This window comes from Triturus cristatus, chromosome 1_1 (assembly GCF_964204655.1).
Source record: "Triturus cristatus chromosome 1_1, aTriCri1.1, whole genome shotgun sequence".
Lineage (NCBI taxonomy): Eukaryota > Metazoa > Chordata > Amphibia > Caudata > Salamandridae > Triturus > Triturus cristatus.
Genome location: NC_140579.1, coordinates 781,031,269 through 781,175,447, shown reverse-complemented (window position 1 = coordinate 781,175,447; position 144,179 = coordinate 781,031,269). Strand labels below are relative to the sequence as shown.

Sequence of the window (144,179 nt, the reverse complement as noted above, 5' to 3'; positions counted from 1 at the left end):
AGTAGATGGTAACTTCCTCTTCAATGTTTCATCGACCATTAAGCAGTTTTTCTTTATGATGTTTTTTAAGATTTTGTTTTCACCATTGAAGTCCATGATCAAACGTGTTACGTGAACTTCTTCTTAATCTTCATTTGTTTCTAGTAATTCTAGTCTTGTTTTCAGTCTTACTTTAGCTCATTTCGTCAAGATTTTGTTCAATGTCTGATGTCTCTGAGCAGTTTCTCTTAGCGCGGAGCATCTCTCCATAAGGTATGCTCCACTTCAGGTGTTGTAGATGCCTGCTGTTGGCATGGAGGATGCTGTTGCAAGAGGTTGGTTTCCGATGCATTCTCGTGCATATTTTATGATCCTTGATGAACACTTCCACATCTAGAAATGTTACTTGATATTTACTATATGTTGATGTGAAGGACAGATTGTAGTTATTATTGTTCAGTGTTTGGATGAACGTTTCAAGATCTGATGACTCACCTTCCCATACCACGAAAAGGTCATCCATAAACCTAGTCCAGGTTTTGATGTTAGGCTTGTATTTGTTGTTCAGTATATCTGCTTCCCAGACCGCCATGGTTAGATTCGTGTATGTGGGGGTAAATAATGTTCCCATGGCCGTGCCCTGCTTTTGGAGAAATAATTCTCCCTTGAAGAGGAAGATGTTATGTGTCAGGCAATAGTTCAACATTTCAATGAGCATCTCCGAATGTTCCAGGAAGCTCAGTGATCTAGTTTTCAGGAATCGTCTGACCGCTGCTAATCCATCCAAATGGAGTATTGATGTGTACAAAGATGTCACATCTATGGTGACCATGGTTAGTTGATCATTCCACTTTGTGTTTTAGGAAGTCTGTTGTATCTTTCAGATACGTGGAGAGAGAGGTTACGTATTCCATTAGAAAAATATCTATGTAGCAAGACGTTTTCTCGAGAAGGGATCCTATTGAGCTCACCATGGGTCTCCCTGGTGGGTTGATGATTGACTTATGTACCTTCGGTAGAAAGTAAATGGTTGCTGTCACAGGATGGTCAACATGTATTCTTGAAAGTCAATCAGTCCTTCCACGTCTGTAGCTTCATGTGGTATTCTGTAGTCCAGAAATCCATTGGATTTGTTTCCAATTGTTCATAATGTTCTTTGTTTTCCAGTTGTCTTTTGGCAAAAATCCAATTTTCAGAAAAATATATAATGTTATGTAATGAATAAAATATTTATAAATAATAAATAAGCAATTAAAAAACGGTAGAAAATCAGTACAAAAAAATAGATATAACTACTATCACACTTAAAAGTTAGCATTTAAAAAACCTTAGAAATTCACAGAAAAAACCATAGGTTTCAGGGGTGTTATAGTTAGCTGCCCGTTTCACTCATACAAAACCATAGAAATTCCTCCGTTATTGCTAGTTCTGCTAACTATAACTCACGCGCCCACAATGCACTGCTGATGATGTCACATATTGCATCATTCATGACATGGTCAGTGACATCACTGATGACATCATTGATGACATCTCAAATGACATCACTGATGACATCATTGATGACATCATCCACTGAATGGGGTATAGTTTGAAATTTAAATATGTATTATATATATACCAATCTGTATTGAAGATTTAGTGGATATATAACTGTCTGGATAGAGGATTTAGTAGCTGTCTGACTGTCTTTTTAAGTGAGTAATTAAAAGTGTCTCACTTAATACATGGATTAGTAAGTAAACTATGTGAATGTGTGCAGCACTGTCTCTGTTGTTGTATAACATGCTGCATCAGTTGGTCACTAACTACATGAGTGTGTATATTAGTTATTGATCCAGGTGTGCTTAGCCATGATGTTATCCCTGGTTCTTTGATCTCCAGGTGGCTGTGTGTTAGAAGGTCACCTAAAGAGGCTGTTTTCCTGTATTTGATTTTGGGAGTAGATGGTAACTTCCTCTTCAATGTTTCATCGACCATTAAGCAGTTTTTCTTTATGATGTTTTTTAAGATTTTGTTTTCACCATTGAAGTCCATGATCAAACGTGTTACGTGAACTTCTTCTTAATCTTCATTTGTTTCTAGTAATTCTAGTCTTGTTTTCAGTCTTACTTTAGCTCATTTCGTCAAGATTTTGTTCAATGTCTGATGTCTCTGAGCAGTTTCTCTTAGCGCGGAGCATCTCTCCATAAGGTATGCTCCACTTCAGGTGTTGTAGATGCCTGCTGTTGGCATGGAGGATGCTGTTGCAAGAGGTTGGTTTCCGATGCATTCTCGTGCATATTTTATGATCCTTGATGAACACTTCCACATCTGGAAATGTTACTTGATATTTACTATATGTTGATGTGAAGGACAGATTGTAGTTATTATTGTTCAGTGTTTGGATGAACGTTTCAAGATCTGATGACTCACCTTCCCATACCACGAAAAGGTCATCCATAAACCTAGTCCAGGTTTTGATGTTAGGCTTGTATTTGTTGTTCAGTATATCTGCTTCCCAGACCGCCATGGTTAGATTCGTGTATGTGGGGGTAAATAATGTTCCCATGGCCGTGCCCTGCTTTTGGAGAAATAATTCTCCCTTGAAGAGGAAGATGTTATGTGTCAGGCAATAGTTCAACATTTCAATGAGCATCTCCGAATGTTCCAGGAAGCTCAGTGATCTAGTTTTCAGGAATCGTCTGACCGCTGCTAATCCATCCAAATGGAGTATTGATGTGTACAAAGATGTCACATCTATGGTGACCATGGTTAGTTGATCATTCCACTTTGTGTTTTAGGAAGTCTGTTGTATCTTTCAGATACATGGAGAGAGAGGTTACGTATTCCATTAGAAAAATATCTATGTAGCAAGACGTTTTCTCGAGAAGGGATCCTATTGAGCTCACCATGGGTCTCCCTGGTGGGTTGATGATTGACTTATGTACCTTCGGTAGAAAGTAAATGGTTGCTGTCACAGGATGGTCAACATGTATTCTTGAAAGTCAATCAGTCCTTCCACGTCTGTAGCTTCATGTGGTATTCTGTAGTCCAGAAATCCATTGGATTTGTTTCCAATTGTTCATAATGTTCTTTGTTTTCCAGTTGTCTTTTGGCCTCTCTGATGTATTGTTCCAGAGCTTGCACAACAATATTAACGCCCTTGATCTTTGGGTAATCTCTTTGTTCTTTTAGGGCTTTTTGTTCTCCCGGTGTTAGGTTCCACGAACTTCTTTTGTTTCTTTTGGATCTTGATAATTTATTGACCTCTTCCACCACAATTTCTTGAAAAAGGTCTACCTTAGTTCCAGGAGGGAGTTGCGGACAGAATTTTGATTGAGTTTTCAATCCACTTTCTCCACCCTTCCATGTTACAATGCCTTAATCCTGGCATAGTTGTATGTCGTCATCTATTCGTAAATTCATTGTTGTGTTTATATCCGTGGCAGTGTCCCCTAGTGTTCTCAAAGTTCTCAGAGTTGCAAGATCTCCTTGATTTAATGGAGATATAGCAATGGATGTTTGATTGGGATTTTGTGGGTTTGGTGGCTTATCCTCATAGTATTTCTTAAGTTTTACCTTGCGACAGAACTTGTACAAATCAATTCGGAGGTTCAGAATATCCATGTTGTAATTTGGACAGAATGTTAATCCTTTATTTAGTAGACTTATTTGATCGGAATTTAGGGTTATGCTGGAGATGCTGATTACCAGATCTTTTTGGTTAGATTTCTTCATTATTTTTGCTTTTTCTTTTCTCCTCCTTTTTTGGTCTTTACTCCGTCTTCTGCTTCGTCGGGTTGGGGTTTGCTTTGTCCCCTTCCCCACGTTGTTCCCCTTCCTCTTCCTCGTTGTTGCGTCACCATTTGTGCAAGCCTCATCTCCGCGCAAAAATCCAGTTTAGATGTACTCGCTTCTTCTTCTACTGACCTCAGGTCCGAACTGTCAATTTTTCCTGTGGTCTCATAGCCCGTGCATCTTTCCATTGCAGCTCTATTTCTCAAAGAATCGTATTTTCTTGCAAATGTGTATATTCGTCCATTTGCATAATCAATGCGATCACTTTTGAATTTTATTGGCCTTCCTCTTCTCTACTTCAGCCTCATGTTTATTGATCTTCTTCTCCATTATGTCAAGTAATTCTTTCTTTTCTTCTTTATTTTGAAATTTATCAAGTTCTTCTTCCAACTGTTTGCTTTTAAGGAGTGTGGCCTCTAGTTTCCTTTCTCCTTTCTGTGTGATATATATATATAATTCACTGAAAAAACCATAGGTTTCACAAACGTTATAGTTAGGAATTAGCATTTAAAAAACCTTGCAAATTCACTGAAAAAACCATAGGTTTCACACATGTTATAGTTAGCAGGACATTTCACTCGTGAAAAACCAATGAAATTCCCCCGTTATAGTTAGTGCAGGCAACTATAACTCATGCGACCGCAATCCTCTGCTGATGACGTCAAATATTACATCACTGTATTTAGACACTTATTTACCCATGTCCTCTTCCATTAATTTTCAGCTATTCATATATTACAAATATTTTTTTTTCAGAAAGACACATATGTCATCAGTGATGTAATATTTGACATCATCAGCAGAGGATTGCGGTCGCGTGAGTTATAGTTGCCTGCACTAACTATAACGGGGGAATTTCATTGGTTTTTCACGAGTGAAATGTCCTGCTAACTATAACATGTGTGAAACCTATGGTTTTTTCAGTGAATTTGCAAGGTTTTTTAAATGCTAATTCCTAACTATAACGTTTGTGAAACCTATGGTTTTTTCAGTGAATTTGTACGGTTTTTTAAATGCAATTTTTTTTTTGAGATTTTTGGTAAAAAATAATATCCAACCTATGTTTAAAATAATATATGTACTATATCCTGCATTATGGAATGGTTAATTTTTTAAAAATTAATGTTTACATACAGCTGTACATCACAGTTATTATCTTCTACAACTCTTTAAACTTGTATTTTTTTTTATGCATTTTTTGCCGTGCGCGTACGGTAAGCTGACGCTACGCGCTCCGTTCGTCATAAGTACGGTGCGCTTACGTGATATGATGCGCGTACGGTAAGCTGACGCTACGCGATCCGTACGTCATAAGTACAGTGTGCTTACGTGATACGTACGTGACGTACGCATATACGCATGCGCGTTGCGCGGAAGCAATGTCGCGGTTACGCAGGGGCGTGTAATGCGCATGCGCGAGTGCGTCTTACGTACGCGCTCCGTAAGCGCTCCGTAAGCGTCACGTTTGCGCATGCGTCCTTGTTTACGAGCGCGTACCGTAAGCTTACGGAGCGCGCACGGTAGGTCATGTGATCCACAAAGAACACTTTTCATTGGTTGAAACTACTTTCAGTTCCAGAAACTTCCCACACCACACCCATTCCCCTCATTACTGCTTGAGATCCCCTAGGAGAAGGAGCTGAATTGACATTGAGATACAATGGCAGAGCAGCAGACCTCTTCTGAGAGTGAGCCTAGCAGCACCATCATCAGACAGAGAAGGAGGAAACAAAAGGATTGTTTTGTGTGAGAGTATTTTACTTTTCCAGAGGGGCAGAAAAAGGTCAATGCTCCATTGGTCACTTGCACACTTTGTGACCGTGTTTTATCTAGAGGAGATCCAAGGAAGAAGTATTCCTTTGGAAATCACTCTATGACAAGACACCTTAGGGATAAACATCCCAGGACCTTTGCTCGACATACTGAAGAAAACTCTTCAGTAAGTCACCGGAGCCCAACCTCAGAAGCTCAGCCGAGTACATCATCGGCAGCTCAGCTGAGCCCTTCCTCTGAGGTGGGAGCTTCACCTTCTTCTGCTCCTCTGGACATTAACCCTCGATTTCGGAGGGTTTCAATGAGGTGTACAACGTGTTGTGGTCTTATTGTTTTTGGGGAGACCAGTGTTTCCTTTATTAACAATAAGATAGACCAGCACGTTTGTAGACGCTCATAATATTCCCATTCTTTCTTTCCTCTATCCCTGTATTAACCCAACGGCTCTTTTAAGAGCCAACCTTATCTCACAATTTTTTTTATTATTTTTTAAGCTTTCCTTTTTTTTTTTTTTTTTTTTTGCCGTGCGCGCACGATACGCGTAATAGTTACGCGAAGTTCGCGGAATTCTTCTCGCGGACTTTCTCCGTTTACGCCGTGCGCGTACGCTGCGCACATTCGGCGATTTTTCGGAAAAAAAATTAAATTAATTTTTGCCCTTGGGGGTCCTTCTGGGACCACCTGACAAAGGCTAGGGGGACAGGAACTGTCCACCCTGCCCCCTTTTCACGTTCTCCACCTTTGTTTTTCACCCCCTCAGACTGCGAGAGACAAAATGGCGGCCGACACTTCCTGGTTTCGACCGATTCGAATGTTTACTGAAATCTAACAACCAATCAGAATCGCGCTCGTGCACGGCGGCGTGCGCGTACGGTAAGCTTACGGTACGCGCTCGGAGCGCGCCTATAGATATATATATTGATTTAAATGCTATTTTCTCAGGAAATACTGAACAGATTTACACGAGACCTTCAAAAGGCACATCCCTGACCTGAGGGCTACCTCTCTGCCACATTTCAAGTAATTCTGTTCAGCTGTTCGGGCTGTAGCTCGGACTAAAGGTCCTATGGAAAAATGCATGGGGAAAACGCGTTTTGGGACCCCTCCTTTTTCTCAGCCCCCGCTTGACGAATCCCCCCGAGACTTTCAGGGAAGGAGCGGAACGGAGGGCCCCATCTATTTTGAGAATTTCGCGAGGATTCGTCAATCGGCGCCAAAGTTATTCCAAATAGAATGTTGCGGATTTCCTATGGAAACACGGTCCTAACTATAACTATCTACTGGCGACCACCAGTAAATAATATATATATATTACCTACTGGCGGTCGCCAGTAGGTAGTTATAGTTAGGACCACGTTTCCATAGGAAATCCGCAACATTCTATTTTGAATAACTTTGGCGCCGGTCGACGAATCCTCGCGAATTTTTCAAAATAGGTGGGGCGCTACGCTCCGCTCCTACCCTGAAAGTCTCAGGGGGATTCGTCAAGCGGGGGCTGAGATAAAAGGGGGGTCCCAAAACGCGTTTTTCCCATGCATTTTTCCATAGGACCTTTAGACAGGGCTACAGCCCGAACGGCTGAACAGAATTACTAGAAATTTGGCAGAGAGGTAGTCCTCAGGTCAAGGAAGTGCCTTTTGTAGGTTTGGTGTAAATCTGTTCAGTAGATTCTGAGAAAATAGCCTTTAAATCAATATATATATCTGAGCCAGCTTACGGTGCGCTTACGGTACGCTTACCGTACGCGTACGGTGGCGTGCGCGAGCGCGATTCTGATTGGCTCTTAGATCTAAGTAAACATTCGAATCGGCCGAAACCAGGAAGCGGCGGCCGCCATTTTCTCTCTCGCACTGAGAGTGATTTTTAAAATATAAAGCCCAAAAACATGTAAAGGGGCTGTTTAGACAGCTCCCACACACATAGCCATGTTGAGGGAGTCCCCAAAGATCCCCCAAGGCCAAAAACGGAATTTTTATTTTTTAGGTAATTTCGCCGATTACGGTAAATTTAAAAAAAAAAAACAATTATCCACACTCTCTCCACCCCGTGTGCAATTGGTGCCCGAAGGGCACCAATTCTGCATGGCTTATTACACCTGAGATAAACTAAAATATTAAAAAAAAAAATAATAAAAAAAAAAATTATCCACACTCTCTCCACCCCGTGTGCAAATGGTGCCCGAAGGGCACCATTTGTGCATGGCTTATAAAATATACGAAAAATTAAAATATTACCTTTCAAAACGAAGTGCATCATATGTCCTCCATGTGCGCACGGTGCGCGATGCGTATCGTGCGTACATGGCCCATCTAGCGTAACGTGGGCACGCGGTGCGCGTAGCGCACCTCGTGCCCACCGTGCGTGCACGGCACTAACTGCGTAAAGTGGGCGCGCGGTGCGCGAAGCGCACCGTGCGCGCACGGAACAAACTGCGTTAAGTGGGCGTGCACGCCACGAATGCCGTAAAGTAACTTAGCATTTAAAAAACCGTACAAATTCACTGAAAAAACCATAGGTTTCACACACGTTATAGTTAGGAATTAGCATTTAAAAAACCTTGCAAATTCACTGAAAAAACCATAGGTTTCACACATGTTATAGTTAGCGGAAATTTTACTGATAAAAAACCAATGAAATTCCCCCGTTATAGTTAGTGCAGGCAACTATAACTCACGCGACCGCAATCTTCTGCTGATGACATATGTGTCTTTATGAAAAAAAAATATTTGTAATATATGTATAGCTAAAAATGTATGGAAGAAGACATGGGCAAATAAGTGTCTAAATACAGTATTAGCATCAGCAGAGGATTGCGGTCGCGTGAGTTATAGTTGCCTGCACTAACTATAACGGGGGAATTTCATTGGTTTTTTATCAGTAAAATTTCCGCTAACTATAACATGTGTGAAACCTATGGTTTTTTCAGTGAATATATATATATATATATATATATATATATATAGACGTATTCGCCGCTGCAATCCTCAGCATAAAGACGATGCAGACCCAGAATCAGTGCTTGAAGTGAAATCTTTATTTAAGGACCCGTTTGTCCGCCGTGACGCGTTTCAGCCTGCAAGAGGCCTTGATCACATGACGCATTCATGAGGAGGTATCGTATTTAAAGTGCCAAGTGCATAATTCAAAGTGTCATATGCTTCATAGACATAAAAGATAGTAAAACTTGTATGTCAAAGAGACTATAGTCCATTGTGTAAAACACATATGAACCTAAAAAAACATACATAAGAATATTCATGTCCTTATTTGTTAAACGGCAGAAGGCACAAATGAAAAAATAAATATAGATGTAAAATACATTATATGCGCTTCAAGAATTTTTCAAAATGTTAATTGTCATCTTTCATTCGAAAAACTACTGAGCAATATGGCCTTTTTCAAATCGTGATAAGTTTGACATCATAGATATAAAATAATTGGACCCCAGTGGGTATATAAATATGATGATAAAACTTAAGACCAAAGATTACTGGCTAAGAGATGGATAAAATGATATACATTGTGATATGCCCATATAAATATATATAAAAGTGTCTAAAAAGATTTGATATATATACACAAATAAATAAACACATAAATATATAAATATACATAGCCAACATTTCTTTATAACTGCAGTTGGATATCAGAAAATACCTGTATAAAAAATCAAATAAGATCCAACATCAGAATCAAAAATGCAGTTATAACTTGTCCCAATATATGGACATTACCAGCACTATCCGAATGAATAAAACTGCGCATATTTATTTACAATTTGTGCAACCACTGCCTAATATGACAAATCTATAATGTGACACTAAAGATTATGAATGTTAAATGATTAGTGTAAATAATTTGGAAAAATAAAAATTGGAAAATTATGTGTACCTAAAAAATTACACATGGGAGGAGGCTGCATAGTGGGTAATGGATCTAAATTTCAAGCGCTATGTTAAAATTCCAGTGCTTAAACAGACTATGTTATAGGCATGTGTAAAAATCCTCACTAGCGTTGAGCCGATTGGGTTCTTGGTATCTAAGATCAGAATGTAACGAGTTTCCAATGCTCGAAGGCGAGCTTCACGGTCACCGCCACGTCTCAGTGGCATGATGGAATCAATCACAAAGTATCTAAGGAGTTCCGAGTTGTTATTATGGAACTCCTTGAAATGATGAGCCACCGGGTAAGTAGTGTCATTACTTTTGATGGCCCTTATGTGCTGGAATATCCTCTTGTGAACCTGCAACTTGGTGCTGCCAACATAACGCAGGCCACAGGGACACTCCAGCACATAAACTGCAAAGTCAGTCTTGTAGGTGAGCAGCTTTGGAATGGAAACTGGGGTATCTCTGAACGGAATAGATATATATATATATTCACTCAAAAAACCATAGGTTTTACAGACGTTATAGTTAGGAATTAGCATTTAAAAAACCTTAGAAATTCACTGAAAAAACCATAGGTTTCAGGGACGTTATAGTTAGTTGGACATTTAACTCATATAAAACCAGAGAAATTCGCCCGTTATAGTTAGTTGAGCTAACTATAACTCGCGCGCCCGCAATGCACTGGTGATGACGTCACATATTACATCACTCATGACATGGTCAGTGACATCACTGATGACATCTCAAATGACATCACTGATGACATTATCCAGTGAATGTGTGTTCCTGTAAAGTTTAAATGTTTTTCATATATATCTATGCCAAGGTGTATTGAAGAAAGAGTGAATTTACAAGTCCCTGAATGGATTATTTATCAGGTGCGTGCCTGACTATATAACTGAGTGATTGAACATGTGTTACTGAATGTATGGGTTAGTGACTAAACTGTGTGAAAGTCTGTATTAGTGTCTCAGTTGGTGTATAAGCGGCTGCATGGGTTGGTGAGTAGCTACATGAGTGTCTATATAGGTTATTGATTTGTTGTCTGATTATCTGTATGAGTGCCTGAGTGTCTGTGTGGGTGGGTGGGTGGGGGGGGTGTGACTCATACATGTCTGAGTGGGTGATTCACTGGTTGTATGGATTCAAAAGTACATCTGGGAAGGGCTGTCTGGGTGAGTTAGTGTGGGTATGGGTGTGTTGGTGAGTGAATGAATATCTCACTGGTATATGTGTGAGTAACTACATATGTTTTAAGGCAGTATATGTGAGTGTTGGAGTATATAAATGACTATGTGAGAGTAAGTTATTTGAAGGAGTGGGTGTATAAAAGTGTCTGCTTGTATCAGGGATTGTATAAGACAGCAAGTATGTGTTAGTATCTGCATAAATAAGTGATGTGGTGTGTGTATAAATAATGCAGTTGGTGTGTATAACTGTATACATGAGTAAATGGGTATGAGATTGATTCTTTGCATGACTGACTAGGTGTGTGAGTAACTATGGATGAGTGGCAGACTGTGACTGCATGTATAGGTGTATGAGTGCATATTATAGTACGGTATTGATGAGTAACTGCATGTATAAGTGAGTGGATGTGAGTGTAGACCTAGGAAATAGTGGGTGGTATGTAGTATCTGGCATTGTTGTGTGTAGGGTTTCAAAAATAGTAGTCTGTATTTTAGAGTGCGTGTATCAAAGTTTATATTAGGCCATCAGAATGTGCATCAGATTATCAGGTGGATGATGTCATCAGTGATGTAATTTGAGATGTCATCAGTGATGTCATAAGTGATGTCACTGACCATGTCATGAGTGATGTAATATGTGACGTCACCACCAGTGCATTGCCGGCGCGCGAGTTATAGTTAGCTCATCATATACGTATGTGGTCGCGCCAGCTCCTACTTTGGTATGTGATGGGTACGCAGTACCAAGCCGCGCCTTACGTCATGTACGTATGGGATCATACCGCTGCACGTTGCGTATGCGACGAGTGCACGCTGCCAGGTCCTGTGTTACGTCATAGACGTATGGTGTCTCAAAACTATATCTAAATAAGTTTAAAGTGTATATGAGAGCAAGCGATATTCTAAAATGTTTTCAACATTTATATATTTCTATCTGTAATAAACTTATATTATGGTAATATTTTCTCAAAATCGTGTCGGGTGCGGCCTCCTTGCTCGCTCGCTGTGCGATTGCCATGTGACCTTAAAGAAAAGCATTTGATTGGTTCATAACATTTCCCATTCTAACAGTTGGAGGACCCCACCCATTTTCGCCATTCTCTCTACAGCGTTTGATGAGAGACTCCTCTTCTGCTTACAGAGCTTTTTTGAACACTTTTTGCTATGTACACATATCTGACAGTACACACAATATGCAACCATCATCTTCATCAATATTCATGCTCTGTAAAGTAGCCTTCCACCTGTGATAGCCATGCATCTAAAAGCTACATAAAAAACCTTTTCCCCACTGCCACAGGTAACATGGTTGCATACGCTGTCCACAGCACAATGTAATGTGGTACGGCCCAGGGGCAGTATCATGCATACATAATGAACACACGGACACAGATAGATAGTGGAAGTGGGTACAGGCACGTGCGCTCGACTCCTTTTTATTACCAGGGTTACATATCCAGTGACGTCTGTGCTGGATGCGTGTGGGGTGAGTGTAAAGCAGCCCTCAGGGAATGGTTGCTGCTAGCATCAACTACAACAGTAATCATTGGATCACACACAGAGATTCAATTATAAAAGGGTCAATAGTTTGTGCTGCAGTAAGGTAGGGACACTAGATGTGAAATAATACAGAAAAGATTCTATCGTAAAACAACCATAACTTGTGGTATACTAAGATACAGGCAGTAGATCTGAAATAATAGGCAAAAAGATTGTATCATAAAGGGTCCATCAGGTCTAGTGCACTTAGATAGCCACATCAAAAGCATTCAGCATGTGCACAGAGAGCGATGATGCGTGCTGCGGGCGGGCCGTACTAGGAGCAATGTCTGTTGCCTATAACACTACATCATCGGCAATAGCAACTCAATCTGAATTGTAAACACTGCTGTCTGCAGTGTAGGCCAGAGAGCGGTCAGCAAGGGCCCACAGCCACGTGGCGTTGACTTGAGCTGCCCAGTTTGCCGTACGCGAAGCAACAAAAACCGTGTGCGGACCCTGTGATGATGCATATGCGTGGTGCGGGCAGAGCGCACTGGAGCAATGTCTTTTGCCGACAGGACTGCGTCATCTACAATAGCGACTCGATCTGAATTGTGAACACTGCTGTCTGCAGTGTAAATGGAAGGCAGTAGTGAGCACAGTCTTCCATGAACACTTTTTCTCACATCCTGTTCACAAAATACAACAACATAAATTACACAAAACTCTGCAATAAATAAATCAAAACAATTCGAATTGCGATCTCTGCTGTCCACTGTGTTCACTGTTATTCAGTGTTCTTTACCACTACCAAGAAGAATTTGGTCATTGTACTAGACCTATAAGTCATCTTAAAAAACTTCTTCAAGCAAGTATACTAAAAGGCTATTGTGTATATTTCAATAGACGTAGTTAGTTGCCTACTGGATTCTGTAATTAAACAATCACCACTCCATCTGAATTGTGAGCCCTGCTGACCGCACTGTAGGCCAGAGGCAGTTGTCATTAAAGCCTCACAGTCATTTGCCATTGGATTTGGAAGCACGCAGTTGGTTGCACCTGATCGGAGTGGGCACACAGAAATCATCACAAACTTTAACTTCTGACATCCTCAATCACAGAATCAAGACCCGTTTCACTGTTCCCACCTGCTGTACCACGGTGTACTCCACCGACTGCAGTCAACCAAGCCCAATAATCATGTGCAGCAGTTAGCTACGGAAGCACAGAGTCTGATGCACCTCAACGGAGGGAGTTCTGTCAAAACCAAGCAGCAAGTAATATCGGACATCGTCCATTTTGGCATCAAGACACACTTCCACTGTTGGGACCTAGAGTTGCTGGCACCTGGTCGAAGGGAGTACCTTCATCTCCACTCTCAGATACAGTTCTAACATCATCCATTGTGGGATCAAGACCCCGTTCCACTGTTCAGACCTGCTGTACCGCGGTGTACTCCACCGACTGCAGTCACCCAACCCCAATAATCACGTGTAGCAATTAGCTACGGAAGCACAGAGTCTGATGCACCTCAATGGAGGGAGTTCTGTGAAAACCAAGCAGCACGTAGTATCGGACATCGTCCATTCTGGGATCAAGACACCGTTCCACTGTCCAGACCTGCTGTACCGCGGTGTACTCCACCGACTGGTGTCAACCAAGCACAATAATCATGTGCAGCACTTAGCTACGGAAGCACAGAGTCTGATGCACGTCAACGCAGGGTCTTTTGTGAAAATTCACAAGCAGTAGGTAATATCGGACATTGTCCATTGTCGGATCAAGACACCGTTCCACTGTTGGGACCTAGAGTTGCTTGCACCTGGTCGAAGGGAGTACCTTCATCTCCACTCTCAGATGTAGTTCTAACATCGTCCATTGTGGGATCAAGACACCATTCCACTTTTGGGACCTAGAGTTAGTTACAGCTGGTCAAAAGGAGTACCTTCATCTGCACTCTCAGATGCAGTTCTAACATCGTCCATTGTGGGATCAAGACACCGTTCCACTGTTGGTACCTCTTCAACTACTGTGTTAGTAGTATACAGAGCACTTCACGGTGCTGGGCCACAGGCTGGGCGAGGTCTGCCTGTGTCGCGGTAGCCAGCGTTGATCTCAGGAGCCTTCCCAGCTCGCAGACCTCGGCTTCCGCCGGCACGTGGTGGGCCCTCTTTCACATACTACGGTCTCGAAAGGTGAACTGTGGGACATATGTGCGTCACAACGGCCATGACGGTTTCTGGGTAGCAGCAGGCTGAGAGCATTATTCCCGCAGCCACCCTCGCTCACAGCGTCAGCCTCGTGGCAGTGTAAGCTGCGCAGACCTGACAGACATGTTCGGCATTCCGGAAGAGAACCACACCCAGAGAAATGTGCCTTTTATTCATACCCCTACGCTAGCCTTGCATACGCCGAGCCAACCCACTACGCTAAAGATTTGGGGGGGGGAGGGCACATACACGCTATGTTTTCGTATTCTTCCCTACTGTCTGTACTATCATGGTTGTGTCCACTGTCGACTTCACTCAATAGACCATCAGTGTATATTGACATGTAAATGTCTGTGCTCTGCATACTCAAGTCTCTCCGGCACATCCCTCAACACTTTGCATTGTATACTTTTATAATCAAGAATCACTTGCCACCTTCGCACATACTTTGCTCCCATCTCTCCCGGCATTCTGCATTGTGTGGCAGAGGTGCCATGCCATGTCTGGTTTATGTACATGGCTAGCCACGGTTCCCACAGTACGTAGTGTAGTTGTGTCTGCTAGGTGTACATGTTGTTTGTCATGTTGTATGTGATTATATAAGCTAGCTCGTTTATTTAGGAGCAGTGGTTTCTCCCATTTACATATCGATGTCTTAAAGAGGATACAGAAGTTTTTCTCCCAGGTGAAAAGTGCGACCACAATGGCAGTCATTCATTACTATGCAAGAATGTCCAACTGCACGACGCTTCTAAGCTTACAGCCCCCAATCTTGCGTGCTTTCTTAAAAGCACGCCAACTCCCACAATCAGATGAACATTCACACAGCTTTCTAACGGCAGTTATCTGCTTCTTAATAACATGGACTGCTACGCAATGTGAGCTGGCATACCGTATGTCCTAACTGTTTCAAACCGGATAACTTCCTCTGGCAATCTTTATTTCCACACACACAAAGTAACTCCCAAAGTTCAACTTGGCCTTCAATACCTACTTTGAAAACAGATTTTATTAATCAGAGCAAACTGAAAGCGCTTTTGTTTCAAACAGAAGTGTCCCTCACTTCTCCAAAAGTAATTTATCGACTGCAGATAGCAGGAACTTCAAGTAAAATACACTCCCTTTTAAATACGAACCTCCCATTACACTTTGTGAATTGTTACACAATTTTCAACACATCTGACATTTAAGGTCTGGCACACTTTTTTAACATTGTCTCCTCTGGCATTCTCACAGGCTTTCAAACAGTTTTTAGTCTAATACCAGACTTCATTCATTCGATCATCTCTGGAATAATAGCAACAGTGCCCATAATTCTCGCTCTGTTTGCGGCCATCCTACTACTATTTTAGCTTGTTAAAAATGGCTACACTCCCTGTGGTAACAAGCATGTCCGACAGAATACGCCTCTACGCGAAGCTACATCAATGCCGTGAAAAAATGGAACAACTTTTCGGCTGCCTGCCTCTATCTATTATCGGAGCCAGCTACAACATGACATTTATTTACAAATATACAATCTGTGTGCAACCATCTTTTTATTGAAAAACATGCCCAATCGACTGACATCCCAACAAACGCACCTGATATCCAGCAGGTAATGGAGTATCTTGAAAACCATGAACTTGATTGTTCGGGCAGTGGAGCAATGGCGGATGCAACGCAAAAAGGTATCCTGGCGGAATGGGATTCCTGCGCAGCCACAAAAGATCTCCTGCAACGTGCAACCTTTGACAACATCGCAGATTGCCTGCCAATTCAAATTGCCACTCCAACATTTGAGGAACATTACTGTCCCTTCGAGGATATGAATTGGATCGCTTCGCTTTTCTCACACGATGGCAACAATCGCTTCTTGGAACATTAAGCATCTCAAGCGGCTGAAGAACTTCCGCATGCAATCTCCAAGACTTGGAAGAAATTCACTTTATTCTTGGATTGATTTTTTCCAACTTTTTTGACTTTTTCCTATTACATTTTTTAATACACTTCAATGGAACTATTTTCATATAATAACTTTCTAAGTATGCTTAGGCATTTGAACTCTGTTTTCATTATTGGCCCTTACCTCTCCACACTAACCAGGGATGGATGATGTATGGCCTATGCAAATACGCTATTTACTTGCTAAATTAGCCTAAACCCGACATCCATTTTGAAACCATATCTATTCTTTGTACACACGTCTCTCTGCCTGCCTCTTATCCACGAAGCCCTTTAAAACAAATTAGCTCATCCTCAGCCTCTGCTCATGAACTGGCGATCAAGATAAAAAAACACGGCATTGTTTAGGAACTGGTTGGCACAGTGTGGTAATCGTATCCTACCTTTATTTTCATTCTACAATTTACAGTCATTCATGTCTAATAGGTATTGTTTATGTCACATGGAACTGTAACATGTATTGTGGAATTGACTGATGCAGGAGCTTACGTTTGAATACAACAGAAGCGGTTGGAGTTTGCCTCAGCTGGATGCCTTAGCTCTTGCACCAGTGGTTCCATTTATGGCACTTTCATAAAGACACTTTTTTATATAACTTGCAGACTCCATCGCTTTATCCCACACAGCCACTTTCTTAAACACACCTGATTTCACCTTTTGTCTTCTGTGGCATTGCAACATTCTGCATTATATTCTTCACGATTATTTCTTTATTCCTGCTTGCTAAAATGCTCCATTCAAGTCTTCAGACTGGTAGGGGTGAGTAGTTTGCTTCCCACTCCCGCTGTAGTCTAAACCCATACTAACACCACTTGCACAGCTATGCTACAGCGGCCAGTATGCTACAGCACCAGGAGCACATCAGTTTACAGCAATCAACTCACGGTTTCATCCCCGAGTGTACTGGCACTTCACCTCAGCACCATCTCACTATGATGAAAACAGCACTTTCACACGGCTAGGGTTGAATACTTCACTTCACACTCCCTGTATAGCACACCCTAACCACGCCACAGAGCTCACACCGCTATACTCTAAACCCATACTAACACCACTTGCACATCTATGCTATAGCGGCCAGTATCCTACAGCGCCCAGAGCATATCAGTTTACAGCAATCAGCTCACGGTCTCATCCCCGAGTGTACCGGCACCTCACCTCAGCACCATCTCACTCTGGGCAAAACAGCACTTTCACACCGGTAGGGGTGAATACATCGCTTCACACTTCCTGTATAGCACACCCTAACCACCCCACAGACCTCACAGCGCTCCTACCCTCCTCTTTCCTACTCTTTATGCCCTTTTTTCCCCTTACTTGCTTCAACGGAATCACAAAATGGCAGCCAACGCTTCCTAGTTGCAACTAATCGCAGCGCTCACAACCAATAAGCAGTAAGCTCGTGCTCGTAACGCCTCAGCCATTCAGATGGCAGAATTCCCAAATATCGATATCTGTAAATTTCGATATTTCTCAAAAACTACTGAACGGATTTACACCAAATAAACAAAAGCGTGCTTTCTAGACCAAGACCCTTCTCCCTGCCAAATTTGGGGTAATTCCGTTCACCCGTTCGACCTGTAGCCTTGTCTAAATTTTCCTATGGAAATTAACATCGAGAAAACATGTTTTGGGACCCCCTAAACTTCCCACATAGGAGCTGATATTAACAAAGAATTTGTTTGGAAAATTTCATGAAGATTCATCAAACAACGCCAAAGTTACAAGCAAAATAAAAAATGCTCTTCCTATGGAAATTTGGTCCTAACTATAACTACCTACTGGCGACCGCCAGTAGGTAATATATATACTGCCACATATGGGCGATATTTGTTTTGACTATGGGACTTTAATTTAAATTTCGTAGTTGCTCAGCATATACAGGTAATTCATTTATCATATAGAATCATGAATTCATTTATATAACGTTACTTTTGCAGATTACCAGTTTTCTGTATTGGGATTTAAAGATACTTGTCCACTTGGATGTGATATTTATGGAACCTACCGATTTGAATTAATGAAATTGTCTCTATGAACCATTAAATTGCAATAAGCTTGATTGTTGTAAAATCGCTTAACAAATAATCAGTTCAAATATTGAGTTAAACTATTGGATTCATAGTTTTAAAACCTCTCTAAGATGGCGCTGGTTTACAAAGATTCAGTGTTTGCACACGATAGTCCTATCTTTGTTTCATGGATTTGAACGAAAATTGTTCATGAATGAGGCTGGATAAAGTTTTTGTCATCACCGTGACCAAGCGGTTAGCGAAACGCATTGGTGAGGCGCTTTGTGCCTGAAATAAAAATTCTAAAGCATCGCCTGTGGGAGTCCTGGATTTCTTTCATCGTATGTGTGAAAGTTATTTCTTGATTTATGGGACGGCCGGTGCCCGTCCAGGACCGCCGTGATGAGGCTCCGTACTTCCGGATTTTTGGATTGAGAATATATATATATATATATATATATTTTTGCACTTGGATATTAAAGAATCTGCATGCAACTTTGGAGTCTGAGTTTATTTTCGTTACGACGAGAGTAGGTGCTTTTCAAATATTAGGAAATCCGGTTTCCTGGCTCGGACCGCCCGCGACAGACCGATCCTACTACCGGAACATGTGGTTTGGAAATCACCAGAGCAAAACGCAATAAATCTCTGCCTGTAATTCCTATTTGCACACAGAGTCATGTTTTCACATTAGTCACAAAACGAAATTTCTTTGCCAATCTGAATGCACACTTACTGCTCTTTTTTTTTGGCAAGTGATAATCACTTTTACAGACTGACACATTATGAATCCACTTTTCAGATTTTTTTAAAAAGCCCATGTCCAGACTGCTTTTTCAGACCACCACCATGTGTATCCTGGGTGACTGCCTACACTCCAGAAAGGGCAACCAGCCTTAGTGATGCTGAATGTCTTTGCATTACAGACTGAAACCTCAAAACCCACTCGCTTGTAAATACTGTGCATGATTATACATGGAAAGGAGCTGGGTGTGTGCTAAGAGTCTGCTTCTGCACCAAAAAATCGCTCCCCCTTTTTCCTACTAATACAACTGTGAAATCACCAGAGCAAAACGCAATAAATCTCTGCCTGTAATTCCTATTTGCACACAGAGTCATGTTTTCACATTAGTCACAAAACGAAATTTCTTTGCCAATTTGAATGCAAACTTACTGCTCTTTTTTTTTGGCAAGTGTTAATCACTTTTACAGACTGACACATTATGAATCCACTTTTCAGATTTTTAAAAAAGCCCATGTCCAGACTGCTTTTTCAGACCACCACCATGTGTATCCTGGGTGACTGCCTACACTCCAGCAAGGGCAACCAGCCTTAGTGATGCTGAATGTCTTTGCATTACAGACTGAAACCTCAAAACCCACTCGCTTGTAAATACTGTGCATGATTATACATGGAAAGGAGCTGGGTGTGTGCTAAGAGTCTGCTTCTGCACCAAAAAATCGCTCCCCCTTTTTTCCTACTAATGCAACTGTGAAATCACCAGAGCAAAACGCAATAAATCTCTGCCTGTAATTCCTATTTGCACACAGAGTCATGTTTTCACATTAGTCACAAAACGAAATTTCTTTGCCAATTTGAATGCACACTTACTGCTCTTTTTTTTTGGCAAGTGATAATCACTTTTACAGACTGACACATTATGAATCCACTTTTCAGATTTTTAAAAAAGCCCATGTCCAGACTGCTTTTTCAGACCACCACCATGTGTATCCTGGGTGACTGCCTACACTCCAGCAAGAGCAACCAGCCTTAGTGATGCTGAATGTCTTTGCATTACAGACTGAAACCTCAAAACCCACTCGCTTGTAAATACTGTGCATGATTATACATGGAAAGGAGCTGGGTGTGTGCTAAGAGTCTGCTTCTGCACCAAAAAATCGCTCCCCCTTTTTCCTACTAATGCAACTGTGAAATCACCAGAGCAAAACGCAATAAATCTCTGCCTGTAATTCCTATTTGCACACAGAGTCATGTTTTCACATTAGTCACAAAACGAAATTTCTTTGCCAATTTGAATGCACACTTACTGCTCTTTTTTTTTGGCAAGTGATAATCACTTTTACAGACTGACACATTATGAATCCACTTTTCAGATTTTTTTAAAAAGCCCATGTCCAGACTGCTTTTTCAGACCACCACCATGTGTATCCTGGGTGACTGCCTACACTCCAGCAAGGGCAACCAGCCTTAGTGATGCTGAATGTCTTTGCATTACAGACTGAAACCTCAAAATCCACTCGCTTGTAAATACTGTGCATGATTATACATGGAAATGAGCTGGGTGTGTGCTAAGAGTCTGCTTCTGCACCAAAAAATCGCTCCCCCTTTTTCCTACTAATGCAAATATAAAATTACCAGAGTTGTACACAATAAATCTCTGCCTATATTTCCCAACATGTGTAACTTGGGTGACTGCCTACATTCCACCAAGGGCAACCAGCCTTAGTGATGCTGAATGTATTTGCATTACTGAGTCCAACCTCAAACCCTTAAACTATTCATTTTTTATACCAATACACCTTAATTTATCGTGAAAACATAGTCCATATTATTTTATATGTTCCTCACATTTAAATTTCTCCCAAAACAGAAAATAATAAACGCAACTTCAACAAAAAGAATTACATTTCTATTTTTCATTTCTTAATTTACCATATACATCCCCTCTCAAACTCTAACCTCACCTTTTAAATTAGTTAGTTGTGAAAGAAATGTGGCACTCAAACAGCAGATTATCAGAGCCAGGATCTCTGTTCTCTACACCTCTCTCCTCTCAGCAGAACCAGATAATGGCAAACTTTCCCTCTATTTTTCCACACATATACATGTAAGTTTCAAATCTCAGTGCTTCCCCCTTTTTTTCAAATGTAATCACACATTTCTATTGGTTGAAAACCAACCCTTTTCCAAAAGTACCCTGCCCCCAACTTGACTTCTGCCTAGTACCCTTCCCTCAACTTGACTTCTGCCTGCTACCATAGCAACAGCTCATGGAACACTGCTGTGTGGAGTTAGGTCAGAAGTTCGCCACACAATGTTTCAATTCCACAGAGCAAGAGTGCTTGACTTTTCAAACCTAACAGCAAATCCATAGTACTGTTCTTTGGTAACACATTTTTTTTTACCAATACAAAACATGCTTCTATTAATTTACACATACAGCCTAGTTTTTATTCTAGAATGGTAAGAAACAGCCAATCAGTTCTTTTTGTTTTGAAAAAAATATGTATGCCTCCATTTCCAAACTGTCTTTCTTTTCATATTGCCATTCTACTGAAAGACACCTCCTGAGTGCATCCAGTTCTCCTTTGAAGATGTTCACAGTGTGGATTGTAGGGCACAGCTATGTCTTCTGGAGTGAAAAGTTTGCAGAGAAAACAGGTATGGTGAGAGACCTTGCTTTGCCAAATGTAGACATTAAATGGATTGGTCAGAGAGGGTTAAAGTGGCACCAATTGATGCCATTGGTGAAATCCTTCATGCAAATCCAACACCCTGACCTCATAATAGTGCACTGTGGTGGCAATGACCTAGGCACTTTGACTGGGGTATGTCTGGAAATGCTTATGAAGGACACCTTTGCACAACTGTTTTCACTTTTCCCTAAAACTGCCTTTGTGTTTTCTAACATATGCCAAAGGCAAAAATGGAACTGGTCCAATCATTTCTGTCCGCAGATTGACAAAGCAAGAAAGCACGTCAACAAATCTGTTTCTGCTTTCCTCCGTGACTATGGTATGTGTTCCATTTACCACAACAACTTGCGTTACGACATGCAAGACATTTATAGAGGAGATGGTGTGCACTTCAATGATGAAGGGAACAGAGTCTTCCTCTTGAACCTTAGACTCTGCATCGGTACTTACTTGTAGGTACCACAAAAAAATCACTTAATAAACACAACGGCTCTTTTTAGAACCCCCTAATATCTAAACACTTAAATCTGAATTTCATTTTTTTTTGTTTTTTTTTTTTACCGTATGCTTACCGTAAGCTTACCGTACGCGTACCCCGTGATTTTTTTTAAAATCAATAAATGTTTCCTTTGTACTTTTCTGTCCTTCTTTGACCCCCTTACAAATGTTAGGGGGTCTGTAACTCTCTCCCTTGCCCCCTTTTCAAGATATCACTCTTTTTTACCGGAGTGAAATACACAAAATGGCGGCCGCCGCTTCCTGGTTTCGGCCGATTCGAATGTTTACTAAGATCTAACAGCCAATCAGAATCGCGCTCGCGCACGCCACCGTACACGTACGGTAAGCTTACGGTAAGCGTACCGTAAGCTGGCTCAGATATATATATTGATTTAAAGGCTATTTTCTCAGAATCTACTGAACAGATTTACACCAAACCTACAAAAGGCACTTCCTTGACCTGAGGACTACCTCTCTGCCAAATTTCTAGTAATTCTGTTCAGCCGTTCGGGCTGTAGCCCTGTCTAAAGGTCCTATGGAAAAATGCATGGGAAAAACGCGTTTTGGGACCCGCCTTTTATCTCAGCCCCCGCTTGACGAATCCCCCCGAGACTTTCAGGGTAGGAGCGGAGCATAGCGCCTCACCTATTTTGAGAAATTCACGAGGATTCATCGACCGGCGCCAAAGTTATTCCAAATAGAATGTTGCGGATTTCCTATGGAAACAGGGTCCTAACTATAACAACCTACTGGCGACCGCCAGTAGGTAATATATATATATATATATATATATATATATATATATATATATCACTGAGCAAAAGTGTCCATTTGACAGTGGGAGCTCCTTAATCAGCTGGTGCCCGCGTCGAGACCAGGACAGGGTCTCGTACGAAATCTTACTCAAAGATGAAGTATAGAACATGTTCGATACAGGTTGCCCAGCAAGGTTTTGTGTATTTGGGGATTTTTATATCCATGGATCCTGTTGTGCGCTATGAGAGGAACCTGCTCCCCCCCTTGGCACGCTTGAGGCGAGATGTTGAAGGTTGGCGGAGGCTGCCGCTCTCCCTTGTTGGGCGTGCGGCCCTGTTCAAAATGATGTCCCTTCCCCGCTTCCTCTACGCCCTCCAGAACACCTTGGACTGGGTACCGGCCAAATACTTTCGGGAGGTCGAAGGCCTCCAAAGGACGTTGCTGTGGGATGGGCGGCCGCGAATAGCTATTTCAAAGTTGACGCTCCCATGGTACGATGGGGGCATTGCGCTCCCAGACATCCGACGGTACTATTGGGCCACGCAGCTGAGCGCGATCAACCATGGGTTTTACGGCCCTGCCCTTAGCCCTGGGTATGCCATGGATAGGTGGCTGCTGCGCGGAGGCAACTACTACAGGGCGTTGTATTCGCGGTCCCTAGACTCGTCCCTCACGGGGCCCACAGGTGTGGCGGTGCGCGTATGGAAGATGGCGACCGACTCGCTGGGCTGGAAGGATAGGCTCACCCTCGCTACCCCATTGTTTGAATCGGAACGGTTGGGAAGACTCTGGCACACGAAGGGCTTTGATAAGTGGGACCTGATAGGTATATCCAAGGTGGGAGATGTGCTGCATAAGGGGAGGGTAAAGTCCTTCGAGGAGTTGCGGACTGAGTTTGAGCTAGGGCCTTCAGAGTATTTTAGGTATATCCAGCTGCGTCACGCCCTCCGATCAGTCCTTGTGGAGGGTGAGAAGGTGCCGGAGTCCTCTCCCCTTGAGGACCGAGTTCTTGATGGTCATATGCCCGAGAGCACGATTTCGCTCATATATAAGAAGTTGATAAACGTCCGGGCAGACTTGCTATTGGGACTGAGAGAACAGTGGACCAGGGATGGCCTCGAGTTGGATAATGAGGACTGGCAGTCAGCGGTCTCTTCGCCTAAGGAGGTTGCGATCCCGTCGCGTCTGAGGCTGGTGCAGCTTAAAATACTGCACCGGGTGTATGTTACGGGGCCAAGGCTGGTCCACATGGGATTCTCGGAGGACGGCCTGTGCAGAAGGGGATGTGGTATGGTGGGTACTTTCCTGCACATCATCTGGGAATGTGGTGTCATTGTGGAGTTCTGGAGGAGAGTCCATGCAGTTATGGGGGAGGTGACGGGCATTGTGGTACAGCCGGAGGCGCGGTGCTGCCTCCTGAACGTCTGGGGCCCCACTGATCTCGATGAGGCGCAGACCCAATGGGTGACTCTGGGTAACATGGTAGCTAAAAGGGATATCGCGCGATTATGGGGCTCCTCAGGAACCCCTACACTGACCGCGTGGAAGGAGAATATGGATTGGAGCATGTTTAGGGAGAAGACGGTCTACTGCTCTAGAGGTCGCCCCCGGAAGTGGCATGCCATCTGGGGGCGGTGGAACCAATACAGGGGGGGAATATGTCTTGACCCGGACCTGGAACCTCCCGAGGAACAGCTTTCCCCCTGACCTACCTTCCAGCACAGTTTGGTTTTGGTAACCGTTCTGGGCCTCTGCTGTTCCCCTTCTTCCTCCGCACACAGTCTTATACTTAGTAGATGAGTGGGGTCCTGCCTCCCCTGGGGGCTTTCGCCATGGGATTTCAATGTTTCTGCCTTGCTGGGGTTTGTTGTGTGTTTTTTCTGTGTTTATTTAAAATTGGACCTTTGCATTACTCATCGTACTGTATCTGGGACACATTACTGTATCTAACTTGCAATGCTGCCGAACCCTCGGGCTGTCGGCTGAATAGCTGTGTCCTGAATTTCGAAATAAAGGTTTTCAAAAAAAAAAAAAAAAAAAAAAAAAAAAAAAGATGAAGTACACGGCACACCTCTTGATGATTTTAGAATTGTTTATTCAGTTCGTGACTGTCTCCTACGCGTTTCGAACCGTAGTTCCTGATCACGGTAGAGTGTTATTCTAGTCCTTTTTTAATTTCCACTTATATACACTGTGATTCTAACTAGTGCATTATGGGTTGGGTAGTTTGTACAAACATATGTTTTTTTACCTTTTTACATTTTTCAACAAACTTTATTGTTCATTGCGCTATTCATTCTTCTATCTACTTGGCGAGTTTGAGCACCAGAAAACACAGTAATTTGGATGAAGTTTTGTCACATGACCTCCATGTGCTGATGGGGCAAGGTCGCTAGCAGTAGCGGACGTGCCGTTATTGGTGATTTGTCCAATTGGTTTTGTACGATTGCACATGGGGTAGATTTAAACTGAGTGTTCGCAGGGTAGAGGGCTGAGTGCCCCTTACTGTGTTTTTGATTACTCATGTCGCCAGTTAGACAAAGAGTGTGCGAGCATCATTGTTGTTAATGCATTTGCTGTCTGGTTGTTGTTGTCTTTCTCCACACAGTTCGGTTGTGTCTATACCGTTCTACTGCAAGTATGTTAATGAGAGTTCACTTGGCAGAGCAAGTTCGTCGGATTTTTGTTTCTTGATTTTTATCTTTTTCCAATCAAAATCAGAGGTGAACATACATCTCCTCATCCCCGTTGAGACCCAGCGGTTGTTTTGTCCTGAATCTCATGATCATGCTGGACTCTAGGCGGCGTAGTTTTTGAACTCTGTTCCCTCCACGTTCATTTATTGGAACTGTTATTAATCCTGAGTACTTGATGTCTAGCCAAGTTTTGTCCTTATGCATGGTCATGTGTTTTGCGATGGCGTATGTGTTGTCCTTGTTTTGTATCGCTCGGATGTGTTCTAATATCCTTTTCTTAAGGGGACAGATCGTGCTACCTATGTATTGTTTTCCACAATCACATTGGAGAATGTATACCACATGTGTGGATTCACATGTGATGGTTTCCCTTATTTAAAAGATTTTGCCCGTTGGATCACTTAAATTCTTCAGATTTTTGCCGATTTTGCATGCCTTGCAGGATGTACACTTGGTGAACCCTTTGGATCTCTTCTGTAGCCAAGTTTCCGGTTTTTTAATTTCAAAGTGGCTCCTGATCAGGTGGTCATTAAGATTTGGCGCCCTCCTATATGATATCAAGGGCCGTTCTCCAATAGAGTTTCCTATGTCTGGATCTTTTTTGAGTACATTCCAGTATTTGGTTACTCTTTTTTGAATTTCATAACTTTCTTTGCTGTAGGTGAGTATAAGCCGTGGTTGATTGTTGTTTGGTTTTGTAATACTCTTTTGGCTGTCTGGATTGTTCTCTGTGTCTGTGCTGTTTTCTTCATCACTCCTTTGTACTTTTTTGGGTAGTAGTGTGTCCGCTCTAGTTTTTTGTCTTGCTTTCATTTCGCCACATCTTATGTCTGCATATTGGTATCCACGTTGCTTGAAGCGTTCTTTTGTTTCTTCAAACTTGTCTTCCATTTCCTGCTCTTCCGAGCAGTTTCTTTTCATCCGCAACAGTTCACCGTAAGGTATGCTTTTTTTCAGTGCTTGGGGATGAAAACTTAGACCATGGAGCAGACTGTTTGTTGCTGTTTTTTTGCGGTAGACTGTGGTGTGCAGTTGGTTGTCCTTGACGTATACCTTTGTGTCCAGGAATTCGACTTCTTTTGGGCTTATGTTGTAAGTGAATTTTAAGCCTACATCATTCTCATTGAGCTCCTCGAAGAAGTCTTGAAATTGTTTCTCAGTTCCTCTCCACAAAATGAATAGATCGTCAATAAATCGTAGCCAAAGGGCTACGTTTGACATGTGATGGTCGTTTTCCTCTCTCCAAGCTATGTTCTTCTCCCACCATCCCATCATGAGATTCGCATAGCTTGGAGAGAAAGAAACTCCCATGGCGGTACCGCAGCACTGGGCATAGATTTTTTTGTTAAATAAAAAAACATTATTGTACAGGCACAAGGTGATCATTTCAATCAGCATCTTGGAATGCTCTAATTCATTCATAGGCCTCTGTTTTAGGAAATATTGGATCGCATTAAGGCCCTTTTGATGATCAATTGAGGTGTAAAGTGACACCACGTCGATGGTTACCAGTAGGTAGGTTGGTTGCCATTCAGTGTTCATGAGTATTCGCAGAAAGTCCCCAGTGTCCTTTATATAGGAACTCAGAGTTGTTACAAGGGGTGCTAAATAGAAGTCTACATATGTTGATATGTTTTCGTACAGGCTTCCACAGCTTGAGATGATTGGACGACCTGGTGGTTTGTTAAGTGTTTTGTGCACCTTTGGGAGGAAATAGATGGTTGGCATGATTGGGTATTCAACCATTAAAAATCCTTTTTCGTTTTCAGTCAGCAGGCCTTTCTCTTGCCACATATTTAGTTTTCTTTGTAGATCTGATATTAGTAAAGCTGTTGGGTCCTTTACCAGAATTTTGTAGTTTTTTGTTTCATTTAGTTGGCGAAGTGCTTCTTCTATGTAGTGCTGTTTGTCAAGCACTACGATGTTTCCGCCCTTATCGGCCGGTTTGATTTCGATTTCATTGTTGTTCTTCAAAGATTGTATGGCCTCTCGTTCTTTTTTGGTAAGGTTTTCCCGTTTTTTCTTTGAGTTGACGTTTCGAATAGTATCTATTTCTCCCAATATCAGATCATAAAAAATGTCAATTTTGTTCCCTGGATGCAGCGCTGGGCAGAATTTGGATTTTTTCTTAAATGTGGTTGGCATGCGTTTGTTCAATTGTAGCCCCATTTCCCCCAAAATTTGGGTGTCTGTAAGTTCAGAAGCATCAGTCTCATTTGCTAATTCATAGGCTAGTCGCAGGTGTGGGGCATCAGAGATACTGTAGATTTCTGGATTTGCAGGATCAAGCATTCGGATTTGATCTAAGTTCGCTTTGGGCGAGTGCCTGGCAAAGTATTTTTTTAGTTTTAATTTCCTTACATATTTATATATGTCTATTTTGGTTTCCAGGGGGTCCTGATGTTTCTCTGGGCAGAATGATAAACCTTTATTGAGAAGTGTTGTTTCCGATTGAGATAAGGTATTTCTGGATAGATTGATAACCAGATTTGGGATTGCATGGTTCTTGCATTTTATTTCCTTCCTCCCCTATTCTCACTCAAGAGACCAAGGAAAACAAGAAGAAGCAAGCGGCCCAAGCGGAAGATACAATCTAAGGAACCGCGCGGTGGTGAGGAAATAAAATGCAAGAACCATGCAATCCCAAATCTGGTTATCAATCTATCCAGATATACCTTATCTCAATCGGAAACAACACTTCTCAATAAAGGTTTATCATTCTGCCCAGAGAAACATCAGGACCCCCTGGAAACCAAAATAGACATATATAAATATGTAAGGAAATTAAAACTAAAAAAATACTTTGCCAGGCACTCGCCCAAAGCGAACTTAGATCAAATCCGAATGCTTGATCCTGCAAATCCAGAAATCTACAGTATCTCTGATGCCCCACACCTGCGACTAGCCTACGAATTAGCAAATGAGACTGATGCTTCTGAACTTACAGACACCCAAATTTGGGGGGAAATGGGGCTACAATTGAACAAACGCATGCCAACCACATTTAAGAAAAAATCCAAATTCTGCCCAGCGCTGCATCCAGGGAACAAAATTGACATTTTTTATGATCTGATATTGGGAGAAATAGATACTATTCGAAACGTCAACTCAAAGAAAAAACGGGAAAACCTTACCAAAAAAGAACAAGAGGCCATACAATCTTTGAAGAACAACAATGAAATCGAAATCAAACCGGCCGATAAGGGCGGAAACATCGTAGTGCTTGACAAACAGCACTACATAGAAGAAGCACTTCGCCAACTAAATGAAACAAAAAACTACAAAATTCTGGTAAAGGACCCAACAGCTTTACTAATATCAGATCTACAAAGAAAACTAAATATGTGGCAAGAGAAAGGCCTGCTGACTGAAAACGAAAAAGGATTTTTAATGGTTGAATACCCAATCATGCCAACCATCTATTTCCTCCCAAAGGTGCACAAAACACTTAACAAACCACCAGGTCGTCCAATCATCTCAAGCTGTGGAAGCCTGTACGAAAACATATCAACATATGTAGACTTCTATTTAGCACCCCTTGTAACAACTCTGAGTTCCTATATAAAGGACACTGGGGACTTTCTGCGAATACTCATGAACACTGAATGGCAACCAACCTACCTACTGGTAACCATCGACGTGGTGTCACTTTACACCTCAATTGATCATCAAAAGGGCCTTAATGCGATCCAATATTTCCTAAAACAGAGGCCTATGAATGAATTAGAGCATTCCAAGATGCTGATTGAAATGATCACCTTGTGCCTGTACAATAATGTTTTTTTATTTAACAAAAAAATCTATGCCCAGTGCTGCGGTACCGCCATGGGAGTTTCTTTCTCTCCAAGCTATGCGAATCTCATGATGGGATGGTGGGAGAAGAACATAGCTTGGAGAGAGGAAAACGACCATCACATGTCAAACGTAGCCCTTTGGCTACGATTTATTGACGATCTATTCATTTTGTGGAGAGGAACTGAGAAACAATTTCAAGACTTCTTCGAGGAGCTCAATGAGAATGATGTAGGCTTAAAATTCACTTACAACATAAGCCCAAAGGAGTCGAATTCCTGGACACAAAGGTATACGTCAAGGACAACCAACTGCACACCACAGTCTACCGCAAAAAAACAGCAACAAACAGTCTGCTCCATGGTCTAAGTTTTCATCCCCAAGCACTGAAAAAAAGCATACCTTACGGTGAACTGTTGCGGATGAAAAGAAACTGCTCGGAAGAGCAGGAAATGGAAGACAAGTTTGAAGAAACAAAAGAACGCTTCAAGCAACGTGGATACCAATATGCAGACATAAGATGTGGCGAAATGAAAGCAAGACAAAAAACTAGAGCGGACACACTACTACCCAAAAAAGTACAAAGGAGTGATGAAGAAAACAGCACAGACACAGAGAACAATCCAGACAGCCAAAAGAGTATTACAAAACCAAACAACAATCAACCACGGCTTATACTCACCTACAGCAAAGAAAGTTATGAAATTCAAAAAAGAGTAACCAAATACTGGAATGTACTCAAAAAAGATCCAGACATAGGAAACTTATTGGAGAACGGCCCTTGATATTATATAGGAGGGCGCCAAATCTTAATGACCACCTGATCAGGAGCCACTTTGAAATTAAAAAACCGGAAACTTGGCTACAGAAGAGATCCAAAGGGTTCACCAAGTGTACATCCTGCAAGGCATGCAAAATCGGCAAAAATCTGAAGAATTTAAGTGATCCAACGGGCAAAATCTTTGAAATAAGGGAAACCATCACATGTGAATCCACACATGTGGTATACATTCTCCAATGTGATTGTGGAAAACAATACATAGGTAGCACGATCTGTCCCCTTAAGAAAAGGATATTAGAACACATCCGAGCGATACAAAACAAGGACAACACATACGCCATCGCGAAACACATGACCATGCATAAGGACAAAACTTGGCTAGACATCAAGTACTCAGGATTAATAACAGTTCCAATAAATGAACGTGGAGGGAACAGAGTTCAAAAACTACGCCGCCTGGAGTCCAGCATGATCATGAGATTCAGGACAAAACAACCGCTGGGTCTCAACGGGGATGAGGAGATGTATGTGCAACTCTGATTTTGATTGGAAAAAGATAAAAATCAAGAAACAAAAATCCGACGAACTTGCTCTGCCAAGTGAACTCTCATTAACATACTTGCAGTAGAACGGTATAGACACAACCGAACTGTGTGGAGAAAGACAACAACAACCAGACAGCAAATGCATTAACAACAATGATGCTCGCACACTCTTTGTCTAACTGGCGACATGAGTAATCAAAAACACAGTAAGGGGCACTCAGCCCTCTACCCTGCGAACACTCAGTTTAAATCTACCCCATGTGCAATCGTACAAAACGAATTGGACAAATCACCAATAACGGCACGTCCGCTACTGCTAGCGACCTTGCCCCATCAGCACATGGAGGTCATGTGACAAAACTTCATCCAAATTACTGTGTTTTCTGGTGCTCAAACTCGCCAAGTAGATAGAAGAATGAATAGCGCAATGAACAATAAAGTTTGTTGAAAAATGTAAAAAGGTAAAAAAACATATGTTTGTACAAACTACCCAACCCATAATGCACTAGTTAGAATCACAGTGTATATAAGTGGAAATTAAAAAAGGACTAGAATAACATTCTACCGTGATCAGGAACTACGGTTCGAAACGCGTAGGAGACAGTCACGAACTGAATAAACAATTCTAAAATCATCAAGAGGTGTGCCGTGTACTTCATCTGTGAGTAAGATATATATATATATATATATATATATATTCACTCCAAACACTCTCGTTTATCTTGAGAAATACTCGGACTTCAAAAGTAGAATGCAGAAAAATGTCTTTATTCCAAGTGCAGAACGACGCGTTTCGCCATTACGGCTTGCTCACGCTCGAACACGCAGTAAAACACATCAGATTTAAATCTCATAAATTAGAGGATGGACTTGTCAGAACATGGTAACACTCTTCTTACTACCATCGCGGCCATTTTGTAACGGTGTATCAATACGAGTGGTATTACATAACATATAATAAACTTAGTCCAGGTTCAATATGGCTTAGTCCCAGTTAAATATAAATATAAATAAACATAGTGCCGCACCATATTACGATTATATCAGCTAAATAGCCTCAAATCTTGAACAGTCATATCAAATCCCCGTACGGAACATAATGCTATGTTTCAGAATGAGTTGTGCGTTTGTTGAGATAGACAAGATATGAATATGTTTTCCCCAAGCAATTATGTAAACGCGAGGCTAAAATACAAAGCCAAATGCATGACTGTGTTCATACGGAGTTTCAATAAAGTTACAGACCTCAATATAGCCCTAGTGGGCATGGGTGCATCTTGCATCATACAATAATGCCTCCCCAATAGGTTATGTTCCACCAAATCGCATTACCATTATACATTGTTGTTGTTTTAGGTCGTTGTCGACAGGGTTATTGTCCTGGAACATTGTTAAACAGACGTAAAGTTTAAATACACATCCTAATGCATGGCTCAATTTTTGAATGACAATAAAGTTAATAGACACTAATCACGCCCCAATGGGCCCAAATTCATATAATAGGACAAAAAGACATTGTATCGTTACTTATATGATAGAGTACATCCTCTCTGGAAGATTGGTATTCCTGTTGTACAAGGTGTGATTCCATCTAGAATAAAATACATAATATAAAATTATAAAACTGCGAAACAACACTGCTGAAAAGCGATACCCACATATTTATTGCAGGTGTACTGCAAGTTCCTCACTCATATTTAACCCTTTGGGTGCTAGGCTTTCAAAATCCACTATATATCAGGATTCTAATTTTCTCAGGGACAATTCTCTATTACCCCCTCTTGCACCCAAATCAACAGAGTCAATCACCACCATACGAGCCTTAGTCTCATCTTGAAGATGTTGTTCAAAGAAATGTCTAGCTATGGGGTACGTTCTGTTGTTGTTCTTTATAGCACGTAGATGCTCAAGCACACCCTAGGTTACCGATCCTATATCTGCTTCCCAAGCTACATAAAGACAGGCAGAATCCACCAGGACGACCCATAGTGTCATCGATAGGGTCATTGTACGAAAATACATCAAGATTCATAGATTATTATCTTAGGCCCTATGTAGTAGCCTTACCTTCATATTTAAGAGACACCACCCATTTTTTAACTATCATCGATGGCATACATTGGGAAGCCAATTATACCCTAGTCTCCTTGGATGTAAGCAGCTTATACACCAGTATCCAACATGACTTGGGACTCCGAACTGTTCAACACTTCTTCAAGAGTAGATCTATCTCACTCTTACATCATTCTCAAATGTTACTTGAGATGATTGAGATTTGCCTCAAGAACAATTTTTTCATTTTTAATGACATCATATACCGACAGTCACAGGGCACAGCAATGGGAACCTGCTTCGCCCCCAGCTACGCGAACTTGTTCATGGGCTGGTGGGAGGAGCAGGTGGTCGCCAATATGCATGAATTCATCAATGTTGCCCTGTGGCTGAGGTATATTGATGATATTTTATTCCTCTGGTGTGGTGATGAGGAATCAGTAAAAACTTTTATTGACAAACTGAACATTAACACATGCAATTTACAGTTCACAGAGAAGATTAGCAAAAACTCCATTGAATTTTTGGATGTCCGTTTGGAAGTTAAAAACAATCAATTGACTTCCAAACTATTCCGCAAGGAGACTGCGGGTAACAGTATCCTAAATGCGAATAGCAGTCATCCACGTAATTTAGTGCGTAGCATCCCGTATGGAGAGTTGCTACGCGCCAAAAGGAACTGTAGCACAAGAGATGCGTACATAAATGAAGAAATAACTATGTGTGAAAGGTTCAGAGAGAGGGGCTATAGTGCCAAAATTGTAAAGGAGGCTAAATCTAGAGTTGAAACAAAATCTCGTAATGATCTCATTTACCCCAGACAAAAAGAAATAAAAGAAGAAAACATCAGATTCATCACTACTTTTTCAGCACAAGCTAAGGAGGTACGTCGAATATTCAAAAAACACTGGCATGTGCTACTTACCGATGAACATCTTAATAATGTTCTCGGCAGTAATCCTCAAATTACGTTCAGAAAAGGACGTTCCTTGAGAGACGAACTAAGTCATAATTACATCACAGAGAAGGATATAAACAGCAATTCTGACAATGTGGGATTTAGGTGCTGCCAAAGATGCAAAGCTTGTAGACACAGCTCAGACTGTGATAGGTTACAGGTACCCAATTCTAAAAGGGTATTTAACATAAGGAAAAAACTTACATGTAACACTACATACTGTGTGTATGTGCTTATCTGCCCTTGTGCTAAATGGTACATTGGCAGTACCAAACACACAGCCAAGAAAAGGGTGCTTGAGCATCTACGTGCTATAAAGAACAACAACAGAACGTACCCCATAGCTAGACATTTCTTTGAACAACATCTTCAAGATGAGACTAAGGCTCGTATGGTGGTGATTGACTCTGTTGATTTGGGTGCAAGAGGGGGTAATAGAGAATTGTCCCTGAGAAAATTAGAATCCCGATATATAGTGGATTTTGAAAGCCTAGCACCCAAAGGGTTAAATATGAGTGAGGAACTTGCAGTACACCTGCAATAAATATGTGAGTATAGCTTTTCAGCAGTGTTGTTTCGCAGTTTTATAATTTTATATTATGTATTTTATTCTAGATGGAATCACACCTTGTACAACAGGAATACCAATCTTCCAGAGAGGATGTACTCTATCATATAAGTAACGATACAATGTCTTTTTGTCCTATTATATGAATTTGGGCCCATTGGGGCGTGATTAGTGTCTATTAACTTTATTGTCATTCAAAAATTGAGCCATGCATTAGGATGTGTATTTAAACTTTACGTCTGTTTAACAATGTTCCAGGACAATAACCCTGTCGACAACGACCTAAAACAACAACAATGTATAATGGTAATACGATTTGGTGGAACATAACCTATTGGGGAGGCATTATTGTATGATGCAAGATGCACCCATGCCCACTAGGGCTATATTGAAGTCTGTAACTTTATTGAAACTCCGCATGAACACAGTCATGCATTTGGCTTTGTATTTTAGCCTCGCGTTTACATAATTGCTTGGGGAAAACATATTCATATCTTGTCTATCTCAACAAACGCACAACTCATTCTGAAACATAGCATTATGTTCCGTACGGGGATTTGATATGACTGTTCAAGATTTGAGGCTATTTAGCTGATATAATCGTAATATGGTGCGGCACTATGTTTATTTATATTTAACTGGGACTAAGCCATATTGAACCTGGACTAAGTTTATTATATGTTATGTAATACCACTCATATTGATACACCGTTACAAAATGGCCGCGATGGTAGTAAGAAGAGTGTTACCATGTTGTGACAAGTCCATCCTCTAATTTATGAGATTTAAATCTGATGTGTTTTACTGCATGTTCGAGCGTGAGCAAGCCGTAATGGCGAAACGCGTCGTTCTGCACTTGGAATAAAGACATTTTTCTGCATTCTACTTTTGAAGTCCGAGTATTTCTCAAGATAAACGAGAGTGATTGGAGTGAATATTTTTGGAAATCCGGTTTCCAAACTCGGACCGCCGGTGACAGACCGATACTTTTTGTACCGGAACTTGTGGATTATTTCATTAACGAAGACGGTCTGACCCCCTCTACGAGCATCCACTCCATGTGAACTTTGGATATCGATTGCCGAGGTAATATCGAAAGGCAATATGACCTGGTGTTGAGAGCTACGAGTGCATAATACGGTGAATATATTGCTGCCATCTGGATTAATTCCGCGGAGTGTAGTGGGGAGCACGCATTAGGAGTGGGACGGCGTTACTCTTTGCAACTACACCGGTCTTCTTTTCCCTGATGAGCATTGCATTTCATCGTGACAGCATACATTGAGGGGCAAAGGAGCGTGTCAGGGCCACAGATTACGTTGTCCAGAGACACGCATCAGTCGAATGCAGCTAGTTACCATCGCAACATGGCAAGTGCTTTGGATGCTCGACGTAAACAAACTGCTGATAAGTTATTCTTCACACAGACCGGGTCGGGAGACAATATCTCTAACCCATCTATGAACATTGCGGAAGAAATGAATCTGCAAACATTGCTAAATACCTTGGAGAAGTTGCACAGAAAAGAATTGGCTAAATGGTGGGAAGCAGAATCCCTATAACGGTACATTGATGTCGAACGAGTACCTAGGGGTCTTAGAATTTTCACGATTCTCACCTATGAAGATCCGGATACTGATATGCTTGAGGAATGGTCCAATAATTCAACGGATTGTTCGATGACCATGATGCGCATTTTGGTAAAATATGCATTCAAGGATCGTGCCAAATTATTACAGGAGATTGATAAATTACTATTGGAGATCAGCCAACTTATGCCTAAGGAGGCATTGGAAGCTCATATGAATAATCTATTAAAGAAAATGGACAAATTGGAGGAAGAAATAACGGCAAAGAAACAGAGGAAGTTCCTCCGTGACTACAAGGATTATCAATCAGGGAGAACACTGACATTTCATAGAAAGTATGATCATCTCTTTGAGAAAAAGACAGGAATCATGGTAATTCCGCCCGGAAATGTTGGTGCAACAGGAGACATAAGTGAAAGTGATGTCTCTGATGGAAATCTCTCGGATGCATCCACATCTGGTATCAACCAAGAAATATTGAACGACACCCAAAAAAGAGCAAGTAATTTTTTGTTACAGTTTCAACTACTAAACCAAAACAGGACAGAATACCAACAGGAGAGTGGGGTCCAAAGAGGACGTGGACGAGGAAACAGAGGAAGAACAAGAGGAACCAACAAGCCAAGAGGAGGAGCAAGCAACGTAGACAAAACCTTAGTGGGAATGGAAACAAGGGGAAAAAGGCAACAGAAAATATGACGGTTGTCAATCTATCCCAACGGTCTCTCTCAATTGAAGAGATTGAGACCCTCTCTCTTGGACTTACTTTCTGCCCGTCATCTAATATGAATTTTGCGCAAACCCGCATTGATCTGTTCCTGTTTTCGAGAAAATTAAAACTCAAGAAATGGTTTAACACCAAACCACGACATCAAGAAAATGTAAGTGTGAAACCTAAAGAAAGTAACTTAAATGTGATGGACATTGAACTGTTACATGCTCTATATAGTAGCACAGAAAATGTTGATGTAAGTCAATCTGTACCTGAATGGGAAACGTGGGGTGAGGATGTGGATGTTAATCCAGGGAGCAGATTTAAACCTAAATCCGTGTTCCTCCCGAATGTTCAGTGTGAAGCTATTGAGATCTTTGAAAAGGGTGTCTTATATGATTTACAGAAAATGAGATACAATAAGATACCGTGTGATAGAAAGAATCTCACAGTGAAACAAATTATGGCCATTGATGATTTAAAGGCAGACCAGAACATCGTCATCCGCCAATCAGACAAGGGCGGTAATGTGGTTGTTCTAGATACACAAAAATATCTATTAGAAGGATTAAGACAACTTAACGATCAGGATTGTTATGTGAAGACAGATATGGCGGAAGTATTAAAATCTAAAACCATGTATAGAGAAATACTGGTAGGGTGGAAAGATAAAGGATTACTAGAACAGGAAGAATTTAATTATCTGTACTGTGCACACCCTAGGTTACCGATCCTATATCTGCTTCCCAAGCTACATAAAGACAGGCAGAATCCACCAGGACGACCCATAGTGTCATCGATAGGGTCATTGTACGAAAATACATCAAGATTTATAGATTATTATCTTAGGCCCTATGTAGTAGCCTTACCTTCATATTTAAGAGACACCACCCATTTTGTAACTATCATCGATGGCATACATTGGGAAGCCAATTATACCCTAGTCTCCTTGGATGTAAGCAGCTTATACACCAGTATCCAACATGACTTGGGACTCCGAACTGTTCAACACTTCTTCAAGAGTAGATCTATCTCACTCTTACATCATTCTCAAATGTTACTTGAGATGATTGAGATTTGCCTCAAGAACAATTTTTTCATTTTTAATGACATCATATACCGACAGTCACAGGGCACAGCAATGGGAACCTGCTTCGCCCCCAGCTACGCGAACTTGTTCATGGGCTGGTGGGAGGAGCAGGTGGTTACCAATATGCATGAATTCATCAATGTTGCCCTGCGGCTGAGGTATATTGATGATATTTTTTTCATCTGGTGTGGTGATGAGGAATCAGTAAAAACTTTTATTGACAAACTGAACATTAACACATGCAATTTACAGTTCACAGAGAAGATTAGCAAAAACTCCATTGAATTTTTGGATGTCCGTTTGGAAGTTAAAAACAATCAATTGACTTCCAAACTATTCCGCAAGGAGACTGCGGGTAACAGTATCCTAAATGCGAATAGCAGTCATCCACGTAATTTAGTGCGTAGCATCCCGTATGGAGAGTTGCTACGCGCCAAAAGGAACTGTAGCACAAGAGATGCGTACATAAATGAAGAAATAACTATGTGTGAAAGGTTCAGAGAGAGGGGCTATAGTGCCAAAATTGTAAAGGAGGCTAAATCTAGAGTTGAAACAAAATCTCGTAATGATCTCATTTACCCCAGACAAAAAGAAATAAAAGAAGAAAACATCAGATTCATCACTACTTTTTCAGCACAAGCTAAGGAGGTACGTCGAATATTCAAAAAACACTGGCATGTGCTACTTACCGATGAACATCTTAATAATGTTCTCGGCAGTAATCCTCAAATTACGTTCAGAAAAGGACGTTCCTTGAGAGACGAACTAAGTCATAATTACATCACAGAGAAGGATATAAACAGCAATTCTGACAATGTGGGATTTAGGTGCTGCCAAAGATGCAAAGCTTGTAGACACAGCTTAGACTGTGATAGGTTACAGGTACCCAATTCTAAAAGGGTATTTAACATAAGGAAAAAACTTACATGTAACACTACATACTGTGTGTATGTGCTTATCTGCCCTTGTGCTAAATGGTACATTGGCAGTACCAAACACACAGCCAAGAAAAGGGTGCTTGAGCATCTACGTGCTATAAAGAACAACAACAGAACGTACCCCATAGCTAGACATTTCTTTGAACAACATCTTCAAGATGAGACTAAGGCTCGTATGGTGGTGATTGACTCTGTTGATTTGGGTGCAAGAGGGGGTAATAGAGAATTGTCCCTGAGAAAATTAGAATCCCGATATATAGTGGATTTTGAAAGCCTAGCACCCAAAGGGTTAAATATGAGTGAGGAACTTGCAGTACACCTGCAATAAATATGTGAGTATAGCTTTTCAGCAGTGTTTTTTCGCAGTTTTATAATTTTATATTATGTATTTTATTCTAGATGGAATCACACCTTGTACAACAGGAATACCAATCTTCCAGAGAGGATGTACTCTATCATATAAGTAACGATACAATGTCTTTTTGTCCTATTATATGAATTTGGGCCCATTGGGGCGTGATTAGTGTCTATTAACTTTATTGTCATTCAAAAATTGAGCCATGCATTAGGATGTGTATTTAAACTTTACGTCTGTTTAACAATGTTCCAGGACAATAACCCTGTTGACAACGACCTAAAACAACAACAATGTATAATGGTAATACGATTTGGTGGAACATAACCTATTGGGGAGGCATTATTGTATGATGCAAGATGCACCCATGCCCACTAGGGCTATATTGAAGTCTGTAACTTTATTGAAACTCCGTATGAACACAGTCATGCATTTGGCTTTGTATTTTAGCCTCGCGTTTACATAATTGCTTGGGGAAAACATATTCATATCTTGTCTATCTCAACAAACGCACAACTCATTCTGAAACATAGCATTATGTTCCGTACGGGAATTTGATATGACTGTTCAAGATTTGAGGCTATTTAGCTGATATAATCGTAATATGGTGCGGCACTATGTTTATTTATATTTATATTTAACTGGGACTAAGCCATATTGAACCTGGACTAAGTTTATTATATGTTATGTAATACCACTCGTATTGATACACCGTTACAAAATGGCCGCGATGGTAGTAAGAAGAGTGTTACCATGTTGTGACAAGTCCATCCTCTAATTTATGAGATTTAAATCTGATGTGTTTTACTGCATGTTCGAGCGTGAGCAAGCCGTAATGGCGAAACGCGTCGTTCTGCACTTGGAATAAAGACATTTTTCTGCATTCTACTTTTGAAGTCCGAGTATTTCTCAAGATAAACGAGAGTGTTTGGAGTGAATATTTTTGGAAATCCGGTTTCCAAACTCGGACCGCCGGTGACAGACCGATACTTTTTGTACCAGAACTTGTGGAATATATATATATATATATATATATATATATATATATATATATATATATATATATATATATATATATATAATCTGCTGGCGGTCGCCAGTAGATAGTTATAGTTAGGACCGAGTTCCCATAGGAAATCTGAAAATTCTATTTTGAATAACTTTGGCGCCGGTTGACTTATGTTCGTGAAACTTTCAAAACTAATGGGGCGCTCCGCTCAGCTCCTAACCTGAAAGTCTCGGGGTGATTCGTCAAGCGGGGGCTGAGAAAAAAGGGGGGTCCCAAAACGCGTTTTCCCCATGCATTTTCCCATAGGACCTTTAGTCGAAGGTACAGCCCGAACGGCTGAACAGAATTACTTGAAATTTGGCAAAGAGGTAGTCCTCAGGTCAGGCATGTGCCTTTTGCATATATGGTGTAAATCCGTTCAGTAGTTCCTGAGAAAATCAAAAGTAAAATCATATACATATCTGGGCGGAGCCTAACCACACATCTCATTGTGAGATCTGATTGGCTGTCAGCAGTTCATCCAAGAATTGTTGGCAGCCATCTTGGGACCAATATACATGATAGCACCTCATTAAAAAGCATTGCAGTTAATAGAAGGTTTAAAGACTTTAGTTACATTATAAATCATTTGTTGATGGTACCATACTCATTTTAGGAATTGTGGTATGTTCTAAGGTGATTTTACCATGTGAAAAAGCCTTCTGCTGGGATATCATGAATCATCTTTGAGAGAAAACTATTTTCACATGCTTTTCCCACAGAGGTTTGGAAGGTGATCTATAAGCTAAACTGAGAGCATATTTTCTGTAAATTCACATTATCTTTCTCAGTCATGTGAGAATGAAGCCTGACATTCTCAGTAAAACATGTACATCCAACAAGGGCAGAGACTGTCAGTTGATTCCTTTGTGTTCTACTGCAGCTTCCCAGAGTGTTCCAAAGAACAGCTAGACAAAGGTATGGCACACCTGAAGACATCTTGATTGGAATAAAGTGGTAACATTTAAAACATTTAATTTAAAAAGGAACAACATGATAGGGTTCATTTTGCCATAGAATGTATGATTAGTGCTGCAGAAAGAAAAATTAGGGCACATTTTGAGTGACTTCTCAAATCCTCTTCTATTTCATTAAAGAAATCTGACATGCAGACTGAAACATGCACTTTCAATACCAGCAGCAGACTTCCCTGGTGAGCAGTAGCTTTACTACAGTGATCTAATGAGCAACTAGAGTGCTAACATTCTGAATTTATGGCAAATGTGTGACACATCTGAATGCCTTCTTCATTGAATCAAAGTAAAAAAACTGACAGTATGCCTACTGAGGAGACTGCAGTAAATGAGGAAATTAGGAAACTTCATAACAAGTCTCCCAAGATGGCCACCAGAGACAAAAGAGCCCAAATGAGGCACAAATATCACCGAGATGTAGCCCAAGTATAGCCCAATGACAGAAATCCCAGAGTGTTTTAAAGAACAACTAGAGTGCTAACAGTCTTACTTATGACAAAGGTATGGCACACCTGAAGCCATCTTGATTGGAACAAAGTGGTAACATTTAAAACATTTAATTTGCAAAGGAACAAAATGAGGGGGTTCATTTTGCCATATAAATTATGATTAGTGCTGTATAAAGAAAACTTAGGGCACCTTTTGACTTCTCAAATCCTCTTCTATTTCATTAAAATGTTCTGACATGCAGACTGAAACATGCACTTTGAATACCAGCAGCAGACTTCCCTGGTGAGCAGTAGCTTTGCTACAGTGATCTAATGAGGAACTAGAGTGCTACCATTCAGAATTTATGGCAAATGTGTCACATCTGAATGCCTTCTTGATGGAACCAAAGTAAACAAGCATTGAAAATGCAATAGCTCTCGCCCTCGTTTAAGTTAAAGCAATTCTGTTTGTAATTAGGTGGCTTTTTAGCTTTGCTTTTATTAGTGTTTTTCAAAACTTCATGTACATAACATGCATACATGTATATGTATGCATGCATTTATATTTGTATTTATATAGATATGCAGATTATATATATGTTTATATATGTATGTATATATATATATACACATACATATATATAAATGCATATGCATATATGTGCATATGTGTGCGTGTAGAGAGAGGTAGAGAGGTAGAGGTGTAGAGGTAGAGATGTAGAGGTAGAGAGGTAGAGGTAGAGAGGTAGAGAGTAGTAGAGAGAGAGGTAGAGAAAGGTAGAGAGGTAAAGAGTAGAGGATGAGTAATAGAGAGTAGAGAGAGAGTAGTAGATAGTAGTAGAGAGAGTAGTAGAGAGTGAGTAGTAGAGAGTAGTAGAGAGTGAGTAGCAGAGAGAGTAGTAGAGAGTAGTAGAGTGAGTAGTAGAGAGTAGTATAGTGCGAGTAGTAGAGAGAGAGTAGTAGAGAGTGAGTGGTAGAGAGTAGTAGAGTGAGTAGTGGAGAGTAGTAGAGAGTGAGTAGTAGAGAGAGTAGTAGAGTGAGTAGTTGAGAGTGAGTAGTAGAGAGTGAGTAGTAGAGAGTAGTAGAGAGTAGTAGAGTGAGTAGTAGAGAGTAGTATAGTGCGAGTAGTAGAGAGAGAGTAGTAGAGAGTGAGTGGTAGAGAGTAGTAGAGTGAGTAGTGGAGAGTAGTAGAGAGTGAGTAGTAGAGAGAGTAGTAGAGTGAGTAGTTGAGAGTGAGTAGTAGAGAGTGAGTAGTAGAGAGTAGTAGAGAGTAGTAGAGTAGTAGAGAGTGAGTAGTACAGTGTGAGTAGTAGAGAGTAGTAGAGTGAGTAGTAGAGAGGGAGTAGTAGAGAGAGAGTAGTAGAGAGTAGTAGAGAGTAGTAGAGAGTGAGTAGTAGAGAGTGAGTAGTAGAGAGAGAGTAGTAGAGAGTGAGTAGTAGAGAGTAGTAGATAGTGAGTAGTAGAGAGTAGTACAGAGTGAGTAGTAGAGAGTGATTAGTAGAGAGTAGTGGAATAGTAGAGAGTGAGTAGTAGAGAGTAGTAGAGAGTGAGTATTAGAGTGAGTAGTAGGGAGTAGTAGAGAGTGAGTAGTAGAGTGTGTAGTAGAGTGAGTAGTAGAGAGCAAGTAGTAGAGAGTGTGTAGTAGAGAGAGAGTAGTAGAGAGTAGTAGAGAAAGAGTAGTAGAGAGTGAGTAGTAGAGAGAGTAGTAGAGAGTAGTAGAGTAGTAGAGAGTGAGTAGTAGAGAGTGAGTAGTAGAGAGTAGTAGAGAGTGAGTAGCAGAGAGAGTAGTAGAGAGTAGTAGAGAGTAGTAGAGTGAGTAGTAGAGAGCGAGTAGTAGAGAGAGAGAGTAGTAGAGAGTGAGGAGTAGAGAGAGTAGTAGAGTGAGTAGTTGAGAGTGAGTAGTAGAGAGTGAGTAGCAGAGAGTAGTAGAGTAGTAGAGAGTGAGTAGTAGAGAGTAGTAGAGTGAGTAGTAGAGAGGGAGTAGTAGAGAGAGAGTAGTAGAGAGTAGTAGAGAGTGAGAAGTAGAGTAGTAGAGAGTGAGTGGTAGAGAGTAGTAGAGAGTAGTAGAGAGTGAGTAGAAGAGAGTGAGTAGAAGAGAGTGAGTAGTAGAGAGTAGTAGCGAGTGAGTAGTAGAGAGTGAGTAGTTTAATTTAAAAGGAACACAATGAGGAGGTTCATTTTGCCATAGAAATTATGATTAGTGAGGAAAAAAGAAAAATTAGGGAACATTTTGAGTGACTTCTCAAAACCTCTTCTATTTCATTAAAAAATTCTGCCATGCAGACTGAAACATGCACTTTCAATACCAGCAGCAGACTTCCCTGGTGAGCAATAGCTTTACTACAGTGATCTAATGAGCAACTAGAGTGCTACCATTCAGAATTTATGGAAAATGTGTGACACATCTGAATGCCTTCTTGATGGAATCAAAGTAAACAAGCATTGAAAATGCAATAGGTCTCGCCCTCGTTTAAGTTAAAGCAATTCTGTTTGTAATTGGGTGGCTTTTTAGCTTTGCTTGTATTAGAGTTTTTCAAACTTTCATATACATACCATGCATATGTATGCATATCTGTATATGTATATGTTTGCATGGATTTATATTTATATAGATATGCAGATTATATTTATATGTTTATATATGTATATATATATATATATTCACTTACAAAACCATAGGTTTCACACATGTTATAGTTAGCTGGACATTTCCCTCGTAAAAAACCAATGAAATTCCCCCGTTATAGTTAGTGCAGGCAACTATAACTCACGCGACCGCAATCCTCTGCTGATGACGTCAGATATTACATCACTGTATTTAGACACCTATTTACCCATGTCTTCTTCCATTAATCTTTAGCTATACATATATTACAAATATTTATTTTTCAGAAAGACACATATGTAACCAGAGGGCTGTGAACACTGTTGTCCTACATTGAGTGCGGCAGGGTAACCCACTGGAGGGTATGAATTGGCGAAATAAACTACACTCCCCAGCGTGCATCAGCTACAGTCATCCATTGTGAGGGCACACCGGAAGCCTATCAATTCATGAATACGTGTGGAGGGGGTGTGGCATTGCTGTTAACTAAACCTGTTGCAAGGGCCTCTGATGAGAAGCTAAGAACGCTTTGAAACGCGTCAGGCCAGGGACGAGATACGGGGAGGGAAAGCCACATGTCTTAAAGAATAAAGGAATGTTTCCGACCTAATACGGAGTGCGGTCCCGCATCTGGGGAACTCTTGGAAAACAAGTATTTGCGGCGCTTCCAGGCCGCAGGGACGACGCACCAAATCGAATGAACGATGGACCCGCAAGTGAATACTCACGTTTGCATGGGCGTATTGGGTGAATCAAGCAGACATGTGGAGTTCTCTTCTGAAGCCCACCAGAGGGCTGCGAACACTGTTGTCCTACATTGAGTGCGGCAGGGTAACCCACTGGAGGGTATGAATTGGCGAAATAAACTACACTCCCCTGCGTGCATCAGCTACAGTCATCCATTGTGAGGGCACACCGGAAGCCTATCAATTAATGAATACGTGTGGAGGGGGTGTGGCATTGCTGTTAACTAAACCTGTTGCAAGGGCCTCTGATGAGAAGCTAAGAACGCTTTGAAATGCGTCAGGCCAGGGACGAGATACGGGGAGGGAAAGCCACATGTCTTAAAGAATAAAGGAATGTTTCCGACCTAATAAGGAGTGCGGTCCCGCATCTGGGGAACTCTTTGAAAATATATATATATATATATATATATATATATATATATATATATATATATATATATATATATATATATATATATATATTCACTGAAAAAACCATAGGTTTCACACACGTTATAGTTAGGAATTAGCATTTAAAAAACCTTGCAAATTCACTGAAAAAACCATAGGTTTCACACATGTTATAGTTAGTGGAAATTTTACTGATAAAAAACCAATGAAATTGCCCCGTTATAGTTAGCGCAGGCAACTATAACTCACGCGACCACAATCCTCTGCTGATGCTAATACTGTATTTAGACACTTATTTGCCCATGCCTTCTTCCATACATTTTTAGCTATACATATATTACAAATATTTTTTTTTCATAAAGACACATATGTCATCAGCAGAGGATTGCGGTCGCGTGAGTTATAGTTGCCTGCGCTAACTATAACGGGGCAATTTCATTGGTTTTTTATCAGTAAAATTTCCACTAACTATAACATGTGTGAAACCTATGGTTTTTTCAGTGAATTTGCAAGGTTTTTTAAATGCTAATTCCTAACTATAACGTGTGTGAAACCTATGGTTTTTTCAGTGAATTAGTACGGTTTTTTAAATGCTAAGTTTTTTTCCCTTATAATAAGCCCTGTACATTTGGTGGCCTACGGCCACCAAAAGCACAGGGGGTGGGGTAAGTGTGGATAGTGTTTTTTTCCATTGTAATAAGCCCAGCACATTTGGTGGCCTTCGGCCACCAAAAGCACAGGGGGTGGGGTAAGTGTGGATAGTGTTTTTTTTATTTTTATTTTTTTACCGTACGCTTACCGTAAGCGTACGGTAAGCGTACCCCGCGAAATTGCCGAAAAAAAAATAAAACCGTTTTTGCACTTGGGGGATGTTTGGGGACTCCCTCAACATGACTATGTGGGAGGGAGTTGTCAAAACAGCCCCTTTACATGTTTTTGGGCTTCCGATTTTAAAAATCTCTCTCAGTGCGAGAGACAAAATGGCGGCCGCCGCTTCCTGGTTTCGGCCGATTCGAATGTTTACTAAGATCTAAGAGCCAATCAGAATCGCGCTCGCGCACGCCACCGTACGCTTACCGTAAGCGTACGGTAAGCGTACCGTAAGCTGGCTCAGATATATATATTGATTTAAAGGCTATTTTCTCAGAATCTACTGAACAGATTTACACCAAACCTACAAAAGGCACTTCCTTGACCTAGGGACTACCTCTCTGCCAAATTTTGAGTAATTCTGTTCAGCCATTCGGGCTGTAGCTCGTTCTAAAGGTCCTATGGAAAAATGCATGGGAAAAACGCGTTTTGGGACCCCCCTTTTATCTCAGCCCCCGCTTGACGAATCCCCCCGAGACTTTCAGGGTAGGAGCGGAGCGTAGCGCCCCACCTATTTTGAGAAATTCGCGAGGATTCGTCGACCGGCGCCAAAGTTATTCAAAATAGAATGTTGAGGTTTTCCTATGGAAACGTGGTCCTAACTATAACTACCTACTGGCTATCGCCAGTAGGTAATATATTTCCATTAGATGCCCTGCAATGAGGACGCACTCCACAAACATTTGGAAAATAAACTGTAGTCACACGGAATCCACCAGAGGATTAAAACATTTAGTTAATTAACATCATGTTCCAGCATGCATCGCAACAAAATACTCACCTGAGAGGGCGCACCGGAAGCCTAGAAATTTGAAAATGATGCAGAGAATGCTGGGAGAAAACACTACCGTGGACTCAGTGAATGGCCTATGAATAAGGAGCTTGTAGCCCCGAAACGCGTCAGGCTGATGAAATGATCGGGAGGAAACTGCCAGTTGTCAAATAAATGGTTTTGCTAACCGTCTTTCGTGGAGTGCGTCCTCATTGCAGGGCATCTAATGGAAACATATATATATATATATATATATATATATATATATATATATATATATATATATATATATTCACTGAAAAAACTATAGGTTTCACACATGTTATAGTTAGCAGGACATTTCTCTCATACAAAACCAATGAAATTCCCCCGTTATAGTTAGTTCAGCTAACTATAACTCGCGTGCCCGCAATGCACTGCTGATGACGTCACATATTACATCACTCATGACATGGTCAGTGACATCACTCATGACATCACTGATGACAGCTCAAATGACATCACTGATGACATCACTGATGACATCATCCAGTGAATGTGTGTATTTCTGATAATTAAATATGTTTTATATATGTATATCTCAAGGTCGATGGAAGAATAAATGGGTATATAAGTGTCTAAATGGATGATTTGTTTTTGAAAAATTGATTGTATAACTGACTGATTAAGTGTATCTTAGTGAATACATGGCTTAGTGAGTAATGTTTAAATGTGTAAATATCTGTATCAGTCTCTCACTTTGTGTATAAGTGGCTGCATGGGTTGGTAAGTAGCTACATGAGTGTCTATATAGGTTATTAGTTGGTATTCTGAGTATCAGTATGAGTGTCTGAGTGTCTGTATGGTTCGGTGGGGGGTATTACATAGTGCATAGGTGCATGAATGAGTGACTCACTGCTTGTATGTGTAGAAGACAGCATGTGTGCAGGACTGTATGGGTGGATGAATGTGTGCATGGGTGTGTTAGTGAGTGAATGACTGTCTGAATAGTGTCTCTATGAGTAACTACATATGTTTTAAACTAGTATATGTGACTATTGGTGTATATAAGTGAGTATATGTGAGAGTGCGAGATTGAAAGAGTTCCTGTATGAATAAGTATGTGTTTCTATAAGTGAAAGTTAAAAAGATTAAGTATATGTAAGTTTCTGTAGAAGTAAGTGTGGTGGTGTGTGTATAATTGTATATGCAAGTAAATGTATGTTTGATTCTTTATTAGTATGAGTGACTATGTGTGTGAGTAACTCTATGGATGTGTGGCATTGTATAATAGGATTTATAGGTGTATGAGTACATATGATGAGTGAGTACATGTAAGAGTGACTGTATAGGACTGTTGGAAAATGAGTGGATGTGTATGTGGATCTTAGAATTACTGAGTAGGTTGTTGTAACTGGTATTGATATGTCCATTGTTTTTTAAATTTTAGTCTCTATTTTTGAATGTGTGTATCAAAGGTTATATTAGGGTGAGAGGAGGTCTGCCACTCTATCACAAGGATGATGTCATCAGTGATGTCATCAGTGATGTCATTTGAGATGTCATCAGTGATGTCATAAGTGATGTCACTGACCATGTCATGAGTGATGTAATATGTGACGTCATCAGCAGTGCATTGCGGGCACGCGAGTTATAGTTAGCTGAACTAACTATAACGGGGGAATTTCATTGGTTTTGTATGAGAGAAATGTCCTGCTAACTATAACATGTGTGAAACCTATGGTTTTTTCAGTGAATTTGCAAGGTTTTTTAAATGCTAATTCCTAACTATAACGTGTGTGAAACCTTTGGTTTTTTCAGTGAATTTGTACGGTTTTTTAAATGCTAATTTTTGATTTTTTTAAATATTTTTTTATTTTTATAATACCAATAAAATTACTAGGTATTCATTTATATATTATCTGTATCCTTTTATTTGTTTTTGCTCTTTTTTTAAAATTTCAATTAGGATAAAGTTGAACAGTTTATTTAATTTTTGCAATTATCATCATCATCATCATAGTCTTTATTCGAATTCAAAGTAATTCATACAAGACACAAACAATTACAGTTATAAAATATCACAATCACTTGATAATATAAAATCTTTCCAATAAATAGATAAAATTTGTAAATAAGAGAGATATTAAACATTGAAGCAGACAAGATGATGTACAATACACACCATTAATAGAAGCGGTGATTAAAACGGGGATGGCGAACAAAAGATAGCGAAATTGTAACGAAATTTAAGGCCCTACCTATGTGCCTTCTCAGTACACCGAAGGGCTTTTAGTCTAAGAGACCATGCCCACCCCAGGTATTTAGCTAGGACTAATGAATGAACTGGTAAAGTGCTTGTGTGTAGGATTCTGATAGCTACGGCGGAGCTCCTTGTGCCCATAAGTTTACATAAAGGAGAGAGCCAGTGACGTCTAGGAGTAACGTATGCAGGGCAGACAAACAAAAAGTGGGCAATAGTTTCTTCTTTGGCACCACAAACAGGGCAGGTACATGTGCTTGCACCAAACCACCCGCAAGTTAGGGCCCTGAGTGGGAGGGAACCTGCTCTAAGTTGAAAGTAGAGTTTCCTATCCCTTGGCGAGGTGATCAGATCCCAAAAAGGTTCTAAGAAAGGTGTGACCTTTGCCTCTAAAAAACGGCTGGTCATCGTGGGGGAAGTAGAAGCACCCCACACCCTGTGATTTACCTGTGCCCAATATAATGTTTTCAGTAGCTTTTTAGCAGGAAACTCAGCGACAACTGGATCGTTCCATAAACCTTCCAACCCCAGAGCTTTTAAAGATTCGCGAAGGTTCCTTAGCCACCCAATCTTATGGAATTTGTCGACCTGGATTACGTCCATGATACCCATTGCGTAAGATCGGAGCTCCGGTGTGGTCCATAATCTCCTCCAGTATAAAACCGGACGGAGATTGGCCAGATCCTTAATGGCCTTTCTACCTAGATCATAACGCAATGGGACCATTGGCGTACTCTGTGGTAGGCCAATAATGTTACGAAGAAATTTATTTTCGACGGCTGTTAGGGATGTTAATGTGTCAAAGCCCCAGAGCTCTGCCCCATACAGGACTGAGTTTAGGGCCTTTGCCTCATATACTTGTAACACTGGTTTGACAGGTTTAGTAAGGGATTTTTTATACTCTTTGACCAGCGTTCCCGTAATCTGAGTGAGTTTCAACGTGGACAATTCCACATGTCTGTTCCACCGATTATTGTGGGACACATGAATGCCCAAATAAGTGAAGTTAGTTACCTCCTCCAGAATTTGGCCGTTCATTATGAGTTTACCAGTTCTGTAACTTGGGTGTGGGTTGAATGTCATAAGCTTGGTCTTTGACACATTAACCTCCAAGCCATAATCTTTGCAAAAATTTTCAAAAATTGACAGAGCCCTTTGCATGCCGCACGGGGTTTTAGACACTATAAGGGTGTCGTCGGCAAACATTAATATTGGTATAGGGGCTCCTGCCAACTTGGGAGCGTCGGTGTTGGCTTGAAGCATATAATCCACTACTCCGTTGATATACAAAGAAAAAAGTGTTTGGGCCATGGCGCATCCTTGACGCACACCTCGCTCGACAGGAAACTCAGGGGTTGTTTCCCCCGGGCCACCCCATTGTATTTTTGTGAAGTTAGGCTTGTGCAGTCTCCTGATTAAAGTCAAGAGCGATTAATTTTTCACCTTTTTTTTTTATAAATTCTTGAGGTGCGCGCTCTGAGTGCGCTCCTAGTACGTTTTCGCAAGTTTTTGCGAATACCGCCGTACGTTATTTCCGTACGCAAATATACGTTATAGTGCACGCTGGGAGCGCGCACCCGGAACGTAAACGTACGTACGTACGCATGCGTGCGTGCGTCGTACGCGCTCCACGCGGTTTACTTCCGCATACGCTTAATTTACGCGCAATAACGTTCGCGTATACGCGTGTTCAACGTATACGCGTTACGTGCGCGCATATGACGTATGTACATGCGCTCCGACGCGTTCGCGCATGCGTAATCACTAGGTGCGCGCTCGGAGCTTGCTCAGTGCGCGCACCTCGGGTTATATGCTTAATAAAAGAACACTTCTTATTGGTTAACATTACTTTCAGTTTCTGATTGTTTCAACACCACACCCAATCCCCTCATGGCAAGTCATGTGATCATGATTTATCACTTTTGATTGGTTTGAAGTACTTTCAGTTCTAGATTCTTCCCAAACCACACCTACTCCCCTCATTATTAGTTCTGATTCCTTTGGAGAAGGAGCTATTCTGTTGTTGAGAGACAATGGCTGAACAGCAACCATCTTCAGACAGTGACCAGGACACTCTTGAGAGGCAGAGGAACAGGAAGCAGAAAGACAGCTTCATATCGCAGTTTTTCACTTTTCCAGAGGGACTTAAGAAGGTAAATGCACCTAAAGTTACATGTGTACTTTGTCAAAAAGTCTTGTCACGTGGGAATCCTAACAAGAAATATTCTTTTAGCATTCACACTATGTTGAGGCATGTTGACAAAATGCATCCAGTGACTTTTCGTCGAGCTTCTGGAGCAAACCCTCCACCTGCTCTACCGACGACATCTGCAGCAGCTCAGCCGAGCACATCTTCGGCAGCTCAGGCGAGCACTTCAGCTGCAGTGGTGCCTTTGGACCACCTTGTTTTGCTAGGTTGTCCACACGCTGCACTGTTTGCGGTAAACTTATTTCTGTCGGTGAGACCAGTCTTGATCTCATTCAGAGAAAATTGGATGCCCATGGCATGGTGAGCAAAAAAACGATGGATTTAGGCCCAGATCTCTGTACTGGGGTGAATGTATGACATTGTTCTGCATTCTGTCCATCAATTGTTGTTTTTGCATTTGTCACCCCAAGTGGGACGGGTATGCTCAGACGTGAGTCCCGTGCTCTCCATGCCACTGGAATCAAGCTATCCTGGCTGAAGAGGGGTGAAACCCCGAAACCGGTCCTAGGATGCTTGTTTCCAGTACAGGGAGGACCTGGCTTGGCAGTTCGGGCTGGACTGTTCCCATGAGGCACAGGGTCAAGACTGATTTGCATATGGCTGGGTTCAAACTGGAATGGCATGGTGAGCAAAAAAACGATGGATTTAGGCCCAGATCTCTGTACTGGGGTGAATGTATGACATTGTTCTGCATTCTGTCCATCAATTGTTGTTTTTGCATTTGTCACCCCAAGTGGGACGGGTATGCTCAGACGTGAGTCCCGTGCTCTCCATGCCACTGGAATCAAGCTATCCTGGCTGAAGAGGGGTGAAACCCCGAAACCGGTCCTAGGATGCTTGTTTCCAGTACAGGGAGGACCTGGCTTGGCAGTTCGGGCTGGACTGTTCCCATGAGGCACAGGGTCAAGACTGATTTGCATATGGCTGGGTTCAAACTGGAATGGCATGGTGAGCAAAAAAACGATGGATTTAGGCCCAGATCTCTGTACTGGGGTGAATGTATGACATTGTTCTGCATTCTGTCCATCAATTGTTGTTTTTGCATTTGTCACCCCAAGTGGGACGGGTATGCTCAGACGTGAGTCCCGTGCTCTCCATGCCACTGGAATCAAGCTATCCTGGCTGAAGAGGGGTGAAACCCCAAAACCGGTCCTAGGATGCTTGTTTCCAGTACAGGGAGGACCTGGCTTGGCAGTTCGGGCTGGACTGTTCCCATGAGGCACAGGGTCAAGACTGATTTGCATATGGCTGGGTTCAAACTGGAATGGCATGGTGAGCAAAAAAACGATGGATTTAGGCCCAGATCTCTGTACTGGGGTGAATGTATGACATTGTTCTGCATTCTGTCCATCAATTGTTGTTTTTGCATGAGTGCAAGTAGGCCATAGATGTTTTTTATTTTTTTTCGTTTTTCTCTTCCTGTTTCCCTCCATTAACTCAAGGGCTCTTTTAAGAGCCACTTATAAACTAAACCCCCTAAAAATTTTTTTGGAGGGATTTTTTTTGTATTTTTTTTTGAGGTGCGCGCACCCTGCGCGCACCCAAGGTTTTTTTTTTAATTTTTTTTTTTTTAAATTTAATGTACAAACAGAGGTGAAGAAATGGAAGCATGAAAAGGGAGGATTGAGTAATACTAATATTTTTCACTTATTTTTTTTAAAAAATAATTTTTTTCGAAAAAAAAAAATGTTTAAAGTATTTTGCAAGGGAACAGAATTATTTTATTTTTTTTTTCTTTCCAGTTCTGCAAAAAAAAAAAAAGTATTAATATTCAATCATACATTACAAAAAGCATTACATGTTTTTACATATTTTACAAAGCAATTTTTTGCCCTTTTTTTGCTGTTTTCAGAATTTTTTATTTTTCACTTTAAATAGTGAAAACAATTGTATTCATCATTTAACAGCGGGCAAAAAAAAAACAATCTTAAAGATTGTTTAAAAAAAGCCCTAAAACTTTCCTCACTAAAATATACCTTGTTAGAAATATTACATATATATTACAAGTACTTTTCTAGATGAATTAAAATTTTCTAGACAAACCGTCTTTAAACCTTGTCGCAAAAGCACACATGCCAAAATAATTTCTGTCAAAGGAGTCCACAATTGTTTTTATTACTTTTCCTTTAGGCCAAATAGTAATCTCAAAATCCTTTTTAAGTGATATCTTCAATTATAATCCTTTAAAATTACAAAAAATGCTTTCTTCAGATGCAGTTTTTAGTTTTCAAAATTTAGGTTTCAGAAAAATTAAATAAGAATTGGGTAAATCATAAGGCAAACGTTGCTTGAAAATCAATTGGGAATCATTACACAGTGTCCAGCCTTTTTCACATTTAAGATAAACTGTGTAATGTCCAGAAGTTACAGTAGGTCCTTCATGAAAAATTATTGCAACTGTAACAAAAGTTTTTCCAGAAATTGATAATTGTTGTCCTGTAAACTTCTTTATTAAAGTATCCAATTTTGAACCATCAGCTCTACAACGTTGCATCATTAAAATTACATACTGACCATATTTCTGTAAAAATAACGTGGAAAACATGTCAGATTTGCATTCAGAACATTCCATGTTGTGATTGGCATCTTTAACTAATTTACTAAAAGTCACTGATTCACTCTCTGGTAATGGTAAAAATATGAACCTTTCTGAATGAACATGACTACTACATGTGTTCATACAATTTTCACAGCAATGTTCCCATTTGTAAGAGACACCAAATAACTTTTCTACTTCTACTCCTTCATCTTCAAGTACACTCAAAATATATATTAAGAATTCCTGTGCATCTTGCTGGACATTTTCTTTAAACTGTGTAGAACCACAACATACATCTAAAAGATTTCTAACATCAGTAGCACTTTCAATTTCAGTTTTATCAGTACTCAGCTTCTCAAAAAGGAGACTCAGCAGAGAACACAATCTTTTTCCATGATTTACTATTATCTGTTCTAGCAACTTTTCAAGATAAAATACAACATTCAGCACTACATTTGCATAGCAGTTGACACCAGAGCTATTTTCAAAATGGCAACCAACAACCTCTTCAACACTGTCCTTTTTCTTTTTCCTTGCTATCACATCACTGTCCTTTTTTTTTTTGTTCTGTTCATCCACATTACAGATATTTTCAAATCTCCTTTTCCGAGAAGCAACATGTTTTTCAATCACAGGTTACTGACCTAAATGAGGAGCATAGGTTCTTCTTAATCTATTATACTCCTTTACACAGTTTGTATCAGCACTAACTTTTGAGTCATCAAAGTCTATCATAAATAAACCAGATAATGTTTTCACTCGTGACAAAGCAACATATGCCATACCTTCTTTGAACACAGTAGAACCAATGTTTACAAAAGCACTATCTACAGTCAATCCTTGAGACTTGTGAATAGTTACAGCATATGCTAGAGAAAACGGAAACTGCTTCCTACGTACATATAAGTCTTTCACAAGCATGAAACAAACTGAACAACAACAAATGTCTTTAACTTCTTCTATCTGATCAAATTTTATTTTTAAACATTCAATTCCTTCTTTTTTCAGATAATTAATAAAACCTACAACTCTTCCCATAGCTCCATTCACTAAACCTTTTTCTACATCCAAATTTCTCCTTAAAATCACTCGACAATTCATGCAAACATATAGATTTTTTTCTAATCCAGCTGTTTTGGAAATGTTCTTCTCTAGTGAATCCAATTTATTTTTCAGTTTGCCTGTTAATGTAAAAGTAATTCTTTCATGCTGAATTTTGTCCTCTGCTTCCATTTTCTTAATCTCTTCCTTTTCCAATTTCAAAAATTCCTCATTGAATATTGAGCACTCGCGTAGTGTTGGCATTAAGCAGATTACAGTATTTTTTTCTGCAATGTTATGGTATATTTTCTCTGCAACTATTTTTTCATTTGGAAATAAATTATGTAGCAACCGACTCTGTAATGCTTTTTTGCCAACTTCTGTGAGTAGTCCAATTCTGATATCTTTCAGAATACTTGCATAATCTTCGTCGTTTGCTTGTTCATATTGGTAGTGAGTTCTTTGTACTCAAAGAACGACCAAATATTCGCATTACCAATGCTTCCTAATGACTTCTTCGTGTCTTCATGTGTCACAGTATTAAACACTGGTTGTCCTTTAACTGGAGTGAGCTGCAGAAGATCCCCAAAAACTATGACGTGTTTTCCTCCAAATAATACGTCATAGTCTCTCTTAAAAATTTGTTGCATTCTTAAATGCACAAAGGCAAGCATTAAATTTGAAACCATGCTCACCTCATCAATAATGAGAACTTGCATCTTCTTCAACACTCTTGAAACTTCGAGGCATGCTTCTCCAGTTAGCTTGTGGTATTCTATTTTGTTCTCATGCTCCACTGGTAACATTAGCAAGCGATGTAAGGTAATTCCTTTTATGTTATAGGCTGCTAACCCAGTTGGAGCAGTTACCACACAAGACAAATTTGAACCTGTTTTTTGCTGTAAATAGCTTCTGATGACTTTTATTAAGAAACTTTTACCAGTTCCAGCTTGTCCACTCACATACATCCTGATTGGTTCAAATGATGTGCATGAGCACTCTTTCTTTTCATGTAGTAATCCATGATCAATTTTTTTGATGACTTCTTCATAAATTTATTTTTGTTCTTCATTCAGTTGTTGTTCCAGATTTAGTAAGTCGATTGAATCTTCCTGTGCTTGATTCATAGCCGTTTCTACTTCAGTCATGGCTACTGCAGCTTCATTTTCTATGATTGGTTGTCCTAGGGGATCTTGACTAAGTGTTCCTGAACTTTGGCTGTCTTGAGAACTGTCTCTAGCTACTTCAGCTGCAATTTTTGCTTCCTGTTCATTTTCTTCATATAACATTTGGACATAAGTTATGAAAGTACTGCATTCTATGCTGTCTTTGCAAGCATTAAAGGAATCTTCATAGCTTTGAAATTCTCCCAGCAGTTCGTCCTCTGAACGCCATGGTTTAAACAGCTGTAAAAGAGCCAAGTAGTAAAATTCCTTTTTGTCAGTAGTTTCGCAACTGAGCTTCCTGTGATTTATCAAACTTCCTTTTGTTTGCTTCACCAAACATCCTTCCTCACCAATGACTTTATATTTTCCATTGTTGATGTCTTCTGTGGCTTTCCGTGAATAAATGTAGTTCTGCAGCACTTCATAGAGACACATGTTCTCAAGATGATGACTTCTCTTTGGGTAATATGTGTCCAACATGTTTGATTTCAAAATATTTGTACTTTCTGGGTCATTCTCGGCCAAATATTCAATTTCTCCAACAGATTTCAGTACCCGATTTCTCATTCCTGCAAGGCCTAAGCTTACCCAAATTATTCTTCTGGATTTCGAGTAAAGACTTGCAGATGATAACCTCTCTGAGCATTCGTAGGATACAATTTCTCGATGCGATAACATCTTTAAACTGAAACTGTACAGCTTCTTACTGACAGTCTTCTCGTGAGAAATCTCTTCCCACATTTCCTTCAATTCTGTTTTCTCGGATTTAGTGATGTAAGATGTCACATACCGAGCAACAGCAATAGAATTGTCTGCCACATACTGAATATCCATGTTAGCATTCCACATGGATAAAATGACTGGGTTGAAGTCATTTATATATTTTGACTCTTCATTTCTTTTTAGGTTGTAGGTATTTTTGGGAGATTTTCTAGTTATAGTATGTCGCACAGCTGACATAAAACTGTTGACTCTTCCTTTTGAAAGAACAGGTCTAGGAAATCCAAATCGACACTTTGTGTAGAATTTATCTTTCGTCTTGTACTTCCGTCCACTTTTTCAATTTGACCAGTTGGTGTTTCTGTGTCTTCTTGTAAATCTTCTTCTTCTTCTTCTTCTTCTATATAAATTGATTCATACCATTTATTATTTTTTTTCAAATACAAATTTGCTCTTTGTACTTTTTCGTACATCCACCAGCTCTTGCCAAATCTTCTTATTCTTTGTAGGTACACCATTAACCAGAATTACTAATGGTTCAGTTTCCAAAGTATCTGCATCAATAGTTTCCATATTTTTTTCAAATCCAAGGGCAAATACACCACTCTTCCTTTTAAACCTCTCAGTAAATCAGAAGGAGGTAATTTACCAGTTTTGGGCTCCATACGTACCATGGTCTGGAACGGATGAACACATTGAATGAGTATAGACTCATATGTATTTAATTCAGAAAGTTCGGCAGGAATAGCATCCAATTCTAAATTATTATGTACAGCTCTGGTCGGCATTCTATTTTCTTCTAACTTATTATAACAGTATTTACAAATACGCTGATCTTCACCCAATTCAAAACAATTTTCAAGAAATATATATGTTGCAAAATCCTTCCACTTATAATTATCTTCATTTTCACTTTTTTTATACAGATCAACACTCCTTGTTTGAATTTTATAATGACTTCTGCGGCAACAAATACAAGTAATATTTGGTCTTTCATTAGAGGTGATAGTAAATTTTGTCATTTCATCCTCAAAATTTTTAGTAATAATGAGTTCTACATTCTGTTCCTCATTTTCCTCATTTACTGTGTCCTTTTCTGCACTTTCTTGTTCTGGACCAAAGTAACAAAACTGAATCTCATCAGTAACCTTCACTACATCTGATACAGATCCACCGAACAGAGCATTATTCAACTCATTCAACTTTACTGCTGGACTTTTAGCAAAATACAATGTTCTCACAAACTTTCTAATTTCAGTATGATGAACAGCCAGCATCCTAAAATGATGAAAAACACTTTTACACACTTTTCTAGATAGACAAGCCAGAGAATGTCCCTGCAAACCAGTTTTTTCTCTCACTCTGCATGGATCTAGTGTTTGAAGCACCTTCATCTTCTGTTTTACACTCTTTTTACTATATTCTCTTAGAAAGTCACGTAATTTATCAATAGATTCCTGACGCACAGTACAAATACTACTACAGTTCCAAGTGTACACTGGGGCTTTTGGACGTCTCCCCATAGCCTCAGCAGCCATTACTTCTTCCTCATTTCTTGGGACCATTTTCTCTTTTTGCATCACACAACCATCCCTAACTTCATATGCTCTACCATTGGTGTCAACTGCATGCAACAAACTATTACTTTGAAGATAACTCTCTTCATTAAAAAATGGTTCAGTACTTGAACTGTGTTTCCATTCTCCCAAGAACACTTTACAAAAGTTACTTTTTTTCACTTCTCTTTTCCTTTTGCTTTGTGACTTCATTGCATTCACTAATTTTTCTAATCTACGCATCCTATTCAAAATTAGAATAAAAAGTTTTCTTTTTATTTCCAAAGCCTTGCTTACAATATTTTCTATAAATTTTTTTTTTTTAATAAATTTTGGTTTTTTCTTATATTTTTTCACATTCTTTAGCAAATTTAACATCACTCTTCTATGAAACATTTTTCGACGAATGTTTTTAAATCTAATTTTCGTGTTAAATCTGTTTGACATACTTCTGATTGTACATTAGCTTTTTTTTGCCGTTGACTGTGTTGTTGCTTAGTACATAAAACTCTCTTTGTTTTACAGTTATTTTTGCCATTTTTTTGTTTTTTGAAAATCTTTTTTAAGAAATCTCTGCTCTGCTTACCAGTAGACTTTTTCTTTTTGCCATCACTAGCTTCTCCTGCTATTTTTTTCCCCAGTTTTGTCCAGATATACTTGTTGTTGCTTTTCTTTCCTTTTTCTTGTCCTTAAAGGCATTTTTTTTCACTGTTGCTCAGCAATACCTGCAAGGAACTATAAAAAAATCCTTTTTGTAATTATAATTCATTAAAATATTTTTTTTACTTTTCATTTATTTCAAATGTTTTTCCATTTGTCTCTCATTTCAGATTTACTAATTTGTGCACAGTACTACCCACCACAGTTGAAAAAAAACAAGCCGCCCCTTTCCTGCAAGTGCATTTTTTAACAGAACAACTGCAACACAAATTATATCTGTGGCCACAATTCCTGTGCGCACACAGCCTCATGGTGTGCTTCTAAGCAGAAAACAGAATTTGATTTGCAAATTCAAAGCACATTTACTACTCTGGTAGATCAAGTGATAATTGCTGTTACAGCCTTACACATTTTACCTGGAAAATCACAGCGGCAGAAAAGAGCACATTTCCTAACAGCTACTTCATACCATAAGTATCTGCAACCTGGGCGAGTGTTTAGAGTAGAGCAAAGAAAATGAGGCATTGGTGACGTTGAATGTGTTTGCATTACACACAGACCTGAGTAGTACGCATGGGAGTGTTGGAGAAGCTGCTGCGTGTGTCCCAAGAGTGTGTTTCTGCAGACTATGTATTGTCAGCTGCAAGAGACATGAGCAAGGAGATTTCCAGAACTGCATGAAGACTACAGGGATGTACGTAACAGTGCATGTGTGCTAAGGGATAATTTGTGTAAACACAACAGGCTGCCCCTTTCCTGGGACTGCAATTCTTACTGAACAACAACTTCACAAACTAAATCTCTGCCCACAATTCCTGTGCGCACACAGACTCATGCTATGTTTTTTGGAACAAAACAGTGTCCCTGAATAGTACCAAATTACTGTTACAGCCTGACACATTTCCCTTATCATTTACAGAAGCAAAAAACAGCACATGTCCTAACAGCTCCTTAAGACCATGACCATGTGTTACAGGGTGAGTGATTAGACTAGATCAATTTAAATGAGGCCTTGGTGACGTTGAATGTATTTGCATTACACATTGCTATCTGAAACAGCACACAGAGCTGAGTACTACACATGAGAGTGTTGGAGAAGCTGCTGCGTGTGTGCCAAGAGTGTGTTTCTGAAGACTGTGTATTGTCTGGTGCAAGACAGATGAGCAAAGAGACTTCCAGAACTGCATGAAGACTGCAGGCATGTACGTAACAGTGCATGTGTGCTAAGGGATAATTTGTGTAAACACAACAGGCTGCCCCTTTCCTGGGACTGCAATTCTTACTGAACAACATCTTCACAAATTAAAACTCTGCCCACAATTCCTGTGCGCACACAGACTCATGCTATGTTTTTTGGAACAAAACAGTGTCCCTGAATAGTACCAAATTACTGTTACAGCCTGACACATTTCCCTTATCATTTACAGAAGCAAAAAAGAGCACATGTCCTAACAGCTCCTTAAGACCATGACCATGTGTTACAGGGTGAGTGATTAGACTAGATCATTTTAAATGAGGCCTTGGTGACGTTGAATGTGTTTGCATTACACATTGCTATCTGAAACAGCACACAGAGCTGAGTACTACACATGAGAGTGTTGGAGAAGCTGCTGCGTGTGTGCCAAGAGTGTGTTTCTGAAGACTGTGTATTGTCTGGTGCAAGACAGATGAGCAAAGAGACTTCCAGAACTGCATGAAGACTGCAGGGATGTATGTAACAGTGCATGTTTGCTAAGGGATAATTTGTGTAAACACAACAGGCTGCCCCTTTCCTGGGACTGCATTTCTTACTGAACAACATCTTCACAAATTAAATCTCTGCCCACAATTCCTGTGCGCACACAGACTCATGCCATCATTTTACGCACATAACACAGGCTGCCCCTTTCCTGGGACTGTATTTTTTTACTGAACAACATCTTCACAAATTAAATCTCTGCCCACAATTCCTGTGTGCACACAGACTCATGCCATCATTTTACGCACATAACACAGGCTGCCCCTTTCCTGGGACTGCATTACAAACTGAACAACATCTTCACAAATTAAAACTCTGCCCACAATTCCTGTGCGCACACAGACTCATGCTATGTTTTTTGGAACAAAACAGTGTCCCTGAATAGTACCAAATTACTGTTACAGCCTGACACATTTCCCTTATCATTTACAGAAGCAAAAAAGAGCACATGTCCTAACAGCTCCTTAAGACCATGACCACATGTTACAGGGTGAGTGATTAGACTAGATCAATTTAAATGAGGCCTTGGTGACGTTGAATGTGTTTGCATTACACATTGCTATCTGAAACAGCACACAGAGCTGAGTACTACACATGAGAGTGTTGGAGAAGCTGCTGCGTGTGTGCCAAGAGTGTGTTTCTGAAGACTGTGTATTGTCTGGTGCAAGACAGATGAGCAAAGAGACTTCCAGAACTGCATGAAGACTGCAGGGATGTACGTAACAGTGCATGTGTGCTAAGGGATAATTTGTGTAAACACAACAGGCTGCCCCTTTCCTGGGACTGCAATTCTTACTGAACAACTTCTTCACAAATTAAGTCTCTGCCCTCAATTCCTGTGCGCACACAGACTCATGCCATCATTTTACGCACATAACACAGGCTGCCCCTTTCCTGGGACTGTATTTCTTACTGAACAACAACTTCATAAATTAAATCTCTGCCCACATTTCCTGTGTGCACACAGAGTCATGCCATCATTTTAGGCACATAACACAGGCTGCCCCTTTCCTGGGACTGCATTTCTTACTGAACAACATCTTCACAAATTAAATCTCTGCCCACAATTCCAGTGTGCACACAGACTCATGCCATCATTTTAAGCACATAACACAGGCTGCCCCTTTCCTAGGACTGCATTTCTTACTGAACAACAACTTCACAAATTAAATCTCATTCAACAATTCCTATATACACACAGACTCATGCTGTGTTGATAGGCACAAAACACAGGCTGCCCCTTTCCTGGGTTATCAATTCTTACAGAACTAATGTTTTTTTCAAATGTGCTGCCATTTTCCTCTCTTTTCTTTCAAAGTGATTTCTGCTAAATGCTAACCATCACAATTAAAAAGAAGCTGTCCTTTTCTTTCAACTGCAAGTCTTACTTTTCAACAGCAACACAAATTAAATCTCTGTCAACAATTCTTCTCTGCACACAGACTCATGGTTTGATGGTAGGCACAAAACAGTATTCCTCATTGTTACCAATACACATTAACTTAGGGTGAAAACATACTCCATAATATTTTACATATTCAAAACAGTTAAATATCTCCCAAAACAGAAAATGTAAATCACAACTTTAAACAAATATTCACAATTCTTTTTTTTATATCTAAATTAACCAAAAACACCCCCTCTCAAACTCATAACTCACCTTTAAAATTAGTTAGTTGTGAAAGAAATGTGGCAGTCACACAGCAGTTTATCAGACCAGAATCTCTGAGCTGAACACCTCTCTCCTCTCAGCAGAACCAGTTAATGGCACAGTTTCCCTCCCTTTTTTCCCACATATACATGTTAATTTCAAATCTCAGTGCTTCCCACATTTTTTCAAATGAAATCACACATTTCTATTGGATGAAAACTTCAACCCCTTTCAAAATGTACCCTTCCCCCAACTTGACTTCTGCCTGCTACCATAGCAACAGGTCATGGAACACTGCTGTGAAGAGAGAGGTCAGAAGTTCAGCAGACAATGTTCCATATCCAAAGAGCAAGAGTGCTTGACTTTTCAAACCTAACAGCCAATCCATAGTAATGTTCTTTGGTAACACATTTTTCTGTACCAATACAAAACATGCTTTTTAAAATTTAAACATACAGCCTAGTTTTTAGTGTAGAATGGTTTGAAACAGCCAATGAGTTCTTTTTATAAAAAAAAGTATGTGTGCCCCCATTTTTCAACTGTCTTTCATTTCATATTGCCATTCTACTGAAAGACACCTCCTGAGTGCATCCAGATCTCCTTTGAAGATGTTCACAGTGTGGATTGTAGGTCACAGCTATGTCTTCTGGAATGAAAAATTTGCAGAAAAAAGAGGTATGGTGAGAGACCTTGCTTTGCCAAATGTAGATATTAAATGGATTGGTCAGAGAGGGTTAAAGTGGCACCAATTAATGCCTTTGGTGAAAACCTTTGTACATCTCCCACAGCCTAACCTTATTATTGTGCACTGTGGTGGTAATGACCTAGGCACTTTAACTGGGGTAGGTCTGGAAATGCTTATGAAGGACACCTTTGTGCAATTGATGGCGCTTTTTCCACAAACTGCCTTTGTATATTCTAACATATGCCAAAGGCAAAAGTGGAACTGGTCCAACCAATTTTGTCCGCAGATTGACAAAGCAAGGAAGCACGTCAACAAATCTATTTCTGCTTTCCTCAGAGACTATGGTATGGGATCTATATACCACAACAACTTGCGTTACAACATGCAAGACATTTATAGAGGAGATGGTGTACACTTCACTGATGAAGGAAACAGAGTCTTCCTCTTGAACTTTAGACTCTGCATCGGTACTTACTTGTAGGTACCAAAAAACAAACAATAAACACAAGGGCTCTTTTTAGAGCCACCTTATATCTAAACACTTAAATGCGATTTTTTATTATTTTTTAAAAAAAGTTTTTTTCGGGTGCGCGCTGGGTGCGCGCACTCGGCGATATTTTTTTTTCAAAATATAAATCTTTTTTTTTGCCCTACAAGGTCCTACTGTGACCCCCTTACAATGCCTAGTGGGTCAATATCTCCCCACTCTGCCCCCTTTTCAAGTTCTCCCCCTCTGTTTATCACCCCCTCTTTATGCGAGAGACAAAATGGCGGCCGCCGCTTCCTGATTTCCACCGATTCGAATGTTTACTAACATCTAACAACCAATCAGAAGTGCGCTCGCGCACGGCAAGGTGCGCGCACAGTACTTGCTCAGTGCGCGCACGCTGCGCGCTTATAGATATATCTATTGATTTAAATGCTAATTTCTCAGGAAATACTGAACAGATTTACATCAAACCTGCAAAAGGCACTTCATGGACCTTATGGCTACCTCTCTGCCAAATTTCACATTATTCTGTTCAGCCGTTCGGGCTGTAGCTGCGACTAAAGTCCCTATGGAAAAATGCATGGGGAAAATGCGTTTTGGGACCCCCCCTTTTTCTTGGCCCCCGCTTGACGAATCCCCCCGAAACTTTCAGGGTAGGAGCTGAGCATAGCGCCCCATTAGTTTTGAGGATTCGTCAACCGGCGCCAAAGTTATTCAAAATAGAATTTTGAGATTTCCTATGGAAACACGGTCCTAACTATAACTACCTACTGGCGACCGCCAGTAGGTAATATATATATATATATATATATATATATATATATATATATATATATATATATATATATATATATTATCTACTGGTGATGGCCAGTAGATAGTTATAGTTAGGACCTAGTTTTTATATATCTGGGCGGGACCTAACTACACAAGCACAAGCTTGGCTCTAATTGGCAATGCTTTTAGGTCTCGCCTAGCAATGCAGCGCATGTGCTGCACGCTTGGTGAGATCTATTGTTGTCGATCTACCCAAACACCACTGCACTAACCTAAACCCTAAAACACTACCCCCAGCACAACCCCCACACTTCACAAACACCACTGCACTACCCTAAACCCTAAAACACTACCCCCAGCATGAACCCCTACACTACCTAAATACCACTGCACTACCCTAAAACACGACCCCCTACACTGCACAAACACCACTGCACTACCCTAAATTCTAAAACACTACCCCAGCACGACAAGCTACACTACACAAACACCACTGCATTACCCTAAACCCTAAAACACTACACCCAGCATGACTCCCTACACTACCCAAACACCACTGCACTACCGTTTTGGGACCCCCCAAACTTCCCACATAGGAGCTGATATGAACAAAGAATTAGTTTGGAAAATTTAATGAAGATTCATCAAACGACGCCAAAGTTATAAGCAAAAAAAAAAAATGCTCTACCTATGGAAACTTGGTCCTAACTATAACTACCTACTGGCAACTGCCAGTAGGTAATATATATATTAGATATATATATATATATATATATATTCACTGAAAAAACCATAGGTTTCAGGGGCGTTATAGTTAGCTGGACTTTTCACTCGCACAAAACCATTGAAATTCCCCCGTTATAGTTAGTTCAGCTAACTATAACTCGCGCGCCCGCAATGCACTGCTGATGACATCACATATTACATCACTCATGACATCTCCAATGACATCACTGATGACATCATCCAGTGAATGCGAATTTTTCTGAAAATTAAATATGTTTTATACATGTATATCTCAAGGTCTATGGAAGAATAAATGGGTATATAAGTGTCTAAATGGATGATTTTTTTTGAAAAATGTATTGTATAACTGACTGATTAAGTGTATCTTAGTGAATACATGGCTTAGAGAGTAATGTTTAAATATGTAAATATCTATATCAGTCTCTCACTTTGTTTATAAGTGGCTGCATGGGTTGGTGAGTAGCTACATGAGTGTCTATATAGGTTATTAGTTAGTTTTTTGAGTATCAGTATGAGTGTCTGAGTGTCTGTATGGTTCGGTGGGGGGGTATTACGTAGTGCATAGATGCATGAATGAGTGACTCACTGTTTGTATGTGTTGAAGACAGCATGTGTGCAGGACTGTATGGGTGGATAAGTGTGTGTATGGGTGTATTAGTGAGTGAATGACTGTCTCAATAGTTTCTTTATGAGTAACTACATATGTTTTAAACTAGTATATGTGACTATTGGTGTATATAAGTGAGTATATAGTTCTGGTGGATAGCAAGGCCAATGTCAAAGCATCGGGCCAATTGAGTCCTGTACTCGCTTGAACCTTTGCTAGTTTTAACTTCAAGGTTCCGTTGTAACATTCTACTAAACCCGCTGACTGTGGATAATTTCCCGCATGGAACTTTTGCTTGATACCAAGACCTGCACAAACTTTCTGCATAACTTGGCCAACAAATTCGCTCCCATTGTCACTCCAGACAATGCGCGGCAAACCAAACCTGGGGAAAAATTATTTTAGTAGAACTTTAGCTGTGTTATCCTTTAGGGGGTATGCTTCTATCCATCTTGAAAAGGCGCATACTATCACCAGAACGTATTTGAGGTTGTTGCATCGTTCCATGTGAATATAATCATTTGCAACACCTCAAATGGATATATCGGAGAAGCAAAATGACCTGCTGGAGTTGGGGTTCCCTTTCCTGGATTGTACTTTAAACAAACAATACAATGTTTCACTACATTGTCTGCGCATTTTGGGATTTGTTTGTTTTTCCAAACTGGGGCCAGAAGTTTACAAATACCTTTTGCACCTAAGTGGGCTGGACCATGTGCCATAGTAACCACTGGGAGTACATAGGCATCTGGTAACAGCCAACGTTGATGTTCAGATAATTCCACCCAACAACCCATCTCATCTAACATTCCATACTTTCTTTCCACTTGCTCAACTCCCTCTCTGATGCCTCTTTTTGAATCGCTTTTATACTTTCCACTGTATCCTCATACATTCCTCTCTCTCTCTGACCCAATTCGTAGGACCCGCCACATACATTCGACTTGTAGAATCTCTGGCTGTCTTTTTCGCTATTTCATCTGCAAATGCATTTCCTCGACCAACATCATCTGTAATCTTTTTGTGTGCACTACACTTCACGATTGCTATTTGGGTGGGTAAGGCAAGTGATTCGAGGAGATCGGTCACTAACTGACCATGTTGTATTTTGGTGCCATGTGAAGTGAGAAAACCCCTTTCTTTCCAGAGACGCCCGAAGTTGAACGCTACACCAAAAGCATATTGGCTGTCAGTGTACACGTTCACTCTTTTCCCTTTCGACAATACACAGGCTCTTGTTAAAGCTATCAATTCTGCTGCTTGCGCTGAATTATGTCTAATGCGTGCAGTTTCCACAACTGTATGTAAAGTAGTTACAGCATAGGCTGAGACTGTATCTCCATTAGGCATTTTAAAACAAGAACCGTCTACCCATAGAGTTCCATCCGGATTCTCTAGTGGTGTGTCTTTCAAGTCAATTCTTCCTTTTGTCTCTTCCTCAGTACGGAAGAAACAATCATGCTGTTCTTTAACACTTTCCTCATCTGGAAGGGGCAACAGAGTAGCTGGATTCAGGGTATTACATCGTTTGATGTGTACGTGACTAGACAAAAGTTTCAGCTCGTATCCAGTTAGATGAGCACTTGTAAGATGCTGCGTTTTTGTTTTGTTTAGTAAAGTATCCACTGCATGTGGTACCATGACAATGAGAGTGTTATCCAACACCACTCCAGCAGACTGTCGAATAGAAATTGCTGCTGCTGCTGTCGCTTTGAGACAACTGGGCAATGCTTTAGCTACAGGATCTAACGTAGCCAAAAAATAGGCACATGGCCGCTGTTTGTCTCCAAATTGCTGTGTTAAAACTGACAATGCACAACCCTCTCTCTCATGAACATAGAGCGTAAAAGGCTTAGTGTAATCAGGGGTGCCTAGTACAAGAGCAGAACACAGAGCGGTACGTAAATCAGTGAAACTCTTTTGGCACTGATCAGTCCAAGGAAGGGGCTGAGGCGTATCTTTTAAAGTGAGTGCCAACAAGGGTTTGGCTATTAGAGAGAAGTTAGGGATCCACTGTCTACAATAAGAAGTAATACCCAGAAAGGCACGTACTTCCCTTTGTGTGGATGGTACAGACATTTGCGTAATCGCCTGAATTCGTTCTGGTGTCAATCGTCGTCCCTCCTTTGATAGGAGATGACCCAAATAGGTAACCTCTCGACAAACATATTGTAGTTTGGAAGGTGAAACCTTATGATTCAGATTAAACAAATGGCGTAATAATACAACAGTGACATCTTTGCAGATATCTTCTGAATCAGCGACGACTAACAAGTCATCCATATACTAGATAAGAGCAGCACCAGACGGCAAATGAAAAGTATCAAGATGACATTTTAAAGCTTGGCTGTAAATAGAGGGACTTTCACAATAGCCTTGAGGTGCGCGCTTAAACCGGAAGCTTCGGCCTCCAAGAGAGAAACCAAAAATGTCCCTACTCTCTTCTGCAATGAGGATACTAAAGAAGGCATTCTTTAGATCGATAACAGAGAACCAAGTCGCTGTGGAAGGTATCATTGTCAACAGAGCAGTGATATCTGGAACAACAGGAAATTGTGGGACAACAATTTTGTTTACCTCCCGCAGATCAATTACGAAACGATATACAGGTGGTTGAGAAGGATCAGTGCGTTTGAGAACAGGAAGAATAGGACTATTGCATGTGTTACCTCTTGTTTCTTCAACCACATCCTTCTGAATCAAGTCATGAATAATTTCCAAAAGCGCTTTTTCACCTTCAGTAGAAATTCTATACTGCGGGATGTGTGGTAATTCAACATTGGGCTTGAGAGTGACAACATAAGGTGGAATCTCAAGGCAGCCCACATCATTCGGACCCGTGGCCCAAAGCGTTGCCGGAAGAGAAAGTAATTCAGGTGGAAACTGATCTTTGGACAAATACATTGGGGAGATCAATTTCTGTCCTAAAGTAAGATGTACATCAGAAGGAGAACAATATATCGTAGCATGCATTCTTTTCAATAGGTCTAGACCCAACAGATTCTCACCGCAACTATTTGTCAACAGAAGTGGAGCTTCCAAATCATAAGGGCCAACTGAAATAGGCAAAGGGCAAGAAACTGGATTGCGAACAGGGGCGCCAGAAAACCCTACAGAAACATTTGTTAAGCCAGACAAAGGTGCCCCAGGGAGTTTAGAATGAATGATAGAACTTCTCATTGCCCCAGTATCTAGAAGAAATGGTTCTGAAACACCCATTGTAGTGACGTTAACATAAGGTCCATTCTGATCTACTGGAATCGACACAACTCCCTTACTTTGTCCATGGCTGTCCTGGTTGGCATGAAGACTTTCATTCTCGCCTTCAATATAATGGTCTTCATTGTAATACTGAGCAGACCTGACATTTTGCTGATCGAAGTAGTTCATGGAATTGGGAGAAGGAGGGCACGCTGTTCTTGAGTCAGCACACCCCGACCTCTACCTCTGTTTGCTGACTGGAGGCCAGCACGACCTCGTGGAGCAGATAATGCTCCATTGCGCTGCAATAAAACCGGACAACTATTCTTAAAATGACCTTCCTTTCTACAATAGGCACATTGATTAGGACCTAATAAAGGTCGCGGAATGTATGGCTCAGATTTTTGATACAACCTCTGAAACTGCGGAGGCTGTTGAAATTGAGGCTGAGCATAACGTGGAGGATAGGATTGTTGCAAGAGAACCTTCGTTGTTAATTCTTTCGTCTTTTTCTCTTGCTTTTCTTTTTCCTCCTTATCTCTGTTTTCATAATATTGCGCAGTAGCCAATATCTGGGCAGAAGAAGAAACTGCCCATGAGCTTTCAGAATCTTTTCATTTGTGTGACAGCTCGGGAAGCAAATTGAATACGAATTTGTCCACAAATAATCGCTGTCCACCCTCTGTAGCCATATCTTGACCACTATGGTCGATAAATGTCTCCTCAAAACGAGTAAAGAAATCAGAGACACTTTCATCTTTCTTTTGTTTGCATGCTGCTAGTTTAGCCCAATTAACTCTCAATGCAGGCATCATAGTTTTCATTAAGGTAATAATCCTACCAGGAAGTTCCGAAATCAATGCGTCAGGCTTTGCGCCACCCACTTGGTCTCTATCTGTAGTAGTTATAACATCCCAAGTAGCACCTAGTTCCTGAGCATGATCTTCTCTACGAATCTTAGCCCATATTGTCTGTGGGACTACATTTCCCATTAGCATGTCAATATCTGCTAGGTTCATGATGCAAGCATCAACTGTCTGTGATAATTCTTTATAATAACCTGCAGGGTTTTTACGAGGATCCGGTAGAGTCTGTTTAAGGGCCAAGACTTCAGATCTCTTCCAAGGGACATGTACCCATATACGCTGGAAATGAGCAGGAATAAGTGGTACGTTGCCTGCTGCTGGAACCTCTTCCTTCCATACTGGAGGAACCTCTCTCATAGGATAAATTTTCAATGTCAGTTTAACTGACGGATCAGAATTGAGGAAAGCCTGAGAGAACAATAAGGATCTATAAGAAATAAGTGTCCTTATAGCTTTCTCAACCTTAGAACCCACAATAAGTCCTTTATCAAAATCGGCATGAACCTCTAACAGATCTTGTGGGATCGGACTCGAACTCACGTCTTCCCATTCTTTAATGAGTGTGTCGCACATTGTATTAAAAACATATCTTTGCGTAAGCGCATTCCATTGTGAGAAAGTAGGCATGATATCAAGCACACTATATTGAGGACCCTTTTTGATCCATTTACGTGCAAGAGAGTCCAACTTCTCTCGTTCTTCAAAATCTGGGAACTGACTACGAGACTGTCTTCGAGCAAAAGCCGGGGACACATTTAAAGCTCCGAAGAAAGGAGATAGAATACCAGTGACTGTGTCTGTGAGACGCTTACGCACAGACGGAGAATTAGACATGAGAATTGGAGACAAAGTATTAGGAGAACTGACAGGAGGAGAACCGATAATTGCAGGAGGAGCAGAAGGCAAAGGAGATCTAAGATCAGGAGATGAGGAAAAAGAAGTAAAAGTTAACAGTAAAACCGGCAAGGGCGGTAATACTGGAGGAGGCAAATGCGGAAGAGCCGGAACAGGCGGAGGTACCGCTGGCGGCTGGACAGGCTGTAACGGCTGAGGTGCATTGGTACTTTGTGCATAGGGCGGAGGCAACCTTAATAAGTGGGACATTAGGGGATCTTCTTCTGTATCTTTCTTATTATCAGAAGGGGAAACAGGCAACACCGGATAGCATTTATCTATCGCCATACGATGCTGTCTTTCTGAAATTTCAGTCGCATTGTCAATTTCATCGTCTTTAAACTGTTGGGCAGCCTGTATAATTGTCATACCACCCTGTTCTTTTCTATCTCGTTTTGCTTGTTTAATTTCTTTCTGTTTGGCTTCCTTACGCCAAAGGCAGAAAGAGTCCAACATTGCCGGCCAGGCTTTTCTTTTAAACAAAACTGCTTCTAAATTGTCTAGCACATCAGGATCAAAACTACCATTTTCTGGCCATTTTAGAACACCATCTTTCTTCGTGTATCGGGTCCATGTCTCGTTAAAGGCAATGGGGCCAATACCATGTTTTGAATAGAGCTCATATGTGGGAGTTCCAACCGAAGGAATCGGACAAGAGTCCTCAAGTCGGGAATCCCTATTACAACCAAAGCAACAAATTCTTCCAAACTTAGTCAGACCAGGCATCTCGAGATATCACTGGACTGTTCACAAACTTCAAGGGGGCAAAACTCAGTTTTCGCAGCACAAATGCACTTACCCTCGGCTTCAACTATTGCAACAGTTGAATCTAAGAACAACAAAATACCCAAGAAAACAAAGAACAAATTGTGGGCGTGACCCACGAAGATACTTAACTAAGGACGTCTTCTTACACCAACAGAGGCCCGTCTATCGTCTCGCCTTACCATACATCATCAAAGGAAGGGCCAAAGCAGGGCGGCAGTCAGGGCAGCGGTCGTCAGTAGCTGTCAGAAAGACCTTCGGACCACTTTCGACATACAGGGGTCCCTTAATGTGGCTCGCGAATCCTCCGAAATTTTCTTGCGTGGTTCCTCACGACCTTCAGGCAGAACCGGTACCACTGAAGCCGCCCCACGTTGGGCGCCAGTTGAAGAACCAGAACCTTTTGGGCCTGGCGGCGCAGGGTACGCCCAAGTCTCCGGAGTTCTCCTGCTCAGCTACACAGAGACACGGGACACTCTGTCGGCGTTAGAAGATCAGATTTATTTAGCTGCAGCTAGTACAGTTATCCTAGAAGTACTCAAAGTAGGTTCTCAGGAGACTGCCACTTCACTCTGTGGCGCACAGGTTTATATACTATATAGGGTTCATATACATTAACCAAATGCACTCCCAGAACACACAAGAAAGAGCCAATAAGGAAAGTTGGAAAACAGGATAGAACCAATAGGAGAAATTGGAAAACAAAAGTGTCAGATGACTCGAAGAAACCTCTCCTCCAACTATGTTTGTCACCCCTCCCTCAAGCTAATTCATTAAAAGATTCGTAACTAACTTGCAGGTGGCGAGATACGTTTGTGTGTGTTGGAGGACAGTTGTGAAACGAGAGAATGCTAGCAGAAGACAGTGAAGGCCAGATGATAAGATAAAGTCAGGAAAGAATAGTGTGAATCAACAGATAGTTGAGACGGGAATTAGGAAAGCCAGACAGGGATTAGTGTACTCTGCCAGTCCTAACACCAGCTTTGCAAATAGAGGCAGAAAGCGTGTTTCAACACCAGGCTGCAGAAAAAGCAGAATAGACTTTGTTCGCCGTGCTGCCTGAGTGATGGCAACACAAAATGGCGGTGGAGCACAAAATGGCGGGTCGATTTGATCGCGATCAGAAATCGAAGTTCCTCAGTGTGAAGGCCCTTGAGAGCTGCTTGTCTGGCAGAGTGTCCTGAAAAGACTGCAGCTGGTAGCCTTTGGGTGGATGCTTGAGCTTGGACCCGCCTTTGGTGTGGCGCTTCTGAAAGGTGGAGGTTGGGAGGAAGACTGTAGGGAACCCACTGATGTAGTTATGTCAATGTCCTTTTTACCTCTTCAGTAGCTCATTTACCTGTGGGGCTAAGAGTCTCTTTATCAAAAGGCACATTAAGATCATATTGCATTTTGGGCTGGAAACCAGATTCCCAGCCAAGCATGATGCAGATATTCATGCCTTTGGACGTAATGTTGGTCATCCAAGGTGAAGCTATTAACAGTAGATTTTACCTTGCCTTTGGCTACCTGCTATTCTACGCTTTTCCTATGTGCCCCAGTGAGGTGCTTGATACCTTTTACATTTCCTCCCAGCAGTGTGTATCATAAGAGGAGAAAACCTACAGATGTTGGTAATACACCAAATGCCTAGTAGCCCTCACTGCCACATGATTGCCAGAAGTATCAATCAGTTTGCACTATCAGATGGAGGTACATCACCCGCTGCCTGCATGCCCCACAAGTGAGTCGGTGGAAGCTGAACCAGGATGTACACTGAGTTGACTGAAGCTCATTTATATTTTTTCTCCACTGATTCACAGAAATGTTCTGTACTAATTTTCACCATGTCCTTGAAAATGGGGAGCTAATACTGCGTTGATCTTTCGGTCATTGACAATGTCTTTACAAGGAAATCATCTTTCTTGCACCATGAGCATCTTCACCCAGTGATGGGCAGTCTTCTGGATTACCACAAACTGTCCCCTTCCCCTACGAGCTAGGGAAAGATACGATGAGTCCTGAGGTTGGTAAGGACTACTGAGGTCTCAGTCTGTGTGAGGAGATTCAGGAGGCATTGTGAAGCGCAAGACTGTGGAGGCATGCATAGGTGTAATGGTAGCAGAAGTGAAGGGGCAATACCTGGGTAAGGGGGAAGTGGGAGGGGGGTTTGGCACTGTCCTAACCCTCTTGAGCATAGGAGGTGTAGGAGACTCAAAGGGTAACTCCTCCTTAAAGATCAACTTCCGTTTCTTAGGAATACAGCAGGATGTGAATGTGTGGGCTCAGGAGCGGAAGGCTTAGATAGGATCTTCCCCACAGAGGGGTGAAGGTGTTTTCGTGTATTTTGTGGGACATCGGGGAACCTGTAGCTGGATTCATCCCTCAGTAGTTGGCAGATCTGTCAAGAGTTGCATGAGCGGCCAGTCTCATGGCTGGTTTGGGCAGGCCTGTCACTATTCAGCTCCTATGCTGGCTGTTAGTATGCCACTTGGCATGGAGGCATTGACAAAATGGTGTGGCTTGATACCCTTATGTAAAGATTTGGTCAGTATTGAAGAAGGCTATCCAGGTAAAGCAGTATCAGCTAGCGGAGCCAGAGCCAAAGGTCAGTGCATTTTTAGGCTAGACCTGGGGCTTCCAGGCTGAACACTTCATCATCGTGCTAGTCGTCAAAGGCTTCAGAGGACATCACATCTGGGCTGTCACCCATCTGGGCAGCTGGAAGGATGTACATGCCTTCTTTCTCCTCAGTGCCTACCAGATCTTCTAGGCTAGTGCAGTGAGTGGACTCTGAGAAGAAGGCTTGGCATTGCTCTCTATGACGTGCCCAATCCAAGTCATACAATCAAAATTATAGTAAAAAATATTTGCTCCAAGGGAGGGACAAGCACAATGTGAAGGAAAGCCATCAAACAAGATGCAAGCAAATGAGAAAGACAAGAAAAGCAATCAACAGTAAGCTAACTCAAAGCCCAGGTTACATATTAGTATTGCCACAAGATATATCTTTGACAACATTCATCTAGAAGCGATTTCTAGGCAACCGCTAAAAAAGTTCCAAATCGACTAAGATCTGTTCCTTTGATACCATAATGATTCGCTGGATCGCAAGATGGGCGGCAGGAGCTGCCAAAACAGATAGAACCAAAAAGAAAGAAAAAACACAGTTAGAAATAGTTGCTTTATTAACATTAGCTGGTAGTGTACACAGTACTGAAAGATACAGTTAACTGCATGAAAAAAACCTTATTAAAAAACTATTTACAAATGTTTTTGCAAATCAAACTGTAGTACCTTGCACAACCACCATATTCCTTCCCGTGGATCCCTCTTACTTCAGTGATCCAAAGTTATGAGACTAGCCTTAGTTTAATGGCACAGTTGGAAGCACCATGAACACCCTGGTCTCAGTTTGTAATGCCATCCTGCCTGCCTCACAAATTCCTTTAGGTTCCTCTGTGAATCAACAGATATGTGACAAACCTTGAAACAGTCTTGGTTTTACTGCTGCAATGGGCTAGTTCTGTGGCCACCCTGCAGTGTCACCTTCATCTAACATTCAACTTCTGTATTCCACTGTCACACCCTAAATAACAAAGATATACCACTCATATTCAACAAGTAACAGCCTGCCTGCAACAGAAAATATTCCAGTAACAGTATTCCCCCTCCCCCCTCCCCCCTCCAGGTTAATGATAACACAATGATCAGCAATGGCCCAATCTCTCTACCTGAACAATCTCTCCCACAAAGGGAGAGTCAAAGTAGATAAATATTGTGGATGCCAAGTGCCGATATCATTTTAGTATTGGCCATACTAAAAATCAAAGTTTCTGTACGAATGGCTATTTATCACCCTTCAAGAACAAAAACACATTTTCCCTAATGCAAAGCATGAAACTACTTTGCCGTCCAGTAATTCATAGCCAATACACAACACCTCCCTGTTAGACCTGGCACCATTGGTGTGGGCCTCCCTTCCATTTTTTTTGCTGTTGCCTCAAGTGTTTTTGCTGGTGTTAGATGCTTTGGGCACTGTGCCACTGCTATTCAGTGCCACAATGCAAGTGCTCCCTATAGTAAATCGATGTATGGATTAGTGACTCCATGATTGGCTGATTTGGTTTACTTGTCAGACCCTAGTACAGTGCACTGAGTGTGCCCAGGGCTTGTAACCCAAATGCTGCTGGTGGGCTTGCAGCACTGGTTGTGCCACCCACAGAAGCAGCCTGTAAAATGTGTCTACGGCCTGCTGCCATGGTACTGCCATGTTGACTGAGCAAGTGCACCCACTTGCCAGTCCCTAAACCTTCCCTTTTCTGCATATTAGTCACCCCCTGGTAGCAAGGGCAGGGTGCATTGTATGTAAAAGGTAGGACATGCCCTGATGTGTGTGGCATGTCCTGATAGTGAATTGCAGCCATTTTCGTTGTTCACTATTGCAAGGCTACTTGTTCCCCAAAGGCCAGAATGGGCAGTTTGATTACTACATCTTATAATCCTAACTGACTCAGGGAAACATGGTAGAAACTCGAGTTTAGTATGCCTGAACTCAGGCTGATAAAAACATCTTTTAGTGAAGTTGGTTTTAACATTGTGTTTGAAAATACCACTTTTAGAAAGTAGGTATTTTCTTGCCTAACTATCCAAGCCTGCCTCTGCTAGGTTGTGTATTCCTTGTCTAGAGTTTAAGTGACAGGGGCTGGGGGATTCCAGGAGACAGGGTGAGTCAGTACAGGGCTGAATAGAGAGATCTGTATGTAGATGGGTGGGAGGAGTTGCACCTGGGACCTCAATAGGGCTGCGCCTTCCCTCCACAATGCTGGCTCCACCTCCTGTGGTGTGTCTGATGTCCCTGGTCTACACTGAAAAAGGAAAGGAGTCTTGTCTACAAAGTGCTTCAGGACTGACCAGAACTGGTTTGGACTAGGCAAAGGCCTCTCTGCCTTCAGAGAACAAATAGAAAATGAGTATAAAAGGGGGGAACCCAGACCCCAGAACTTTAGATAACTTTGGGAAACAAGAAGAACCTTTGCTGAGGAGAGGAACCAGAGAAACTGAGGAAGAGACTATCCCTAGCTGAGTGCTGTTTGGGAGATTGGCCTGCAGTGGTTGCCTGACTGCCAAAGAAAGGAGAAAGGTCTTTGTGCTACTTTCAAATCAACTTGTGAAGGATCTCCTAGGGCTTGAGATAGAGCTTGCCTCCTGCTGAAGTCTCAGGGACAATAGACTTCACCAACCAGTTCCCCAAGAGTTCTTTTGTAGTGCCTGCTGTTGTGCGGGGCCTTCTGAGGGACAGCGCGTCACAAGGAGCTGGAAGCGCGACTCATGAAGAAGCGTGTCGCCACCGCAGCCGTTGTCGCATCACTGGAGAAGGGTGTCGCCGCTGTCACTTTGCCTTGCAGAAGCACCTCGCATCGCCGGAGAAGAGTGTCGCCGTCGCATCAGATGCCGTCACATCATCGGAGAAGCGTGTCGCCGCCGCAGCCGTCGCATCACTGAAGAAGGGTGTCGCCGCTGAAGCGGGCGCATCGCATCTCGGAAGCGTCTCGCATCACCGGAGAAGAGTGTCGCCGTAAGAAACCGACGCATCACCTCCCCACGCCGAGAAGAACCAACGCATCCCCTACGCATCAGTGGGGACCCGACGCATCACCCTTCTTGCATATAAGGAACCGACGCATCACCTTCCCTGCAACACTTTTGTTGTATAGCGTTACGCATCCAAAGGTACATTGAACTTAAAGTGTCGCAATTAACATCTCAGGAGAACTAAGCTATTTCTACCATTTTTAAAGTACAGTATCGTGGATTTTTGTAATTTGTGGTCTTGTGATGAACAAGTTACTTACCTTCGGTAACGATGTATCTGTAAGAAACATTAGTTAGTTAGATTCCTCACCTTAGAATATCCCCAGGCGTCAGGCTGGATCCGGAAAGATTTTTGTAGCAATACCCCTTGCGCGTCGCTAGGCGTCATCTGCGGCTCCGCGTCCGTCGTTGGCGTCATGCGCTGGAATGACGTCGTCGGAGTACTTAGACGCCATTCTCGCGCGCTGACGTCAGTTCTTGTACATAGCTTTCCGCGCCAGGGACGCTGAGCCATGCAAGAGACCGACACTGGTGCCAAAAAATCTAGGGCCCTGAAAGGGAGAACCTTAACCCTAGATGTCGGTTCGCAGAACGGGGAGGCTGGGTGGGTCGGTGAGGAATCTAACTAACTAATGTTACCGAAGGTAAGTAACTTGTTCATCTGAAAGAAACACGTTAGTTATATTCCTCACCTTAGAATAGATACCCCAGGAATACCAACCCCGGTGGTGGGTCTGCGAACCAAGATCACACCAGAAAGTCCTGGAGAACAGAACGGTCAAAGTGGCCATCCCTCCGGACTTGGCTGTCCAGGCAGTAATGTCTCGCAAACGTGTGCAGCGAAGCCCACGTCGCCGCCTGACAGATGTCTTGCAAGGGGACTCCCCGTCCCAGTGCAGTCGTGGCCGCCGTGGCTCGAGTAGAATGGGCCCGTAGCCCAACAGGAGGAACCTTTTTCGCCAAAGAATAGCAGGTCTTAATACACAACACAACCCACCGAGAGATGGTCCGCTTGTGTACAGCTTTACCCTTCTTAGCCCCTACGTATCCAACAAAAAGTTGGTCGTTCACCCGGAACTGTCTTGTGCGGTCCAAATAAAAGGATAGCGCACATTTTGGGTCCAGACGGTGAAGCCTCTCTTCATCTTTTGAAGGATGCGGAGGCAGAAAGAAGGTGGGCAGCGTGACAGATTGCCTGATGTGAAAGGGAGTCACGACTTTAGGCAGGAAAGAAGGACGTGTCCGGAGGACAACTTTGTCCGGATGAACTGAAAGGAAGGGAGGCTTGGATGACAAAGCCTGGAGCTCACCCACCCGCCTAGCGGAGATGATTGCTACCAAGAAAGCAGTTTTCAAAGTCAAAAGACGGTTGGGACAGTTATGAAGGGGCTCAAAGGGAGCGCACATCAGAAAAGTGAGAACAAGGTTCAAGTCCCACTGAGGCATTACGAAAGGAACAGGAGGGTACATATGAGTAATGCCCTTGAGAAAGCGTGAAACAACAGGGGACTTGAAAAGAGAAGGCTGATCAGGAAGCCGTAGGAAGGCAGAGATAGCAGCAAGATAACCTTTCAAGGTGCCCAGAGCAGAGCCCTGCAGGGCCAAAGAAAGAGGAAAGAGGAGAACCTCAGAAAGAGGGGCAGAAAGGGGATCCACAGCCTTTGCTGTGCACCATGCCACAAATTTGTTCCACCGGCAGGCGTATACCGTCTTTGTGGAGGGACGCCTGGCTGCCAGAATGACATCACAGACTTCAGGAGGCAAGTCAAATGGCATCAACTGCCGCCGCTCAATCTCCACACATGTAGGTGGAGGCTGGACAGGTTCGGGTGGAGGACCGTCCCCTGCTGCTGCGACAGAAGATCCTCCTGAAGAGGCAGTCATATCGGGGGATCGATGGACATACTGAGTAGCTCGGGATACCAGTACCTTTGTGCCCAATCCGGAGCCACCAAGATGACTTGGGCCCGGTCGCGCCTGATCTTCTTCAGCACTCTGGGCAGAAGTGGTATAGGCGGAAAGGCGTACAACAGACCGCAACTCCACTCGCGACAAAAAGCGTCTCCGAGCGAGTGCCGCCTTGGAAACTCCAATGCGCAGAACTGCTGACATTGCGCGTTCTCTTCAGTGGCGAATAGATCTAACCAAGGCTCTCCCCACTGCAGAAAGAGACCTTGCGCCACGTCCGAGTTTAGACGCCATTCGTGATCCATCATGCACCGGCGGCTGAGTTTGTCCGCTCTGGCGTTCAGAGAGCCCGCCATATGTTGAACCACTAGGGTGATGCCCTGGTGTTCCAGACATGTCCAGAGGCACAGGGCCTCCTGACAAAGGGTCCACGACCCCACCCCGCCCTGTTTGTTGCAATACCACATGGCGGTGGTGTTGTCTGTGAACACCTGCACGACACTTCCCCGGACAGAGGGAAGGAAGGCTTTCAGTGCAAGTCGGATCGCCCTCAGCTCCAAAAGATTGATATGGAGCTGAGTCTCCGCCGGAGACCAGAGTCCTCTGATCTCCGCCTCTCCCATATGGCCCCCCCATCCCAGGAGGGACGCATCCGTCACTACCACGTGCTTCGGTTGGGGAAGGGAGAGGGATCTGCCGCTGACCCAATCGCGATTCGTGAGCTACCACTGCAGCTGGTTCGCAGTGCCCTCCGAGATCAAGACGTGGTCGGACAGGTTGCCTCGATGCTGGGTCCACTGAAACTTCAGGGCCCACTGCAGAGCCCGCATCCGCCATATGGCGTGAGGTACTAACAGGATGCAGGAGGCCATCAGCCCCAGAAGCCGCAGCACCAACCTGACCGAAATCCAGGACAGAGGCCGGAAGATGGGAATCAGGGCTCGAATGTCCAGGACCCGCTGTTCCGGCGGATAGACTCGGAACTGCGCCGAATCGAGAACCGCCCCTATGAAAAGGAGCTTTTGGGAGAGACTCAGGTGCGACTACGGCATATTGATGGAGAACCCCAGCGAATGCAGGAGGTCTGCCGTAGTCTGGAGGTGGGAGATGACCTGCTGGGGCGAGCCCGCCTTCAACAGCCAGTCGTCGAGATAGGGGAAGACTGGGACCCCTGATCTGCGCAGATGGGCTGCGACCACCGCCATCACTTTTGTGAACACCCGAGGGGCACTGGTGAGGCCGAAGGGGAGCACGGTGAGCTGAAAGTGCTCCTGACCCACCGTGAACCGCAGGTAACGCCGGTGTGCCGGCAGGACGGGGATGTGGAAATAAGCGTCCTGCAAGTCCAACGCTACCATCCAGTCTCCAGGGTCAGGGGCAGCAAGAACCTGAGCCAAAGTTAGCATCTTGAACCGCTCCTTCCGGAGGAAGGCATTCACGCTTCTGAGATCCAAGATCGGGCGTAGGCCCCTTTGCCCTTCTTGGGAACCAGAAAGTAGTGGGAATAGCAACCACGACCTACTTCTGGACCAGGAACGCGCTCGACGGCCTCTTTGGCCAAGTGGGCCGAAACCTCCTCCCGGAGAAGATGCAAATGATCCCCCGACATACGGTGGTTCTGCGGTGGCATGGCTGGAGGGGTCATCTCGAAGGGGAGGGAGTAGCCCCTGCGGACCATTTGCAGCACCCACCTGTCTGAAGTGATGGAGCACCAGTGGAGCAGGTGATGGCGAACTCTGCCCCCCACTGGCGTTGAATGGGCCTGAAAGCTTGGACTAGGAGGGCTTTGAGGCGGATGCTGCCGGGGTGGATGTGGACTGACCGGCACGTTGTCCTCCAGAACCGCCTCGGCGGAAACCACGTCCGCGACCGCGTGCAGGTTGGTTCTGCGGCCGGTGGCTGGGCGGACGTGAGGAGGCGCCCCTTCCTTGGCCACGAAAGGGGCGAATGGCGGAAGTTTGCGGCCGCGGGGCCGATAGTCCCAAGGACTTGGCCGTGGCCCGGGAGTCCTTGAACCGGGCCAGCGCACTGTCCGCCTTCTCGCCAAAAAGGCGAGTGCCATCGAAGGGCATGTCAATGAGGGAGCTTTGGACATCCCCTGAAAACGACGTGGACCTCAGCCAGGCGTGACGCCGAAGCGCCACCGTGGTGGAAATCGTCCGACCCAGCAAGTCCGTGGTGTCTAGTCCACATCTAATGGCGTGCCGTGCTGCATCTCGCCCGTTAGCAAGTGCTTGGGTGAGTCGCTCCCGGGCCTCCTCCAGGCACAAGGGCAGCACGTCCTCCACCGTATCCCACAGCGAGTGGGAATAACGGTCCAAAAGGCAAGCGGTATTTAAAGACCGCAGTCCCAAACTCAGGGACGAGAACAGTTTCTTGCCAAACTGCTCCAACCTCTTGGATTCCCTATCCGGAGGAGCGGATGGGAAGGAGGATTGGGAGGTTGAGGCCTGGATAACCAGGCTCTCGGGGGCGGGGTGGTGGGAGAGGAATGTGGGGTCGCCCGGAGCAGGGCGGTGGCGCCGGGCAACGTTCCTGTCCACAGGAGGGACTGTGGAGGGCTTGGACCAAGTGCCCTGGAGAACGTCAATGAGGGCCTCATTAAACTGCAGCAGAGGCTCAGTGGAGCTTGCTGTCGGTTGAAGGACCTCGGTGAGGACGTTAGTCCTCACAGCCACAGCAGGCAACTCGAGCCCCAGGGCTTCAGCCGCCTTGCGCAGCACCACAGAAAAGGCTGCACCTTCCTCCGAGGCCACAGTCGGAGGAGAGATTAATCCAGCGTCTGGAGAGGTATCCAAACCGCTGGCGTCCCCCAATTCCTCTGCCCAGTCCTGAGACGATTGGACCTGTTCGGCCAGAGGGTCCTGAGACCCCTCCCAGTCGCCCTCATCATCCGATTCCTGGTAGACAGGAGGAATGATCGGAGCCGGACGGTGGATGAAGCGGTCACCCATCGGCGCCAGTAACGGCGTCGGACGGTGCCGTACCGGGTCCGGAATAGGGCTAAACTGAGGCTCGACGCCGTGCGGGGACGGCGTTGGGGGCGGAACCGGTGTCGGCGCCGGCGGAGGAGGCGTCATGAGGTCGACCGGCGCCAGCAGAGATCCAGGCCCGGATCCCTCGGGGACCTGCGGCGTCGGGCCGGAGCCCTCGACGGCGCCGGGGCCGGAGCCGCCGGCACGCGAGGTCACCCAGTGAACCCTGCGGGGCCCGAAGGCGCGCCGGCAGGCGTCGACGGCGGTGCCAGAGTCCTCATGGCCGAGAGGAAGGCACTGACCTCCGCCGGAGTCGCGTCAGTCCCAGGGCCCGGAGGGTATGGGGACAGGCGCGGCTCCTGCGGCTCTGACGGAGCCGCGGGGGTGGAACCACCCGGACCCTCGGCCGGGTCGCGCGACCGGCGAGGGGAGTCCGAAGAGCGAGGACGCCGCTTGGACTTCTTAGAATGTTTGGAGTGACGGGACTTACCCGAAGATCCCGACAAGCGATGTCGATGGCTGCGGCTCCGCGAACGGTCCTTGGACCTCCTCCTGGACCGGGACCGAGAGCGACGTGGAGCCGAGTGTCGAAGCTCGAGTAGCTTACGGGACCGCTCCCGCCTAGCGTTCGACGTCAAGGCCTGACAGTCGGGGCACGACTCCGCGTCATGGTCGGCCCCCAGTCAGTACAGGCACCGGCGATGGTGATCCGTTACCGACATCAGTCGGTGACAGGCGTCACAATGCTTGAATCCAGGCATCCTACCGGCACCAGATGTCGAGTCGAGTAACCAAAAGAGGTCAAAAAGTTAGTCAAAAAGTGACTAGGGGTAAGCTCTTCCCGGATCGGTGCTTACTGGGGCGGAAAAAAGAAGAACTGACGTCAGCGCGCGAGGGCGGCGTCTAAGTACTCCGACGACGTCATTCCGGCGCATGACGCCAACGACGGACGCGGAGCCGCAGACGACGCCTAGCGACGCGCAAGGGGTATTGCTACAAAAATCTTTCCGGATCCAGCCAGACGCCTGGGGATATTCTAAGGTGAGGAATCTAACTAACGTGTTTCTTTCAGATAAGTCTATATAAAGAATACTTACCTACCTCTGCCAACTAGAGACCCCCAGTTCTAACATCCCCATAACTTCCCTTTTTCTCTCCCACAAATAAAGCTGCAGTTAAAATCCTGGGTTAGAGAGCAATACAGATGCAGCCCAAATGTATATACGCATACAGTACCACTGCATGAAAATAAGGTCCTGGTAAATTAGAAGAATGACCCAAAGAGATCCCTACTATGGTTGGCAGTTCTTTCAGGCAAGTGCGCAAACCTCCAAGTGATGTGGATCACCCATTGTCCAGATGACCCATGCATACTACAGAAAAAGTGAAGGAGGGGGATAACAAAAGGAACGTCAGGAAGGCAAATGAGATTTCAAAGAAGTGCCTGAAGTACGCTCCACAGCTGAAAAGGCATCAATGTTGGGAGCATTTGTGTGGTGTATGGCTGGAAAAGTCAGATGGTTTCAAGCTGAGAGAAGGCTCTAACTTGGATCTGTTTGGAAACTTAAGTACTCCAACAGTGCTCCGTGCTATAGAAGGGGCAAGCACTGAGCCTTAACATAAACAAATGCTTTCCACCACATCATGGCCATTTGCAGAAGACTTGGGAAGCCAGCGCCCACTCCTTTTTAAAATGCCAAGGACATCTCCACAGAAAATCCAAATGGCAAACAGTTGCCCATGTGTTGGAGAGACAACATGATATGCCTTTGTCCTTCTGCACAAAACGAAGGGAAGCTGTTTAAAGTAGGACGATGAGAACAGTCAGGCGAGGAGACTGACCCTCTATCAGTCTTATGATGGAGAGGTTAAGATACTCGGATCATCGTTGTCATTCCATCATCATTCCATCATCACTTCCGCGAGAATCCTACAGACAGGAACATAAATATGATAACTTAACCAGAGGCCAAAAAAGAGATGTCAAGCACACAACAGAGAAAGGCCATCACCCATAATCCCAGTCCCTCCTTCCCATAGTAATCTGAAAGTGAAATAAATGGGTGAACAGTTCTAATATTGTAGAACCCTTGTGCCCAACTATCCGCCCATAGCCTAATTTACTTGGAGCAAAATATCAGTGCTTGAGGAGTATTGTCAATCCTTACCCACACAACTGTATAACAGCTATACATCAGGTGCCCATTTGTCACTGACCCACTGGCCAGAATACATGTACTCCAAAAGTCAACCCCACATCGAACACCAATAGTGCACCTGATGCAGATTGGGGTGTACAAAATCTCCCTACTTCCACGGATAGAGTAATTTCACAGTTACACGCACATACACTCACCATACACTAGGGCCCATTTCACTAACATACACTCAAATACTCCACCAGCATTGAACCTGTGGAAAGAAAACTCCTAAACACCCCACATCTACACTGAGGTCGATAAGACCTAGTTATTGTTATTGTCATAATCTAAACAATCTATACAACAATAATCAAACAGAGTACTCAATAATCGACAAGAAATAATCACCAACACCGTATTTAAAATTATGATTCTTTATCTAAAATTAGTCAAAAGAAATTAATCAGAATAAATCATTTTCTCATAATTACCTATTCTAGCTAAATGTCAGAATGGGTCATCAGGACAAGTCTCTCAGTAGAAATCTCCCGAGTCACCGTCCTCACAGCATCGATCCTCACCAACGCAGGTTTGGGAAGAAATGGCAAAGTGGCCAAGACCCTCTCTAGGCTAACAATTTTTATAGTATTTTAAACAAAAGAAAGCAACAAAAAGTATTCTTCGCGTCCGCTGAACCTCTGAGCAAAGCGAGAAGGAAAGGATGTAGCATCGCTACATTTGGAAAATCTCCGCTCAGGAAAATCACAAAAATAAAAAGACAGAACAGGAACCAAAAATAAAAAAGTAACTTTTAACATCCACATTTCCTCGGCGATGACACAATGAGCTCAGAGTTCTTTCTTTATGGCTCCTTTGTCCTCCAAGGCTGTTCCGATACATCTGGAAACTCGCCCAGAACTGCTGCTGTCCTCACGGAAAGTTTTAACCAGGCAAGGACTGTGGTCAGATGTCTCGTGACCATATTCAGCAAGGCCCTCTCATCACAAATCTTTCACTCGAGGCAAGGCTGCAAACGGCGGACATTTTTTGTTAGGCCAAAATGGACCATCTTAATTAAAAGAGACAAAAACAACGTTACCACAGCATAGTGATTAAACAGTGTTAACCCCACTAATACCCTTATGTGTATGTAATTATCTAGCTTTTGCAACACAGGAAAGCATTAGTTCAAAAGCGTTTCGTGCTTTAAAATAAACAGCACTCAGCAACGTTTATTTAATAAAACATGCACATTTATTAAATAGCAATACAAAAGCATTCCCTCGTGTCGGTTTTCTTCTCATTAGTACGTTGATAAGTTTAAACATATACACAAAACAAATAATTAGTGATTATTAATTAGTAATTTAATTATGACAAATAGACAAACCAGAGCTTAAAAACCCAATAGATTTTCATCAGAAAATCCTGCTCCAGCAATCCCCCCTTTGGTGATTTTATCACCAAATAACCCCAAAAAAAAATAATTTAGTGAAATTTAGTCCCATTTTAGGAGAAATTGGAAATGTCTTTTTCCTCCTTACACAACACTACACACCAGACACCCTTTCATCATCCCTCTTTGTTTCTAAGTAGACACTCTTCCTTAATTCTTCTAATTCAATTTCTTGTGGTTCTCTTTTCAACCTTTTATTTCTCTTTTCATTATTTCTTTTAATTAATTTCTTTTTCCCTCCCCTGTTTTTACAACACAAACACACCAATCTCAATATCAATAAAGCAACAATTATACAAGTTAAAGGAAACAATATCTCACCTATAATAGTACTACCTATTTTTGCAATAAAACTCTTAACAGCTATCACCTTATTAGCTAATTTAGTCCAGATACTTTCAGCTTCAAGTGGTACTAATTCTTCATGCAAATCAGTAATATTTTTTATATAAACCTTCAGGTCTTTGCTTTCGTCTGGAATGTAAGTGAAACAATGTTGAACTTTCAGCATTCCACAAACTCCACCCTCCTTAGCCAATAGAATATCAAGAGCAAGTCTATTTTGCATAGACATGGCACGTACGGCAATTAGTTCCGTATTCACCAAAAGAAACCCTCCAGCGGTATTTGTCGATAAGCGATCCACCACTGTTGACAGTTTCCGAATCCCATAAGCATTTAAAGAAATTCCCACTGCTGGAATTAAAGCTCCAAAAATGTCACCCACTATTTCAGACCAAGTTTCCCTCTTGAAGCGCATTAGTAAATTAATATGTTCTACATCTTCTATTCTATCTATATGAAAAATCTTTGGAAAAACCAGGCCCACATAACACGTGCCATACCAATGGTCAGGCAACTTGTAATAAGCCTTGTTCCCACAAACATAATACACTCCAGGAAAAATGGTATCTTCTCCACCTCTGAAACCCCATCCTGTTGCAATGAAGTATGTATCATGACATTCACTAGTCCCAACAAAATATGTATCATATTGGGATTTCCCTCTTGTAATGCACAGCTTACCCTTCTGTGGTGCATCTAAAGCTAACGTTGGACTAGCTCCATTTCTCAATTCTTTTCCCATCTCAATGTCCCAAATTGTCTCACTCACTTTATATTTCCCTGCCTTTTCATGCATACTCAATCTCCTTTCCTCCACCATGTTCAGGAAAGCTTTCTCCTCTTCTTCCAAACTACAAGTTAAATTATTCTTAAAAATGTAATCTAATGTTAATTCTTCTTTCTCAATAAAAATCTCACCAAAAATGTTAGCTTCTTTAGCTGGATTCAGCTCTTTGTCCATTGGCAAGTGCCCAAAAATACTATCTTTGTTAGACATCTTATAATCTATTTTCCCTAACAGATAAAAAACACTACTTAATACACTACAAGAAATTCCATACGTAGCTGGTAAATGGTGATAAGTAACACCCTCTGAAACGGATGCAGGTAATTGCATACAAACGTAGCAATCCCTTACTTCCATTGTTTTCACATATTCGTATAGCAATTTTGAAAAAACATTACTAGAAAAATCATTAATTGACCTATCTTTCTGCATGTAAGTATTACTAATTCTAGTTGGAACTACTTTTTGCAAATTCTTTTCTACATTTGTCTCATTCTCAGTATGTATTTCAAATGTACCTATTGAAACTCTAAATGTAACTAATAAAGCTAAAACACCCCATAGTAGCATTAATAATCCAGTACAGCAGCAGCACATTCTACACCATCTTCTTAAGAAGGCACATCTACTTTGATTATTCTCTATGTTAGCCATTTTACTACTTTGACCTTGTCTTTTGACTTAGCCTCTACTACTCCACTACTGTAATTTCTCAAACTTTGGATTACTTCAGACAGCTGAATTTCAGACTTTCTCCTTTTCACTTTCTCCAAGTGATTTCTTCAGTTCACTCAATTTGGATATTCATCACTTTTCACTCCTCCTTCTTCAGCAACATCAAATTGTATCAGATCATCAACAACATCCTGTGCATCTGACTCTTCTTCAATGTCAGTCAGGATAACTTTTAAGATTCCAACAGATTCTTCCTTTTCCTCAACCACTTTTCTCAAGATCCCCTCCAGATTATCTCGATTCACTGTTTCTTCTTCTCCTTCTTCAGACAGTGCCACATAAGACCATTCCGGTGATCTGTACTTTTGGTTGGGTCTTCTAATTCTCTTTATTTCCTCAGGTTCTCTTGATTCCTTTTGCTCCTTCCTTTTTACTTCGTTTTGACTCGACACTTCATTCACTTGTTCACCTTTCGATGTATTCCCTCTTATCAGTCTGTATCTCAGCCTCTTTACTCTGTTGTTAGGCCAAAAATCTCCTCTTATGACCTTTTTCGGTCTTGTTTCTGTATTATTTCTTTCTCCAATCCAAGTTCTCTTTCTCAGAACTCGACCCTCTGATTTTCCATTCTCACTTTCATCCGATTCTGTTTCAAATGCCTCTTGTTCTTCAGCAGTTTTCTTTCGCTCCACAGTCTTTTTCACCACTATTTGAGACTTCCCTACTTCTTTCCCTCCTCGGGTCTCCGACACGCAATCTTCTTGCTGTCTACTTGTCCCTTCACCTAGCTTATCAAGAATGTTCCCTACACCTCCTCGGGGGTCTTCCGCAATCTGTCCCTCTCTATCTTCTTCTGACCCTACTTCTTCAGATATAATCTCAAGTGGTTCTTCAATCTCCTCCTCTTCTGATTCAGGAGTAATTTCTGTGGAACTGCTCTTTTCTTTTCTTTTTCCTCCACTGCTTTTTGAAACTTCAGGCTCTCTTTCAGAATCTGATCTCCTTTCTGAGATTTTCAATGGTTCTCTTGAAGCCTTTTCTGCTTCTTTTCCTGAACTTTGATTTTTTCTCACTGGTTCTGGGTCTTCATCATCACTGGAATCTGACTCTTCAAAATACTCTCTACCAGTCCCATCCTTTGGGTTTGGAACTCTCAGAGTATGACTCGCATGCACCCAGTTTTTCACACCAGCACACTTCACTGCAGTCGTCGTAGTTAGAATGACTTGTCTTGGTATTCCCCACCTCGGAACCAAGCAATTTCTTCTTCTGTGAACTTTAATCCTCACCCAGTCTCCTGGACTCAGATCATGAGCTTGCTTCTTCTCAAGTGTAGTAGCTTCTTCTCCAATCTGGTGAAACACAGAATGAACTGCGTCAGCCAGGCCTTTACAGTAATCCAAAATCATGTCATCAGTTATTGTCATCAACTTATTGACAGGTACATATGCATGTCGCATTGCACGTCCCATTATGATTTCATGCGGACTTAAACCAGTAGTTCTATCTGGAGTAGATCTAATAGTCATTAGCACTAGAGGCAAGACATCCGGCCATTTCATACCAGTGGCTAAACACATCTTACCAATCCTGTTCTTGATTGTGCCATTTATCTGCTCAACAACACCAGAAGCCTCTGGTCTGTATGCACAATGTAGCTTCTGCTGTATGCTCAATGCTTCACAAATCAAACTCATGAGTTCATTATAGAAGTGTCCACCTCTATCAGACTCAATCATTACCGGAAATCCGTACCTAGGAATCAACTCTCTTAACAGTAACTTTGCCACTGTTACTCCATCATTTCTCCTAGTCGGATAGGCCTCAACCCATCTTGAAAACAAACAGACTACCACTAGTACATACCTCAGTCTGTTCACTTGGGGCATTTCAATGAAATCAATCTGCATTCTTGTAAAAGGACCTCCTTCTCTGCCTATTGTTCCCAGACTCACCACTGTCTTTTTCCCAGTGTTAAATTGCTGGCAAATCAAACATCTTTGACAGATACTTTCTGCAATTGTCCTGAACTTTGCATTGTACCAGGTTTGCTTAAAAGACCTAATCATCGAATCCCTTCCCAAATGTCCCTGGCCATGATACATCCTTGCCATTACTGACAGCATGGAGTTCGGCATTACTGGTCTGCCATCTCTATAGACCCAAACATGGTCTGTCTCTCTTGGGGCACAACCTGCCTTAATCCAATCTTTCTTTTCTTCCTCCTCTGCCTCATCCTGCAACTGTTTCACTTCATCCCACGTCTCTAAGACATTAGTAAACCTCACAGAACAAAAAGACATTTCACCTTCTCGTTCCCGATTAATGGACTGGTTATTCTTGGCGCAATATTGAGCAATGTCATTTGCATAACGGTTGCCCACTGTCACAAAATCATCTCCTTGTCCATGAGCAGCACATTTTACAACTGCTAATTCTTTAGGCAGCTGTATCGCCTCAAGTAATTTCCCAATCACTTCAGCATTCTTTATTGGAGTCCCACTCGACGTCAAGAAACCTCTTTGTAGCCAAAGTTGGCCAAAGTCATGCACAACTCCAAATCCATACTGACTATCAGTCATCACAGTCGTTCTCAAATCTTTCCCAATTTCACAAGCTTTTGTCAATGCCACTAATTCAGCAACTTGCGCAGATTTCACTCCTTTCAATGATGATGCTTCCATTACTTCTGAAACCTTACACACTGCATATGCTGCACATAGCACACCCTCATCATTCCTCAAGCATGATCCATCCACAAACAACACATGATCACTCTCATGCAAGGGAAGATCCCTTATGTCTGGTCTCGGTTTTGTACAGTAATCAAGCACATCCAAACAATTGTGATCATCTTCTGTTTTCACACCCACATTTTCAATATCCGGCAACAATGTCGCTGGATTCACATTCACACATCTCTCAAGAGTAACATTTGATGCTCCCAGAATCACTTTCTCATATTTAGTCAGCCGACTATGTGACATGTACTGAGTTCTGCTTCTTGTCAAAAGAATTGCCACATTATGAGGTACGAATACCCTTACAGGATATCCCATTATGATTCCCTCACTCTGTTCTAGGCTTCTGCATGTTGCAGCCACAGATTTCAGACAACCTGGTAAACCCACAGCTACAGGGTCAAGTGTCGATGAGAAGTACGCAATAGGCCTTCTCAGTAATCCATGCTTCTGAATTAACACTGAAAGTGCACATCCATTTCTCTCACTGCAGTACAATTCAAATTCCTTTTCATAGTCTGGCATACCCAAAGCAGGGGCTTCACACATTCTGCTTTTTAACTCTTCAAATGCTGCCATTTGTTCTCCATCTAGTTCCAATGGGTCTGTCATCTCACTTTTTGTCAGCTTAATCAGTGGCTTTGCTATCAGCGAAAAATTAATTATCCACTGACGACAATAACCCACCATTCCCAGGAACATTCTCACCTCTCTCTGGGTCTTTGGGGCCTTCATTTCCCTGATAATTTTGATCCTGTCATCAGACCTTTCTCAATATTGTGTCCAAGATAATGCACTTCTTTCTTGCAGAATTGCAATTTGGCTGGAGATACTTTTAACCCTCCATCTGCCAGATGATTCAGTAAAGCTATAGTATCTACTTCACAAGCTTCACGTGTCTTTGATGCCACAAGTAGGTCATCAATATATTGCACTAATACTGAGTTTTCAGGCATGATCAAACTCTCCAATGACTTTTTCAATAACTGATTGAATATTGAAGGACTCTCTGTATACCCCTGTGGGATACGACACCATGCTAAAATACGCTGGCCAAATCTAAATGCAAAAATCGGCTGGCTGTCATGATGCAATGGAATTGAAAAGAAAGCATGACACAAATCAATCACTGTATACCACTCAGCATCATGTGGAATCTGATACAAAATCACTGATGGATTTGGCACAATAGGACAACATGCCACCACAATTTGGTTAACCTTTCTCAAATCTTGTACAATCCTGAATTTCCCATTAGGCTTCTTTAGCCCCATTATCGGTGAATTACACGGACTACTCAGTAGTTCTCTCAGAACTCCCTGCTGAATCATTTTCTCAATTATAGGAGTTATTCCCTCAATTATTTCTGGTCTCATTTTGTACTGAGGAATGTTAGGATAAGAAATTCCCTCTTTCACTGAAATTTTCACAGGATCTACATTATTCATCAATCCCACATCCTCTCCAGTAAAATCCCAAACTGTCCTTTTCACTGTGTCTCTCAGCTCTTGAGGCAAATCCTCCGGATCAAACACAGCATATGCACCAATTAACTCACTCTCTCTATTTTCTAGAGTCATTCGGTACAAAACATCCTCATCTGGTGTTTCAAAAGCTATTCCATCCGGTGTACAAAAAATTGTACAATTCATTTTACAAAGTAGATCCCTACCTAACAGGTTCACTGGACTTGTGTCACAGACGATAAATCTGTGCATGTCGGAAAATTTCCCTATTTGTACTCTTACTGGTTCAGTAAGACGTGTTCTGATTTGTGTATTAGCTACACCAACTACTTGGATTGCTTCATCCGAGAGAGGAAGATTTCTAATATCTGTTGACCTGACAGTTGATCTTGTCGCACCTGTGTCTACTAAAAAAGTAACACCTTCTTCATTTATTTTTCCATTCACAAATGGTCCTGCCTGGTCTATTTCTAGAGTTGCACCAAGTATGCACTCTTCCTCCTCTCTTCGGCACCGTCAATAATCACCCTCAGATTCACTCCCTTCATTCTTTAACAAGTACTGTTGTACCTGGTTAGAACGCCTTGGTTTGTTTACCTGCTCATCATTGTAGAATCCCGAATCCGGATTATACTTTTGTGATCCTCTATTCTGCGGCAAGGGCGGTTTTGGCTCTTGACTCTGCTGTCTCACAACTTTCTGCTGTTGCTGCTGTTGATTATTCCCCTCGTTCTGCACCTGTTGATTTAAGGATTTTCCCTCATTATTCACTAATGGTGGATTGGTACACTCAGATCTCCAATGTCCCAGTTGGCCACAGTTGTGACATGGGAACTTTTTTTTAGCTTCCTCAAGATTCCCTTTTCCTTTCCCTGCATACCTAGGTCTATTCCCTGCATTATTTCCTGCATTATTCACCTGTTCCACCAACTGTGCTTCCTGTCTTTCCGCAACTTTCACTTGTGCCCACATTGCTTTTTCTTTCAGCTTTCTCTGTTTTGCTTCAATCTCATCACTGAAGTATTTTGCATGTCTCAGAATCTCATCTATTTTCTTACTCTGCCAATCCACAGTATGCTCACGAATTCTTTCACTAATCTCAGGTCTCAGGCCATATACAAATCTGTATACAAAATGACTCAAATCCTTGTCACCCAGGTGTTCATCTCCACTGAATTGTTTAAATGCCAGTATCAGCCTTTCGTAAAAAGCATGAACTGATTCTTTTGCTTCCTGATGTGTTCGATCTATTTTAACCTAGTCTGTTTCTTTTGGAGGTACTTTATTTTTCAGGTATACAATCACCTGCTCATATTTTCTCATTACTTCTGGATCTGGTGCTCCTGTTCTCTGATCTCTTGGATATTCCTCAGTAGGCCAACTCACAACTATTTTACACTCAGCCCACAAGTCTGCTGGAACAATTATATCAAACAGACTATTCAGGTCAATCCACAGCACTTTTGACAATTTCACAAACCTGTCTACCTGCCTATACCACTCGACGGGCTTTTCTCTCAATCGAGGGAAATCATTCGTAAATGATAAAATATCCTGTCTGGTCCATGGAACATGTACATATCCTCCTCCAGGTATTTCTCTCATAGGATAAGTATCCACTGGTTTTTCCTTTTCTCTCACAGGAAATGCTGAATAAGTCCTATCCCCTGATTCTTCTCTCTTTTTGTACCACCTATCCTTCCACTTCTCAACATCACCCCATTTTCGCAATAAAGTGATCATTTCTTTAATCTGTCCTGTTCTACCAGTACCATTCAAATTTTCAATATCTTTATCTGTGAAATCCATCCTGTAAGACTTTTGCAAAACTTTCACTTTATCAATGTCAATTCCATAGTCATTTGCTATTGCTCTTAATCTGTCATGTGTATTTCTCACTCTCCAGGTGATATTTTTACACATAAACAACAATTCACCATCATGATGATTTTTTAGAATTTCTGTTGGAACTGTCCCTGCAACAAGCTCTTCTAATTCTACACGTAACCTAGCAACATCAATTGCTTGTGAATCTTTATCCCTCTTTTGAAGAACTTTCATTCATTCATTCAAATCTTCAGCTGATATTTCAGTAGATTTTCTCACTGGAACCACTTTCTTCTGCGGTTCTAAAATTGGCATCCCTGAACAACTAGCTTCACCAGCATCCAGTCCTGAATTAGACTGTACCTCTAATCCTTCACTACATGTGTCATGTCTAAATTTTCCTGCCCTTTTTCCTGAATCTCCTGAAGGACCAGCCAAACTTGTCAATCTATTCCCAACATATGGAATAACCAAACCATTCTCACCCGTCCTCTGCTTATCAAAAACAGGCATAACCGGACCTATGGTTACGGGTACCGTAACAGCGTCTAGATTCTTTGTCAGTTCTTTGATCTTTTCAGTCAATTCCGATGTAGTTCTGGCTAATTCTCTCGTATTTTCGCCACTGCTTCTATTCTCTCTTTCCCTGAAAGGATTACCACTTCTTAACTCAGGTGTCACATTTTCTGTCTCAATGATACGCACTGTATCTCTTATCGGAGAAACAACTGGTGTACTCTCTTCTGGTTCCGGTCTATATGGAGGTGGTCTTTTGTAAATCATGTCGTTCAAAACCTCATCCTCATATTCATTAACTCCATATGTTCTCCCTTCTGCCTCAGGAACCCTTTCTGTTCCCTCTTCAACTGTTCTCATAGGATATAATCCCTCTGACATACTAGCATCTCGCCATCTCGTCATTCGATCATGATGAGTTTCACGACCATGTCTCCTTCCGAACATATACCTATAGTTGCCTCCAGACCTCTGTTTCTCTCGCTCATGCACTTCCTCTTCCCATTCCACTAAAGCCTCGAACTGTGTCGGCCTTGGTCTTGGGTCAAGACATAACATCTTTTCCCGTAAATTTTTCAACACGGCCAGATTAAATGAACCATGTTCTGGAAATGCTAAAACTCCATCTTCCTTGGTATACCTAACCCAATTTTCCAACCATATACAGGTATGATACCCATATCTCGCAGCCATGAAGGATGCAGGCGTTTTCGATGGAGGTAACAATTCACCCTCTCTCGTCTTAACATCTTTATCCTTGTCGAACCAATTTTTAATCTTTCTGAACAAAGATTTTTTCTTTTTCTCTTCTTGGTAATACATTTTAACGCTTACCAAAACTTTCTAATCCCTTCCGTAATACAACTGCACAATATGATTTTTTCCAACCAATAACAGCGCGACTCACACTAACGCACCAATCCTAGAACAGTTACGTCACTAGAATAGCTCTACCAATCCTTGCGCGGCTCACACCAACGCACCAATCTCAGCGCGAGCACTATTCTGATCTAATATCCAATCAGAGCGCGGTCTGTTTGACGTCAGCAGTTGCTGCAGTCGCTTCTGTCTCCTGTCTCTTGTCACTCGTCTACCCCTCCTTTACAAAATTTCTCAGTAGACTCCGTGTCAAATTTCTACAAAATCTATTAGTTACAACATATAAACATCTCCATTGTCTGCTTCGCTAACCACAGAATAGTAAAGAAAATCTATTTCACAAGAATCCCGTTGACACAGTAGCACATCCCTCTACTCTGCCCTTCTAACATACATTCATTAATTGTTTCCTCTAGGACTTGTCCAAAGAGTCTTACAATCAACTAAATATATGAACATTCACGCACATTCATACAAGAAAATATAGTACATACACACAGAATCCTGCTTTTCCCGAGAACAGCGAACAATCTGCTCCACTACAGAATTATAACACACATTAACCAAGCAGCTTACTTCTACCCAGTTTCTCAAACAAGCTCAGAGAATACCTATTACTTCTCCCGCAATAAGCTTTAACGGCGAACCTTACGGATCCCTGGGACTTAAAACCAGAGTTTCACAGATAACCTTCACTACCATACGCTCTCCTTGTATACCAGAAATATCTCTAATAGTAACATACAACAATGTCACTGATTCCGAATCCAGACAATGTGACGCGCAACTTCAATTGTCACACGTTTTCTTTTTCCTGCATACATACAGGACCAACAATCCCGTCTTTCCCGAGAGCAGCATATACTTCCCTCTGCCCTACTACGGAACTGCTACTAGCTCCCAAGTTCCAGAAGCACTACATATAACTCAACATGATGACTCCAACATATAGTATTAGTACATATACCAACATCAATCAATAATCAATAATCAATAAGCTAATGTACAAGCAATCTAATCAGATCAAGACAATCATCAATAACCATCCTCACTCTGCTACCAGGAACTTGATGCAGATTGGGGTGTACAAAATCTCCCTACTTCCACGGATAGAGTAATTTCACAGTTACACGCACATACACTCACCATACACTAGGGCCCATTTCACTAAGATACACTCAAATACTCCACCAGCATTGAACCTGTGGAAAGAAAACTCCTAAACACCCCACATCTACACTGAGGTCGAGAAGACCTAGTTATTGTAATTGTCATAATCTAAACAATCTATACAACAATAATCAAATAGAGTACTCAATAATCGACAAGAAATAATCACCAACACCGTATTTAAAATTATGATTCTTTATCTAAAATTAGTCAAAAGAAATTAATCAGAATAAATCATTTTCTCATAATTACCTATTCTAGCTAAATGTCAGAATGGGTCATCAGGACAAGTCTCTCAGTAGAAATCTCCCGAGTCACCGTCCTCACAGCATCGATCCTCACCAACGCAGGTTTGGGAAGAAATGGCAAAGTGGCCAAGACCCTCTCTAGGCTAACAATTTTTATAGTATTTTAAACAAAAGAAAGCAACAAAAAGTATTCTTCGCGTCCGCTGAACCTCTGAGCAAAGCGAGAAGGAAAGGATGTAGCATCGCTACATTTGGAAAATCTCCGCTCAGGAAAATCACAAAAATAAAAAGACAGAACAGGAACCAAAAATAAAAAAGTAACTTTTAACATCCACATTTCCTCGGCGATGACACAATGAGCTCAGAGTTCTTTCTTTATGGCTCCTTTGTCCTCCAAGGCTGTTCCGATACATCTGGAAACTCGCCCAGAACTGCTGCTGTCCTCACGGAAAGTTTTAACCAGGCAAGGACTGTGGTCAGATGTCTCGTGACCATATTCAGCAAGGCCCTCTCATCACAAATCTTTCACTCGAGGCCAGGCTGCAAACGGCGGACATTTTTTGTTAGGCCAAAATGGACCATCTTAATTAAAAGAGACAAAAACAACGTTACCACAGCATAGTGATTAAACAGTGTTAACCCCACTAATACCCTTATGTGTATGTAATTATCTAGCTTTTGCAACACAGGAAAGCATTAGTTCAAAAGCGTTTCGTGCTTTAAAATAAACAGCACTCAGCAACGTTTATTTAATAAAACATGCACATTTATTAAATAGCAATACAAAAGCATTCCCTCGTGTCGGTTTTCTTCTCATTAGTACGTTGATAAGTTTAAACATATACACAAAACAAATAATTAGTGATTAATAATTAGTAATTTAATTATGACAAATAGACAAACCAGAGCTTAAAAACCCAATAGATTTTCATCAGAAAATCCTAATCCAGCACACCCACTTCCTACACCAACAGTGCATACACTGTGCTTCAATACCTGCCCCATCACCCACTGTAGTTGAGTACCTGCACAGCACATGCCCAGTCTGTCCCTATACCTCTCCTGTGTGGTTCAGTATACCTGTATTCCAGGTGGTCATCTGCTCCCTGCACCCTCCCACCGTCAGAAAACACTCCTGCGACACTTCAAGCTGTCCATGAAAAACAAAACGCTAAGGAATGTGCACCTCACAAACAGAGAAATTAACAACATAACTATCAAGAGGCTAGCCATTTTTTATGAAAAAGAGTAAAACCAGCCCCAGTTAATATACCACTGAAACAAATTACTGGGCGATATAATGTGCACCTAAGTTATCTGCATACGTTCCAAAAGAAAGGGGGGAGCTTGGTAAAGTGGGGAGGGAGGGGGGAATTGTTCAACAAGGCCGAATTTTTAGTGCTAAATAGTTTGGTAGGCCTCTCTCAGAGCTTTATTCCCGCTAACCTTTTATTTGCCATGTTCACAACTGTGCGCTCAACCGAGATAGTGCTGCTATGATATGGGCAACTGATACAGTACAGAGACTGCCTCTGAAAGGAAATACTGATCCTGATCAAACAATGTTTACCCACAACTGGCTCCAAAGTCATCAAGCAAACCAGCCATATACTTCTATGACCGGACTCCTAAAAACTGACCACTACAAATTTGTTATTTCCCCATTGACCAAATTTAATAAATCAACTAATTTGTTATTACGTGCATATCTGGGCCATCTTTTTCCTTGGGCGAGAAGAAACGGCAACCATCGCCTCGTTTCCTGGCCATTGCATGGCGATGGCGTGACTCATGAAGGTATTTCTGTGAGGGGAACAAAATCAGAAACCAAAAGCTTAGAGGCAGAAACAGCTACATGAATATTGCACCATGAGGTGAAGCCAGAACAGACTCATGCTGCAAAACCAACAGTGTTAGTCAGAAGCAGGAAAGAAGAAAAAATTACCCTCCTTAGGTACTCTTAGCGCAGATTCCTCACCTTTTGAACTCCTTCAGGTGCCACATTGGTTCCAGAAACTCTTTACCTAGCAATTGCACCCACATGCCGGTGGGTTGGGCTGTCAGAATCCATGGCAGAGTCATCTCAACTGCACGCTGACATCAATTTATAAACAAGCTTTCCACGCCCTTATATGCAGAGCGTTAGTAAGAGACTCAGAACCACGATAGTGTGCAAACACAGAACCGTATTAATGAGGAAGAAGGGAGGTCCGTGAGGAATCTACTGTTAGATAAAGTATACATCAGAAAGAGCATTACTGAAGCTAATTTACTTGTTCTTCTGATGGATACTTCTTACTGTAAATCGTTCACTTTTTGAACAGATACCAAAGACAACCTCTCAAACAAGAGGATATGAGGCACACTGGTAAATTCTGCAGGATCCAGCAGGGAAAATGGCCCTTCTTGCAGACTTGAGAGCTGAAGCAGGAATCAAAAGGTTTAGCATGCAGCTGATCGACCAGATAAATCTCCCATTAGGCCACAAACTTTGCCCTATGTCCAGAATAAATCGGCTTTGGGGCGAATAGCTAAGATAACATCCGCTACTTCCTTGGGCTGATCAAATCCGTTCAGCTAGTTCTGCTTAATGTCCACCCATGGAAGTGAAGGTTTGGGTGTAGAACACGGCCCCATTCTAGTGAGAATAGGAGCTCCTGAAGAGGGAAAAGGAGCGGAGGACACACGTTAGGCTCAGCAGTTGGGGAGGGTATGGAGATCGGCCTGGTGCACGTCAGGATGGAGTACTTTGTCCACCTTTGACGGTCTCAAGCTGCCTCATAAGACACGTGGATTTTATCTGCGAGGCATCCCCATTGAAGGTCGAAATTCCACTGCAGATGTTCTGAGCCGGCATGGCAAAGGGTGGAAGCCTTACTGGGTCAGTTATTGCTGGGTTAAGAACCACTCCAGCAGTGGAATATTTTCATTGAGCCTTTGTCTTTAGAGCGCATACTGAGTGTAATCACCCTGGAGCAGGAATGCTGGGGAGGGATCCAGTACAGACTTCTTGTTTTTGCACAACGATTTGCCCTTGGACTTCATCGTAAGATTTACTTGAGGACAGGGACCTCAAGACGGAGATATGGGGCAGGAATAGGCACTAGACATCATCAGAGATGTAGAACTTTACCTCACACTCCCTGATGGCCTTAATTCGAATCATGATTGGACATCACGTCCATGACAGACAACTGCTTTCTACAGATGAAAAATTGTCGAGCCTGTTGTCTTTGGGGCAGATATCCCTGGCACAGTGTAAGTGGGATAAAAAAAAAAGTTTTTGAAATCTGCTAAGATACTGCAAACTTTGGGAGCGGAGCTCCAATTCTGCATCCAAGGGTGCAGGGAAAAAAACTGCTGTCTTGCGCAGGAGTGATGCCATCCCTTCCAGCGAAAGGGCAAGGTTTCAGGCTGATGACATCATCAGCAGACACGAGGGAGCACTAGGTGGAGAAATTGTTTCCAGATCCAGTCTGGCCCTTGTGGGTTAATTCAAAAGAATCTGCGGTTAGAAGGGTCTATCAGAACAGTACAAGAATAAATCCAGTATTCTTAAGCAAGGTGACAGAACAGTAGGCAAGACACAAGGAGCGGAGAGACCGAGGAGGCAACAGCACAGTCAAGACAGTGCAGGCACCAGAGACCAGACTGGCTCAACACAGAAATAGGGAAACTTGACTGGGAGTGTAGAATAGTGAAATCTCAGTCAGTGCAACAAGCAATAAAAATGCAAAGTAAAAATACAGCACAAATCTTTCCATCAGAAAGAGAAATGTTCTGTAGGCCCCAAAACCTACATACCTTAGGCATGTTGTAGTTTCACTCAACTACCCATGCTACCACAAAAGCCTGCACTGTATATTTCATCTCTGCATGCAACACTTCACCCCAAATCTTACCCTTCTCTCTTTCGGAATCTTGCCTTCCGCCTCCAGCTTGGCACGGGCTTGCCTCCTCTTTAGTATCCGGTGATACTGTTTTGCATTGACTCCTCCTCCAGTAGTTCTGCCCCTGGAAGAGGAATCCTGTGTAAGGCTGGCACAGAACCAGTTCCAGGTACCAACTATGACAGAACAGGAGACATTTTCTAATCAGAAAATGTGTCACTGTTCAGATGCACAGTAAAAAAGGAAAGCACTGGAGGGTGAGGAAAGTTATGTTTCTAGAAATAGACATATGACAACCATAGGTTAATATTGAAGAAAAGGCACAAACAACATGCTTCCGAGTTCATGTAGCTTTGGCAACCAGCATCGTACAGTTCATAGGATACATCGCTTAACGAGTAACACAACAGAATCACAGCTGAAGTGTTACAGGAAAGGAATGATCCAAGATTGCAGTAATACTTTAGGAAAAGAGCCACAAAATTCAAAAAGTGTTTAAATGTCACTCTAACTGCACAAATGTTAGTATGACTTTCAGTCTTCAAATCTGTTATTCTGGGTTTTGAGACCCCATGTACTTGTACTAAATAAAATACTTACAATCACCATGCCGCCAGAATTAACCATGTTGCCAGAGACCGGAAGCGTGACAGTAACGGTGCCTTGCCCACTGGAGGTCGTATTGGTGTTGCCTCCAGCTTGAACAATCTGTGCTCCTGCTAAGCTGGATCCCGGGATGGTGATCATGTCTGTAACAGGGACTGTAACTTTAAATAACAAAACAAGAGGGAAATACACAAAGAACAGAGTAATAGCATTAATCCGGTCTGTTCCAGTTATAATTCGGCCTAAGCTGGCATTTGAAAAGAACATAGCACAAAAACGTCCATACAAATTTAGAACAGAGCCCCGTTTACAAAGTTTAAAATAGGACAGAGTTCCCTGCCCAGGTCTGCAGTACCTTGCTGTAGTGTAGGATGGTGCCATCAGCATTGACCGGCTGATATACAATGGTCTGCCCATCTGTAGTCTGTGCCACTTGTTGGCCCTGGACAATGATCTGCTGCTGACCCTGTTGGAACACAAACAGAGAATCAACGTGGATTTCAAGCACTGGGGATAAGGATTTCAAGCACAGGGTAAGAAATATTCGACATCCGACTACTAAACGTAACGCTTGCTGAATAATGCTGAGCATTTTCTAACCCAACTTGAACACTGGCAAATGTCAACTATCTACTAGGTCTCTCCCGGAGAACTACATTCTACCTATATCAAACATTTTTATAAGACCAAAGGATTGTCGCCATGAACAATAAATCACTGAGCAGGCAACGGATACGTATGCACATATAACGAAAGGAAACACTAAACCATCTCAATGGAACACTAAGAGAAAGGAAATGCTTAGTTACTTGTAAGCCTAATTATCCTCATACGTATGTTCACTTAAGTCATGAACACTGAACATCTCAGCCTATAGGTATGATCCAAGAACACTGCTCCCCTCCCCCAAGACAAACTGCTCTCAAGTATATAAGCATATCTCAATGTGGCATTTTTTCAAACGTTTCAAATAAAACCTCAAGTAAATTCATTTTGGTGTGTCTTTAAACAAAAAAAGCTGTGCTAAGGGGCAGCATAGCTTCACTAAACAAGCATTTGCAATGCAATAGGTTTCGCCGTTACACAAGTTTAAGCTATTGGCATTGTAAATAAAACCTTTTATTTAGGGTTTAAAAAATAAAAAGCAAAAATAAAAGGCATTGTTATTTTCAATGTCAACAGCTCAAACTCGCGTAAATGCGAGACCTATTGCATTGCCCGACAGTCCCGATCACCATCATATGGGTACTGGTCCACTCCCACGACCAGTGTTATGACTGAGTTGCCAGTCTCATGCATTTCCTCATCTTATAGTTGCTGGAGTTAACCCAGCCGATTAGCTCGTCAACTATCTTGTCCAGGCGCTGCTTATCCTGTTCTAGATCCAGAGAACGACGGGTATCGAACACATACTCCAATAGCTCCGGCCCCACCTGCAACTGGCAGCCCATGTCCTTCTGCTGCACCTGCTCCTGAAAGTAATCCATGTCGGGGGACCAGTCGCGACAAACGTTAGGTGGTAGGGGAGCTGCGGGTACCACTCTGGGGTATCCTGTGCAGCTCTGGGATCAGCGCCGGCTCCTCCCGCTCATCGCAGCCCAAGAGCGGCCAAAACTTCACAACTTCGGGCAGGGAATCACTGTCTCCACCGGGGGCGCTGCTGCTGTGCTGAAGAGGGGGCACTTGCTGGGGCAGTGAGGCTAGCCAGTGAGACTGTGCCTGAATTCGGGTCAAAAGATAGTCGCACTGCGGGAGTCAGTGCTCTCGGGTCACACTGGGCCGCCGCTCGTCCCACAAAAACTTGTCTAGAACGCCCGAGGACCCTATCACTGCGCAAGGGATGGGCCGCGCCACGGCCGCTGCCATGCTAGGATCAGGCATATTAACATAAGTTACGTATGGGGAGAGGGCCCTCCGCAAGGAGGAGGAACTTCACCCATAAACAATGAAAAGCCTGTGACGTTTTGCCTAACTTCAATGTGGAAGGTACTCACAACATGAATTCTCTGTACTGTTTAAGGAGCCGGCCTGTGGTCACGCTCACAATTTATTTTGTGTGGTTTTTTAGGTCTTGCATGCGCTGCTCGCTGGCGAGAAAGTATGTCCAAACGCCTTTTCGTCCGGCAAAGCACTTTATCTCTAGGGGGGGCCATCTGTTTCTAATTAGCATGGCAGCGCTAAAGATAAGAAAGTGCTTCACGACAGCTGTGAAGCAGGCGATCCAGTCTGGATGGGCCGGACCTAAAGGCGAAAGGGAGGCAACGCCAACAGCTCATTTCCACTGGCAGGCCACCATTTAGCATAAACGGTGATGCCAGCCAATGGAAATGAGGGGCGGGCCTTAAAGCCCTTTTCTAAAACTCCTCATTCACAATAAATCTCGCTGAGGCGAGCAGCGCTTTGCGCTGCAACGCCACGCAAAACCTCAAAAACTACTATTTTACCTGGCTGCCACTGCAATCCCAGAAACACCGCTTTGACAGTTGACTATTCCTTTTGAATCTCAGTTAACAGCGAAGGATCCTTAGCTCTTTTGCTGTCCGCCCATGTTCACAATCCTCACTCTCCAGACCTATCTCTTGGTGATGAAGTCAGTGAATATTTGCATGAAGACTAAATATGATTTTAAGTTAGTAACATTACTTTATCATGGCATCTTCACCCATATTCACGATCAATAAGCAAGCTCTTGTGGGACACCGATGGCACAGCAAAGGGTACATGATTCGGTCAAGTACACTCCTTTCACAGCTTCAAAAGGGTGGGTTGCAATAGGTGTGTCTAAATTAAGAGACTTAATGGCTAGTGTGAACATGCGATCCTTAGAGGACTTCCCAGGATTATAAGAGGGTTAAGAGTATTTTGTTTTTGTACGTTAATTTATGTGTGAATAGCTGTAGCTGTTACCTACTGACTACAAGTCGCAATTGCTATTGTTATACAAGTAATGTATCTGCTCCAAGTTAGTTTGAGTTACTCCAGATTGTTTAAAACACAGGTTAATATCCTCTTTGCTGCCAGTCCAACGGACCTGTCGTCGCAGCTCCTAGATCCGATTTACTCAGGTGGGGGGGGGGGGGGGCGGAGGGAAGGGGGTTTAGGGTGGGGGGCAAAATATATGTGGTTGTTTTAGTTTTTTTGTATGTTTTCTTTGTGTTTTTTCATGCCTTTTTTACAATGACAGATATGCTCTACTTCATTCACATTGTCAGGGACAGGGCCCTTCTGAGCCGCAAGGAAAGACATCCTTACTAGGTGACCATCCTTATGAAACTAAATATATCATTGTGGGAGTCGAGAGAGGTGCTTCACACAGACTATGAGTATAGTTGTTTTTATAACCATCACTAGATCAATCAATGCCTCAAGTTAAAACTATTGCAGAGGACCTCAATATTGTCTCACTAAACGTGAAGGGGCTCAACCACCCAGTTAAGCATAGGAAAATCTTCAACTGCTTGGCTAAAACTAAAGGCGATATCATACTCCTTCAGGAAACAAAACTCTCAGAGGAGGATGCTGGCTTAATCAAATACAACTGGATCTCATATACCTCATGCTCTCCAGCAGATCATAAGAAAAAAGGAGTTATTACCCTTATAACCAGGAAATCCAATATTTCTATTGTCTCACACACACACATGATGATGAGGGTAGAGTGTTAGTCACGCACCTGAAGAAAGGGGATAACTCAATCCATGTCCTCAATATATATGGCCCCAATTCAGATGAGCCCAACTTCTGGGAAAATCTCTCAGATACAATAGGTAGCCTTCCACAAGATGATCTTATCATAGTGGTGTGAGAAAGTGCCATCTTCCTTGCATGGTATGCCCCCACTTTTTGCTGAATTGCTGATGTACTTTGACTGAGTGTGCCCTGGGCTCCTGCCAATCAGGTGCCCAGGGCCTGTGTTCCTTACCTAAAACTGTATTGAAGCCTAAACCCAATTGGCATCTCTGGCCACATGTCAGCCCCTGGTCAATGGTACCATGGGTACCCAGGGCACTGTGACCAGAGAAGGCCCCTAAGGGTTGCAGCACTTATTGTGTTACCCTTAGAGGCCCTGTACCCTGACACACACACACACTGCCTTTGCAGGCTGACTGTGTGGGTGCAGAACAAAACACAAAGACGACATGGCACACATTCCTGTGTGCCATGCCCACAAACCACTGCCCTGGCATACATCAGTCACCCCTCTAGCTGGGTGCCCTGTGCCAGTAGTGAGGGTACAGGGGCATGAGCCCTGTACCCCTACAGTGCCCAGGTCCATTCCTGGGCCCTGTAAGTGCAGTGTTGTCATTAAGAGTATATGGTGCTGGGAGGTCGACATTACGAACTCCACAGCACCATAATGGCTACACTGAAGACTGAGAAGTTTGGTATCAAACTTTTCAGCACATTAAACCCACACTGATACCAGTGTGGGATTTAATGTAAAATGCAGGACAGAGGGAATCCTAGAGATGCCCCCTGAAACTAACCAACAACCAGCGTCCTGACTGAGAGGCTGCCTAGGCTGCCACACAGCAGACATGTTGCTGGACCCCTGGGTAGAGAGCCATCCGCTCTCGTGGACCTGCAACAATGCACATCCTGGGCGAGGTGCTAGGTCTCCTCCCCCAGGATGGGCAGGGGAAGCTTCAAAGGTATGCCGCCTTTGTGAGCTTCTGGAGGCCACTTGCTGTACTCAGCAACTGGCCCCTACCGGTTCTGGCAGGAAGATCGGCGGGAAAACCCAAGTTAGGAAAGGGGGTGTGCCGGCCTCTGCCAACCCCACCCCTCAGGTGGGGTACGTGTGGTGAAGCACAACTCTCGCCATCTTGTGGATGGGGAGCCCTACCCAATCAGGACTAGGCTCCTGCCCCCCCTCCCAATGGACAGTGGCAGGCTAGGGGGTGTACCCACCCCAGGGAAGGGACCTATTGGTCCCTGACCTCTACCTACCTCTAAACATCCCTAAATTTAGTATTTAGACACACCCTGAACCTTCCTTCCTCAGATCCCGAAACAAAAAGAAGAACAGGAAGAAAGAAGACCTGCCGTGCAGCTGCTAACAAGAGGACGACACCAACTGACTTGGCCCCAGCCCTACAGGCCTGTCGGCCCTCGAACCTGCTCCTGCTAAATCCCGGCGTCTCCAGTGGTCAGCAACCTCAAAAACCCCGGAGGACCTGACTGTCTTGCTCATCTAAAGACTGGGACTCCCATGAGCAGAGGTTCTGCTCAAACAGCAACAACCCCCGGTGCCAGCCAGGAATCGCGAATCCAGCACACTCTGCACCCGCCGAGCCCGGCCTGTGCCTGAGTGAACAAAGACCACGAGGACATCCCCCCAGCTACTGACCAAGAATCCAGCACCCAAGGACCCTCCTTGACGCTCCTGACGACGCCTGCAGCCTCAATACCAGGGACCCCTCCAACCGCGACCAGCAGAGGGTAAGATTTCCCGATGCCAAAAGACACCCCTGCACCCGGCGCCCTGCGGCCCCCTGTGCCCAGCTCCTGGGTGCCTACCTAACCTACAGCTTCCCAACTTACCTCTTGAAGTGGTGGTCGCACCTGAAGAATCTCCGTCCCCGAGCTTGCAGCCTTTGTTCATCTTGCAACTTCTCCATTTAAATACATTGAGAGCCCGACGGTTCAAAAGCACCCTGCACCCAGCCGCTCGAGTGCCCCTGGAAGTGCAGCATCTGACCTAAACTACTTCCCCACTTGCCCTGAGTAAGTGACCAGGAGCCCAGCTCCCAGGGCGGCGTGGGCTGCCTGCAAGCAGCCACCATCCACAGGCCCCCTGCCCGCCACAGGCTATTATTGGGCCTACTCTCTCTGCACCTGGCTGTGTGGTACTGAAAATTCTGGACCCGTGTTATAAACATCGTCGTATCATGACGATTTTGGTATCAGCAGACCAAGGATGATTAGAATACTATGCACAAGCATTTTCGTCATATTCTGGTGACGAAATTACCCTGAAATCAGAGTTTCCGTCCTGAACCCTCGGGTTCCATTTGAACGGCAGCCATTTTGTGATTGCCCTCACATAGGCCAATGACTAAGGCCAAAAACGAGTCTGAAGGACTTGTACACCTTTGCTGACTCCTCTGTGACCTGGGCAAGCTGACTCCACTGCCTGAAGCCAAACCTGTTCGGCCGGTTCCTTTCCCAGTGGCCGAATGAGATTAGTATCAAGGCACAACCTATCATAAAACCTTTCATCACACACAAACCATGCCTAATCTTACACACACCTGTCCCTGTTCCTTTCTTTATGACTTGCTTTACGAGGAGGAGGTGCCCGTTTTTATTGGGGGTCCGTCGATATCTGATGAAAGTACTGAGTCTCGCCGGGTAATTGATTGAGGGCTGAACAAACTGAAATATGGGCTTGTCATTATGACTCTGCTTTTTCTTTGTAGTGAAAATATGTGAATGGTCAACTGTAAAATAAGGAATGTTTGCCTAAAGCATAATATTTTGTATAAAAAGAGAAGGCTGGCTTTGTAAGGTTGAGCAGTCTCCTGAGAATATACACCGTGTTGTACTTCTAGGATACCTGTTACTGGCTGCAGCCAATAAATACGATCTTTGACTTCACCAAGAAGACTCTGTGTTTCTGTAGTCTGAAACAGGAAGGACTCGAAGTCTTAGGGTGTGTTCCCTGGCACCGCTGGGTTCTGAAAAACCCAGTACTTCAGTTGGCGCCCAACGTGGGGCGATTTCAGCGGTACCGGTCCAAGCCAGAGGTTCGTGAGGAGCTTCGTGTGAAAATTCTGGAAGAAGGCCGCCACTTCATCGACCCCTGTATGTCGACGTGGTCCGAAAGTCTTTGCTGCGAGGTTCCCCGCTTCCCGATGGCTACGAAGGACTGCTGCCCTGACTATCGCCCTGTTTTGGACCCTTGATGATTGGTAGAGCGAAATGATAGACGAGTCTTCTGGTGAGGTCATCGATACCTCAGTTAAGTATAAGTGGAGCGTCTCCCAGTCCTTAGTTTGGTTCTTAGTTTGGTATCCCCTTGGGATCTTTGATTTGGAACTTGCAAGTACCAAAGCCGAGGGACTCGTGTATTCACGAGACTATCGTATTCGATAATCCTTTGAAGTTTGAAGCTAGACTAGAGAGCGAAGATGCCTGGTCTTAGCAGACTTGGAAATTTGTTTTGTCTTGGTTGTAATAGGGATTCCCGATTGGAGGACTCGTGTCCGGTTCCTCCGATTGGAACTCCAACCTATGAACTATATGTGGAACATGGCATAGGCCCCCTCACATATAATGAAGTATGGATCCGATACACCAGGAAAGATGGTGTTTTAAAATGGCCCCAATATGGTAGTTTTGACACAGAGATTCTGGATAATCTGGAGGTTAAACTTTTTAAGAAGAAAGCCCGGCCGGCGATGTTTGACTCTTTCCGCCTATGGCGTAAGGAAGCCAAACAGAAGGAAATTAAATTAGCAAAGAGAAATAAGAGAGAAAAGGGTATCTCGATAATGCAAGCTGCTATGCAGTTTAAAGATAATGAAGAAGAACAGATGAGTGAGCAGTTGCACAGGCAACGTAAAATGGTGATCGATAAATGTTATCCAGTTTTGCCGCTTATTCAGCAAGATGCAGCAAAAGAACTTGAGAAAGATCCTTTAATGTCACACTTGTTGAGTTCGCCGCCCCCTTATGCGCAGAGTGCTACAGCACCTCCGCAACCTTTAGTTGTGCAACCTCCGGTTATTGTGCCTTAGGTTCTTCCACAGCCGCCAGCTCCTCTTCAGTTGGCTCCTACTCCTATGGCGCAGCCCCCTCAAGGGCCGCCGACTTTGCTACCTGCTCCATCTGTACTTCCTACGACTTTATCTACTACATCGACTGCCTCTTCTGGTGTTCTTGCTGATACTGCCTCTGCGTCTGCATCTGCGTCTGCCTTGCCTCCCTCTGTTTTTCCTCCTGTTCTTTCGTCAACGTCTCCTTCTGTCCAACAGAGAATGACTGATACTGTTGCTAGCCTTATATTTCCTCTCTTTGGGTCATCTGGTGTGACCCCTGATTCGGAGCGTAAGCAGTCGCGTAGTCAACTGCCTAATTCTCGAGAGAGAGAGAGAGAGAAATGTTTGACCGTATGGCGCGTAAATGGGTTACTTACCCTTTAAGATATGATGTGGAGTCTGTTATGGATGTCTTCCATCAATGGGAAGCACCGAAACAAAGATACGTTTTTCAGAAAATGTGTTCTTTCCTTTGTGAGGAATTGGAGGATAATGATTTGGAAACAAATCCGCCTGATTTGTGCCATGTACGGTTTGAGTTTGAAAAGGGCACGATTGTGGGTTCCGATGTTGAGAAAGCAGTTGCGACGTTGTTGTCCTTTAGGAATTATGATCCTTCTCAGTCACTGTTTGAACATGACTCCTCTGTTAGAAAAAAAGTGCGACAGTACCCAATGAGAGAAGTCCCTCCGGTATGGAAGGACGCCGTTGCGGCTGATGTCGCTAATCAAATTGATGCTGTTCCAGCTCATTTTCAGCGTGTTTGGGTACATGTTCCTTGGAAGCGAGCTGAAGTTATAGCCCTTAAGCAGACTTTGCCTGACCCCCGTAAAAACCCTGCAGGGTATTATAAGGAATTATCACAGACTGCAGACTCATGCATTATGAATTTAGCCGACGTAGACATGTTGTTTGGGAATGTTGTTCCACAGCCTTTGTGGGGATTGATTCGCCATACAGATCATGCGCAAGAGTTAGGTGACTCATGGGCTAATATTAGTGCTGCAAATGATAGACAAGTTGGTGGTGCCAAGCCTGAGCCTTTGGTAGCAGAACTTCCTGCTAGGATCATTACTTACATGAAGACTTTAATGCCTGTGATGCGTGTGAATTGGGATAAATTGTCTGCGTGGAAGCAGAAGAAAGATGAAACAGTGTCTGATTTCTTCACCAGGTTTGAGGAAACGTTTATCGACCACAGTGGTCAGGATATGAGTACAGAAGGTGGTCAACGGTTGTTCGTTGACAAGTTTGTACACAATTTGCTTCCCGAGCTGTGTAAGAAATTGAAAGATTCAGAGAGTTCTTGGGCCGTTTCCTCTTCAGCACAAATATTGGCTACTGCACAGTACTACGAAAATAGGGATAAAGATGAGAAGGATAGAGCAGACAAGAAAACTAAAGAATTAAAGACGAAGGTTCTTTTACAACAGGCGTATCCGCCACGTGGTGGTCAGAGTAACTATCAGCAACCTCAACAGTTTCAGAGAAACTCGCAAAGGTTCGAGTTTTCTCAACCACGTGTTCCTGTAGGTCCCAATCAGTGTTCATATTGTAAAGAAGAGGGTCATTTCAAGTATAGTTGTCCTATTTTGTTACAGCATACGAATGGTGCTTCTGGCGCAAGAGGTCGAGGTGTTTAACAAGCCCCTAGAGGTAGAGGACGTGGAAGTTTCTCCCAGAACGCGTGTTCCTTTCCGTTTCAGAATTCAATGAATAGTTTTGACCAGAAAAATAACGCGTCTGGTAGGACGGCTCAGTACTATGCTGACGACTACTATGCAGAAGATGAGAATATGGAAGGTAATGATTGCTAGGACAGCCATAGACAAAGAGAGGGAGTTGTTTCAGTTCCAATAGATCAGAGTGGACCTTATGTTGAGGTGATTACATCAGGTGTGTCAGAGCCTTTTCTGTTGGATACTGGTGCTACAAAGAGTTCTATTATGCACTCAAAACTCCCTGGCGCACCTTTGTCTGGCGAGATGAATGTTTCGGTAGGTTTTTCTGGCGCCCCGGTTAGGAACCCGATTTCTAGTCCTATGTCCCTTTCTGTTGGACCTTGTGAATTGGGAGCACCCCTTATTCTGACGACAGGTTGTGTTGAAAACTTGTTAGGATTGGATTTGTTGAAAAGATTGTATGCGGCATTATATTGTTCTCCTTCGGGAGTACAACTTACACTGGGTAGGAAAGTGATCTCTCCAATGTATTTGTCGAAGGATAAACTTCCGACCGAATTGTCGTTTCTTCCTGATATTCTTTGGGCCACTGGTCCTAATGATGTGGGTCTTTTGGAAATACCGCCATATGTTGTGACATTGAAAGCCAATGTTAAATTGCCACGCATTCCCCAATACAAGATCTCTAGTGAAGGTGAAAGGGCGTTACTAGCGATCCTTTATGATTTGATTGAAAAAGATGTAATTGAAGAGACAAGAGGCAACGTTTGTTATAGTCCTGTTCTGCCTGTTTTGAAACGTACTGACCCTTCTCAACTACCTGTTTACAGGTTCGTGATTGATCTTAGAGAGGTCAATAAAATAGTTGTGCCACAGTTTACAGTTGTTCCTGATATCATTGCCATATTGACCATGATTCCAGCATCCGCAACTTAGGTTCTCGGTGATTGACTTGAAGAATGCTTTCTTCAGCATCCCGATTGCCGAGGAGAGCAGGGATATTTTTGGCTTCAGTTTAGGAGGCCGAAGCTTCCGCTTCAAACGCGCTCCTCAAGGCTACTGTGAAAGTCCATCAATATATAGTCAGGCTTTAAAAACACAGCTTGATGCAATTGTTTTACCTGATGGCGCTACCCTTATTCAGTACGTCGATGATTTGCTAATCGCTGCAGATACTGAGAAGATTTGTAAAGAAGCCACCTTGTCATTGTTGCGTCTTTTGTCTGATTTACATCACAAAGTGTCTCTTTCAAAACTGCAATATTGTCGAGAAGAAGTGACCTACTTAGGTCATCTCTTATTGAAGGAGGGAAGGAAACTGACCCCAGAAAGAATTCAGGCAATTGCAAAATTGAGTGTGCCAAGGACACAGAGAGAAGTACGTGCTTTCTTGGGCATTACATCATACTGCAGACAATGGATACCGAATTTTTCTTTGCTGGCCAAACCTTTGGTAGCATTGACCTGTAAAGATACACCGAATCCCGTTCCGTGGTCTGAAGATTGTCAGAAAAGTTTTTCCGAATTGCGTAATGCATTGTGTTCGGCTCCTATGTTGGGTACCCCAGACTACAGTAAGCCCTTTCCACTGTATGTCCATGAGAAAGAGGGTTGTGCATTGTCAGTGCTGACACAGTCTTTTGGAGACAAGCAACGTCCATGCGCGTATTTTTCGTCGACTTTGGATCCGGTAGCTAAAGCATTGACGAGTTGCTTAAGAGCCACAGCGGCAGCAGCTGTTTCTATTCGACAGTCTGCTGGGTTAGTGATGAATAATATGTTGATTGTGATGGTTCCACATGCAGTGGACACGTTGTTAAACAGGACCAAGACACAGCACTTAACTAGTGCTCGATTGTCAGGTTACGAGTTGACACTGTTAGCGAGTCATGTGAACATAAAGAGGTGCAATACGTTGAATCCAGCCACGTTATTGCCGATTTCAGTAGAGACAGATGATGTTGAACAGCATGATTGTATTCTCAGGACAGAAGAAGAAACGAAAGGGAGAGTAGATCTTAAAGATACTCCTCTTGTAAAGTGTGATGGTACCTTATGGGTGGATGGTTCATGCTTCAAGCTTCCGAATGGTGATACGACTGCAGCATATGCTGTCACGACTTTGCATACGATTGTTGAAGCTGCACGTATACCACATAATTCAGCTCAAGCAGCAGAGTTGATTGCACTTACGAGAGCGTGTGTGTTATCAAAAGGAATGAAAGTGACCATATATACCGACAGCCAGTATGCGTTTGGTGTGGCTCATAGTTTTGGACGATTGTGGAAAGAACGTGGGTTCCTGACTTCGCATGGAGCTAAGATTCAGCATGGTCAGTTGGTGAATGAGCTTCTTGAGTCACTGACCTTGCTGCTACAAGTTGCGATTGTGAAATGCAGTGCACACAAGAAGGTTACTGATGATGTTGGTCGTGGCAATGCATTTGCTGACGAAATCGCAAAAGAAACAGCTTAAGATGTGATGAATCGAATGTATGTTGCAGGCCCTGCAAGATGGGTTGGTGACGTTGGAATGTGTGAAGATACGATAGAGAGTGTGAAGTCTCTTCAAGCTGAAGCTTCAGAGAAAGAGTTGAGTGTGTGGAGAGAGAGTACGGGTAAATTGGATGAAAATGGTTGTTGGGTTGACTTGTCAGAACATCAGCAATGGTTGTTACCCGATGCGTATGTGCTTGCAGTGGTGACAATGGCTCATGGAATGGCCCATATCAGTGTGAAAGGGATTTGTAAGTTGTTGGCTCCAGTATGGCAAAATGCTGGAATTCCTAAATGTGCAGAGAATGTGGTCAAGAATTGCATGGTGTGTCTGAAATACAATCCTGGTAGGGGAACCCCAACTCCAGCTGGTCATTTTGCGCCTCCAACGTATCCGTTCGTGGTTTTGCAGCTAGATTTCATCCACATGGAAAGGTGCAACAATTTGAAATACGTACTCGTTGTTGTTTGTGCCTTTTCAAGATGGGTAGAAGCATATCCCTTAAAAGATAACACTGCCTTATCCGCAGCTAAAGCCCTTGCCAAAGAATTCTTCCCTAGGTTTGGAATGCCGAGAATGGTCTGGAGTGATAATGGGAGTGAATTTGTGGGTCGAGTGATGAAAAACGTATGTGAGGGGCTAGGTATCCAGCAAAAATTCCACGCTGCAAATCACCCCCAATCAGCTGGACTTGTAGAGTGCTATAATGGCACGCTAAAACTGAAATTGGCAAAGATACAAGCGAGCTCTGGTCATAAATGGCCTGACGCTCTGCCTTTAGCACTCCTATCAACAAGAATGACTGTGCATTCGCGAGTGGGACTTAGTCCCTATGAAATTGTGTTCGGCCGCCCGGCCAACATATGGGGAGTGCCAAGGCCGACAAAATTCAGTGAGATCGAACACCCTGTACTGCTTGATTATTTGTATGAATTGACGGCTAAATTGCGTGTTTTACACCAACAGGTTCACGATACTCTGCCTCAGGTCTCTGAAGCTCCAGGACATCTTATCGATCCTGGAACATGGGTGCTGGTCAAGAACTTCCAGCGGACAAAGAATGACCAGCCCCGTTGGACCGGCCCCCACCTCGTCCTTCTCTCAACAAGATCAGCTGTTCGAGTGGAAGGGAAAAAGAACTGGATCCACGGCGTACACTGCAAGAAGGTCCCTTTGCCTCTACCGTACGACCGGTGGGTCCAGAAGGGGATCGCTGACTCTGAGACTGAGACTGTGCCTCGTTTTCTGCCTTTTAGCGATGCACGTGTAAAAGGAACAATTTTTGAACGAGAAAGTGACAATATTTTGCAAGAAGCTGTGCCACCGTCAATTCGATTGAACACTACAGTGCCTGAACTCTTGTTCCAGAACCAGACAGTACCTGGAAAAAGCCGTTATAATTTGAGGCCGAGAACTATGGACAAATAAAAAATTCTTTTTCTTTGCTATTTTTGAAAGTGCAGCTCTCCCATCTGAGAAACTTTCTTATTTTTGTTTTTCGAACTGCCATCCGGGTTCAGTTGTAGGGTCGTGGTTGCCCAAGTCTTTGGAGTGCAGCTGAAGACGTTAGGTCGACAGTTCTGGTCGGTCTAAGGGAGTTGCCCTGGACTGACAGAAGCATTCCCTAGCATAGAACACCCTACCACCGCGAGCAGCAATTAGAAAGGGTAGAGTTTTTCGAGAATGAGAGACCTGCCAAACAGATGGACTTTAAAGCCAGAATGTGTATAATGATGACAAAGAAACGATTTTTGATATTATGTATTTTCATGTTGCTTAGTGTAATGAAGTTTTTAATAGGATATGATTTATTCTCTTTTCAAGTGACATTTGCACCCACTACACAGCCCATACCTCCTTCTACTGTTTCCTCGCATTCTTTTCACCCGCTGCCTGAACACGAGTCCGCTAGAAGATTAGAATTTGTCAATAATTCATTCGTTCAGCTTCTACACCAACACCAATTAGTAGTGAACACAACTAACTGTTGGGTGTGTGGTCTTATGCCTCATACTACTGATAAAGGTATCCCTTATCTGGTCCTGCCTTTCAGCCATAATGGTTCTGTGTGGGCATATAGAATGATGTTCATATACGCTCATGAAGCCAACCCCCTACGTCTGTCAAAGATAATCCTAAGAATAGTGCTCTAGTTAAGGGTATAGTAGATATGATTAGGGAAGATATTTCCTATGAGACTATCCCGAGAGATGAGACACTAGCATATATTGGATGGAACATAACAGGATATGGAGTTACTCCGAGTGAGAACCAGCAAGCAAAGAGAACCTCCCCGATTTGGATTGTACCCCATCAGGGTCACCTATGTCTGCAAGGTAATGGCAAGAATCCCAGAGCTCAGTTAGGGAAAAGTATTTGCACTGAAACATATGTTTTTGCGTCTCAGACTTCCCCTTCATTCCTAGCAGCTAAGGGTACCTATTTCATCTGCCATAATAGAGCCTACACATGGTTGCCCCCTGACTTCTCAGGCACATGTTTTGTTTCGTTCCTGTTGCCTCCCACCTACACGGCCGCGGCAGATTACCATAAGACAAGGATAGTTAGAGGTGTCATCAGTAAAGAAGACACTACAGGACAAGAACTTGGAGATTTCGTAAAAGGTTTTCTGCCGTTTTGGGGGCCTATGGTTAACAGCAGGAACATAAGGCAATTGACAAGGGTGGTTGAATCCACGGTAGTTGAAACCGCCGGTGCCCTTAGTAATTTGACTGCTGAGCTCCAGTCGGATCGCCTTATGACTCTTCAGAACAGGGTCGCATTAGACGTCATACTTGGAGACCGAGGTGGGGTATGTAAAGTGATCCAATCAAGTTGCTGTGTTTTCATTCCAGATAACGCTCCGACAGTCTACCAGGCCATTTCCAAACTGCATAAGATCTCCGAATCTATTCACGTGGATAAAGGAGATTGGTCATTGATGGGGTGATTCTGGGAACTGATATCCGCCTGGGGATGGAAGATTCTGATAGTCATTGGGATGATCTTAGCCATTCTTTTCCTGTCCTGTCTGTGTGTGCAGTGTGCTCCTTCAATATGTGGCCTCTGTGCTACATCGTGTGTAAGGAAACCTGTATCAAGAGACGAGCTAAATAATAGGATGATGCTACAGCAACATCTCAACGACTTTATGAATATAGACCTGGACTCAGATTAGCGTGAGTATAGGTTATTGCCTATGTAAGGGCAAAAGGAGGGTCTGTGGTACTGAAAATTCTGGACCCGTGTTATAAACATCGTCGTATCATGACGATTTTGGTATCAGCAGACCAAGGATGATTAGAATACTATGCACAAGCATTTTCGTCATATTCGGGTGACGAAATTACCCTGAAATCAGAGTTTCCGTCCTGAACCCTCGGGTTCCATTTGAACGGCAGCCATTTTGTGATTGCCCTCACATAGGCCAATGACTAAGGCCAAAAACGAGTCTGAAGGACATGTACACCTTTGCTGACTCCTCTGTGACCTGGGCAAGCTGACTCCACTGCCTGAAGCCAAACCTGTTCGGCCAGTTCCTTTCCCAGTGGCCGAATGAGATTAGTATCAAGGCACAACATATCATAAAACCTTTTCATCACACACAAACCATGCCTGAATCTTACACACACCTGTCCCTGTTTCTTCCCTTATGACTTGCTTTACGAGGAGGAGGTGCCCGTTTTTATTGGGGGTCCGTCGATATCTGATGAAAGTACTGAGTCTCGCCGGGTAATTGAGGGCTGGACAAACTGAAATATGGGCTTGTCATCATGACTCTGATTTTTCTTTGTAGTGAAAATATGTGAATGGTCAACTGTAAAATAAGGAATGTTTGCCTAAAGCATAATCTTTTGTATAAAAAGAGAAGGCTGGCTTTGTAAGGTTGAGCAGTCTCCTGAGAATATACACCGTGTTGTACTTCTAGGATACCTGTTACTGGCTGCAGCCAATAAATACGATCTTTGACTTCACCAAGAAGACTCTGTGTTTCTGTAGTCTGAAACAGGAAGGACTCGATGTCTTAGGGTGTGTTCCCTGGCACCGCTGGGTTCTGAAAAACCCAGTACTTTAGCTGCCCCTGTGCCGCTGAGGGTGTAACAACTGTACCTACCTGACCCTGGGAGACCCCAGAGTCTATGCTCAGAACCTTAACTCTGCCAGTAGAGTACTTACCTGAAAGCCGATAACCTACATTTACTCCATAGGGTAACATTGACTGGTTTCACTTGGAAATTCTTCTAAGTGTCGAGTTTTGAAACTTTAAAATATTCACTAAATATCACCCGATCAACGAAAACAAAATTACTCACCTGTTACCAGGACAGATCCCAGTGCTGGATCTTGGTGCCCAGCACTGACCCTGAAAAGTAATTATAACTGCGATTTTCCGATAACCAAACTTTCCTCCATAGGATAACATTGCCTGGCTTTTGCCAGAAATTCTTCTGAGTGTCGATTTTTGAAACATACAAATAATCCTTAAAAATCACCTGTGTAACAAAAACGATTTCTTTCAACTGTTTACAGGAGATGCACCAGGGCTGAATCCAGGATCCAGCCCTGAGTAACAAAAACCTATGCAAAGTAATCGATATTGCCTTTACTTAAAAATTCCCATTGAGCTCAATGTTATAATTGTGTTTAACTTGTGTTGCCTATTGTAACAACTCTAACTATTGCATTTAAAAGTCTATTGCTTATTGAAAGTATTCAACTAGAGCATTTCATTCTGAGAAACTATTTTGATACCTACTTGCGGTTCTAAAATAAAACTATATATTTTTATATACAAAACGATTTCCCTAGAGTTCAGTTCTTGAGTGTGCGAGACCATTTGCTGACTGAGTGTGTACAACAAATGCTTTACACTGTCCTGATACTGCCTTACTGCTCGACCAAGCTATCACTTTAGAGAGTAAGGTTATATCTAACTTTAGCCTCTGCAAAACCTCTGGGGACTGTGGACTCTGTGCACACTGAAACTTACTTTGGTGCAGTATATACAGAGCCACTTTCTTACAAGTGGGTGGTGACTTCAATTTGCCTCTAGACCCCCTAATTGACCGCCAATCCAAATGTAGATATCAAACCACTCGTTCCCATGAGGTTGTTCATAAAATTTGCTCTAAGTTCAATCTTAAGGACTCGTGGCTCCTTCAACACCTGGACTCTCGTGACTATACATTTTATTCAGTTCCGCACAACCCATACACCAGGATAGACTATATTTTAATATCAGGCTCCTTTACGCACCTTATCGATCAAACGGATATTGCACCCAAACTGGTGTCCGACCATTCTTGCATCAATACCATACTAGCAGGTACTCATTCCACACCTCCTACTAAAAGGTGGAGCTTTAATGATGAGGTCCTCTCCGATCCGGCAGACAAAGAGAAGATTGAGAATGCTACCTGAGAATACATTGAGTATAATGATCTCCCAGATACAGACACTTTCACCCTGTGGGACGCTCTGAAAGCGACCATGAGGGGGTACTCATCTGGATTAAAGCAAAAATTAATTTAAAAAACTTACCTCAGAATTAAATGAGATGGAAAAGGAAATTAAGGTTCTAGAAACCTCACATGCCATAGCGTTGGATAGTAGCGTTATCCTTAACCAACTGGTACAGAAAAAATATGAATATAATAGGATTGTGAGTAAGCGGGCGGGAGTGTGGATCAACAAATTGAAGGCCCTCAAGCTCTGCGAAGGCAACAGAGCGGGTAAATTATTAGCCTCTTACCTCAAACATAAACCGAGACGTACACTATCTCTTCGGTTAAAGACTCCAATAATAATACCCAAACTAAACAAAGAGATCTTGAACGCCTTTTAGTCCTTTTATGAAGACTTATATAAAAGCAAACAGACACTGCACACGGAAGAGTGTGCCAGTTATTTAGACTCATTAAACCTACCAAGCCTGTCGGCGACAGAAAGCGCAGACCTAGGGAAACCCATCTCTGAAACGGAGATAACCAACTCTATCAAATCTTTGAAAAGCAGGGGGCGTGGCCAGGCGCGGAGAGAAGATGGCCGCGTAGCGAGTGAGCTCCGTCACCCGTCGTCGCCCCTATCTATCCTGAATGGCCATCCGGTTCACAGATGTCCAATTCTCAGCGGCGGAGCGCTAGCGGAGCCCAACCCGCTTACCCCGACTCCGTGAGTGCGTCTGTAGCCTGAGGACTGACGCCTCGGAGAGTGGCGGCCTGTGGCAGAGCTCAAAGCCGGGACCCACAGTCGATGGTCAGGCCGTGGAGGCACATTGGCGGCCTGGGGGTGGCGCCACGAATCCGGGAGCAGTGGCAATATTTTCAGAGCCGGAGAGCCCGGCGAACGTTTGATACAGACAGTGGAGGCAGCTTGTGGGCCCAGCCGGCGTTCCGGGGCTCTCCACGCCCCCTCGACAGCACATACTGTAGGCGATTCACGCGCCGGCCGCGAGATACGAAAATGGCGGCGGCGCGTCGTCTTCACTAAATCGGACCCTTCTGGTTGCTGTATCAAGGTGGAGGCAGTATTTTCCTAGCTGCCTCAACAGACAACAGGGACAATGAGACGGCTGCGCTCCTGATCGGAGGGCCGTCGGTGAACTGAGCACACCAGGGGTGAGTGGCGGTGTGACCGGGGGTGGGCCCCCTATCGTCTGGAGTCCAGCAACCATCAGACAGTGGTGGGAGACCTGGGTTAATGAGCCGAATGGGCACCCACAGCGATAAGACTCTCGCTACTCTGCACAAGTGACTCACCCTCCAGCAGTGGCCTGTACCCCACCTCCAGGTGTCGGCGGTGAATGGCCGTGCCTTCTGCGTGTAGCGGTTGCCTCCGGGATCGGGGAGTGCCCTTGTCCTGAACGCCTGGTTTCCCGCCCCCGCGGAGTCTTGCTCATTGGGGTCCTGGAGCCGGGGGGACCGGAGTGAGGGTGTGCCTCGCCAACCTTGGTAATAGCGTTCCAGCTTGTTCTTCTTACCGTAGCCCCAGGGGGGTGAAATCTGGAGGCGACCCCTGCGCCTGCATGACACGGCCCGGAGTGCTGGATCAGCGGTGAGTCGGAGTCGGGATTGGGCCGGGGGTGGAGTGTTGTTGGTGTCCCCCAACCCCCCCCCCCCCGTGCCGCACCTCGGTCCGGCCCTATATTCGCCTAGAATGCACCGATGGATCGCGTGAAGGGAGCCGGGTCCCGGGCGCCAAAACCAGTTCAATCCAACAAGCTGGACCGCTACATGATTTCTAAAGACGCAGCGGGGCCAATTGTCGGACGACGACGCAGGTGGTGGCCCGGGGGTTAGGAACAGGAACTTTCCCACAAAGATGTCATGGAAGCCATCTCAGGTGTTAAGACCTCCTTGGAGCATAAAATGGACACTATGGCCATTGACATAAACCTTATTAGGGCAGATATGGGGAAACTAAATGAAGTCAAACAGGTGGTAATAACAGCTGTCAGTTTGATGGGAGACGTCGCACAGCTACAAAAAGAGGTCAGGGACCTTCGGGACTCTCGCACTTCTACGGACCTTAAGCTGGATGACTACGAAGGCCGTCTTCGTCGAAACAACCTCCACATCCTGGGAGTTCCCGAGAGGTCGGAGAGGCAAACCCCGGACCTCTTTGTTGAGGAACTCCTTCTCAATCATTTGAAACCCAAAGGCCTCAGTAAATTCTTTGTGATCGAGCGAGCCCACAGTGTCCGGGCGGCCGGCCCAGACCGGGCGCTCCCCCGCGGCCCATGTTGGCTCGGGTCTTAAATTTCTGAGATAGAGACGTTATCCTCCAAAATTCCAGGGCCGGCGCTCCTCTCTGCTATGACAATGCGGACATCTCCTTCTTCCCGGACTTTACTCAAAGAGTGCAGAGGCAAAGGAGGACATTCCTAGCGGTGAAGCGAGACCTGAGAGACAGAGGCCTAAAATACTCGAAGCTATTTCCAGCATGCCTCCGGGTAGAGGCTGATGGAAAAGTGTGGTTTTTTGATCAACCGGAGGCAGCGGCGGAGTGGATGGAGTATAGGGGCGCTGGGAGCCCAACAGATCGGGGAGCCAGGGACACGACGGGCGCGCAGCCGCCCTGAGGAGGGACTCAATGCAGGCAACTTTCTACAGAATGCAATGATACGGTGGGGTGCTTGGGGTGACGGCTGCGCTTCACTCAAAGCGACTGGTAAATCTCTACTGTCTTCAAGTCATGATGGCAATCGATAATGTAACAAATTATTTGCCTGGGGCAGGGGTACGTTGGACGCTCCTTCCCCCCCCCCAGTTTTTTCTTTCTTTAAACTTAGTTAGGGCGACAGGCACTCTGTAAGTTTTTAATGGGCAGTTCAGAGCCCAGAGTGCAGGGCAGCAGGGAGGGGGGTTTTTGGGGTCGGGTTTTGAGTTGGAGGGTTGGGGTTTTTTTGTTTATGATCGGCACAGTATATGAGTGTTTTGGCAAAATTCCTAATGCAAAGATGGCAGCAGGGGATTGTTGGCGGGTCCATGGTCATGTCAAAGATACTGGGGATAGGGGTGTAGCGATCCGGAACCGGAGCGTTGGTGGGTCAGGGGACAATAGCAATCGGAATGTGGTGATCCAACATATCAGGTATCTCTACAAGGATGGGGGATAAAGAGATTAAAGTTCTGAGTTGGAACGTGAACGGGTTAGGGGATAAAATTAAGCGAAGTATAGTACTCCAACATATTAAAAAACATTCCCCGGATATGGTTCTACTGCAGGAAACGCACTTAGTTGGCAATACCTGCAAAGCAATGCACAGGGGAGGATACAAAATGATTGCTCACACGGAATATACGTCAGGTTCTAGGGGTGTGGGCATAATGATGAAAAACACTTTCCCCCTGGCAGTGAATTCCACATGGACAGATGATCGTAGCAGATATGTGGGTGTCACCGGGATGTGGGAAGGCCGCATGATTACCGTTGTCAGTCTATGCTCCCCCGGGTCTTCAGAGTGCCACGTTTACTGATTTGGGTACGGCTCTACTCACGGTGCCTGAGGGACTTCTGATGGTGGGGGGCGACTTTAACGCGGTCGTCTCTGGGGAGTTGGATAGGTTTCCTCCCCGGGAAATGGGGCGGGTTTCCAGCTGGCTGCCTGACTTCCTAGAGGCCATGGGTCTAGTGGATAGCTGGAGACTTCGCCACCCAGAGCAGTTGCAATACACTTTTCATTCTGGAGCTCACCACAGCCTCTCTAGGCTGGACTACTGTCTAGTACCCGCTGCGCAAGCCACCTACACACATACCATCAGCCACTTAGCCAGAGGCATTTCTGATCATTCCCCACTTTGGATCCAGCTCCGTTTGAGCCTGGGATGTTCGGGGAGACTGGCCCCAATTAACCCCTGGTACCTGCAGAACCCTAAGATCCGTAAAGGCCTTCTCAAGTCTATAGACGAATATTTCACTAACAATGTGGGTTCAGTGAATTCCGCCCAGTCTTTATGGGAAATGTTTAAAACTGTAATCCGTGGGCAGGTTTTATTGCTGATATCCGGCTCCAAGAAGGATAAACAAAAAGACATTGTTGAACTTGAGACAGATTAATGGCCTGGAGGGCGAACTGGAATCGGGGGTGACACCGGACATGTTGCATCTACTAAGCTTAAAGCAACATGATTACAAAATGCTGGCGACGGAGAGAGCCAAGGCTCTTAGTAGAGAGCAGCAGGGCAGGCTTTATGATTTGGGAGACAAGGCCGGAAAATTAATAGCCTGGCTAGACAGGAAGGAATGGGCAAGCCATCTGGTGCCGGTACTTAGATTAGAGGGAGGTGCCCTACTCACGGAACCGCAGGAAATAGTGGACAGATTTGCAGAACACTTTCAAACGGTATACACTACCATTTCGGAGACGGACTCCCATGAGATGCTTCGGGATATCGGGCTCCCATGTCTCTCCTCTGACAACCGAAAATATATGGATAGTCCCCTAACAAATGATGAGGTCGCTCTGGCAATTCGCTCCTTAAACTCTGGCAAAGCACTGGGCCCAAATGGGCTCCCTATTGAACTTTATAAACTTCGGCCAGATAAATTGGCCCCCCACTTAAAGTCAATGTTCGTGGAGTCTAGGGAGTTAGGGGTGTTATCCCGGGAACAGAGGCTAGCCACCATTGTCACCATCCATAAGGAGGAAAAGGCTGCGACGGATTGTGCCTCATATAGGCCCATATCACTTTTGAATGCAGAGCCCAAAATTTTGGCTAAACTTTTAGATAATCGATTGACAAAGGTGATCACAACCCTAATACACCCTGATTAGTCTGGCTTTATGCCCCGTAGAAACACTGCACTTAACTTGGATAGAGTACACGGGGTAATAGTTAGAGCCCGCACTCTTCAAAAACCAGCGGTGATTGTATCATTGGACGCGATGATGGCGTTTGACACCGTGGAGTGGCCCTACCTGGGGCGGTTCTGGCCAAGTTTGGGTTTGGTCCGGAATTTATCCAGTGGGTACGTCTACTGTACTCCACACCTCTAGCACAAGTGGTGGTGAACAGTATCAGCCTCATTCCTACTTAGTCGTGGGACGCGTCAGGGCTGCCCGCTGTCCCCCCTTCTTTTTGCTCTGGCCTTGGAACCCTTCGCAGCATGGATTCGTTGGGAGCCAATGATACGAGGACTGGTGGTCCCCGGGGTGGGAAGATCGTATTTCATTATACGCCGATGACATCTTGCTCTATCTGGCCTCACCGTAGGCATCCCTAAAGGTGGTTCTCGATATTCTGGAAGTCTTTGGGAGGTTCTTGGGACTCAATATTAATTGAGGGAAATCTCTATTATTTGCGCTTAGTGGGACCCCTCCTGTTCCTCCCCGAGGATGTCAGATACAAGTTAGTGACAGTGGGTTTAAATATTTGGAGATCTTTATCTCCCTCGACCCTTCAGTTCGATATGCTCGCAACCTGCTCCCCCTCCTCCAAAAACTCAAGAGCGACATTGCCAATTGGAGGAAGCTCCCCGTCTCGCTCCTGGGTAGGGCTGTCCTTTTCAAAATGATGGCCCTGCCCAGATTCCTCTACGTCCTGCAAAATACACTGGATGTCGTCCCAGCAGCCTATTTTAGGGAAATCGAGGGCCTGCAAAGAGACCTATTGTGGGACGGAAGACCTCGATTCGCATTAAACAAGCTAACGTTAAGCTGGTATGACGGGGGCATTAGTCTCCCGGATATTAGGAAGTACTACTGGGCCTCCCAATTGGCAGCTATTAACCATGGCATGTTCCGCCGCATAGATGATCCGGGGTACGCCATCGATACATGGATCCTACCGGGTGGGAACTACAGTAGAGCTCTTTATTCCCATCCCAGGAGATTTCAGTTGTCGGGCCCCCACAAAACATTAAGTTAAAATCTGGCACGAGGCCACAAACTGGGATGGAGAAACAAGTTAACTTTAGCCACCCCTCTGTGGGATGTAGAGAAGCTGCGCGATCTCAGGAAAACGAAGGGGTTTGACAGGTGGGATCTCATTGGAATTTCGGCTATCAAGGATATGTGGGGGAAGGGTGGGATCAAGACCTTACGGGAACATCAAGCTGAATACGAGCTGGTAGACGCGGAAAGGTTCCGCTATATGCAGGTTCATCATGCGCTCAAGTCCGCGTTACCAAAGACGGTAGCCCCCCCGGAGGCCTCCCCGCTAGAGGATAGGATTCTGGATGGTCTCCTCCCCCGAGAGAACGATTTCTCTAATATACAAAAAGTTGGTCAATCATATGGCAGATCCTCTTCAAGCACTGAGAGAAAAGTGGGTGCAGGATGGGATCGAAATGGATGATGAGGACTGGCAATCGGCGATATCCTCTCCCAAAGTGGTGGCGATCCCAGCGAGATTAAGGCTAGTTCAGTTGAAAATCCCTCACAGAATATATATATCGGGGCCCCAATTGGTAAGCATGGGGTGGGCTGCCGCTGGGGAATGCAGGACACAATGTGGACTTACCGGCACCTACATGCACACTATCTGGGAGTGCACATATATTAGCTCATATTGGCTTCAGATACATGACATAATCAGTGAGGTATTACACGTCACTCTCCGACCGGAGGCAAGGAGATGCCTACTAAATATATGGGAGCCTACAGATTTGAATATTTGCAGACTCAGTGGGCCACTCTTGGATTTATGTTAGCTAAACGTGACATCGCTCAGCTATGGGGAGCAGCACACCCGCCCACCCTAGAGGACTGGGAAAGAAATCTTGATTGGTGCAGGTTTAGAGAAAAAACGGTGTATCTGGCAAGGGGATGCCCCAAGAAGTGGTCGCGAGTCTGGGGCCAATGGAATAAATATAGAGGGGAGATTTGTATACCACCCTGTATTGAGGACCGAGAAGACCCTGACTCCCCGTAACGTTCCTTAAGATTAGAATTAATGCTTGACCCTTCGAATGTGTGAAATGTACTAGCTGACTCGCCCGATCCTCTGGAATGTATGATTTGCCGATGTTTGTTAATAAAAAGAATTAAAAAAAAAAAAATCTTTGAAAAGCAATAAGGCTCCGGACGGCTTCTCAGCTTCCTTTTATAAGGCATTCGGTGGGGCACTACAACCAACTCTACTAAAAGTTTTCAATGCCATAGCCAGGGAGGGACTCACTTCAAATTCAATGAAGGAAGCCAATATTATCGTTATACCCAAGGAGAGGAAGGATCCGCTATTACCTAAACATTATAGGCCAATTTCACTGATCAATGTGGACTGTAAGATTTACGCAAAAATCCTAGCCACAAGACTGAATGTGGTTCTTCCGAAGCTGATCAGTAACTCCTAAGTTGGTTTCCTCAAAAACCGAATCTCTAATGATAACACCCGCTTGTTATGCCACCTACTTGAGCAAGCAAAACTGAAGCCTGATCCATCAATATCCATTACCCTAGAGGCGAAAAAGGCGTTTGATAGAGTTTCGTTGTCATTCTTGAAACACTGCATGAGGTCCTTTAATCTAGGTGGTCCATACATCAACATGGTCATAGCTATGTATTCAGCACCTACTGCACGCATTGCGATCAATGGGACACTCAAAAACCTTTACACTTGAGCAAGGTACTAGACAAGGTTGTCCTCTTCCCCCTCCCTCTTTCTTCTGGCTCTCGAGCCGCTAATTCAGGACATTAGGCAAAATAAAGAGATAAAAGGAATACGTTTTGAAGACTCTTGTTAAACTGGCCGCTTATGCAGATGATATTCTCACTGTTACGGGGGACCCGAGCTCTTCCATTAAGGCCCTGATGCGCTTTATAGAAATATATTCATCTCACTCGGGATATAAGTTAAACAGGGATAATTCCGAAGGGAAGCCCCTGAACATCCACTGCACCAGGGAGGTACTGGGCGACTCGGGCCTTGCGTGGCAGCCTGGATTTATCAAATATCTAGGGATAGAGTTTGGTGGTAACATACTGGAATCTCTTCAACAAAATTAATCTGTCACCTTGGGGAAGATTAAAACTCTTTTAGATGCATGGTCTCCAAGATTCATCACGTGGTGGGGTAGAATAGAAACCATCAAGATGATGATTACGCCGGTAGTGAATTACCTAATCACCATGCTCCCTCTTTTATTGACTGAGGATTTCCGCCGTAAGCTAGATGTCCTCATATCTAAATTTTTATGGCAGGACAAAAAGGCAAGAATCGGAATGAAAAAACCTCAAATTAGACAAATCTCTCGGTGGGGTTAATCTAGCAGACTTTAAACTTTACCAAACCGCGTTTTTGGCTAAACAGGGCTCGTATTGGATCAAGCCACATGCGGAATATACCCCAGTTTGGCTGGAAATTGAACAATCTTTACTCAATAATCTTGCCCCATTAACAATTCTCACCTCCAACTTAACGAATGTCAGCTGTTCAAAATCCATATTTAAAAACACAAAAGCAGCCCTGCTGAAATTGGATAAGAAATTAGATATCAGCATAAGACACTCTAACTTTGAGTCAATATGGGACAATCACAATATTTTATATAAGGGGAGGACATTACATAATGAGGCTTGGATTGATAAAGGTATCTTTTTTCCGCACCAACTGTCCGTTTCAGCTTACCCCATCACCTTTAAAGATCTGCAGTCTAAATATAATCTTTTACAATTTTTTAAAAGTTAGGGCGGCAATATCGAAGGCTAAACTAATCCCCTCATCCCCCTCCTTACCAAATTATGTAGAGAGGATAAACAAGCTAGGTCACCAAGTCTCTTGGATTTACAAACTACTCTGTCCAAAGCATTCTGCTCTTAACAAGAATCGTGTCTCCTTTTGGGACTCACAGTCCTCTTCACCGAATTCAGAGGCTGAATGGTCCAAAATTTGGAGGTCTGTATCCAGGAATAAAATCTCCCCAGCCCTTTCACAGACAAAATTCTGGCTTCTACATAAGGCTTACTGGACACCAGTCCGCCTACACTCACACAAGATTTGTGAGGATCTTACCTGCTGGAATTATAAGGAGGGAATAGGGGACCTGGCCCATCTGCTGCTATACTGCAAATGTGTTGAGTCTTTTTGGGACAAGGTGTTTGACTTTATCTCTAAACTCTTCTCATGCTCCCTTAAAAGGGAACTATGCACACTGATATCTGGTTTCCTATGTGTGGATTCATTAGACCTCCTTCTGATAGTAGAGGTTAACGTTATCCTAAACAACTGGAAAGACACACAAAAACCGTCTTTTATTTGCTGGTTAAACTGGATCTCACATCTTAGGGGAGCCGACACTATTGCTCTCCAAAACACACCATGGAAGCCCCCCCTTAGGCATATGTGGGATAGCCTTGATGTATACTTCAATTCACATAAACCGCCATGATTTACAAACCTTAAGGAGGGGGTAGGTCCTCCGTCTGACCATACCTTGGTGCTACCTGTCCGGATTAATATTCCTTTCAAATGTGAGGCAATGGATAAATGATAATATATTCTGCTAGCAGCTGCACACTGTCAATTTATAATATGTATTTGTTTGAAATGGGGGTTCTCTAGTTGGCAATGGCTGGCCACTGTCCAAGTAGGGACCCTTTTTCCTAAGTCAGGGTAAGCGGGCTACACCCTTTGATATCCCCTGCTCAACCCTGTGGTAACATAGCACGGGCAGCTAGGCCTATCTCAGAGGCAGTGTGTGAAGCATTTATGACCATACACAGTAACAAAGTGAAGAACACTACAAAGGGACACCACACAAGTAGTTATAAAAAGTAAGTATCTTTATATATAGACTTAACACAAGACCAATAACAGTAAAAATCCACAATACTAGGAAAATAGGGTTACTCTTAAAATGCTGCAAAAATAGTTCAAAGTGTGCAAAGAGGAGTTCAGTTCAAGGCAGTGGCCTTTTACTCACAAACTACCTGGATTCTGTAGCAAAGCAACCAAAATGTCGCTAAGGAGTTGTAGCAATGATTTTCCTCACGCGTGATCCGCGATGCGTTGAATCCTTGCCGCAAGGGAGGATGATGCACTGATCTGTGTGGAGGACAAAGCGACAAACTTCTACACGCTAAGCCGGCGATGTGTTGAAATCCTTGCCGCGAAGGGAGGATGATGCGCCGAACCTGTTGCGTGTGCGATCTTGTTGCGATGAAAAGAAATGGCGCCCCGCGAGAGAGCGACGATCCTGATGCGATGGGATAAAAATGGCGAACGCTCTGAGTCCGCGCTGTGATGTCGTGAAGCGATGTACTCGATGTGATGATCTTTGGTAAGCGAGCACTTGGAGGCCCGCAAACATGTGATGCGATGCGATAATCTTCGGGTTAGCGAGCATTTGGCAGCCCGCAAACGTGTGATGCGATGATCTCCGGTAGCGAGCACTCAGTGGCAGCAGCGCGATGAGTTTCCTTACGCTCTTCAGCTGCGGCGGCTCGCTAACGGGCGTCAGTGACGATTTTCAGCACTCTCTTCTCCACAGTAGAACTAGAGGCCCTGGAACTCACAGGAACCTCACCTGCAGATAGAAATCCTCGCTGGGAGGAAACAGGAGGCTGGTGGTGGAGTCTGATGTGCCTGAGACTCCAGCTGGAGGCTAGCTCTCTTCTAGCCCTTGGGTGATTTCTGTAGCAAAAATAAAAGTTCCTTCAAAGTCCTTTTCCTCTTTTTCCAAGTCCAGTAGTAACCACTGCAGGCCAGTCCAAGAAACAGCACACAAGCACAGTCCTCTCCTGCAGATTCCTTCAGTTACACGGACAGAGCTCAGGAGCAATACAAATTGTAGGGGTTTCAACACAGATATTTATACCCCAAAAAGGCTTTGTTCTCAGAAGCTACAAGTCACTGAACCCAGCCAGAACCTGTTCTGCCCAGCCCTGGAGCACTCTGTTTACCAGGCTGCATCCTTCTTTTCAGAAAGAGGGGCTCTGCCATCAGACGCACAGTGGGAGGTGGAGCCAGCATTCACCTTGCCAGGCACAGCCCTATTCAGGTCCAGGAGCTACCCCTCCCCATACTCCAAAGCAGATTTCTCTATTCAACCCAGGTCTGACTCAGCCTGCCCTGTTCCTCCAAAACCAGACAGACGATACACAACAGCAGAGCACACTGGAAGGCTTAGGCAAGAAAATACCTACTTTCTAAAAGTGGTATTTTCAAACACAGAATATAAAAATAAACCTCACTAAAAGATGTATTTTAATATTCTGAGCTCAGGCATACTAAATTCGTTTTTCTACCATGTTCGGTGGGTCAGTTAGGACTATAGAATGTAATAGCCAAACCTCCCATTCTGGCCTATGGAGTACAGGTAGCCTTACAGTAGTGAAAAACGAAATTGGGTGTAATTCACTACCAGGACATGCTACACACATCAGAGCATGTCCTACCTTACACATACATGCACTCTACCATAAGGGTGGCTTACATGATGCCATGGGAAGGTTCAGGGGCTGGGAAGTGGGTGCACTTCACAGCCAAGATGGCAGTTCTGGACTGCACGCAGACTCTGCAGTGGCAGGTCTGAGACACACTTTACAAGCCGCTTCTGTGGGTGGCGCAAACCAGCGCTGCAGGCCCACCAGCATTTGGTTGACCAGCCCTGGGCACACACAGGCCACGCTACTAGGGACTAACAGGCAAACCAAATAAGCCAATCATGGATATACCAATTCACATGTCATCTTTACACAGGGAGCATTCGCGCTGTGGCACTGAATGGCAGTGGCACAGCGCCCAGAGCATCTATTACAAGCAAAAACAGAGGAGACAACAGCGAAAAATGGAAGGGAGACCCTCGCCAATGGTGCCAGGTCTAACAGTATTTTTATATATTATTTTGTATTCCTCTTTTTTTGCATTTTGTATTTTTATATAGTGGTATTGTATAAATGATGTGTCTAACTTAAGGGGGCCTCTATTGCTCCTTAGCTATCTTTTCAAGTGTGTTATTATAGATCTAGAGACACCTTTTTATGGAAGGTATTGTCGCTACTTTAATATTTTCTGCCATTGTAATCTTTCCTTTTATTGTTTTTATGTCATATTCTGTTTGAGATTGATTTTAGCATTTGCATCTGTTTTTATGGAAACAACCAATAAAAACTTCTAAACAAAAAAAAATTAAAATTTTCAAATATTTACAGCTTAGACAAGCCCATGCCACCAACATTAAAGGCCTCATGTATCTGCCGGATTTTACTCCCTGCATGGTGGAACTGCTGCTGTTGGATGATATGGGAAGGCGGAAGATCAGCGCCCTGTAAAGCGCACTGGTGTCTCTCCTCAGACACATTCAACCACCTCTGTGAGACCTTGGAAAAGGGACGTTGGCACCCTCACAGTTGAGGATTGACTAAGAGCCTAAATGAAAGCACAAGAGGTCACCACTGCCACTCAATTCTGAATCACTTAAGTTAAATGCTTTCACAGAACATCAATTAGATGTTGTAGTAGACAACCCATAAGATGGAGAAATGTGTTGAGAAGGCCATAAATAGTATGGTACAGTGTTCAACCTATATCAATATTCCTCCATCAATGATCTGTTAAAATTTCAATACAATTATTTTATGAAGAAAGAAAAAAAAACATGTTCACCTCCAACCTGATGAGCAGAAACAAAACACTGTTGGTAGAGCAAAACAGCTCTATAGTAGGATATTTTGGCAATTAAATTACAGTAACTTGTCAAATATATGGACAGAGCGCAAAGTGACTGCTCTTAAGATGTCAGTAATTGGACCGATCTAAAAAGATTGTGATAGTTACTCTCTCTTTAGTACAGTGGGTTCTTCTTCTTCACGCCAGTTTTACTGCTTTTCGTTCAATGTTCTTCAGAATACAATATGGAGTATGTCAAGTAATATTTTGCAGTTGCCATCCTTTGCTTCGGTGACTGAGCACAATCTATATTTCACTACCTCTCCGAATGGTAACCATTATAGCTATTTTCCATGACAGAAATGCTTATTTTGATTTAGGCAGGATTCAAATGGTCACCGCAATGCTATCAATTGTGTTACAGGGAATTGGTTTTATGACTGGAGAAAATACCAGTTCAAGCCCTTCAAGAAAGTTCTTCATCTCCAGAACAGTGAAGAAAGTTTTGAAAGGGAATTCTGTAACGTTGGCTAAATACAGTTTTACAATTCAAGGGGTCAACCGATCTTCAGATGCACTAAAAGTAAAATCACTACTCCTTGAAATATTAAGCTGACCTTGTGGATGTTCAGACATCAAGCCGTATGCACTCTGGCATACAGAAGGAAATTTGAGGCAACAGCATTAAATTCTGAAGGATCATACCCTATGCACTCGAGAGTAAACCTAGTCTGCTCTGTAATTACCCTTGTGACTGTTTTGATAAGTAAACCGGATCTGTAAACGCACCACTGACATGTCCATTCTAAGCCAGTCAGTGTAATTCTGGTCTTTGACTGCATTAGTTTTTATTGCACTCTTTGGTACGAGCAGAATCAGTGGAAAAGCATAACATATATACATACTCAAGTCCTTGCTTAAAGCAGCAACAGTTCACTTTCTTTCATCTGGCTCTTGGAGTCTGATGTGAAGTTTTGGCATTCTGCATTTTCTGCTATGAGAATAAGTTTACGTGAGGTTGTTTCGAGATGGGTCTCAAGAAATCTGGGCAACTACAATAGCAAAATCTGTATATTTTATAAATATGGTACATATATGTGCCAGTAGGTGCCCGTCTGAGGAATGGGTGCAGCGCTTCCATGCCGAACTTTTCCCTTTTTTACTGAGAACTTTGTAGTTTGCGCATTCACAAAGTCTCTGAAATATTTTGACATTACCTAGGTAGATGCATTTGGCATGGTAATAAGTGGTACTGGATCCGCAGCCTGTCTTATGTACAGTGCGCTCTTTTTTGCAGTTCCTTCAGAGTGAATGTTTGTAGTGTGTATACTACATTGCTAGGCGCGGTTTTCAGAGCACTTCACTAGCCACAATAGAGAGAAACTACGTTTTTGATATTTTCTTGCCAATCTTCAAGATGTGAAGCAATGAGTTTGTAATGGTACGGGTGAAGTCGGTTTGGATGTTTTGATTATTCATTTGACCATTTCGACTTTTGTATGAAAAATTTAAGAAACACTTGTTAAAGCGAATCATTGTGAAGCTATTGCGAGACATAGTGTATTGTAAATGCTTGTTTCCCCAAGTTAGTGGTTAACTTGAATCACCAGGATTCTCCAGAATGTCCTTTTTGAAATCCTGCTAGAAGTGTCGAAAATGGATAGATGATGACAAGTTTCACACTTCGATGGTTAAGATTAGCTACCAGTGCTTGAGAGCCGATGGGAGTTATTTATAATAGGACCGACAGTTGTTGGTCTTATTGTTTTGCTGATAGAAGCTGCTCAGGCATATAGGAGATACTTAAGTATTCACTAATACAGAATAACATGCCATGACGAAAACAAATCTATTAATTACATTTTTAATGTCAGACATTTTCAAGAAATACCACAGCATACACTTACAAAGGAACAGTAGCTCAAGTGCTTTCTAAATTCATATCTCAATCATTCAACTTAGTGAAGGAATCACAGTCACCAATATACTGAGTCACTCGTTCACATTTCATTTCTTCCATTAACACATGAAGGCAAAGGTGGGATTAAGATACATTGATTTTCAGGTCTTTTTACATTTTACCCTTCTTAATCAGTATTAACCCCCTCTCCCTCCAACTTTAACTTTCCCTTAACTGAAGCTTTCCACAATATATAAGAAATACCATAGAGCGATGCATAAATTATGCAAAAAAGCTGAAAACGCTGGGTATGACTCAAGTTTAGGTGGAAAGCAGCTCCTGTATAGAGCACTCCCAACACCAGTGACACTCTAGATCTGCTCACCTCAAATGTCTGTTTTTCTATCAAAATCTTTAAGCATAGGATTAGCACAATTCCATCCATGCCGAGAGAGAAAAGGACAAAGTCTTTTGCCATTTGTACACCAAAGTCTTTAAGCATAGGACTAGCACAGTGCTGTCCTTGCCGAGCTGTAAAATGATAAAAGCCATTTGCCACTCCAGGCACAGTATTACAGCATTGAACTGGTAAAATGCCAACGAAGCCAACCTGAAATGTGTAAAAGCAACCCCTGACACCGTGTTACCCTCCTAGCCCTCATTGATACCAAGATGCAACTATCTTCAGTAATTTGTAGTCCAAACAGGGTGCACACTAAACCCCATGTACTACTTGACCCTCTTACACACTCATAAGACAACCACTATAGGTCATGTGTATCACTGTACTGTGCCAGTCCACACTAACAACCATTTAGGTGTAAAACAAAGAAAACGCCATTTCAACCACACACCCTACACAGTGTAGCGTGCTGCCAAGAAGGCAAACACTGCAGTACCCCACATAGAAGTATAGTAATCACTATATTAATGTTCCAATACAATATATACAGACAAAGCCAAGGCAGAGTAAAACAAGCTGACCATCAAATAAACTACATTAATTACTAACATACAGGAGAGTGCATATAACTTTACCAGATGCCGAGCGAATTAAACTTTCATTTACATGTTCGGGTATTTTTTTGGACAAGAAGCAAAAATATAAAATCAAAGGCATTTTTCCATTTACGAATTAAGGTTACTCATTGCTATAGCACAGGCTTGCCGTAAAATCAGAATAAAAAAAAAAAAAAACTGGAAAAAGGGAGCATGTTTTTCCTTGATTCACAAGGGTATCCAGGAAATTGGATTGGCTAGCAACAAATGAAAATGAACCAGATTGAACCACTATTTTTCTGGGACGGTGAAATTAAATGGTTTGCCTAGAATTACAAGATGTTGAGCTGAGGCCGGGGAGTTAAATCTGGTTCCCCGGTTCCAGCTGTTAGACCCCTGCTCTTGTTGAAAATTGCAGGACCAGAGGACTGAAAAAACACAAAGCTCAAGGGGGGAGGGGTGTGAGGAGAGGTATCCTAAAGGAGCAGGTACCACCTTTTTTAAATGAAGAAAAAAATGTGTTTCTGTGGCAGTATTCGCAGACTTGGAACAGGTTGACGGATTTGCGGAGTTAATCCTGCAAAAAGGCCACAGTGTATCTATGCATAGTCAAAGACCAGGTGGCATGAGCACTGTGGTCACAGAGACTAATGCAGGGCCTGGCCATAGGCCTGGTCTTGTGCTTAGAGCTGAAGACACACAGACAAAGGTTGTGACTTCTGGTACTGTGGCACAGGAAGGGCCCACAAGATGTCAAATGCAATCTAGTCAGGGATGTCATGTGAGACCAGTGCATGGAGAGGGTGCGAGTTTGAGAATTTTAAATGTCAGCGACTTTTGGGTTTTGTTACCATAGCTATAATATATATATTTCTCCTGCAAAAAAAACCTACTGTATGATCTCTCGTAGCCAAAAACACCCAGTGTACATGAATATCAGTCACGCTCACAAAAACTAAGGATGCAAATGAATACGTTTCCCAATGAAAGCCACAAAGGCGCACAGGTGAGATTCACATGAGAGTTCTCGCGTCCATTCCTCAGGAGTGAATCAGCAGCATGCAAGTGACTAAAACGTGTGGTTAGCTTGCACCGTCTTCTACTTAAATTACCTGATTCTGGCCTGCAGTGACAGCAGTCTGTGGCTGTTGGATTATGACCTGCTGGGTCGGTCCCTGTTGCCCCTGCACCTGGACTGTTTGTCCCCCTTGGATCTGTATCTGGCCCGGCTGTACCAGCTGGATCTGAGAAAACAGAGAAAAGAAACAAGGAAAAAACTAGAGCCACTGCATTACCGTTAATGTGAACTTCTACAACCCACCCAATTGTAGACTTCGATTTTCGGCAACCAAAGAGCAGCCAACTACTAGTTCGACTGAATGAAAAATGTGCAGCAAGCAGGTAGACTCCTCACCGCCCAAACTAAGCAGACCACAACTTGCTGAACCTTTGACTACCAACACCACAGCAAACATGCTACATTAGAGTTTGCAGTAGGTCTGTGATCAGCGTTCTCACCTGCTGTAGCCCCTGTGCCCCAGAAACAGGCACCTGCATGATCGTTTGGCCTTGCCCGCTGGTCATTGCCTGCACCATGATGGGCTGTCCTGTGGATGTGATCAACTGGCCACCGCTGACTTTTACCATGAGCGGTTGACCCTGGACCTGCAGCCGCAGAGAGAAAAACAAATCAATTACATTAGCAATTCAAATCGTAGAAAAGTGTCAAACAAGGGCAAGTGCATGTGATGAGAAAATCAAAACCCAAAGTTAACACTGCTGAGAACCCTTAATTTGAAGAACTGGTATCCTAAGCCTTCAGCAGAGATGTTAGAAACAAAGTGTTTCAACACTCTAGTGCCGACCAATAATTTAAACGAAAAACCTCAAGTTTTACATGTGTCCGTCTTCTCTCAAGATCTTAATGTCGGCAAGATCCAAGCTCCTCTGTGCTAACTGCCCTATTCAATTGATCACTTCAAAACAGAGAAGTTAAAAACTATATGACCTCCCAATTACCGCAGCCTCTTCACTCACACTGAATTACTCAAGTGTCCTGGTCTTCCTGGTAGAATCTCAATAACCCACTCTTCCATCTGTAGAATAGAAGGATTCAAATTAACTCTGTTCTCCAATGCAACCAGTTAAATCTCCACCAGCTGCAGTGACTGCTCTCAGTCCTCATAATGGAGATCTTCTATGAAGCACAAATAGTAACAAATACAATGTACACATTATTTTGAATCCCTTATGACATGTCCTACAGGCATCTCGTAATAATGAGATCAGACCCACTTTGCTATTCTCTGCCCCATTGACGTATTAATACTTTCACTTCTAAAGATGGGCATCCAAGCAGATGAAAGCATGTGCGTGTATGTGTGGCAAGCCAATGATATGCAACATGGAAGTCTCAAACACAACTTCGGAAAAATGAGGTGGTGGTGACCAAGGCTCGGGCTCATGCAATTATGAGACGCAGGGAGATCACCACTACCTGCAGGGTCTGGACTTGCTGGCCTGAGGTGGAAGCCACCTGCGCCTCTGTCTGTAACTGGACAGCAGTGACTGTACCCTGTGGCAGGAATAGGAAGAACAACTGCTAGAAGCCAAGTGTCAGCAAGAGACAAATAATTGTGACAGTGTACAAGGTAGGAGAGGAGTGAGTTGTCAGATTACAGTTCAAGAACCTAGATGAAAACAGAGGGTTTATGACTGGCTGGGCAGTGAAGCTAAACATGAACTCAATGTCGAAACATGACCAAACCTTTAAGAGCAAAGAGAGAACAGATGTTCAAGAATGGATTGTCACTGGTTACTATGCATCATATACTAGGTCTAATTCAGGTCAGTGCATAACTAGGGCTTCAAGCACCCTGCTAAAAGAAAGTCAAAAGATTAGCATCCCAAATATCAACGGATATCAGTCATGACCTTCAAAAACCACATCAGAAAATGTTGCCTTGGACTGAACACCCAGACTAGCAGCTGGAGTCGGAACTCAGACTAAGCATTTCTGCACGTGGGTGGGCCAGATGTCCTTTTCCATAAAGAGGTTTAAATTCCAGGGCCCACGTTCCTGGCCCAAAATTGTTGAATTTCTTATCATTAAACCAAGGTGCATCACCAATATTGCCACTAGGATATCACAGGTCTGACTTCAATCTGTACAGGTGAGGGCAGAGGAGGGAACCACCCGTCCCCTGAAACTTACCCTCCCCCTACATAAAAGTTTTCCTGGCAGTGGTAGAAAGGTTTCGAATTGATAGACCAGCGTAACCCCAGCATGATGTACCATACCTTACTTCCCTGGTGTACCGCTTAACGCACATGACAAGACACAAATTATTGTTTCGCAGGTCTCAAACACACAATGGGCAATGCACTTGAGCAAGGAAATACCCATACCTGCTGCTGGATCTGCCCGGCTTGCACAACAATCTGTTCAGTGGCACCATTGCTGTTAGTCGTATACTGCTCCATGGCCTGAGGCTCTCAATGCCACCCTTGCACAGTTTTAACCACAGCAAAGCCCCTGTGAAAAACATAAAATCATTACATTATGGGGGAGCTCGTAACACTTTGTAAGCAAAATACAAGCTTTTCATGTTCTAAGACCTACTAGAATAATAAAATGATTGGAAATTATATTAGATGACCTTTAGCTAAATACTGAAAACATGCCATATGAAACAGCAAGGTATGTGACCCTGGTGACACATGAAAAACAAATGAGACCTTAAATGAGGCTTGTGCGTATCGTGACCAGTCTTAGCCTCTATCAAACCTACCAGAGCAATGTTGGCTATACCTGGCCAATATCTTTATGGATGCATATGAGGAGGAACATCTTTACAGTCATCAAAATCCATTTATCAACCATATTATGGTTTGGAAACGTTACATAGACGACGTGATAATGATTTGGTCAGGCACTGAGGAGGAACTCAAGCGGTTCAATGATTGGTTAAATACAAGATCGGGTGATATTCAATTCACCATGATGAATGACAACAAAACAATTGACTTCTTAGATCTAACATTTAAAGTTGATGATGGACAGTTAGTTTGTGATTTGTATCGTAAACCTACAGAGAGGAACACTCTGCTCAAATATGACTCCCACCACCCACGCAGCCTGAGGGACAACCTCCCATATGGTCAATACCTTAGGTTAAGAACGAATTGTACACGACGAGCTGATTTTTTCAAGGAAACGGAGATCCTCACTACTCGTTTAAAGGAGAGGGGGTACCCAACTGGCCTTCTGAAACGCGCACGGAAGCGCGCCTGGTATTGCCCAAGGGGTCAACTCCTACAAGTGAAAGAGAGAACACCTAAAATGGAGAGTATTGTATGCATGACGACATTCAATACTAAAAGTAACAACATGAAAAAGATTATGAAAAAATACTGGAATCTTGTTGCTAGTGAGCTTCCAACTACTGAGGAACCATTATTTGCCTTTAAACGGGGCAGGAGTGTGAAAGACAATGTTGTCAAGGCATACCTTGAGCACCAAAATCTCTGGGACTCAGAGACCAACTGGGCCTACCTCCCATCATGGGCCACCACAAATGCGGCCACTGCAAAGCCTGTCTGTTGACAGTGGAGGGATCCTCTTTTACCTATCATAACAAAACATATAAATCACTGAGTTTCACAAATTGCAATAGTACCAATCTAATTTATGCAATAAGTTGTCCCTGTGACTTACTGTATGTGGGTCAAACCACACAAAAGATAAAAGCTAGGACACTCCAACACATGAGCCGCATCAGATGTAGAACGCAAGGGGCCCCTATGGTGGATCACTTTCTCTCGCAGAACCATCAGCCAGAAAATATTAGATGGTGGGTGTTAGAAAAAGTAAGTTCAGCTCCATGAGGTGGTTCGATTACACTTAATTTAAAAAGAAAAGAATGTAGTTGGATACATTCCCTTAATACTGTCCAACATGGTTTGAATGAGTTTGAGGAAACGTCTAGACAGATGGGGCAACAGTAATCTACTTCTTTTTGTCACCTTGATATACCCTCAGATGTATTGATACCACTTAAACATTGCCAGCCATTGATATTTACCTTCTTGATTAGGTTAGGCTATTGATGTGAACACTGTTTCATATTCTGTTTAGTTTCTTAGATGTATGTGTTGCACAGAGGATTTTAGGGCATGTCACCATCGTGCTCAATGTGCCTCTTTTGCAGTGAGACTTTGAAACTTTATTGAAACAAACTTGTCTTTTACATGCAATTGGTTAACAAATTGGTTCATGAAAATGCTCATTGTGCCTCACTTGCAGAGAGATTTTGAAACTTTATTGAAACAAACTTGTCTTTTACATGCAATTGGTTTACAAATTGTTGCATGAAAATGTCTTTGAAAGTATGTATTTTCTGTTCATTTTTGTTTATTTTTTCTAACAAATACACTATGTGTAAAAGCTGCATCACGTTGTTTACATAGATGTACTCTGATATGTTCAGTCTGGCCTCTTGCCGGAATCCCTGTTGCTCAGTAACCATTACGGCATGCTCTCCGCTATTTTTCATTGAGCGCTAGACGTCTGACGTCAGCTGAGAACTGACGTACTGATACGGCGCTCTATCAGCTGCTTGGTTCTTTGACGCGACCTCGGTTGCCTGGCAACTAATACGGCGCGTCTTACGTCTCACGTCACTCAGGGAGGGACAAGGATACTTACAAATAGTAGCCGGTTTGTTAGTTGTGTTTCAAACGCGGCTTTCCCACATTGACGAAAGGTGGCCGAGTGGCAGGATTCAATACTGCTTTGAAGCAATTTGTTGCTATTTTCGAAAGTGAGTCCGTGAGTAGCGTACCTAAGTTTGTCTCTTTTGATTGTTTTACCGAGAATATTTAACTGAGCATGCGTCTGTTGTTTTTTGTTATAGACGCTGTTAGATTTTTCAAACGACATCTTTTCTAAATTGGATTTGACGGCTACTTCACAACCAACTGAGCCTCGTAGCCAAAAGTTTATTTTCGAGGTGAGCCATGACTAGGTTCTCAGTTACGCATTTCTTAGCACTATCCCTCGTTGTTGAGGGTATTCTTCAGAACATCGAATTAAATATGCGTTTGATTCTGCCTAGAGACTCCCACAATTAGCCCTTCGATTAGTCACATATATTAACTATGGTAATTGCTTTAAAATTCAGTTTAAGAGCATTACCTGCTTTCGTTACCACGGTGAGAAACAAAGATAATTTAATCCTTTGATATACTGTGCGGCTTCCTTTGAGCAATTTGTTTATTCATTCATGGCCTTACTTGCTTTTGGATCAGGTTGCCCGTATACCAAGCATTTACCGTATGCGATTCAATTTATAAGGGGTCATGCGTGTCATGTAGCCCCCTGTAGCCAACTGTTTGTTGAGCTTTTTCGCACTATTGGTGGTTGTTGGATGATTAGTAAAATTATATCTTAAGCCACTACCCCATGTATAAATTTCGAATGGTTTACTTTATTTTTGATTTGCAGAAATTCTATTGGATGAATGATTCGGCTCTACAATGTGCGAATATTAGGCCGTCCTAGACTAACTGCTAGGTGAGTTATGGCCATCCATCTCCATCACCACATTTTGGTAGTATTCGGAACACATGAATTTTAGTATCAAAGATTATTTTTGACACGCACTTTACTTGCTCCTGCAGGTTGCCATTGTTAATTTTAAGTCCTGATGAAGACCCGCATGACGATTTAAGATCGCATATATAGGGTTGAAACGTCGACAGCACCTAGGCCCAGTTCAAGACCCGGTTTCATAAAGAACTTGAGTCATCCTTGGAAACTGTGTCATTGTTCTTCTCTACACTGGCCTGTTTTTACTTTGTATATAGAATTTTTCTATTCACTTTGTATATATTACGCACTAATTGTGTCACTTATGTCACTATGTCACTGATTCACAAATTCACTTTAATGTTTACAACCTTGGTAGCCTTGCTTTGCTAAAAAGAATTATATGGGTGATAATATAAATGATGCAATTAATATATAAAGAATATTCTGCCACCCAGCAAATCTGATTCCATTGTGATTTGTGTACTGTCATTGTTTATTTTTTCATGTGTTCTTCTTAAATATAATTTCCTTTATGATTAATTTCTTGTTGATTGATATACCTAGCTTCTTTTGATTCAATCGTAAAACAAAGTAATTGTGTGGTCATACCCGACAGAACCATTGTACTTTATATAGGCTATACCTTCAACAGCAGCTAAAAGGAGTACCTTACAGAACATTGCAGCGCATCTGTCAGAGTTGATAGGATTTCAACCCTGCTCACGGGATTGTTTTTAACCTCTAAAACCTAACACTTTGTACTACCAGCAGTAGCTGTGAGGTATATGTGTGTTGTTGGTACTTCCAGCTCAAAAACCAACGGTTCCTTACAGCTTCCCAAAAAGTAGTGGGCATGCGCGGTAGGCTGTAGTCGTGCCACAAAAAATACAGCAACTCAACACCTCAGTTGGTAGGGCAAGCAAGTATTATGTACAGGGACGGAAAGAACTCTAGCAGCAATTACAAGATGCAAGGGAGCAGGTATCTACTCATTTGTGCCTGAAGGACAAAATATGTGCGTGTGTTCAAAACACTAAGAAAGTGGATGCAACTTCCAAAGTTTGTGGTTGCTCTCTAGAACATCTGTATTCCATTAAGGGAAATGGATAGTGGTTCTACTACGAATTAAGTCGGAAGGGGTCGTCCGTAAATATTTAACCTTTATTTCAATTAAGTCTATGCCTGGAATAGTCACACATCTTTCAGTTAAGGCAGCAATTCAAAAAGACTGTTTACCAAGAACGATGATCACATGTATACTGTGAATCCTACATATGTAGGCTGAGCAAAGATTATTAGTTTTAGACATGAAAAGAATGTCTGAAAAGCCACTGTTTTACTGCAGCAGAAGTGTTTGTACACCCAATCTTGTTATTAATAAAAACACAAAACTTAATTAAAGTAGTGGGTCATCCTTATTTCCAAGTGCTGGGAGTTCCAGATGCGGAGGGGGAAGAAAGAGGGGGACAATGACTGAAAATCTGGATCCGCCTGTCCTTTTTTAGGTCGAGGGACTGTCCGGTCTGCCGAAGGCAGAACCGGAAGTCCGGAGATGTTATGATTCTTAGAGTGGCTATTTAGCCCGCCTCTCTTTTTGCCTCTCCTCCATTGGCTGGCTTCCTAAACGGAGGCCAGCCATTGGAGGAGAGAGCCGTCCCTCCAAATAGGCTCCGTCTTTTTCAGATTCGGCGGCGTGTTCCGTGCTGTTCTTTCCACTTTTTAGCCACGCCCTTTTTTAGGCGTGTTTTTCTCTCCTCCAGCCAATGGCAAGAGGAGAGAAAAAGAAACACGTCCCCGAAACCGAAAACGCCACTGCGTTTCTCCGAGGCATTTCTTCTTGACCTCGGAGAAAGGCAGTTGTGTCTGCGCAGAGCGGGTGCTAGTCAGAAGCTTCTGCCATGTACAGCTGCGAGCGGCATCGACGTTGCTAAGAGGTGTCCCAAGTGTTGTAAAGAAGTAGACCGCAAACGTATCATTTGAGGAAAAAACATGAAGCAGTCAGGTACACCATATTACTAGCACGGAAGTTTAAGAAGTCATCCTGGGTGTACTTAGATCGAAAAAATTCACGAGCTAAGTGTTTTGAAATGTCTGGGACTATAGAGGAAGGCACCCGTGTTGGGTGGTTGTCAGATCGTGTAAGCTTTAGTAACAGCTCTATTTCCTTAAAATTTGAGTTGCCCGTTCCTCCTGCACACCTCTCAAAAGCCCATAGTTATCCCTTCGTGCAATGCGGCTTTTGAGCATCCGCGTTTGGAAGCAGGGGCGCTCTGTCCCGTTCGTGAACTCTATCGTTTCTCCTTCCAGCCTACTCCTTCGCGCCAACCCAAGAAAATTAAATCAAAGAGACAGCTGCAACTGCTAACCAATCGGAAACTGCTGTCATTGGATAGGCGTAGTTAGGAGCGGGAATCCACGGAGTTCTGATTATCACGTGGCTCCGGCACCGGGGAATTGGTCGCTTCCTGCTCCCGAAATTAACCACCACCTAGAATTCCTCCCCTGCTCCCCGATGTATCCCATGTCAGCCTTCACCGTGGAGCCCTTGGGTAAGTAGTCCACTGCTTTTGGAAGAGCTAGGCCCACTCTAGTGTGTCTTTTACAGAGGTTGTGTGTGTCTACAGCAGCTCGTTAGAGAAGCAGTCTAGTTGACACGCATGTTGAGTGTGTCACTGTCAAGGAGCACTCTCCGCAGCATAGCTTCCTGACCGTCACCCCAGTGCCGTTTGGTTGCCAAACGCAGCCGTCATCAGCACATAGCTGCCAAGATTTCAGTTTGCTTATGTGTGATGTTTTCTTTTTTGACAACACTTATGTGTGATAGTTCAGAGCTTTATGTGTCACTTGATTAGGGTGACCAGATGTTGAGAAGCAAGTACTGGGACAGGTCAGTCATAAAAGCAGGACTAAAGCCTCTAGTCTCACTGTTACATCTCGTTTCTGGGAAGTGCCAGTACTTTCCAATTAACAGTGTTCTGTTTTTCGTGAGAAGTGCAGATACTCTCCCTCTCAAAATAAAAAAGTGCTGGAACTCAGTACCGGCCCGTTGAAATCATTGTATATTCATGTGTATATACGCACAGAAATTTACAAGGCTACTTTTACATAACATTAGCTATGGCAGAACATCCACATCCCCTGCTGATCTTTTTATTCTGTCTCTGACTTAATTACATTATTTGGGCCCCATGGATTTACGTGTGTACAATCACCTAATACTGGTGTTTCGTGGGATGTTCACTCATTTAGTATCGCTAGTGCCCATTTGACTTGAGACTTACTGACTATGTGTCTAAATTACAGAAGTTGGTTGAATGATTGCAAGGTTTTTTGGGGGGGTTTGCAAAAAGAGCTGATTAGGGATCATGTGGTAATACATGCCTGCTATCCAAAGGAGTCTTTGGGTTAGTTAGGGTGTCGCACTAGATGACGTTTCTAGGTCTCGGCTAGCGAAGGCTGCGAGTAAAAAAAGATCCCCTGCGGCCTTATTTGTTCGAGGCTGCAATCTCACGAGGTTATGTGAATCCTTTGTTCCCACAGGACTACAAAATATTTTATGGAAAGGAGTAATTTGTCACTCCGAATCACTAAACAGTGTCTAAACTTTTTTAAAATAACAAATATCAGTCCCGTCTCGTGTGATTCTAGGGCTTGGCCGTTCCCCCTCCCCCGACCCCCCCCCCCCTCCCCTCCAAAATAACACATTTGTGATCGGTTTATGGAAAGGTAACTAACCCGGGCAACAGTGCTCTGCGCGAGCCACAAAATGGGACAAACGCAAGCAGAAGTCACCCACGCCCTCCTCGAAGCGCTATCGGGAACGCCGTGATATGGGTTCGCCAGGTCTTTAAACTCACAGACCTCAAGTGTGAGACCTCTGACAGGCGCGAACAACCTGCAGTTTCGCTACTTCCTGGCCTCTGGACAAAAGACTGCGTAATTGCATTGGCTTCTGGGATTGAACGGCGGCTAATATTTGTTTGGGCTGTGTTTCCATGGCAACCAGTGCACTTTCTATCAATTAGACAGTTTATTTCCGGCATATTTCTGATACCTTCTTTTCTTTTTTTAATCAC

General features: G+C 43.0%; 1 pseudogene; it reads right to left on the bottom strand.

Moving 5' to 3' along the window:
• Nucleotides 1–72,536: 72,536 nt before the first annotated feature.
• On the bottom strand, nt 72,537–137,772 carry LOC146871076 (nuclear transcription factor Y subunit alpha-like; annotated as a pseudogene).
• Nucleotides 137,773–144,179: the final 6,407 nt, after the last annotated feature.